The 142736-nt window shown below is 35.7% G+C and overlaps 12 protein-coding genes and 1 non-coding gene across 17 annotated transcripts; 6 read left to right on the forward strand and 7 right to left on the reverse strand.

Annotated features, from left to right (window-relative positions):
• Window positions 1-2658: 2658 nt before the first annotated feature.
• Window positions 2659-7067, forward strand: LOC127800030 (CASP-like protein 1E2). The gene is made up of 2 exons (XM_052334417.1): window positions 2659-2994; window positions 6479-7067. The coding sequence occupies exons 1-2, from the start codon at window positions 2708-2710 to the stop codon at window positions 6813-6815; spliced, it is 624 nt and encodes a 207-aa protein (XP_052190377.1). The 5' UTR covers window positions 2659-2707; the 3' UTR covers window positions 6816-7067.
• Window positions 7068-7800: 733 nt separating this feature from the next.
• Window positions 7801-16298, reverse strand: LOC127800029 (uncharacterized). The gene is made up of 11 exons (XM_052334416.1): window positions 15932-16298; window positions 15503-15649; window positions 15269-15423; window positions 15063-15156; window positions 14275-14345; window positions 14079-14185; window positions 13428-13549; window positions 13069-13157; window positions 10893-10952; window positions 10123-10227; window positions 7801-8355 (listed from the first exon to the last, which is right to left on the reverse strand). Exons 1-11 carry the CDS (start codon window positions 16080-16082, stop codon window positions 8233-8235), a joined length of 1224 nt encoding a protein of 407 aa, XP_052190376.1. The 5' UTR covers window positions 16083-16298; the 3' UTR covers window positions 7801-8232.
• An 898-nt stretch (window positions 16299-17196) lies between these two features.
• Window positions 17197-23266, reverse strand: LOC127798780 (E3 ubiquitin-protein ligase MIEL1-like). Its single transcript, XM_052332382.1, has 12 exons — window positions 22851-23266; window positions 22643-22730; window positions 22359-22415; window positions 22213-22245; window positions 22042-22119; window positions 21746-21789; window positions 21588-21628; window positions 19705-19787; window positions 19530-19621; window positions 19360-19429; window positions 18577-18618; window positions 17197-17686 (listed from the first exon to the last, which is right to left on the reverse strand). The coding sequence occupies exons 1-12, from the start codon at window positions 22898-22900 to the stop codon at window positions 17561-17563; spliced, it is 804 nt and encodes a 267-aa protein (XP_052188342.1). The 5' UTR covers window positions 22901-23266; the 3' UTR covers window positions 17197-17560.
• A 1559-nt stretch (window positions 23267-24825) lies between these two features.
• On the reverse strand, window positions 24826-33588 carry LOC127800265 (lipase-like). 2 transcript variants are annotated; one of them, XM_052334780.1, is made up of 11 exons: window positions 33331-33588; window positions 33059-33128; window positions 30931-31010; window positions 30223-30288; window positions 30052-30099; window positions 29888-29955; window positions 27999-28071; window positions 27746-27907; window positions 27293-27487; window positions 25570-25658; window positions 24826-25318 (listed from the first exon to the last, which is right to left on the reverse strand). In XM_052334780.1, the coding sequence occupies exons 2-11, from the start codon at window positions 33123-33125 to the stop codon at window positions 25105-25107; spliced, it is 1062 nt and encodes a 353-aa protein (XP_052190740.1). In that variant the 5' UTR covers window positions 33126-33128; window positions 33331-33588; the 3' UTR covers window positions 24826-25104. The 2 variants fall into 2 exon arrangements, with proteins under 2 accessions (XP_052190740.1, XP_052190741.1); XM_052334781.1 differs by lacking the exon at window positions 33331-33588 and having other exon boundaries at window positions 30944-31010; window positions 33059-33129.
• A 1819-nt stretch (window positions 33589-35407) lies between these two features.
• LOC127799069 (ISWI chromatin-remodeling complex ATPase CHR11) lies at window positions 35408-58214 on the forward strand. 3 transcript variants are annotated; one of them, XM_052332784.1, is made up of 28 exons: window positions 35408-35749; window positions 36562-36693; window positions 36789-36895; window positions 38104-38216; window positions 39694-39791; window positions 39978-40157; window positions 40263-40484; window positions 41211-41345; window positions 41429-41585; window positions 41688-41711; window positions 41792-41865; window positions 42057-42277; window positions 42366-42453; window positions 42542-42635; window positions 42748-42936; window positions 43038-43069; window positions 43192-43268; window positions 43354-43443; window positions 43529-43598; window positions 43691-43745; window positions 43831-43889; window positions 43968-44133; window positions 44509-44687; window positions 44786-45001; window positions 54132-54236; window positions 54339-55115; window positions 55207-57132; window positions 57227-58214. In XM_052332784.1, exons 1-26 carry the CDS (start codon window positions 35510-35512, stop codon window positions 54354-54356), a joined length of 3141 nt encoding a protein of 1046 aa, XP_052188744.1. In that variant the 5' UTR covers window positions 35408-35509; the 3' UTR covers window positions 54357-55115; window positions 55207-57132; window positions 57227-58214. The 3 variants fall into 3 exon arrangements, with proteins under 3 accessions (XP_052188744.1, XP_052188743.1, XP_052188741.1); XM_052332783.1 differs by having other exon boundaries at window positions 35410-35749; window positions 41429-41711; window positions 57227-57279; window positions 57351-58214; XM_052332781.1 differs by having other exon boundaries at window positions 35410-35749; window positions 41429-41711.
• LOC127799070 (serine/threonine-protein kinase PBL27-like) lies at window positions 55347-60588 on the reverse strand. The gene is made up of 5 exons (XM_052332785.1): window positions 60168-60588; window positions 59195-59406; window positions 58767-58956; window positions 56621-57012; window positions 55347-56421 (listed from the first exon to the last, which is right to left on the reverse strand). The coding sequence occupies exons 1-5, from the start codon at window positions 60259-60261 to the stop codon at window positions 55801-55803; spliced, it is 1509 nt and encodes a 502-aa protein (XP_052188745.1). The 5' UTR covers window positions 60262-60588; the 3' UTR covers window positions 55347-55800.
• Window positions 60589-66522: 5934 nt separating this feature from the next.
• LOC127798687 (40S ribosomal protein S21-2-like) lies at window positions 66523-68977 on the forward strand. Its single transcript, XM_052332233.1, has 4 exons — window positions 66523-66611; window positions 67107-67184; window positions 67270-67402; window positions 68716-68977. The coding sequence occupies exons 2-4, from the start codon at window positions 67135-67137 to the stop codon at window positions 68776-68778; spliced, it is 246 nt and encodes an 81-aa protein (XP_052188193.1). The 5' UTR covers window positions 66523-66611; window positions 67107-67134; the 3' UTR covers window positions 68779-68977.
• Window positions 68978-71212: 2235 nt separating this feature from the next.
• Window positions 71213-75486, forward strand: LOC127800783 (probable protein phosphatase 2C 40). 2 transcript variants are annotated; one of them, XM_052335595.1, is made up of 5 exons: window positions 71223-71379; window positions 71461-71526; window positions 72751-73941; window positions 74460-74724; window positions 75181-75486. In XM_052335595.1, the coding sequence occupies exons 3-5, from the start codon at window positions 72757-72759 to the stop codon at window positions 75306-75308; spliced, it is 1578 nt and encodes a 525-aa protein (XP_052191555.1). In that variant the 5' UTR covers window positions 71223-71379; window positions 71461-71526; window positions 72751-72756; the 3' UTR covers window positions 75309-75486. The 2 variants fall into 2 exon arrangements, with proteins under 2 accessions (XP_052191554.1, XP_052191555.1); XM_052335594.1 differs by lacking the exon at window positions 71461-71526 and having other exon boundaries at window positions 71213-71379.
• A 1320-nt stretch (window positions 75487-76806) lies between these two features.
• Window positions 76807-89958, reverse strand: LOC127800436 (uncharacterized). The gene is made up of 7 exons (XM_052335045.1): window positions 89634-89958; window positions 89455-89493; window positions 89315-89368; window positions 89095-89148; window positions 77469-77522; window positions 77290-77361; window positions 76807-77206 (listed from the first exon to the last, which is right to left on the reverse strand). Exons 1-7 carry the CDS (start codon window positions 89685-89687, stop codon window positions 77105-77107), a joined length of 429 nt encoding a protein of 142 aa, XP_052191005.1. The 5' UTR covers window positions 89688-89958; the 3' UTR covers window positions 76807-77104.
• Window positions 89959-92829: 2871 nt separating this feature from the next.
• LOC127800716 (vesicle-associated membrane protein 724) lies at window positions 92830-98474 on the forward strand. Its single transcript, XM_052335494.1, has 5 exons — window positions 92830-93131; window positions 95441-95582; window positions 95679-95799; window positions 97644-97706; window positions 97819-98474. The coding sequence occupies exons 1-5, from the start codon at window positions 92942-92944 to the stop codon at window positions 97966-97968; spliced, it is 666 nt and encodes a 221-aa protein (XP_052191454.1). The 5' UTR covers window positions 92830-92941; the 3' UTR covers window positions 97969-98474.
• Window positions 98475-106701: 8227 nt separating this feature from the next.
• LOC127800224 (flowering-promoting factor 1-like protein 3) lies at window positions 106702-107411 on the reverse strand. The gene has a single exon (XM_052334714.1). The coding sequence runs from the start codon at window positions 107332-107334 to the stop codon at window positions 107014-107016; it is 321 nt and encodes a 106-aa protein (XP_052190674.1). The 5' UTR covers window positions 107335-107411; the 3' UTR covers window positions 106702-107013.
• A 5007-nt stretch (window positions 107412-112418) lies between these two features.
• Window positions 112419-112489, forward strand: TRNAG-CCC (transfer RNA glycine (anticodon CCC)). Its single transcript has one exon. It is a non-coding gene; the product is annotated as a tRNA-Gly (tRNA).
• A 2080-nt stretch (window positions 112490-114569) lies between these two features.
• LOC127800000 (uncharacterized) lies at window positions 114570-115374 on the reverse strand. The gene has a single exon (XM_052334352.1). The coding sequence runs from the start codon at window positions 115313-115315 to the stop codon at window positions 114752-114754; it is 564 nt and encodes a 187-aa protein (XP_052190312.1). The 5' UTR covers window positions 115316-115374; the 3' UTR covers window positions 114570-114751.
• Window positions 115375-142736: the final 27362 nt, after the last annotated feature.

A 142736-nucleotide genomic window follows, 5' to 3' on the forward strand; every position in this document is an offset into this window, starting at 1 on the left:
TGATATCAAGATGAACATTATTCACAAAAACCTTAACTTTAGAGGATGGACAGTTCAAGCCCAATCTCGGCTCTCTCCTCAGGCCCAATCTCGGCCCTCTCCTTATGCTCAATCTTGGTCATCCCTCTGGACCCAGCCTTGGCCCAGCGCTAGCTTGCCACGACATCATTACGACTCTTACTAGATATCCACACGATAGACTCAGATCTTGTTCTCATTAATGACGAATCTCATCCACATTAATGAGGGTTCCCTTGCCACTATGCTACCACTTGAGAATTTCCACCAGCGCTGGATAGCCAGTCCCATCACCTGCAAACGCACGATGAATGCATGTAGGAAGATATCTCCTCTTTCTATATCAACCAACTCTTTTCAAAGTCAAGGTATATTCTGATCTCTGATCTACTGATACACTGTCTTTCCTTACTCCCTCACTCACTCGACCGTTGAAGTGTTTACAAGTGCTAGCCGTCCTCCGAACGAACCCGTCGTCGGAGCCCACGCCCCACCTCCAATCGTCCTCTTTTGGTCAAGAAGGAACAGAGAATTTAGAAAAGCTTCATGCTCATCTATAAATAAACAGTTCCTGATTCTAAAAAAGTGTGTCTCGGATAATAATTTTAAGATGACTTTTAAATCTTCATTATTCTTAGTATTTAGCTTAAGTATTAAAATATTTGCACATAAATTTCCTTACAGTCTCTGTTCGTTCGCTTTCTTGCAAACTCAAGTACTTTGATAATTATATTTTCACTTAATAAATTTATTAAATTTATTATTGTATTTGAGCGATAATAATATTCATTTATATGTATATATTATATAAATAAGATTTTTTTTTTCCCAAAAAGGATGGAAATAGGAATGCTGCAAAACTAAATACCAGCGGACATGTTTGTTTACCCACCTCCTCTCCTCAAGAGATAAAGACACCACTATTGATAAGAAACAATTGTCTTAAATATTAGGTAGCTAGTAAGTACATTTTGTTATGTACTGGCATTCTTAAATATTAGGTAGTTAGTAAGTACATTTTGTTATGTACTGGCATCTCATACAATATTTTACTCTAACAACAATACAAGAAGCTTATAGGATGGTTAGATTATGATAAATATTTGAGATTTATATCAATACATCATGAATTCGATTCTTTTAATTTATTTTCTCTATCGAAATTGAGGACACGGGCAAAGAATCGCACAAAAATAACAATCCGAACAATACAAGTAGTATTCACAGGTTTTGGGATAAAGGTAACCCTAGGTAGTAGCTACTCTTGGGTGGGCCATCCATATAGCTTCCTTGAATAATTTTTTTAAATTCAAAACAGGAATTTTGTACTCCATTTTGACAACTACCTAATTCATTAAATGTTGCAGTGACTTAGTCTGATTCATTAAATGTTTGGAAAGGGCTAGTAATCATAATCAATGAGCATTAAAACAGAGGAGAAGTAGGTTTTTGTTGCTATTAGAGTAAGATAAGAAGAAGAAGCAAGAAGAGAAAGATACTAAAATAAAATTTCTGCCCTAATTTATCAAATTTATACGTAATTATAAAAGAAAAGACAAGTGTAGAATAGATGACTTGAATTCACTAAAATATGAGTGAGAGAATATTTTTTTAAATTAAAATATAAAATAATTAATATAAATCTGAAAAGGATATCAAGATTTTTATTAAATATTTTAAAACATATTATCGTATTATTTTTTTTTGTGTGTATAAGATTCAAAATATATTTATTTAGAATAAAGAGATAAATATATCTAAAAAATATTAAATAAAAAGTTATATAATTTTTTTAATAATTATCAAATAAGTTAAATAAATATATTAAAAAAATAAAAAATAAAATACTTTTCATAAATTATATTTTTTTACTATATATGTCAAGTAACAATCGCTTACTGATTGCTACCGTGTCTCCTCAAACTCACATGGTTAAGCAGCGTACAACTGGCACCTGCATGTGATGGGGAAGCCCATCTCTGATTTGTCTGCTTCCCCATCCGATCACCAACTGCGCAGCCCAATAATCTTGGGATTATTGTTAGTCTTTTGTGTCTTTAATTTTAACATAAAAAGTAAATTATACAAGATAAATAATCGAACCCAACAACTTATTAATATAAATTTTAATTTACCATAACTCAATTACTTTACCTTTACCGAAAAATCGTAGCGCAATAATCTTATTGTTATGGATTGGAGAATTTAGTACATAAGATAGTTAGAAAAAGGGTTTTTTTTGTCTAATACTGACTTTAAGAATTAATGTTATAATGCTGATCATATTGGCTTCGTTAGTGGCTGTAATTTTTAATAAACAATACTTTAACAAGAAGGACTAGGAGGAGGCCTCAAGGCTGCATAAATTTCACGCAACTCTCGTCTTTTGAAATTATTAAGACTGGCAGTTTGGCTCTTACAAAAACAAAGAATATTCATGGACGGACGGACGGATGGTTTGACTCTTGGCCTGACTTAAATTTCAACTGTTCAAAACGGTTGAAGATTAAATTCTTGTTAGTGGGCAATGCATCGTACCATCTCAAGATCTCCCCAACCAACTCAATTAAAGTGTCGACGTGTTGGATACTCATCTCATCTCAACCTTTATATATATATATATATATATATATTCACAAAAACTTGCCAAAATAAAGCCCATTCCTTTCGGACACCTGTGTGTGTGTGAATGGAGAAACACGAGAGCAATATCAATGGAGGGAGACGGGTTTTGGAGGGGGGAGAAGAAAAGATGGCTGCAGCAGGAACAATGATAGTGGAGAAGAAAACAATAATCAGATCAGCAGCAGCAGCAGCGATGGCGCTTAGGGCTTTGGGGATGGCGCTGAGTCTGGCGGCGGCCATCGTGGTTGGCGTTGATAAGCAAACCGTCATGGTAGAGGTGTCCGTGGTTGACTCTTTGCCACCCTTGCATCTCCCTGTTACCGCCAAGTGGCATCACCTCTCTGCCTTCGTGTAAGTCTCCCCCAACTCCCTCTTAATTTCATCCTCTTAGAAACATGAAATAAGGGTACTGAACTGGCCCCTACTGCTACAGTGCCTCGTTGGTATATGTACTGTACTGTTCTCGGGTCGTGGCGTAGAAATCAAGAGCGTGTGCGATGCGATTTGATCGATCTGAACCATTTTCAGTACATCAAATCGTTAATGTGATTTTTTGAACAAACCAGATCGCGGTCTGATTTTGATGTAGCCAAATCGCACCGCATTTGTGGTTTGGTTAATTGGTGCAGTTTACCGCAGTTTAAAAATTTGGTACATGTGAGTTTTAAAATTATTAAAAATATTACTTAAAAATAATAAATAAAGATGATCAGTAATTACCATCATATTTCCAATGACATAACATCAAATAATGCATATCATCATGCAATAAATATGCAACATTCAATTATCTCCAAATACATATACATATATATAATTTTGAATAATGTACTATCCAAACTAATTATTTTTAAAATAATTATTTTTAATTATTTTTTATATTATTTTCTAGGCGGTAAAATTGAACCGCCTGTTGTCCAAACGGCAAATTGCGCGGTTTGGACAGCTTTCAAACTGTTTTCGACCGCTAAAAAAAAATCAACTAGTTTGATTTGATTCGATTTGGTCTAGTCAATTTTCGTGGTGCATTAATTTTTTTTTTAACAACTCTAGTAGGAACTAAGAGGTAGGGAGAGAAAAGCGCTGTGTAAAGATAAAAAGAGGAGTGAGGCTGAGGCATATAATTAAAGAGTTTAGATATAACTGGGAGGGATATGATCTAATCAAATAATGTGGGGGTATCCATGTCCTTAATTACTTTAAATTTATTTTAAAATAGTTGAATACTTTGTTTAGTGTTTAGTCTAGTAATGTTTTTTTTTTTTTTAAATAAAGAATAATTTGAAAATTAATAATTAAAAATGACAATGAACTAATTAAATATAGATGAGTTTGCTAAATAGTATAAATGATTATTGAATTTTGCAGTGAAGCATTGAATTTTGTATTGAAGTACAAAAGTATCACTAAATTTTAATTTATAGTCAAAAGATCATTGAATTTCAATTTACTATATAATTTTATAACTATCGTTATTTGTCGTTAAAAGAGCCTAACGAAATGTTGATATTTTTGTATTTTAGTATAAAATTTATTGATGTTTTTTATTTTTAATTCAAAGTTCAATAATCTTTTTATATTCTATGCAAAGTTCAATGATCATTTATATTATTTATTTATCTAACTTGATAAATAACACCAATAATTACTGAATTTTGTATAAAAATATGAAAATGTTACTCAACTTTGTATTAAATTACAAAAAAAAAAATCAACATCTCGTTAATCTTTTTCTTATAGATAATTAATTATATAGTGATGAAATTGTATAATAAATTAAAATTTGATGATTTTTTAATTATAAATTAAAATTTAATAACTTTTTTTATATTTTAATATAAAATTCAATAATCATTTAATCCAAAATACTTTATTGGTTTGATTTTGTTTGGAGTTGGAGGTGTATCAGCCTTCATTTATTACATTTTACTATTTTTTATTTGTATATATATATAGGAAACAAGATTAAAGCCTTCACCTCCCCAAACCTCCACCACCAGAAATTACAATAGAAAATTATTATTTTTTTATTTACTTAAGAGTATTCGAATTTTGTTCAATTAATTTTTAAAAATGAGTACCCTTTTCCTTTCATATACTCCCTTAATAAATATAAATACGGATAAAGTTTATAAACAAAATTGAATATTTGATATAGTCTATACAAAATTTATCTTTTAATTTTATTAATTAATAATTTTTTATTAAATATTAATTTTTAATAATAATTTTTATCTTTTAAATTATCGTATTAATTCAAATCCTGGCTAAAGTCTAAATATTTGACCACTGGTGGGGCTTAGAAAATCAAAACTTTAAATGAGGGAAGAGCGGTAGCTGAGTAGATCCAAGTTATTAATGTTTGAGGCTTCTATATAAAATAAAGGAAAATGCTATTGGTACATCCATTTTGTACACCTTGAGCTACAAAATAGGGTATTATGACAAAAAATTCCTCATGAGGCGCATAGAGGCGCGTGAGGCTCATGGAGAGGCGCAGGGTATTTTGGTCATAATACCCCTTGTGTAGCCCAAAATGTACAAAATTAGTGTACATGTAGCATGATCCTAAAATAAAATATTCCTGGAGGCTGTGCTGTGCTGTGCTGGCCCTAGTTCCAGCCTGCCATGCAGTTATTGTTCGTTCCTGGAGGCTTTGCTGGCTGGCTGGCTGGCTCTAGTTTCAGCCTGCCATGCAATTATCAACGTAGGGACCGGCGGATGTATCCCATACAATTTGTCCACGTACACCTCTGTCTCTGCCATGCCAAATTGCTAATTCCATTAATGAATCGACCAAACTCCATTTACTTCATCAACCTGCCCTGAATGAATTCAAAGCCACTGGGGTTGCCCTCCCTCACGAGCATAAAATATTTAAAATTTTACATGAAATATTAAAATTTGAATTAATATAATAATTAAAAAAATAAATTTATTATTCAAAGACAGGTAAATTTTATATAAATTGCATTGAATGTTTAATTTTTAAGTGTATATAAATTATATTAAAATTCAAATTTATCTAAAAGGAGGAGAAGGTCACCTAAATTAGTCAGGTAAAATTTTAATACTCTAAATAAATAAAAACACAGAGGGTTTTGGAAGATAACTGTTGTTAACAATTTAATTCATTCAAACATAAGGTTAAATTAGTCTCTCAACTTTTTAATTTTTGCCAATTTATAATTCTTTATTTTTGGACTTTTCAAAATAGTTTATTTTGTCTCTAAAAAATTAGTCTATTTTTAGAAAATTGAAAACGCATTCTCTTTATCATTTTGAAAAATTATTTCTCAAAACAAAAAATTAGAAAATGCGTTCTCATTAAAATTTTGAAAATAATTTTTTAATGATATTTTATTCAATAAATTTGATTATTCAGTAAATTATAAATATTTAATATTAATATATTATTAAAAATATATAGATTTTAAAGTTAATGAATTTTGTAATATTTTTTTATTATAATAATAAAATACAAATAAATAAATATGTTTTGAATTTTGAATTTGTTTTGAATGAAAATACTCAAAAATAACTTTTTATTGTTTTGAGTTTTTTTTATAAATTTTCTTTTATTTTCAAAAATATATTTTTAAAAACAGTAAAGAGTATGCGTTTTCATTATTTTAAAAAATTAAAAATGACTTGAAAACAATAAAGAGAACGCATCCATAGTTTTTAATTCATTTTGCCCATGAAATTCTAGCTTTTGTCTCAAATTTATTCATGAGTTAAATTATTTGAAAAGGAATTAAAAAATGAATTGAATTACAGATATTTGTTCGATAAATTTGTCCCTTGACATGTTTACGCGGGTTAACGATTTCAGGTACTTCGTGGTCGCAAATGGCATAGCATGCACATATGCAGCGCTCTCTTTGGCGCTCACATTGGCCACCAAGGGTGGAAGGAAGGGTTTGGCATCGACGATTATAATCCTAGACCTAGTGATGGTGGCGCTGCTCTTCTCCGGCAACGGAGCCGCCGCGGCAGTCGGCGTGATCGGCTTCGACGGGAACTCGCACGTTCGTTGGCAAAAGGTTTGCGACAAGTTCGGGAAGTTTTGCCACCAGTTCGCCGCGGCGCTGGCGCTGTCTCTGCTCGGGGCCATGGCGTTTATGTGGCTGGTTGTGCTGAATGCTCTGAAACTCCACAAGAATAATTAATTACGAGGAAGATCAGAATTCGCAGGGTTGGCCTCTGTGTGTTCCTTCTAGATTAAGTGAACTTATTAAGGTGGCATTGTTAGGTGTGTAGCAGTTAAGTAAATGTTTACATTATTGACTGTTATGGTCAATTTATGTTGCGCTTGTGTACCTTCTTCTTCGTACGGGCACATATATATCCCCTTTTTAACTGTTGAAGCCGCGTAGAGCGTATTATTAATATTGAAAGCCAACCCCAATTCATTTCTTTCACTTTCACCTGTAAATAGAATGCATAGCTACGAACACAAAGATTAAACGAAGAAGTACTCAATAGTAATCCAGAAACGAAGCCAATGATAATGGGATTAATCTACTCGGCTCGACAACCTTACCGAGAGGCTTACTAAGGGTGCGAAAAATGACAAAAATACCCTCACCTAAATTGCAAATTTACTTCCCCTACCCCTTCCTTGCTCGCCTTTTCTCTCCTTTTTCATGACTGTCTCTAACAACTGCTGACCACTGTTACATCCTCTTGCCACTTTCACTAACCGCTGCTGCATCCTCAACAATTGGGAGGATGCTGCGGCAGTAGACGAGACCAAGACGGCAACGAGCCGTCAAGTATGGCTGTTTTACTACTACTCTCGGTAAGCTGTCGGGCTGTCAAGTCTGGTCCATGATAACGTATGGAACTTTGGAACTAATAAATCAAGTTACACTTTCAACAACTACTACTACAACTACAATTCTTAAAATTCAAGCTGTTTTACTCGAAGAATTTTACGCTGGTTGTAAATAAGAGGTATAGTGTTGTGGGGTATTACTCAATTAGTCATATCTAAGTTGAGAATTTGACATATTTACTATTATATCCAAATACCATCCAAATGCCCGCTCTGTTCATGTAGAATTTAGCTAAATACCACTTCACAAAATCAAATGGCAAAATGAAAACGCATTGGCAGCCTAAATATACTTCAGACTTGACAGAGGTCCTCCAGTCTTAAAAAGGGAATTGACATCAATCAATATCTCCAACCATACAAACAAATGAAAGTTCTAACGCTGCAAAAATGGACCTTGTTTGCACTAGCACTGCAAAATTGGATTATTGTATGTTAAAAGATCCAGATAGAACCTGCCCCGCCCCCAGATATTTTTCATTTTTCAGTATGAATAGATGACCGACTCGTTGAAAGAAAAAGAAGTTGATTAATAGACATACGTCCAGAACAACAAATGACCACTTCATGTGTTGGGGGATTTTTGTCGGGTAGGCAAGAATCAATCTCCCCGTATAGAGAGGGCAGTCAATCCCAGGTGCGTTCAGTGGCGGCCGTAACTAGAACTCATTTCCTTTGCTGTTTTTCTGGTGCGAAGGTTGAATATGGACTTCAGGCTCTCAAAACTTAACTTGCTTGGACGAACAAATTTAACAGGGAACCCCATCTTTCATCGTTAGGTCTTCCATATTTACATTCGCCACCTCTAGGCCCATGTTTAGCATGGATCTAACCATGGCCAGAATATGATTTTGCAAAGCAGCAGCCAGTTCCTGAGCAAATACAACAGGAAATAATAGCATTTGCATAAGCACATTTCTTCTCTTTGGTGAAGTTAAATTCATATATATATTACATTAGAATACATATTGATGGCTCAAAATCTGAAATTGAACGTTGCACTACATCTCCAGGTCTGAGTTATGCATTGACTACTATAGGTACCCACCACTTACTTGGGTCCAAGATCACTCACTAACCTTAATCAGTTCACCCAGCTCTAGAACTTTACTCCATAAAGGGAGTCAATGATTCACTCAGCCAAGTGAGTAAACAATTCAAGTACTCCTAGCACTTAAAATCCTGGGAAGGGATACAAAAGTACTCCCGTTCTCCTGGGCTACTTAGGATCCTGTGGTTTGATGCAAGAGATTCAGTACATATAAGACCGATTTTGTTTTATGGCACAGGATGCTGAGTTGTAGAAGTACCATCATGTGCATGGTATAAGTGTAACTAAGAAGAAGATGCGAGCAAAAACGAGAAGACAAAATTAGTTACCGATGGAGTACAGGAACGAGCATTCGAGTTTTGGGATTGTTGGGATAAGTCTTCGAAGAAATGGCTCTAGAATTCGCATACGGACTCAGAATCGCTATTATAATATATTTCCGGAATCGTCTAGGCGAGCCAGACAAGAGTAGTCGCTTTGCCACTACTGAAGAGGGATTTTGGCCGTTTGACGTCGTTCAATAAGTTAAAACTGCACTTTTATGTTTTTTGTCATGTTTTGTCTTTTAATATTTGTGTCTTGGGCCCGGCCCAGTTGGGAGTCTTGTAGGGTTTCAGTATTTAAGCAGTTTTCCATTTCATTATGAGGGTTGTTGAATTTTGAATTAAATAAAGACTTTGGAGTTTTCTCCTTTTCCTTAATATCAATACAATTCGGCATTCGTTGAATTAACAACAAATTGTGTTTGAATCTACATTCTTACGTTTCTGCCTGAGTCAGTTACCTTAATAAGGTTCGAGCGACACCCCTATTAAAGATAAGACGCACAAGATGAATTTCAAATTATTTCAACAAGTAGCATGAAGATCAATAGACACAGCTGCTAAAAGAGGGAAGAGAATGGAAGAATTTTGTAGGAAAAAAGGAGGAGGTATAAAGATAACTTGGTGAAAATTTTATATGCATGACATGGATATAATGGCCTCATCTAAAATGCAGTCATTTATGGAGATGATTGCCAAGCTAAAATGCATGTAGTCAACTTCACATAGTGAGATAATTATGATTTTGACATTGTCATCGTCATTTGTTAGATGATTAGGTTGAAGGAAAAAATTTTCTTACTGGAAAACGAGGGGCCATGACAGATGTTTTCTGGATGGTGGAGCCATGAATCTGCAAAATAGTCACTTCATGGACTAACTAACAAAAAAGAAAGAAAACAACCCTTGGAAGACCATTATAAGGGAATTCCTGGTTAACAAAGTAACCTCTCCAAGATTAGACAAAGGTGGTCTAAGTAAGGAGTCTTCAGAAGAAAATAATGTGAGGTAGTTGACATAGGACCTAAAGCTTGAGTATTTACCAAGATCGCTGATAGACATAGGACTTCGTTTTTCTTTTTTCACAAGCCAGGTTGAATATAAATTTGCAGATTTTCACCCTTTATTATTACCACTAAGTCTCAAGCAATCAATAAATTCATTTGGGAGGATATAAGCAAGAATTTGCATATTGATCTAGAAAATAGTAGCACATCCATAATCCCTTTTTCAACAGAGTCTACACAGCAATATGAATCTAGTACCTTCCTGTCGTCTTCTTTTTGACGCTTTATGACCTCCAAGGGCCACTCACTGACCAGTTTTTGAAGCTCAACCGTGATGCCAGGCTTCTTTGCTTCAGATAGAGTCTGCATCATCATAAATATTATAACACTCCACAAAAGAGAAATGAACAATGGCAGGAAAAATAGACAACTTCAACTCTTCACTGCTATCAAATTTTCCTTTTTATTCCTATCTGGTAAATAACACATAGACATCAAGAACCTGTGTGAGCACAATATTACCCACTAAATGAATGCAAATAATAATCACATAGACTTCCTGGGTGGAGAGCCATTCCTGTCTATCCAGCAATTTCACTTGAAACAGCTAAAATTGTTTATAGACTCAGCATATTGAATAAAACTATATGGAACCACACAATACAGGAAGTTGAAACTTTGTAATCAAATTCCCGAAACTGCAGTAAGAAAGCCAGGACATGTTGCCCCTTCCAATAGGAAGATTCTGTAATCTCTTCTATAAACTTTGCAACAAGATAAGAGTAAGCTTTTTTTATTAATTTTGATTTTTTTTAATTTGAAGACAAGGTACACCCCATGGATGGCTAACTTTATCAGAGATAGAAAGAGAGACTATCAGCTCAGTGAAAAAGCTAAAAACTCCCAAAATTATTTTATATTTAACGGCTAGTAAACCCACTCAATTCTCTTTCCTAGAGTATAAGATGAAGGAAATGTGTTTGCTCCCGCAGTTCATCTAACAATTTAGGCCATGTACATGTATTTACCTCATTGAGGACTTGAATTATTGCAGCAGCATCCTCGGGCTTACCTTGAAGTAGAAAACCCTGCCATAATGATCAGGATTAAAATTTTACAGAATAAAATTCACAATTCCCTCTTTATATCTCCCTTACCACAAAAGAATGTCCATTCGCAAGCATTTCATGTAAAAAATTTGGACCAAAATGTATAATTGGTCTGGCACTCTAGCCAACCCAACCTAGTGGGATAAAGGCTTGATGATATGTTGTTGATCTGGAGCTCTAGCAGGTCATAAACATTCACAAGCACAAAGTGCGAGGCAGGAAGTTAAACATCCACAGACAGTTGGGGGGGTGAGGAGGGGGGGAGAGAGAGAGAGAGAGAACCTTAATGCTTACTACTTTAGTCAACCATTTGAAATGAACGACAACTGTAGACAGTTGAGACATTTATTTTAACTATCAATCCCTCTTTTGACTTTATAAAGAGGTAACATATATCATTTCCCTACTCATGCTGCCTAAGAAGTTAAGAAACTGTCTCCCACAAAGGAAAGAAAAATATGCCATATCTGTACATATTCAAACCCAAAATAAAAAAAAAAAACAAGTTTCGTACTTTACCATAATATTCTTAAGTTGTTTTTAAGTTCTGAAATGGTATCAACATGGCTTATAATATTATCTATGCATGTGTATGCATAAGTACAATTGACCATAACTTGCAAGAAACCTTGACTCAAGAGATGGACTCTTAAGCAGTTTCTTGTTCCTTCCTAATTCCCAGCTCTATCATCCTTGGTAGAGAAATTCAACTCTTCCGTTTTCTTGGAAAGATCAAAAGTTTCAGTCTTTGTTTTGCATTGTAATGAGATCAATAATGCTGCTACATTTGTCTAAACTTAATTTACTTGAATCCCGTATGTTCCACTTTGTGGAATGGGAAAAATAATGCCAACACAGTACATTACATGTTCTAAAATGTGACAAGATGGGTGGGTCAACTATTAAAACTGAAGGCACTATTTTTCTTACATTAATCACATAAAAACACTTTTACAAATAACGTGGATGGACAACAACGACAACAACATACTAAGCCTTTATCCCATTACATGAGGTCAGCTAACATGGATGGACAATCTTTTGATATGTCATTGTGCCAAAACTCCAATCTTCCAACATCTTATTTCATTATATTAGATTTTTCCTCCAAAAAAAAGTCTTTAAAAAAGGAAAAGAGAAAAAAAGAAGTCTTCTGGTTGCTCCAACACTAAATTTGCTATTTTAAAATGAAATTGGACCATGTTTTGATGTCCATAACAATTTGTAAATCAACAGGACATTATTTGATTTTTCCTCCCAAAAAAATCTTTAAAAGAAAGAAAAAAGAAAAAAAGAAGTCTTCTGGTTGCTCCAACACTAAATTCGCTATTTTAAAATGGAACCATACCATGTTTCAATGTGCATAACAATTTGTAAATCATCAGGACATTACCAATTTTTATTTTTTTTTCTGATAACAGTGTCACAGTCTTAATATGTACAAGTAGAATATACTGTGTAAAGGGAGCCTAGCATACACGTGTGGACAGTTAGGGAAGCAGTTAGCTAATTCTAGAAGGGGGTACATATGTAAATAATCTTGGTGGCGGGAATGTATTTGCGGGATCCTATATACAAAGGACCCGAGCACATGTAAGGAACTATAGAGAATATTAAATTGAATCATTCTACCATTCTCTCTCTCATTTTCTGTTTCCCTCTCTTTCTCTCAAATTCTCTCGACTCTCCCTCAATCTCTGCTTCTTTCTCCCTCTGTTTCTATCATTCTTTTATAATTCTTTGGAATTCTTCACCGAATTCTAGAGAGTTACCATCAGATCTCTTAGGATCTGACACACTGGTCTAAACATTCTACTGTCTGGTGTTAAGACATTAAACAGCTCTTTTGCATTTTAAAAGGCAATAACTTAAGCAACCACAGAAAATACTAAGCCAGCTGAGGTCAAAAGTTCATATTAAAAACACATGTGAACAGTTGTCGTTAAACACAAATGTGTCAGGTCAAACAAAATAATCAAACTTGAGATCTCATATTTTCTTATTAGATAACTTATCACTTCATATCATAATCAACTTTTGATAGCAAAGAGAACATGAAAGTTGAATGAATTGACAAAAGATACAAATAAACTACCTTGGCAGATGAAAACCCACTCACAAGAGTGTGCTGCTTCATGGATTCTGACCTCAACTTTTCAATTTTCCACAAAGAATCAACATCTCCTGCAAGCAAGAAAAATGAGAAATATAACGAGTGATACAGCATTCTTAAGCATGAGAAGCGGCAAGAATTAAATGGAAGAAATCACTGTGTTGAAACTCAATTAAATGCCTTATTCCTTACTTCCTAGTGAGATGAAGTAATTTATAGTTATTTACTACTAACAATTTCTACCAACCATCATACACTCATACAATCAGATGGCAGGAAGAAATAAAAGAAAAATTCACATCTCCCATTAAATAATTCCAGAATAAGGTACTTCTGAGAACCTCTTTTTGCAGCAAAGTCCATCCATACATCAAATGAAGTTTGCCGCAGTTTGACTCCAGCCTTGATGAACCTTTTTGAATACTTCGAAATCAACTCCCAATTATCTGTGTCGTAACAAATGCTGGCAATAGATAATTCCAAATGTAAAAAAATAAGGGTTGAACAGCATTAGAGTAATAAAAAAATTTACATTTATAGGACAACTTTACATTTAATAAGTGAAATATTTTTGCTTCATGGTTAACAGTGCAAAGTTGTGCAAGACAAATAACCTTTTACTTATTGCTCAAACACCCAGAGCAGCCCCTGCATTTGTTTTATCATCAGTCCACAAGTCCTACCATTTCATCACCGCAATACAAACTAAATGCCCCCTGCTTTTGTCAACTTATTACTTAAAACTAATTAAATTAGATGCCAGTATAAATCTGGCCACTTAGTCTCATATCGAGAAGCTGCTCAGTCAAATGCTTCCAGTAGAAACTTAAATTCTGATAAACTGATAGCAACAAAGCTTCTCCAATATATATACATAAAGGTCATCTTTACACCTTGCTTATAGCTGAACTGGATGATTCTACTCATTAAATAACACAGTAAGTAAATTGCAGAAAGAAAAAGTTAGGAAATACATAATATAATGATTGTACCTAAAAACAATGTCTGCTGTGCCAGGTTGCAATGGTAGGTCATTCCTTTTCAGAAGTTTCATGACCTCTATCATAAGTTTAACATCATTGCGCTGTTTAGCATACAACTGCATCCAAGTAAAACCTGATTCATATACACATAGCCACAAACTATAGCGTTCATATAATCTTGTAGAAGAATTAATATCATAAATACCAGTAAATGGTGAGCAGATCCAATACTAGGAGACAGTCCATAGACATTATGCTTCCACAGTGCCTTCTTGCCTGGACACACATAAAATCAAATCATTATGGTTAAGATGTAATCCCTCGCAAAACAGATAAAACAACCTCTTAAATAAATGTAAAAAGATTTAATGATGTCAAATACATCAATTTTTAGGAGGGGAATGGAGGACACACAAGTACATGACCAGTTGCAGTCTAAAGGTGATTCTATTAAGAAGTAACAAATTATGAGCTTTTATTTTAGTTTTTTTTGCTTTGATAGGCATAAGTCAACACCAACACCACAACATCAAGAATCTACGTGGGGTTGGCTACATAAGGTATATCTCTCCAATCATGTGTATCTATGAACATATCTTCCGTATGCCATTATTCTCTGTGTCATGTTTTAAGGGCTCCCCACCATGTTTTATTTACTCTTCCACTACCTCTTCTGCCACAAACTTCTATCATTCTATCCACTCACCTCATACATGCATCTCTCTAGTGCACATATCACACAAGAATATTCACAAGGATGGATGCTCCCTGAGGTCTGGAAATTTAAAGCATTTATATCCTTATTTATGTTTCATGATATAAGATGCACTGATCCTAAAACTGTGAGGGAAAACTCACATTATTACATTTTCATATAGACAATGGATAGATATTATAAGCAATAATCAACTAACAGTTCAAATTATCCCAATAAAAGCACAATATGAGAAGCACTTGAAGGCCAAGCCTCAGAAACACATTGGGAGAACTTACCAAAATCAATGGCTCCCACTCGAACACATGTTTTAGTAATTTCTCTGCAAAGATTGCAATTGAAATCTGCATGAATGCGAAGATTTGAAAGTCTCTGCAACCAAATCAAAGATTCTAATTATTATTAAGCTTGAACTTACAAAAGCCAATCTGTAGATAAAGAAAAGCAAGACCGTGTCAACAAATAAGCACAATGACTAACTCACAAACATTCGAAGACGCTGCAAAATGTCAAATAGATGCTTAACATCATCGTGGTTGGAGCAATTTTCAATGAGGGACCACAGCCAAGCATTTGGAGGCATGGTTCTTTTCTCTGCCAGAGATGTAAGCATTTTGTCATACAATTCCTTAACGGCCTCTGCATTCAAAACAACAGAAATCTCAATATCAACAATTAACCCCATAAACAAACAAATCAAGAGAAAAGTATCAATGACCTGTTGGATTGCCCTCTTTGAAGCTTGCTCTCGAAGAATACGATACCTTCGCCACCATTGTCGTGGTCATCACCAAGAACGGCCCACTTTGCAATATTATCTGCGAAACATTCAATGCTGATGGCACACACGAGACATTACCAATTCCTGTGTATTTCAAGACGAGATTGTCACTCAAATCATTTCTTTTAAGTAGATGCTAACCCCAGTTTGGTTGCTAGTTCTCTTTTGATTTTACTTTTATTGTGGATAAGTTGCTTTCTTGCTAGGAAATGCAAAGTGAAAAAAGAGAAGGAAAGGAAACAAAGACAACTTCACTTGGCTGAGCCTGATACGACTGTTTTTTTTGCCTCCATTAATCTAATTTCTTTTTATTCATTTTCCTGAAATCCTAACATTTTCTTCGAATCCAAGCGGTGAATTGAGTACCTGAGAACCAGAGTGTGCCGTGATTGCGAGATTGGAGACAAGAGTGGGGGGCGCCGACTAGAGGCGTTTGGAATCGGGGGTCAGGGCAGAGAATAGCCGCCGGCGGCCTCAAGACCCTAGCTAGCCGGCGAGCTTTCGAGACCACCTGCATGTCGCTGCACTTGTTCCGGCGAGCAAGGGGGGGGTTTTTAAGTCGGCGATTTTGGAAGAGAGACGGCAGTGAGACGACGATCAGGGATTAGGCGGAGAGAGAACCAAAGAGGTATTTTAGGGTGGAACGGAGGTCCGGGGTTTGTTCTATGCATCCGCTTCGAGATCCAATGAAACCCTAATCTTAAGATGCAATATGCCGAGACTTGTAACACAGAGGTAAGAACTAGCAGTATAGTGGCAAGTTATGTTGCACGGAAATATCTTATAGGTGTAGTTTTCTCGTTTCTAAAATGTTTCGAAAACGTTTTATATTCTCGTTTCAGACTCTATTTATATATATTTTTTTAGAAAAACGTCTATTTCCACATTTTCATTTCTTATCATGTTTTTGTTTCCGTGCAACATAGGTGGCAAGGAACAGTGGGATAAGCTATTTTTTTTTTTTTTCTACTGAGCATCACTTTGTTTAAAATAGATAAATTTATTATAAGTAGAATCTATAAATTTGACTTTTTAAATAGATATAGATAATTACATAATTTTGTACAAAAAGATATTCTAACCCACATGCTCAAAATTTTAGATTTTGATAATTTAATTCACTCTCTTTAAATTTTAAGTAAAATAATATTATTAAAAAACATTATACATAATTTAAGACTTTTGCTAAAAAGTGCATTTATATACTTTTAACACTAAAATATTAATTTAGTCAAGTGCCTCCTGTAAAATAAAATGTTTTTCTAATCACTATATTTGTCTTTTTATGTTTTTATCCAAAAAAATTACAATAAATCAACTTTTATTTAAAAATTTTGCTAACAAGTATCCTTAAATATATCATTAGACATCTAAATATTTATATTAGTTAATAATAAATATATCATATCTTAAAATATTTTATCAACCAATAACAACTTTTGTAGCATATGATTTTTTTTTTCTTAAAATCATTAATTTAGTTTAATGTTTAAATTAAAATAAAATGACGAGTATCATAATTGTTATGATTCACATGTCATATTTAAATTATAAAAGTTATTTATTTATAAAATAATATTAAATTAAAGTATAAAAAAGACCACAACATTTATAAAATGAGAGATGATGTGTGAGTAAAAGATATAATTTTTAACGTCAAAATAAGAAAGTTGATGATCGCCAATGACAATATTAGCTCATGCTGCAATTGACCATCACTCCAAGAAGTTGCAAGCAATCCAATACAATCTATAGATAATGAGTAATGACCCAAGAACTGGCCAGATGATATCAATGCTGGGTGTACAGTTAAACCATAGTCATTTAAATGGGTTTTATAGCAGTAACTGGGGGGGAAGAACACCTGAGGAATGTTTGTGGTGAAACTTTCAGGCAAATTCCACAGTTGGAATGAACGCAATGCGATGGTGTCTCGACATAAATGAAGGGGAAAAGGGAACTGGTGGCAGATGCATTTGGAAACACCCTATCTTTTCAGTGAGGAAGAACTGGAGGCACGATTGTCCTGGTATTGTATGATTTGCAGTGGCTGCATTTCTGGCCGATTACGTGGTAGAAGACTTCAGTAGTGTCGTTGCAATCGTTGCACAGAATCCAAACCTGCAATAGTCTGTGTTCTTCAGATTCTTTAAACAACGAAAACCATAAAAAAAAAAAAAATAAGAGAGACAAAATAGAGCCAAAACCAATGAAAACGATTTACAGAGACAAAACAGAGATATTCAGAATGATGAGAAACAAAAATGCAAGGCTGGTCTTAGGCCTTTCAATGAGCCAAAAATAAATAAATAAAAGAGGCAAGGCTGTATAAGAACCCCTGCAAAAAAAAATTCTTAAGATCCATACTTCCAAAGGCATATGGGGCATCAAAATGGTGATCTTGGGCGTGGCAAATCCTTTTTTCCCATTTTCCTCTGTCTTCTATCACTTATATTTAGACTTGTCATTGAGGTATGGTTGGCGCGAATAGAATCTACCCAATGGAGCAACCATGAACCAAAAACTAGCATGTTTGTTTGTAATTAACGATTAATGAAAGATAGTGATCTGCAGACAAACCTATCCTAAAGTTATGCATCAAGTTGGAGCACTTGCCCCCACTTAGATAGTCAAATGCATTATTTATTCCCAACCTTTTTCTTCTTTATTTGATCGAAATACATTTTAATAATACCCCATCCATTGGTTGCGAACACCATGAAAAAACTCTTTCAAACATTGGCCACTCGCAGGCCAAATAAATTAATCAGTGGATGACTGAAAAGCATAATATGAACTCAGGCCAATAAACACAAAAGCTATATGTATTAGACACGATCTGGATCCTTTGGTATGTTCAATAACTTTGTATGATTCTCTATTGAGTTTTGGTCCGAATGGCAAAAATTTCTGAATATACCAATACCTTAAAAATCATGCCAGATTTTGGTATGGATTAACAAATGGCACCAGTTTTTAACAGATACAGCAAGGATGAGAGATAGCAGTACCTTCTTGTAACGGTAATCCTCGGGCATGATGGTTGCTTCAATCTGACAAAATAAGAAAATTTTCAAATTGAGCAAAAATCATAGTCATGATATTATTACAAAAAAGATGATGATAGTTGCAACTAGGTTAATGCCATAGAATCTTTCATACAGAAATTCCAAGTGTGAATACCTAAACATGACTTTGAGCTGTTTAGAAAAATAAAGTGATGCACTAAGAAAGATTTCCAGAAACACATCAAGTAGCAAGTACATACAATGTTTTGACCCATCTAAGAAAAATAAGATCATTAGGATGTATCAGAAGTTCAGATCATGGATGACAGGCATCCATTGGTCATGCAACTTTTGCTAATACGAAATCTTACCAACTCAAACAAACATCCCTGGAAGTTAAATTTTGCAAAACAAAATGCTACAGGAATGAGAGTAACAAGAAGAAACAAAAATCAACACTACTAGAACAGCATCATTAACCCAATTATTAATCATGGAGTAAGGAGAGGGAGCTTATTCAAAATTTATGATTGTAGCTTAGCAAAATAGGAAGTATTGATACATATCCACACTGAGTCATGTTTCCCAGAAAAGTTAAGATATTTTAGGTAATATCTGAGGGACTCAAATTTGTATATGACAGAATTGTTGTTTTATCAAACATATAAATAAATCAAAGGTTAAACAGAATAAAGCTAATCTGTCTTCCACCTCCTAAAGCATACACATGTATTACTAATAATTTTAGGCTACAATATAATTTGTCAACCTGCTAAATAAACATACCTCCTCGTCTAATCTCTTCCAGGTCCTAGACATGTCAATAACAGACTTGGAGCATATTGGACAGCAATATCTGAGTGATATATTCAATGAAATTTAGAGAAAAGAACAACAATTTTGGTAGTAGAAAAACGAGGGACCACAAAGAGAATCATGGTAAGATAACTGCTTACCTGTCATGCTTTATCATCTCATGGTAACATTCACAGTGCATTGTGTGGCCACATTTCATAACGGTAGTGTCTTTGAGGGAGTCAAAGAGATACTGTTGAAAAACAATCATCCCAGAGTTATGGCAGCACAAACTTTAAGCTTTAAGAAATGATCTAGGACTAGTTGAAAACAAACCTCGTAACATATGGGACAGTGGTGCCTCATGGAATTTTCCACACAAGAGTGATTATCACGCAGACCCACAGAATAACATGATCCTGTACATTTAATAACATAAACATGAAAAACGATGATAACACACATGTTCAGTGGGGAAAAGGAAAGAGAGAGTAAAAGGTTATACATATTGCATGCAATGGATTAAAAAATAACTAACGAAGAAGTGGAAAAATTAATGAAATATTTCTAATAATACAAATAAAAAGGATCGCTAAAGCTGCCCTAGTCCGAAGGAAGAAGCTGCACAAGCATTAAAGGACTCCCTGTTGAAACAGCTGTAACCAAACTGATTGGTTAGTCAACACGGAAATTCAAAGAAGTTACTAAATTAAAATTGTTTTCATGGCCAGAAGAGGTAATCAGAGAGAGAGGATAACATCAACCTGACAATTTGTTAACGACGTAAACATTTGTAGTACATTTGGTAGCCAGTGAATATATAAATATTTTATGGAGCACTCATGCCCACCAATGTTTGCAAGAAAAGAAGATAATTCATCTGCTTCACAGAATATTGTGCCAAACATTTGACAAATAAGAAATATATTTAACAATTAACAGCACCAAACAGAAATGAGGGTTCTTAGAACAAGTCACAGGCTGTATTCCATTTAAGTTCCAAAGAAAATCTCAAACGAAATGAGGTTTGAGTTTTTAACTCTAATTTTATAACTAATAATGTCCTAACATTTTATGCCTCAAAAAGTCATAGCATTCATTTTCAGAAAATTTAGAAAACATCAAAAAGGATATTTTCTAAATCATGGTATAAAGTTGAAAAATTAGAAAATTGAGTTTTCTATTTTTTAATGGGAGATTCAATTATTCAATTGAAAATTGAAGTTGGAAAACAGAAAATGTTTCCTAAAACTGAAAAGAGCCTGAAAGTTTACTCTCTCTAAAGTTCTTAATCTAACTTCCTTTGTAGTAACAGAGAGCAAAGGTTGACTCCTGTTTTCTAAGATGGTTATGAGATTTTTATTTTTTCATCTGCCAATGATAAACCCTCTACATAATATGCTCATATTAACCAACAATGATAAAGAGGCTGCACACAAAATTGTAATTCAATATTTACCAAATCCACATTAGCAATATCTGCTTCCATTCTCCAATTCTCAGTGATAGAAAGATGCTTCTCTCTCTCACTCTCTCTCTCTCTCTCAAGATTTCCTCTCCATTTCTTATCCCAAAATACATAATGGAGTTCAAACTGTTTAATTTCTGGCAGTCCAAAGCCTTTGAGTTGATGAAAGTACAGTTCTCCGGGAAATTCAGAGAACAAAAAGGGCAAGGGCCATATCTATAGAGTCACCTTCAACATACCACCTTTACAAACGCAAGCACCCCCATTAATCAGCATTTTCCTGTCTTTTCTGTGATAACTAGAAGCTTTAGCGACCCATTCACCACAAATTTAAGCACTTAATTATCCCATATCTGAGGATTGTTAGCCACCCAAGAAGCAACATTAATTATTCAAACGATATTTACAGGAAAAGGAGCTCCACAGTTACAAATATTTATGTATTGGTCATGTGGGCAAGTGTGCATGCATGCAGTGTGACAAAATCTGAAAAGACCTGTGAACATCAAAAGATGTTCAAAACAAATGGGTCTAATAGAGAAAACGGGTTAATAAATTTAATTAAAGAAAACTAAAAGATTTTTTTCCTCAAAAATTAAAGGACAGTTACAAAGAAAAAAGAGAAAAAAGAAAAGAAAAAGAAAAGAACGCCCACTGAACTTCTATTTCTTATCATTTGTTCAACTGAAGAAGAAAATATTATTTTCTATTTGCAATTTAACAAAAAGACATTATGGGAGAGAGTGCGTACCACACTTCTTGCAGTGAAAAAAATTCTCCTGGCCACCAACTCTGAACAGATTATAACCACATTTTTTAGATTATAAGCATCACCATGGGGTCAGATTAATCAACCCATACAAAAACCTTACAGACCAAGAAAAAAAAAAGTTAACTTTGCTCACTAACCTGCAGATCCCACAATCATCACAATGGAATGGCTGTTTGTCAATCTGCAGTTAAGTGTACACAGTAATTAGCCTCTTTAAAAGGATAAAACAAATGACTCACTTATTGTGTCACCAGTTTACAAGAAACCCTTTCTGTTTTTGAGCCTGAAAACTTTCGGTACTTTAAAACGAAAAGATGAATCAAATTGCTCTTCTTTTGAGCTTAAAGAAAGACAAACTGGAGTAATTGCAATACTGAACAAACAAACATGAATTAAATTCAGCTACAAGCATAATATGAACTAGTTAACACACATCATCGTCGTGAAATTTGCACACTTCACAGAAATATTCTCCCATCTTCACTCCACAGTTCGTACAGACACGAGCCACCTGGTTACATGTGGAATGAAGATCAGTCAAAGTTGAGACTGAACCAATTGCACTATTGATCAAAACAAGCACAGATCTAAAACCAAGACATACCGGCTGCTCTGTGTCACAAACAGAGCAAATAACCTGAAACATCAATTCAAAATCCACACCTCTGTCATGATTTGCAGACAGTAAAACAAAAATAATTGAGCAAAAGAACGTAGAGAGTGAATAAAGAAATCCGTAATAAAACATACTTGCTTAACATTGCATCGGATGAGTTCGTGTTGATCACAGGGGCTGCTTAGCATGCTCTAATAGATCACATAAAGAAATAAAGAACAACAAATACCCACGTCAAGAAAGATTGATAGTTAAATAGGTTGGATCCAAACGTGCAATATCAATTCAAAAAATGATGTCTCGGAGAGCTAAGTGATCGCCTAGAACACACTAGTTTCTCAAACAAAACAAACAAGTCCATGGACCTAGTAGTTTGAGCAAAAGATGACAAATATAACAGAAAGTAAGATCAAAATACTGTGGTTTCATTGTGACAATGACGACAATCAAAGACTTCGTTGCAGCAGGGAGCTCGGATCCTGCACCTTCTCCTATAGTGCTTGCAACTGTGGAAAATCACATACAAACATATAACCTTTAACAGAGTAATCAAGAAACCGAGCTCGAGGCATCAATCAAACAGTAGAAAGCAACACAAAAACACAAAGATATTACAAAAGAGGTACCCAAAACCCATCTTCCCAAAATCAAGGCGGTCACTGGGAGACCCTTCCATCTTTGCTGGAGAGATTGTTTGTTATCCAAAAATGGAAAGAAAGCTCGGAAAGAGGGAAGGCCCAGAATGAAATGGGCTGATTTTGGAAGTGGGGAAGTCCCAGAAATGTAAAAGAGGAGCCATCAAATTGACACAGTCCTTTTATATACACAATCATCACTTGTCTCAATCTCACACTACACGAATATTAATATTATACATCTTTATATATATATATTTATGAATTATGAGAGAGAGAGAGAGAGAGAGAGAGAGAGGCGCCGTTTTGCTGACGAATTGGATTGGGTTGTTTGTAAATAGGGAAATCAAAGCAAGGCCAAAAGAGAAAGCAAGCGGCCGTGGGGGATTTTCACAAACAGTTGGGAGGACGCAATGCTTATGGGGGAGCAGCTACTTTCCGTTTTATCGTCTCATTTATTCAGGACCTCACATTATTGCGCGCACAGAATACAAGCATGGTGGATGAAAATATGCGAAATGGCTTAAAAAAAAGGAAAAAATTAACTGGTTGAGTTGATCGATTGAACAAAAGTGGACCCATCTTTAATATTGACCATAGGTCTACAATAGATAGCCTGTTAATGTGATCCAATTTCTTTAATATGAAATAAATTAATTTACTACCACCCCCTTTGACAACATAATCAATGGCATGTTCGTTACAGCTTAAAAGTTGTAATTTTTAGCTTCTAGCTTCAAAAAAGTTATGATGTAGTATTTGTTTTAACTTATAGAATTATAACTTATAACTTCTACTATCTTTTAAAAGGGGTAGAAGCTGATTTTTTCAAAGTTGAGGTACCTCAGCTTTTACGACTTCTGCTTAAATGATTATATTTTTGTGACAATTTTGTCCTTATTTTTAACAAAGAATTACCCTCTTGTCTACGCAATCATGGGTTTTTCTTCTCCACCGCCATCTTTATTTTCATATCTCTTCCTCTTTCTCGCCATCTTCCTCTTTCTCTATACTCTAATTAATTTTTTTATAACACTTGAAACTTATATATATACACTAATTAATTTTTAAATTATCATTCTATAACTATTAAGGGTATTATGGACAATTATACAAAAATAAGTTATTTTATAGCTTATGATATCAAATACCACAACTACTTGACTACAATTTCTAAGAATATGCAACAAACAGGTTTATAATTTATTCTAAGTTTTAAAAGCTATAATCTAAGAACCTATAAGCTATAATTTCTTTAATTAAGCTGCAACAAACGGGGCAATATATGACTTTATGACTTAAGATTATTAGATAAACTCTGTTAGTTTGTTGAATTCTAGAATTCATCAAATAACTTTAAATTATATTAACATCTTTGCATGATAATAATATATATATAAAAATATATTAAAAGTCTACAATAAAGGTAAAGATTAATTGATTGAACTATTTGATTCAACAAAAATTGATCAACTCTTGATATTGACAGTAGCATACCACAGTCTAGTTGTCGGTTTTCTTAGTTGACTAGTTGATTTGATTCAATTTTTTTAACATGAAATAAATTAATATATGATTTTTTAATTTAATAGCTTAATCAACGTCACAATAGATATATCAACTTGTAAATTTAAAATTATTAAATGAAGGTTATTGAATTTTATAATTAGTCAAATAACTTGATATGAGTATTTAATGAGTTTAAACCATGAGATTAAATATGCTATTAGAGATAATTTTTAATAAAAATACTAATTAGTAACTACTAATGTATATATAATTAGATATAACACAAAACCGAAGAGAAGAAAAGAGAAATCTAATCTAACCTATATGCTTTGCCATTCCTATCTAACTCAAGCTCTGATGGTAATATTTTCGCTAGACGTTGAAAAGGGATACGCTTGGTTAGGATGCATCCACTGAGAAAATAAAAGCAAAAGTGTTGTTCTGATCCTGCCTGATGAAGCCAGCCAATAGCCATCGATGGGCCATAAAAGACCCTTTTGAAGGCTCCCATCTGCCATAACTAGAAGCAATTAAGAATTTTGTATTCCAACAGATTGAAAAACTACAAGACAGTGCGGCAAATGGATCGGAGAGAAAGAGGAAGAGAGTTCACCAGCTAAATAGAGGGAAATATCCTGGATTTCCATCTTAAAAAATGTTAATGTACATATGTACACTATACAGTGACAGGTAATGAAGTGGAAACCATTCATCCAACCAAAGAACACTCTTAATTCTAAACAGACTCGCTTGGAATGCTTGGTTCTGCCCTCATTTTTACAATAGGAGTGGAAGGATTTCTAGACAAGATCAGGTTACCCTCAAGATCTTGTGTGCCATTGGCGGCAAGACGAGGATCCATCACAATTCTGCACGTACCTGGTGTCTCGCCTCCTAATCTAACGCCATAATACTCTAAATGGTCTGAAACGCTGTTGCCAATCACTGACCTGTATAATTTTTCCAAACACAAAGGACGTCAAGTATCAGCAAAGTGAAGTCACCTCAAAAACTGATAAGATCAATAGAACAATACGAATAGCAACCAAGAGTACCAAAAAAAAAGGAACACCAGAGTTGTTCATTTGCATCAGATGGAAAATTTTGACTTGAAATCTTGAACAAGTCAAGAAGGAAAAAAAAAAAAAAAGTTTTACCAAAAATAAATAGATTGTTGGAGATCACAAAAAGGGAACAGTACCTGCTACAAGTTGGGTCTTCGCCAGAACCATCACATACCTTCTCACATGTATAAAATAAAATACTAAATCCAGTACTGTGGAGCCATACCTGCAGTTAAGAAAAAAAGTTAATTCTTAGTCATATCGATGCATGGAGTTTGTTTTTTTTCCTTTCTTACATGCTGCTCTATGTGAGATGAATATACTGATTTTTAGTCAAATATATTCTACTCAATATGTAAAAGGTGTCATCCTCAATATACAAGGCTCCCCACTTTGTCGAGGGAGAGTTTTTTTATATATACACACACATACAAACACACAGACTTATCCTACTCCGCAAAGACTATTTTCACAACTTGAACCTGTGATCTTCTAATTGTAAAGGAGCAACCTTATCATTGTTACTAGGGTTTTCCCTCAATATGTAATTTCAGCAAACAGAAATAAGAAAGTGTCTTATTTTTTTCCCAATAAGATCAACCTTGGACACAAAATCTGAGAATGACAAAAAGAAATTATATAGGGATGGGGGTACCTTCTCTCAACAACGTAAAATATAACTACATATATATATATTTAAGCTAAAATAACACCATGCTCAATCTCCTGCTTCTCAATGCTTGTTTATTTATAGAAATAATAGGACCATAAAATACACAAACAAAGTAATAGACTAATCTTAGATAATAGCAAAGCTATTATTAAAATAACTTAATAAAAGGAAAGGCTACTTACTAAGTTGATTTCAACGAGGTGAAGACCTTAATTGTTCAACTTATAGGATTTCTAATGACCTTCTTACAATTGAATAGATATAGACAATTAGTTTTCCAATAGTACTTGCCATCCTGGATGCTATATGCTTTGCCCGGGCACACAAGTAAACAACGAAAAAATAAAAGAAAATCAAACTACGTGTGCTGCAACCATATTGACAATGGCGTACATAAACACATCCATTAGCAGACGTACACTCAAAACAAAATCCAACGTACTTTTTCAAATGTGTAATTTGATTTTGTTAGGATAACAAGATTCAATCATGTAATTTGAAATATTTTGAATGAGTCCATACTATCCCTAGTCTCTAGGATATGGTTTTATTCAACCATAAGATTAGGGAGTCAGCTATAATGGTTGTATTATAAAATGATAATCTGAAACCAATAGCAGAACATACAAAGTTTATACATTTTCAGATTTTCACCTTCATCTATATGTTTTTAGGTTTCAAAAAGCTTGACTAGAATTATTTTCAACTAATAGCCAGCCACTTGTTCAAAATTGGAATTCTTCAAAGTTCAAACTTACTCATAGAAAGTCAATAACCACTCAGGTTAATTCACATACAAGTTATCTCGAGTGAATGAGTTACAGACTGCAATGTATGTTAGAGGAAAGAAGCTGGTAATAAGGAAGTTACATATTGCCTCCGAAGAATGGTATGGTTGAAGGAATTTGGGGAATACACAGAACCTGTTCATAATATTTAGTTCATTGTGAATATATTAAAAATCATTAAATTGGATTTCCATCATTCAATCAGCCTAAGCTTAATAAAAAAATCACCATCCAATAAAGAAAAACTTAAGACACCATTAAGACAAATTTGATCTTTTATCAAAAAGCTATGGAAATGACATTTATCAATTCCAATAGTTTCCCATCAGACTGACATGCTTTTATAAGGTAAGGATCTAGAAGAAGCATGAATACGTTAATTTAAGAGCCAGAGGTTACCTCTCTTGGGACATGATGATATGTCTTTTTCGGAAAAAAAGGATAGTACGGGGGCAAATGAGGGACAATATCATGTTCATTCGTGACACGAATGGTATTTGGTACAAGTTGGGTATAGCGTAGAGCAAAAGCAGCATTGCCAATACGAGGCTGTCCAAATGTCATAACCTGAAGATTCTTGGCTTCATGATTGACCTGGGAACAAACCAAGAATCCTTCAACACAAGATTTGCCTGTTAAACTGCAGCAACTCAAGAAGTATAGAATCAACAATAGACTAAGAACCTCATTTAATATGTGCAGTGAACTGAACTTTTTGCTGTCTAATCACACTGACCCACATAATTTGTATACAATAAAAAAAATGAGGCAAACACATGATTAAATATGCAGAACTACAATACAAACAGAAGGTTAATGTAAAACAATCAAGAAAGGATACACTATGATTACCGTGAGATCCAAGCCGCAAAATGCAGCCATAGCCCCTCCCATTGAGTGTCCTGTAACCATGATATCAAGGTCCCCATACAATTCCATTGCTCTTCTAACAGAACTTAAAACACCAGGACGTATGGTTGTATTATGGTAAGCAGAATAAAATCCATGGTGCACCTGAAACAACACAGAGGCAATATAATGCTCTTAGTTACAGTTTTCTTACAAAAGTATTACTTACAAGTCCATGAAAAGGATTGCAACACACCATTGCATCAGGCATTCCAGGGTAATTTAAGTCAAGCTGCTTCCAGTACAGATCTTCAATCCAATTCTGTATGCTGTACATATCACACAGTACCAAACAAACCAGTGAGGGCAAGAAGATTTCCATAATAAAGTAGTATTGAGTTTGATATATTTTTGTTCAAATAATTCTTGAGACATCAGATAATGAAATCAACATCCATAAACATTTAATGACACTTTAGAGCATCAAAGCTCAATCCATCATGAAGATTGGCAGAACGCATACAGAATCACAAGCAATAGCAATCAGACTCGGGCAGAAAAAGATAATAGTCTAAAATTCTGTGCACGTTACTTACTAAAAATAATAGTAGTAACAAAACAACAAAATGCTATTATGCTAGTAAGCCCCATAGACTATTTGGAAAAGATTAATAGTGATGATCCCCATTACTTGAATAATATATCGGCTAATTGATTCCAATGGTAAGAATGATGCTCTTTTTCATATATTCCCCTCATAAAATGTACATGTCTTCATCCAGAACAAGTGGTTGCAACTGGCAATACCAGAAAAGAAATATATATACATCTATGGATAATACCAAGTACTAGGTGCCGTGATTGACAACTCTTTCACCTCGTGACTTCAATTATTGGAAAAATTACAATTTTCTAGGGTTAGGAATCCTAACCTGATTTGTTGCTATATTCAAGTTCCACTGTGACAAGAAAAGGAATCAGATAAGTTCACCTGTCAAGTTGCAGTTTGTCCCTTTTCCCTTTCCATGTACACCAAACATGGATACTTACCGGACTCAGAGGAATGAAATAAATGCACAAACTAGATAATGCATCAAGCAATATTTACATCTGCCTCAAAATGATTTCCTCTGCAAAAATATATCCATATCATGATATTCTCTTATAATCACTTAAAAATACTTTGCCTAAATACCATAATACTTGTAAAATGGTCATATCCATATCAGAAATGATACTTTTGGCAGATAACCCAGTCTCATTGAGTATAAAGCATGGACACAATATGCTATATATGAACACAATAGGAATAAACACACTGATGGGACTATTCTGAAAAACAGACACAAAAGTAAGATTATTGTCATTGCAAAGGAAGATATAGTAGCAACAAACAAATATTTCTATACATGTTTAATATTGTAGGTTACAACAGAAGTCAAATAAATATTTGATAATTACACTGCAACTTAAAGAATTTAATTTTTTCCTCTTCAAGGAATAATTGAGCTGCTGACACATATCTAGATCATCACAAACCTTAATCCCATTAGGTAGGGACGACTACACGAATTCTAGCCCTTCAATCATAATCTATCCATATTTATCCATAATCTAGCCCTTAATGAGGTCTTTCTCTACCTCATTTGCTACAAACTTCCATTCTATCCACTTGCCACACGGGTACTTCTATTGGTCTTCCTTTCACATGTCTATAAAATCAATAACTGACATTCCAACTTTATTAAGAAGTTTTGGAACTAAGATTTTATCTTCTATTTATTATTGAGATAAATATAGTTAAGAGTAATTATCTTTCAGTTAGGATTTCATCATCTTCTCTTTCAATCTTTCTCTATTTTCCAGTTATTCTGCATAAAGAATTTTTTTAGAAATGTGGTATAATATAAATGCCCAGTGGGATTAAGGGAAAAGGGACAAAAAGCCTCTCAAGGGCTCAAGGGCTACTTGAAACACCTGCACACACTAAGATTTGTTGTCTGTACTGTAGTATATCAATGTTGGCAATTCATTACATCAAACCCTGGAACTTGTAACCAGGCCCCATTAACAGTTCAAAGAATGATGGAGATTTTCACACATTACTCCAAAGACAAAAAATTAGAGCCAGGAGCACCCACAAACCTGTGTTCTTGAGTGCCTCTGAAAGCAATTACAATAGCGTTAAGATCCTTTGCCACCCCAACAAATCCCTGCAGTACACATTGATAATTATTATAATAAATATCAAATGATGAATTACAAGTAGGATGTAAATTCCACATGCAACTCTAGCTCTGAGATAGCACCTGAAGGCAGTGCTGGACATCAACAATCAGCTCTATTATTTCAAATCCCTGCTTAACAAAAAGCAATCATCACTAATAAACTAAAAAAGCAAAAACAAAGAATATCATCTTATTACCACACAAAGCTAATTGTCCAATCAGTGAAAGATTTTGTGTCAACAGTAATCCTACCTCAGTCAAATCATTACATCTTGAGCATGTCCATGTAAATAGTTCTGTCAAGTCTGACATGTAGACCTGCAAGTGTAAATATTGAAGAGATCATTAGTTCACATCATTGGAAACAAGTACATCTTAGCAAAATGAAATCATCTAATCAAATAACTGAGCATATTCAATTTAATCTTTATCAAGCATCCAACAGATAATTACTGCTTCAAAAACTCAAGAACTGGTTCAACCACTCACAGCACTGTTTTTCAAGTAGTAGTTCAAACAACAAATGGGATGTCTCCCATGTAGACCCAGTCAACTAGTTATCTAAGAAGAAAAAAGAATGAAACATGCAACATAATGAACGCTAGAGGTCTCTAAAGACCAGAATTTGAGCTCTGCACCAATAAGATGTTAACAAATGTTAAAAAATGAATTATTGATATTTGCTTCAAATTTAACTACAAACCAATATTGGAAACATAGGTTTTGTGTGATCGACAAAAGTATATGAGATTAACAGAAAATTTTGTAGGATAGCAATATGAGTTCAAAATGAATGCCTGGACATGAAAATGCTAAAATGGATGTGTGGAAAAATCAAAAGATAATTCATTCTTATGATATATGGGATCAACTGGATTACAAATGCATGAGGAGCATGACATGAAATCTCAAATCCATGTATCCATTATGTGAAAAAATTCATTATGTTGCAGAACATACTGCAGAAGCATACTCCACCAGTATTGTTGCAAGTGTGTGATTGTAAAAAGCCAAGTGACCCTGGTGCTTGTTCTTCAGTTCTGCAATACAAAGATGTAATCAGGAAATTCTTCGCACTTTTGCATGTCGAAACAAAACCTAATCATACTTACTACTTTGCATGCTCATATCATAAATTAATATAAGTTATAACTAGGAGAGAAACCAAGAGTACAACTCCATACAGCATGTATTTAACAGGGAGAGGGAGATAGAGAGAGATTTCTATGCTAAATTTGAACTTGCTGTATTTCATTGTGAAACATACTTGTGCAAATGTTACAGAAAATAACACATGGATATATCCTTATCTTAGAATAAAGAACTCCGACTTATGACAAGTGGGAAGAAGAAACTTTTAATTGCACACCATATGATTTACCAAATAAGTATATATCTAAAGACCACCACTCGAGATAAAGATCTTTTCACTGTAATCAGGTGAGATTAATAAATTTATGGAAGCCAGAGAGGAAGTATTGGATTCATCAGCATATAAAGACTGCACCCTGCTGTCATGCTCATGGTGGTGGGAGCCTAGAACATAGTCACATGCAAACTGTGCTTAAAGAAATCATAGTGGATGTTACACTATCTCTCAAAGCTCTTACCTGAAGAAGCATTGATTGTTAACAACATGATAAAGCATAAATTTTGATTTGTTTTGGGACTTAGGTTGCAAAAGTAACATCTGTGCAAACCCCATCTAGTTTAATGGCTTATCGACAATAATACAGAAGACATCGTTGGGATCAAGTGAACTTAGAAATAATCACCAATCAACTCGCATTGTCTTCTGAACATTTAATAACCCAAAAAATAGAATAGCTTCCACCACATAAAGAATGTGTAAGATTTTGTAACACAGATGACTCTCTCTTTCCATCACATAAGGAGCAAGGCAAACTAGATGTTGCACAGTTAAGCAACAAAATGTGCAAAATATGAGCATAATTGAGATGAGGATGTTACAATGTATGTTCAGTCATACAAAAAGGGATAGAATTGGAAATTACATCATCCTTAATAAGATTGAGTGGTGCCCATTGAAAATAAGATATCCAGGACACTTTAAGTAGTTTCAAAATGAAAGAAGAAGACCAATAAACAAACCTTGGAAGAGAGTAGATAGAATAAACATTTTGCAGCCAAAAAAATAAAAAAGTAGAGAAAAAACAAAAATACTTGACGGACATTTTTCAGACATGAAATGAGATATAATGGGCCTATAGAAGATATAGCTATGGAAGAGATGATAGGAAAATGAGGATCCATGCAGCCAAACCCACCTAGTGGGATTAACACTTGTGATGATGATGGGGCACGTAACTAATTTTATGGAAACTGTCAAAGCCCAATGCCATGTGATTGCTTGGGTTTGTGCATCAGCTAACCTTTGCTTGAAAGCATATTAAATCCTTACAACTCTATCGTTAGTTGGAATTTTAAGGATATTGTAGAAACGTTCAAGTTCCACGTGGTTCACCTGATATGAGTTAATTGGCAGTTGAAAGACATTGTTGAAACATAAAATTATGCAACAGCTTCACCAAACCAAGTGAGTACTAGCGTTTTAATGGTAGCCTAGAGTTACAGGTTGCATAAATAATGTAAGGTGTCATACTCACAGATTCCAAATTACCCCACATACTACTCACCTCAGTGGGAACACCAAGAAAATTCCCAATTATGCATGCATAGGCTGCAAAATGTTTTCACCTAACATTCTCCTGAATTCCAATATAATGCCACGAAACATTATCCCAAATTCCCAAGATAGCCACTCCCTTTCCTCAATCTAGCTTGTTTATTCATGTCCAACATTTACAATATGCATGTATCAACATCTGACCCATTTTGCCTTTATCTTTGCCTGGAAATCAGTAGAAAACATTTTTGTTCTTTGCCTTTGACAAACCAAGAGAATGGACAGCTAAATCTCACCATAACAATACGCCCTTCCAGCTAATTTAATTAAATGGAAGATACTCGCCAAGCCATATTTTAAAAATATGACAAAAACCACAAGTTCATGAACTGTATAGGACTCAACCATAAAGCAAACAAACTCATTAGTACTGCAGATTACCTCTAGCCCCAGATAAAGCAAACAAACTCATTAGTACTGCAACCATTAGCCACCTGATCTGCCCCATAACCTGCACAAGCAAAACCAATTAAAAGTTCAGAAAAATAACAAAGTAATCAATTATGTAATTCATGCAAAATAAAGCAAAGCAAACACCGTGATTCCCCAACAAGCTAACAGCAAGTGTATATACTTATATAGTTATATGTTCCTATACATCATATATAACGGATGCATACACATCGAAGATGATGTAGGGCAAGCCGACTAACCAATTACAGAGGTCGGTCGGGCCCCGAGCCGATCGGCCTGTAATACTATTCCGGCCACCGTGCGCGGACGGGGAATTGCACGGCGACTTTCAGAGGACAGCGACGTTTTGCCACAATTGCAATGAATTAATTGAACTTTGACGAAACAAAGGTTTCGGATAAGTTTCTTGTAGGAGCTTTGACTGGTTCTTGCTTACAAAACTGCCCTTGAGATTGTCGTAATTTACGCGGTGGTCGGCGACCAGGCAGGTGGCATTATGGTAAAATCGGGTTGAGACAGCAGCGCGTTGTAGACTCCTGTCCTGATGGGAATGGGGACGATGATGACGACGTGTAGCTCACTCTGAATTGGGTCGGGTCGGGTTGCCGTTGGTGGGAATGCACGTGAGTGGCACGTGGCATTGTGGCCGAAACCAAGCCTGACGAATTGAATAAAGTCAGTAATGATATAAAATAATGATAAGATAAATTAATATTGTTTTGTGTTTGATAATTGAGATATGACTATAAGGTGTAAATTATTTTATCTTTAATATATTTAGTATGTAAAAATAAATATCACGTATTATTTGATGTTATTTGTCAAAATATTAAATAACTTTTATATTCAGATTAAATACTTAATAAAATTTAATCAACTAGAAAAATAAAGTTAAGATACAAAAAGAATTAAAAGCATGATAAATTTGATGATAGTAAAGACGATGAGAAAAGGTCAATGGTGGTACTGACTAGAGTGAAATAGGAGATGTAGATGATGTGACGATATTAAATATGTGCAACAAAGATGATGATAATAAAGGATTATAGTAATATCGATTATAAATAATGTCGAATGATGGTAAAGATACAAATAATTAAATATATCATGTCAATGGTGGTGATTGAGTGAATGGCAGCAGTGTTGGTCTAAAAGGTGAAATCGCTCACCTTGAGTGCCTCTTATCCGGCCCAACAGAACGTGAGAGGAGGTTAATCATGGTGACCCAGCCGGACGTAGTGATTAGAGCCGGGCTCACCGTGCACAAGGAGCCCCTCTCACTTTGGAAAAAGGTATTTCACACTGTCGCTTGCGATACTCGATCCTTGATCTTGGTTCAAGATTCACCACGAAAGATACTTTGTGCCCTCTTCTTGACCAACTGAGCTGGCCATGTGAGCAAATGGCACCAATGTTACTTGAGTGATGGTGGTGACAACAATTTGAATGAGAAGTAGATGGTGGCAATGGACAATATTGAGAAGATGGATAAGAGGCCAGAGAGATTGGTGAGCTTTTTTGTACTTATTTGGCCAAGTAAATATACATTTTTTTCTCCTCTTTTACTTGGCTTATTTAATAACAGTGTAATACGTGGAATAAATTTATCCCAGCACCACAAGATAAGTTCATGAGATTATTTTATCTCTTTATAAATCCAATACAAAATGCAAGATTAATTAGTTAAAAATTATTATAATGTCAAATCTTGTACCAAAAATGTTATAAGATTTAATAGGACACATATTTGTTAATTTTAAAAAATATATTCAAAAGTTTATTAATTTTATATAAGAAAAAATCATAAAATTAATTGATACATTCATAAAAGGTTAATAAAAGTATTAATAAATGTAAGTCTAAAAATAGTATTTAAATAGTTTTAGGTATTAAAAAGTTAATTATGAAATATAGTTTTAGATATATAAAATTCTTCAAATAAATTTGTTCGTACTTGTAATTTCTTATCTACTTTTGAGATGCGTATTAATTATTTTTTAATATATTTCTATAAAAATTTAGATATCACATGTTTTTGTAAATATTTAAAAATAAAAAGAAAGACAGTTATATTCTTTAATTGGTGGTCCATCGAGCTACAAAGATTTACCCAAAGTCACGGGGTCACGGGAGCCATGGATCCGAGACCATGGTACGGAGTGACCGAACCACCGAGCCGAAGAGGTCGGGCCCCTGGGTCAGCGGGTCCCACTCCAGCCAGTTGGAATTCAGATTTCACACACAACTGGCGGGAAATCCTCTGGCCAAGTAACCGTACAAGGAACACTTTCCCCTCAAGCCGAGGTATAAATACCCCATTCGGTGCGGTGCATCAATATTTCCCCAAATCATCTCTCTCCGCAATTTCGCACACAAGGACTTCGGTTTCGCTGGACTGAAACCCTCGGCCTCGAATCAATGGCGAGAACGAAGGCCTCATCGGACGATGTTCTATCGAGCGGCTCCGATTCGTCCGAGGAAGAGCCGATCAATGATGAGATCAACGACGAGGAGGAGGAGGACGAGGAGGAGCTCGATGCCGTCGCTCGGACGGCAGACTCTACCGATGATGACGAAGGTGCCGACGCCGCTGAGGAGAAGTCGCCGTTGTCGGAACACGAGGCCGAGGAGGATGAAGAGGACGACGACAACGAAGAGGTGAGTGTTTTGGCTATCGTTTCCATGCGGTTAGGTTCGAGTCATTCGGTTCGTGGTATGTAAGTTATTTGACGTGTTAGGGTTTGGTAGGTTTGGCTATTTTGGTGTAATTTACATAATTGGGGTGTGCATTTGATGTATAGCGGGGCCAAGGCCTAGTTATTCCGATTTTTGACTATAGGATGAGCTATCGTTGCTAGTTTATTAAATCCAGAGCCGGCAATTGAAGATTTGAATGTATGTGTGACTCTTGCGTTCCGTAAGTTTTCATTAATTGTACGTGCATTGACGTTTGGTGAGATTTGTACTGGGAGCAGTTTTATGTACCCTTCACCTGTTCCCTAAGAAAATAGAGGGAGGGAGGCTATCTCTGAAATGATGTTGATACGAGTTGATGTACACTGAAAACTATGGCTTGTCAGATTTTATTGTTGTTTCGACATAGGTTACTGCGAGTATTGCCTTCCTCAAATCTGAAAGTGCTCAGAAATAGTAGATTTAGAAGCACACATGTTTGCCTTTTGCACCATTGGGCATTGGCACACAAGTTGACTGCACTTCCAACCCTAACAAGAAATAAGTTTTCACAGGTGTTGTTTATCCATTAGTTGCTTTGATGAATAGTCCAAGTTTAAAGTAATCTGGAGTATGTATGGGCAACAAAATTCTGTTAGCTACTATCAGATATCATGGTGACAGTTGTAGTTGGTATAATGTAGTAACTGGATCAACTTCAGATTACTAGCGTAGGTGTGCCATAATTTATTGGATTTTCATACTTATTGCAGTTTTACTTCTTTTATCACTCTCAGGATGAGAAGGGGTTATCTAATGCTGAAATTGGGAAGCGGGAAAAGGCCCGGCTACGAGAAATGGAGAAGCTAAAGAAGGAAAAGATTCAAAAAATTCTGGATGCACAAAATGCTGCCATTGATGCTGACATGGTCTGTTTACTTGGAGGATTTGTATTACCCTAAAATTAGCATATTGTTTTGCTTTCAGTTATTGGGGATGCAATGATTTACTGTTAAAATGGCAGGACAACAAGGGAAAGGGGCGCCTGAAGTATCTCCTGCAACAGACAGAGATATTTGCTCATTTTGCAAAGGGGGATCAGTCTGCATCCCTGAAGAAGTCAAAAGGAAGGTACTGTTGATTACTTCTTTGGTGGTTTTTGAAATTGTACACCTACTCTAGGTTTGGACGTGTAATCATTAAAGTGTTATGAAAACCCTCATCTCTAGTTTAGTAAAAAAAAGAAAAGCCTCATCTGTAATTTGCCTATGTCTTCTTCTAAAATTGTTTGTTTACAACTTCTTTCTTCTTCCACAAAGCCTAAAGAGGTACAAGACCTTCAAATTATCTCATGTAGATATATAGAGGAACATAAACTGAAAAATAATCACATAAACTTGGTTGAGGTTCTTCTATGCCCCCATTTTATGTAATCATTGTCTCCACAAAGTTGGAGACTGAAAATGGTATTGGTTGTCAAATAGAACTTTTATATTTCATTCTTTAGCAGTTGATGGAGAGGCTAAACATTAGAGAATAAAATAGGCCTACAACAAATACATTGAAGATAAACCAGGTTTCATGTTTAAATAGCAAGAGAAAATTGAATTGATAAAGTTGGGTATAGATTCACAATTTGCAATTCAAGAGTGGTGAAGCTAATTGTACGTTTTAGGAATATAGATAATTTCTATTTTTGTGACTATGATAATTTTGATTTTTGTGAGCTTGAATTTCTACCTTGGAAGCTAGGTAATATGGATTAATGTAGTTCAATCACAAGGAAAATGTTTGTTCGACTTATTATTGAGTAAAATATAAGTGATAAAGAGCCTTATAAAGATATGATCATAGATATAGATTATTGGAGAGCTAGAATTCATGTAGCCGATTCCACCTAGTGGGATTAAGGCTTGTTATGTTGTTGTTGTTGTTTTTTTTTTTTTTTTTAATTTATTGACTAAATTGTAGTCTTTCCATTTTTCAAACCTCTTGTAGTAGGGCAATGAGCCTTATGCACTCAAGATACTCTTTTGTAGATAAATTAGAGTTTATTTCATTTAAAAAATTTTTGGGGTACCAAGCATCTTTTTGGTGATAAGTATCGTGTTGTATTATATTATGGTGGTTGCTACTGAATTGAATAAGGGCCTCTAAGGGAAAACAACAGCCAAACTTTGAGGCCAATAATTTTTCTTGTGCGCGCATGTGTTTTTGTTTGTTGTGCGAATAGTTTTACCAAATGTTTATGTTTTATTTATCAAAATATAAATGAACCGTTGGTTAATATCTCATATGTGTGTTTTAATATTTGACAAAGCTTTAATTGTCTCATTAAGGGGACGGCATGCATCAAAGCTAACTGAAGAGGAAGAGGACGAGGAATACCTTAAAGAGGAAGAAGATGGTTTATCTGGGGCAGGAAATACACGGCTGGTGGCTCAACCCTCTTGTATAACTCTCTTGCCCTCCTCTCCCCTTCTCCCTTTCTTGCTTTCTGCATCTACTAAATACTTATGTATAGTTTGTGTGCATTTTCCTGCTAATCTGGTCTGCTTGATTAGTAGAAATTTAATGCAGTTAGGAGGACATTGATTGTGGAAAATTGAGCCCTGTATGAAAGAATATAACACCCCCCCCCCCCCCCCCCCAAAAAAAAAAAGCCTCAAGGGGGTGAGTCCTGTATGAAAGAATATAGGGAGCTAGGGGTTCACACTATCCATCAACTAGAATGAAAAGTTTGTCTAGAAATTGCAAAATGAAAATTGAGACACACAAAAAGGAGACTTTGCGTCCAACCAAGAGAAAAGTGACGAAAGGATGTAACCATCGTCATCATCAATTGCTTGCACCTTATCCTAACCAAGTTAGGATATGTGGCACAACATTCATAATGCCAATTGATTTTTATAAGCCACATTGACAATCAAAATCCATGCAAAAGAACTATGTGGCAAATACTCAATGACTAAATCTTCTTCCACTGCTAGTCAAGTTAACTGTTAATCCCATAAATGACTTTTAAAAAAAGTAATGTACCCCTCAAATACCTCAGCTTTCTGCCTTTCTCTTGGCTACTTCACAGAATAACAAGATATCATATGCAAAAAAGAATGCGAGAAACCTAAATGGGGATCCCCACACTACTTCCAACCTCAAGTACCTAATCCACCCAAAAACTTCCAACCTTCATTCCATAAGGCTCAAAGCCTCCATGACCAGGATAAAAAGTAAAAGGGAGATGGATCTCTGTATCTAAGAGTGCCAAAGCGTCAAAATTCCCTTTCAGGGGATCATTAATAACAGCAGAGATACAAAACTCTTCCACTTACACCACTTAGAAGTTAGAACCAAACATCTTGGTAGCATTTTCTTACTCCCGTCACATTGCTATTATAATTAATATGGATATACATATAGGTACATGAATTTGTTTATATCTATAAGGGGCTCAACATTCATTCATTTTGGGAAGACTACTTTTGTTGTCTGTTGCACAGAGCTTTATGCATTCTTTTTCTGCCATCTTATTGTTTGTTGAGTTTATAATATTTTATTAACACTGGATCTAGGACATCAATTCTGGTGTTTGTCTGGATGTTCTTCTGTGTGGTGACCCTAAACTGTAACAGCTAAAAGACACTGTTTGATTTCTTACTATCTGTTACATGTGGTGTTGCCAAATATTTGTTGTGATTTCCAAGTCATAGCTTGCTTGAAATTTTCCTTAAATTGAAATGATTTTGGTTTATGTGGAGGTTTTTTGTCTGAAAAGTATCACAGCTTCAATATAGTTTTCTACTTTTCTTTAGTTCAGAGTATAATTTGATAGTGATGAAATATTTTGGGTTGAGGTGCCATTTTCTTTGAGAAACAAGGGTCTCATTTAGTATCTAAGTTCCAATATCGTTAACTGCACCTTTCCCCAGGTATTCAAGGAAAGATGAGGGATTATCAACTTGCTGGATTAAACTGGCTGATACGACTTTATGAGAATGGTATAAATGGGATCCTTGCAGATGAAATGGTACGTGTTTGAGATTGTGGCTTTAGTAATTAACCTCTTTCTATGAACTGTGTCATTTCTCAGCTGTTAAATATCATTTATCTCTGATCCATGATCTCCAATCATTCCAGAAAATCATTTGTCATGGTATGATATTTTATGGTCAATTAAGGTATTGATGATGATTCTGGTCTCATGACTAAGTAGGGACTTGGCAAAACATTGCAAACAATCTCCTTGTTGGGCTATCTGCATGAATTCAGAGGAATAACTGGTCCCCATATGGTGGTTTCTCCGAAGTCTACCCTAGGCAATTGGATGAATGAAATCAAACGCTTTTGCCCAGTTCTGCGTGCTGTAAAGTTTCTTGGAAATCCTGATGAAAGGGTTTGTTTTCATGTTTTACTTACTCAATTGTTTCAAATATGTTAGTGTTTTTATTTTTTAAATTATTAAATCCTGAACTATTCTGTCTATATTATGTTCTTGCAGAGGCATATAAAGGAAAATTTACTGATTGCTGGGAAGTTTGATGTATGTGTTACGAGTTTTGAAATGGCTATTAAAGAGAAATCGGCCTTGCGCCAATTTAGTTGGCGCTATATAATCATTGATGAAGCTCATCGAATCAAGAATGAGAATTCACTTCTCTCAAAGACAATGAGACTTTACAAGACTAATTACCGCCTCCTTATCACGGGTACTCCACTTCAGGTATCAGTTACTTGCACTTTCCTTTTACATTCACAATAAGTGACGTGGGATTAACTTTATTAGATGCTGTATCTTTGCATAATTGCCTTTAGATATTAAAAATAGGTAATTCGATCCCTTTCCATTGCATGTGTCAAATTTGGGGGAACATATCAAGCTGCCCTGGGCAACCGGCTTCAAGGCTTGTTGAGATTGAGTTATGATGGGCTGAGTTTGAGCTGGATAGTGATGTTTTTAGGACTGGACAGGACTGGTCGGTTGGACTGGGTTAACCAGCAATTTGACACTAGACTGGGATAGTAGACCCTGAAATAGTTACTTATTTAGTGGATCGCTGCAATACTTCTACTTATGCTAATCTCTTGTTTATAGCCTATCTGGAAATATCAACAATATTGACAAAGTAATTGAAGTTGCATTCAAAGTATTCTAATTTTAAGTCCATTGTGAAATAACTTCTTTTATGGTCAATCAAAATGTTTGTGTGAAATATCAATTATTGGTGGAACCTTCCTGGATTTGGGTATAAGAAATTTAATTAGAAGGAATGGAATACAATGAAGAACGGTTCCACAATTGGGGGTATTGTTGGTTGATTTGGTGTGCATTCTGGGAGGGTCTTTAGTTTATTCTGAATTACTTATAGCCTTTAAGGTGAGTTAGCGTGCTTCTCTATCCAGTTTGTTATTTTGTCACTGTAAATTTGCTTTTGCTTCTGATATGCAGAACAATCTTCATGAACTCTGGTCTCTCCTGAATTTTCTTCTGCCAGAGGTATTCAGCTCAGCTGAAGTTTTTGATGAATGGTTTCAAATATCTGGTGAAAATGACCAGCAGGAGGTTGTTCAACAACTTCATAAGGTAAGCATGTGAGATCAAGTTCTCAAGTACTAATTTGTGATATTCTAGATGACAATATGCTTTGTTGCCTTATGTATTTTAAGGTGCTTCGGCCGTTCCTTCTACGAAGGTTAAAATCTGATGTTGAGAAGGGCTTGCCACCCAAGAAGGAGACAATACTCAAAGTTGGCATGTCCCAAATGCAGAAGCAGTACTATAGGGCTTTATTGCAGAAAGATCTTGAGGTTGTAAATGCTGGTGGTGAGCGCAAGCGTCTTTTAAACATTGCGATGCAACTACGAAAATGTTGTAATCACCCTTATCTTTTCCAAGGTGCTGAACCTGGCCCTCCTTATACTACAGGAGAACATCTTATTACAAATGCTGGTAAGATTCTTCATCCCTAACAATGTTCCTTTAGTTGATTTTTGTCAATGACTGCGTACTTTTGTTTCACTGAGGTGCAGGTAAAATGGTTCTTTTGGATAAGTTGCTCCCTAAACTTAAAGAACGTGATTCAAGGGTCCTAATTTTTTCACAGGTCTCCTTTTACCTCATTTGTTTAACATGACTTTGTCAATGCATCTTATGCTGGTTACTTTTGGATGGGATCATTATAATTGTTTATTCTTGCTATATCCTATGTTTCATTCTCATGATGTGTTAAAAAGGATAAGTTCTTTCTATTTTAATATTAATATAATTGAAATAGAAGTTACTGTTTTGATCCAGATGACAAGGCTGCTGGACATTCTGGAAGACTATCTAATGTTTCGTGGGTACCAGTACTGTCGAATTGATGGGAATACTGGCGGAGAAGACCGTGATGCATCAATCGAAGTGTTTAATAAACCAGGAAGTGAGAAATTTGTCTTCTTGCTATCAACTAGAGCTGGAGGACTTGGCATCAATCTTGCTACTGCAGATGTTGTCATTCTTTACGACAGTGATTGGTTAGAATTTTCTTTGATTAGATCTGTTTCTAATGGGAGACAACAGTACTATCTCCAAATCTGATGTCTATTATTTATTGCATATTAGGAACCCACAAGTTGATTTGCAAGCTCAGGATCGTGCTCACAGGATTGGGCAAAAAAAAGAAGTTCAAGTCTTCCGTTTTTGTACTGAGGTTTGTTTATGCCATTGCATTGTGGGATAAGCTAATAGAAGTTTCTATGTCTTAATATAATAGCTTTTCTTAAATTAATTACAAACAGTATACAATTGAGGAAAAGGTGATTGAGAGGGCTTATAAAAAGCTTGCTCTTGATGCTTTAGTGATCCAGCAAGGGCGATTAGCGGAGCAAAAGAGTAAGTGGTATCAGTGTATCTATCTGTGAAGGATACTTATCTTGAAGTTGTAAATCAGATCAAATAGAGTGCTTTAAAATATCTGTTTTTTTATTTCTTTTTTTCTCTCCAGCTGTTAATAAAGATGAACTGCTGCAAATGGTGAGATTTGGTGCTGAGATGGTTTTCAGTTCCAAGGATAGCACAATAACCGATGAGGATATAGATCGGATTATTGCTAAAGGAGAAGAGGCAACAGCAGAACTTGATGCTAAAATGAAGAAGTTTACAGAAGATGCAATCAAATTCAAAATGGATGATAGTATGTAGATTATTGACATGGCATTAGATCAGCAAATTTTAAGATATGCCTTTTTGCAGCTGGGGCCTAATTGCAATTTGTCTGATTTTTCTTTTTTGCAGATGCCGATCTGTATGATTTTGCTGATGAAAAGGTGGACTGTCCCATCCATGCTCTACAATTGCTCTTGATTGCTTTATTTATCATTTCCTTGATGTTGTTGCACATACATTTTTATTTACTATTTTTTATTTGTTTCTTTGATTTTGATGAAAGGATGAAAACAAAATGGACTTAAAAAAAATTGTCAGCGAGAACTGGATTGAGCCGCCAAAAAGAGAGAGGAAGCGCAAGTATAGTGACTGTTCATTTTCCTCTTCTTGGGCCTTTTTTGCTTCTTACTCTTTTGTTAATCCATTATAGTATTTATCTTATTAGTTACTCAGAATCTGAATACTTTAAGCAAACAATGCGTCAAAGTGGTCCAGCAAGACCAAAAGAGCCTCGGATCCCTCGCATGCCGACGTTGTAAGAATCTCTTGGAATTGGTAATTTTCTTAGAATGGAGTTTAGGTGTGAATCTGTTTGAAATGTTTCCTTCTTTTGCTTTCAGGCATGATTTTCAGTTTTTTAACACACAGAGGTTAAATGAGCTATATGAAAAGGAAGTGCGCTATCTAATGGTGGGTAATCTGCTTCTTTTTGCTTATTATGTTTGATCCTCACTTTGTTGTACTCAGTAGGGAGCCTATTAAATCTTGGAAATGAATTTCAGCAAATCCATCAAAAGAATCAATTAAAGGACACGATAGACATGGATGAACCAGAAGGTATGCCAAGCTCTTCTTGATTTGGCCTTCTTTCTGACCCTAGCTTCCCAACGAGCCTACATATAATTTATTGTTAATCATCTAGAGTTGGGAGACCCCTTGACTGCTGAAGAACAGGAAGAGAAAGAGCATCTATTAGAAGAGGTGAGTGGGTAATTTGAATCTTCTTTAAATATTGTGCCACCTATCCCTTCTCCAAAGTTGATTTGTAGTGGCTTGTAGGGATTCGCAACGTGGAGTAGAAGAGATTTTAACACTTTCATTAGGGCTTGTGAGAAGTATGGCCGAAATGATATAAAAAGTATAGCTTCTGAAATGGAAGGGAAATCAGAGGAGGAAGTTGAGAGATATGCACAAGTTTTTAAAGAAAGATACAAAGAACTCACTGGTGAGTAAAAACAGTTGATACCGTTCAACTGTAGCCTGTATGGTATTTGCATATTCCTGAAAATATAAATGAATTAGGTCTTGATTTATGATAGTGATGTGCTGTTTTAGTGCCCCTTTTTAGTATTCTTATACTGAAGAACTGTCCTGTGTAGAACATTTTTTCTTTTTGGTGTCAATTTGTATTATGAGCTATAGTTTCTCACGTAGAGAAGGCATCCTGTGCGGAACCTTTCTTTGTACCTAGTTATAAGTTAAAAAGATTCTTGAAGTTGTTTATGTAATCATCTGCCTAAATTTGTTGAATACACTTCTTCACTTAAAATTTTGAAACAATGGAATTCTGGCTTATTTATTGTGAATATGGCGTGTCCAGACTACGATAGGATCATAAAGAACATTGAAAAAGGGGAGGCTAGAATTTGTCGAAAGGATGATATAATGAAAGCAATTGGGAAGAAGTTGGCACGGTACAAGAACCCATGGCTTGAACTGAAGATCCAGTATGGTCAAAACAAGGGGAAACTGTACAATGAAGAATGTGATCGTTTCATGGTGAGTTTTCCCAAGTAACCTGGTTCTATTGGGGCATGCAGTTGGGCTAATAAATTTATCATATGTTTCTAATATTAGTTGCCCGCTTAACTCCACAGATTTGCATGGTGCACAAGCTTGGGTATGGGAACTGGGATGAGCTGAAGGCAGCATTTCGTACGTCTCCTTTGTTCCGGTTTGATTGGTTTGTGAAGTCCCGTACAGCTCAAGAACTTGCAAGGAGATGTGACACCCTTATTCGGTTGGTGGAGAGGGAAAACCAGGAATTGGATGAAAAGGAGAGACAGGCTCGAATGGAGAAGAAACTTGCAAAGGTTTAACTGATCCTCTTCTGCCTGTAATTGTAAAAGTTATGAGTTTTTAGTGTTTAGATAACTTAGTTGTCTTGTTCCTTGCATTTAGATTATTAGATTCAAAACTTACCTGTGGTTTTCCTACCTATAACATACTGTGTCAATTTAACTCTCTGCTATCCTTATACTACGTCGGTAAGTCTCATTTCCTTCTCTTAGACAAAAAGAAAAAGATTGGCATTACTCATTTAAACATGTGGAAGATAAAAATTGTGAGGTGTCTTCCTGCCTTGTCTCCCTTGCCCAGACCAAAAAAAAAAGATCTAGAATCTCATACCTTTATCAGTCTCTTAAATATCAAAGGACACAATGTGCCATAAAACTGCATCTCTAAGGCCTTATTAGGTAATCTTTATGTGCAATCAAAAAAGAAAGCTTGTAGTAATCTTTTTGTTACCATCTAGTGGCAACTGTTCTAAAATTTTTGAAAATTATGAAGTTGCAGTGTATTTCCACTTATTCTAGAACTTGTTTCATTTTTCTCCACCATCAGTACTACCCATCACCATTGCCGTTGCCACTCTGTAATGTCCATCCACTACCATGGCCAATGCTCGGCTGTACAACGCCTGCCATCACAACTTATTGTCACCTCCTCCCACCCACCAACCTCTGCTGGCAGCACTAGTGATCGACACTGCCAACACCACTGTTGCCTCCCTCCACTATTGGCACCAATGCACCTTTATTACGTGCAACCTCTGCTTCCTGGTTACTCACTCTTACTGCCATACTGCATATTCCTCAATTAAGCCCCTAGGTTTGTAAGAATCTCAAACGAAAAGGAGCCATGTGTCAATTTGACTCTCATTATCCTCATGCTACATGGGCAAGTCCATTTCATTCTTTTTAACAAAGAAAGAGATAACCATCCAAATTCTTGTTATTCTCTTAAACATAAAAGGAATATAAAAATCCTATGTCATTGTCCTTGCCTTCTCCTCTTCGTCTCCCATACAGAAAAGGAAGAATCTCCATCCTTTCTCACTCTCTCAAATATGAAAGGAAACAATCTATGGTACATAGTTATCAAAGGCTCGACACGCATTAAGTTGCAAGAGTGCTTGGAACCTAGGCACAAGACACAAGGCACATGTGTGAGCCTTTTGAGCAAGGTGCACATTTATTAAAAATCTGTATAAAAATACTTATACATCATTATTTTCAATTTATAGCTATAAAGAGGAAAATGCAAACTTACAAACTCATAGATAACATATAACCAATACTATATTACTAAAATAACAACTAATACTATTTCAACTACTGAAATAAGTTAATCACAACTAATATTATTTGAAAAAAGAACTAGAAGTCTAAAACATCAACATAAAGCATGGTTTCAACATGAGACAAATTCATAAAATGACAATCTAGTAAAATGATATGCAATTTGTAAAGATAACAAATCATAATAAATACTTAAATCATCCTAACATAATAAAACATCAACACGAACCATTGTTTCAAATATTTAAAAAGTTCAAATTACACTCATTTCTCGATCCTCATCAAAATAAGAAAAAGAGATCTATACGGTTGTGCTTTGATATTGAAAAAAAAAAAATATTCTCCAATGACAATCAAGCTAAAAACCTTTTGGAAATAAAAAATATAAATAAAAAAACAAATCAAGTTTGCGCTGACAAGTTTAATACTGAGATTTAATGGTAGAATTTTCTATTTGATCTATTCCAATATGTTGAATTGTTAACCACCATCTGATTTGAAAGCTTAGATTGTTGGATAGAGGTTAACTTTATTTTTTATATTATTAATTTACTCTCAACATAATCCTTTCTCCTTTCTCACTTTAGGGTTTAGGGCTTTATGTTGAATGGCTATTGACACTTGTGTGGTTTTGGTTAATGTAGATATCTAATGGGGTGTGTCATTGTTTTCTCAAATTTCTTCTACTTTTTTTTGGTTATTACTTCTTAGATTTTAACAAGTCCGTCAAATAAAAAAGAAAATAAAAGAAAATGACCTAGGTGCGAAAGGCGTGCACCTCGGGGGAAGGCGCATTCGTAGCCTAGGTGCACGCCTCATAGAGTGAGATGCCCTCAGCTTAGCCTTGAGCCTAGGCGCACCTCGGTGTGCCTAAGGTGCACCTTTGGAAAACTAAATCCCTAAGGCCTCACTAAGGTAATCTTTTTGTTAAATTGAAAAAGAAAGTACGGTAACATTTTTGTTACCATCTATTGTCACCTGTTATAACAATTCCCTGAAACTGTGAGTTAGGTCAATATTCACGCTATATAATGCATGATAAGTATGTGCGTAACTTAGGCCATTATCCTCACTATAATAATTTATATTCATTATAACAAGTTAAATAGTTAGAAGAAAGACCCAATCTAAATTTGGCTAGTATAATGAATTATGTAAATAAGAAAAAAAAATACTTATTGTCCAGCAATAGGATTCGAACCCAAATCATTTCAAACAAGAATCTAAATTTAGTGCTTAGACCACTTGGCCAAATTGCAACTTTTAAACATTACCAAATTAATACAGTTTTTTTTCCCAGTGGGGGTGGCTGACCTCACTTGGCCCTTGGTGGGTCTGCCCATGTCCACTATTAAGTATAGTTACAAATCCCAATACATACTGACCAATGCATACCATGGCAGAGCAATTCTGGTACAAATAGAAAATTTCGTTCCAGCCAAGGTACCAGTGGTGCTGGTCACAACCGGTTGGTACTAGGTGATACCAACCCAATATCAGATGGTATCAACCAATACAGAAATTTCACCTATATCTTAAAAAAATATCATTTTTGTTTATTTTTAGTTCTCAATCTCTCATAGCTTCACAACTTAAAGCATTTTTTCTTCACTTGTGTGCACTGAACCTTTTCTTTTCCATGTTTCTGGTGATAAGTAAAAGGCAACAAAAATAGAAACGTAAACTAAATGTACATGTAGTTGGCAAACAAGCTGTAGAAGGAAGAAGCAAAAATGAAAGCTTGAAAGTACCTCAATTTCTCAAAACCCATAACCACTATTCTCCACTCCGAAGATGCCTCTCCGACTTGCATTAATTATCTCATTATGGTATTCTTATGATATTTGGCAAAACTGCTATCTTTTGAGGATGCGAACACAATTAATGATACACATTCACCCTTCAAAGCAGATACGTTTTTTCTGTGGTTTTGCTTTATCAAAGGTTTATCAATTTTCCATTATACTTAGTATTATGTTCTTGCCAAACTTATATTGTTCGAAGTTACAAACTGCAACAACAATACCAAGCCTTTATCTCACTATGTGAGTTGGCCACATAAGTTTTAGCTTTCTAGTCATTTTTTATCATGGCCTTATTTTCTACAAGGCCCATATAACTAATATCATAGTTAAGTGTCTCCCACCAAGTTTTTGTTGGTATTTATCTACCTCTTTTAATAAATATTTGTTCCATTTTCATCCACTCTCCTCATGGAGCCTCTATTGGTCTTCTTTTCACATCACCAAACTATTTTAATCATGTCTCACGTATCATATTTTCATTAGAAGTCACTCGGACCTTATTATGAATGATCTCATTTCTAGTTTTATATTTTCTTGTTTTGGCGCAAAATCTAATCTTAACTATAACATGATTACGAATCTAAATGCTAATGACTCTGAATCCAAATCCTGTTGTAACTATAATCATCTAATAAAAATGGAAACAAGTAAGATAACAAGATAAAATCTAATCCAAATATAATTTCTGTTAGAGAGTCCTAAGTGAAAGGGGAGTGCCACCGAGATTAAAGAGATAAAGAAGGGAATTCCAAGCTGCTAAAGGAGTTTGTGCATAAGATAGAAAGATAAGTCTAAACTGGATAAATGCAGCAGAAAGTTTGAAGATTAAGCTCCTAGAAATCAGGAGAAATAATAGGAATAGATGTGATTATTATCTTTTATTATTTATTGCTTAAATTCTATTGTATTTTATCTTCTTGTTGTATCTTATCTCCTAAATATTAGGATTAGATAGCCTAGAAACTGTATAAGTAGAATTCTCTTCATGGAATCAATTAACAAGTTTGATTTCCACAAACTTAGTTGAAGTTCTCGGGTGTTATACCCTTAGAACCAAATCTATTCTATTTCTAAAATCAAAATAGGAAATTTTATTGAAATATCCCTATTTTTATCCCTATAAGTCTCCCGTGGTGGGAGAAAAACTTGTCGTTGAGTTTTGTAGTTGCTCGAACAACCTTCTGGTGCACCTGTGATACACCCTTGTCATTAGAGGCTAGACAATGTCATCAACGTTGACTTGCCTATAGTAGGATGGTTTAAACAATGTTGGTGTCTTTTTAGGAATCCCAGTGTAGTGTCAGATCCGGAAGGATCTGGCCATGCTTGAGAATTGATCTCTCCCAGTTGGTAGAGATCTCAATGAAAACAAGAAGAATCTCATGAAGTAGGGGGAAAGAGAATTAGAGAAATAGAGAGAGATAGAGAAGGATAGAAGAATTGAGAAGGGAATCAAGATTTCATTCAAATTCTGGATGATTCCAATAGTTGGGTCGGCCACAATTTATAGCCTTCCCTCACATGCTACATCTCCCGCCAAAATAACTGCCTAAGTAGCACACACCATTACTGCCCATATACAATGGTTTATAGCACCTATTACCACTAAATTCTGCTCCCCTAAAATAATGTCAAATTTATAGCTATGTGCATTGCAGAAAGGTAATTGTAGTGAAACTTCAGTTGGTTGGGAGGAACAGAATAGGTCAACCAAGAGGCCGTGGCTCAGCCAGGACCTCAGCTTAGTGGGGGCATTTTTCTTTTTTAAGTATAATATCACAACATATTTGAAATTATTTGATTTGTGAATTTTTTTTTAATCATCTTAGTCATCAGATTCTTGAAGCAGTGATTGTTGATTTAATGTTATTTTTCTTTTAAGATACTTGTCCATAAGTATATGTTAGGTTTTAGTTCTGACAAGGCGAATTCTCTTGCAATTTTGATTGAATTGCGTGGGAATTGGTAAGATAGAAGAATAGAAAGAATAAAAGGGTGAGGACGAGAGAGAGAGAGAGAGAGAAAGAGTGGGAGAATTAGAGAAGGTTGGAGGGAAAGAGCAATTCAATTGTATTGCCAAAAAGATACTTCTCCTAGTGGCGAAGGTTGGTTATATACTTCTAGCCTCGGCGCCACTATTTGGGTTACATTTGAATTAAAGTAGCCATGTGCTATAACTGCCCATATATTACTTATTACAGCTATACCCCTTGCTCTTCTACTATAGAATGCTCTTTATTTACATAATGGTCCCGTGACAACCCCCGCTAGAAGCATTACTTGTCCTCAAGTAATTTGTAGAAGTCCTGCTGCCCTCGGAAACTGTTTCAGGAGGTCGGGAAGGTATTCCCAAGTGTTGTTTTCAGGGTGGAGAGTGGACCAGCGTACCAGGACCTCGGTTATAGGGGCTTGGTGCTCCGGTTCTTGTTGAGCGGGTTGGGTTACGGATGGTAGGACGAAACTAACTGCATTTGTGTCGGGTAAGGGTTTGAGGAGTGATACGTGGAACACAGGATGGATGAGAGACCCCTCGAGCACTTTGAGCCTGTAAGCCACTTGGCCTACCTTGGCTAACACTTCGTAGGGTCCATAGAATTTGGGGCTCAACTTAGTGATTAATTGGGGGAACATAATCTTCAACTGGGCTTGCTGTAGTTTCAAGTATACTAGGTCTCTGACTGTAAAAACTCTTTCACTTCTCTTTTTGTCTGCATATTGTGTTTCATTCTGTTCTAGGCATTGGCAAGCTCTTCTCTCAGAGTTTGTAACATCTGTTGCCGCTGAGCTAAATAGTCGTCCATCGTGGCTACATGGTTGCATTTTCCACCCAGGGGTAAGAGCGGGGGTTGGTATCCATATAAAGCTTCAAACGGGGTCATCTTGAGTGAAGAGTGATAGGTAGTATTGTACCACCATTGAGCTAATGAAAGCCATTTGTGCCACTCGGTAGGATTTGTTAGGCACACACACCTTAAGTATGTCTCGAGACACTGGTTTGTCCTTTCGGTTTGACTGTCTGTTTCTGGATGATAAGAAGAAGACATGTGTAGCTGTGTTCTGAGAGACTTCATTAGTTCTTTCCACAAAATGTTGGTAAATACTTTATCTCTGTCTGACACTATCACCTGAGGCAGCCCGTGTAACTTGCCCACATGATCCAAAAAAACCTTGGCCACCTCTTGTGCTGTAAAGGGGTGAGATAAACCCAAGAAGTGGGCATATTTGGTCATGCGGTCCACCACTACTAACACACAATCCTTTCCTTCAGATTTTGGCATCCCTTCAATAAAATCCATACTGATATGAGTCCATGCTTGGTCAGGTACTGGTAAGGGTTGTAGTAAGCCTGGGGGGTGAATCTTTTCATGCTTACAACGATTACACGTGTCACAACCCTTCACATACTCCATTACTTTTCTCCTTAATCCTGGCCAAAAGAATAGTTGTCTGACCTTGCTGTAAGTGTTGTGTATTCTGGAATGACCTCCCACAGGAGAGTCATGTAGTGCTTCTAAGATCCTTTGCTTGAGCGTTTCATCTTCAATTATGATTCTGTCCTTATATCTCAGCACCCCATTCCGCAAGGAATAACCTGGTTTGCTGTCAGGATTTAGGACCATTTGTTCCATCAAGTCCTTAATTCTATCTCCTTGTGTGTAGCTGGTCGTTACTTCCCGGAACCAATCCGAAGTAATTGCAGTGATGGCCGCTGAAGCTCCTTCCTCCACACACCGAGATAGAGCATCAACTGTTTTATTCTCCTAACCTCGTCGATATTGAATCACATAGTCGAGTCCCATCAACTTGGACATTCCCTTTCTCTAGAGGTGAGTGTGAACCTTCTGTTGTAACAGAAACTTAAGGCATTCATGGTCGGTTTTTATGATGAACCGCCCTCCTTCCAGGCAGTGTCGCCACTTCTCTACAGCTATTAGCATTGCTAGGAGTTCTTTATCATACACACTGAGGCCTAAATGTTTAGGGGCTAAGGCTTGGCTAATGAAGGCCAATGGCCTGTCGCCTTGCATCAAGACTGCCCCCACTCCGCTGTCACTAGCATCAGTTTTTAATACAAAGGGCTGGTTAAAATCAGGTAGGCTCAAAGTTGGTACCTTACTCATAGCAACTTTCAAACGTTCAAATGCCTCATCCGCCTTCTCATTCCAATGGAATCCTTCTTTCTTCAGCAACTCAGTTAGTGGTCTACTGAGGGTACCATAGTCCTTGACAAATGGACGGTAGTAGCCAGTGAGACCCTAGAATCCACGAAGAGCTTTCATATCAAGGGGCCTAGGCCAAGCAGTCACTGTTACAGCCCTCGGGTAGAACTCACCCTCAAAAGCTAGCTGTTAAGGGGAATGTGCCCAAGAGGTTATAAGCCCCACACCAGGAGCCTGAACTTCTAATGTGAGACAAGTCCCATACCCTGCAGTGGACCATAACATACCACCACCACGCTTTGCAGCCTGGCGCCCACGACGACAGGCTGTGCACTAGCCAGTACTATTCCCAGACGAACATTACAATGCCAGCGTCACCTCCGTCACCGCTCGCTTACACTGGGAGCCATGGGGCCAGCTCTGATACCACTGATTTCTCCAACGATTCCATCCTACTCTGGATCTTGCCAATCATTGTCGAAACATGATGAAGCTGCGACTCCATCTGCTTCATTCTGGTTCCGTCAACCATTCCTTACTTGATCGCCCAAGATGGTGCTCTGATATCAAATTGTCATGTTGTAGTCCTGACAAGGCGAATTCTCTCGCAATTCTGATTGAATTGCGTGGGAATTGGTAAGATAGAACATAAAGAATAAGAGGATGAGAAAGAGAAAGAGAGGGAGAATTAGAGAAGGTTGGAGGGAAAGAGCGATTCAATTGTATTGCCAAAAAAATACTTCTAGTGGCGAAGGTTGGTTATATACTTCCAGCCTTGGCGCCACTATTTGGGTTACATTTGAATTAAAGCAGCCATGTGCTATAACTGCCCATCTAGTACTTATTACAGCTATACCCCTTGCCCTTCTACTATAGAATGCTTTTTATTTACATAATGGTCCCGTGACAGTATAACCTATTAAAACATAAATTTTAGTTTAAGAATTAAATATTTCTTAAAAACTATCACTCGGTAATATAAAAAGGGGTAATGGTAAGGGCAATGGTTAAGCAGTAATAAATGCCCCTTGTTTTAAGGCAAGATGCATTTATTGCATCTTGTTCCTAATTAATCCTATTGGTTGATTAAATAGTTCAAACATGATGCATTTATCATCATCTAATAAAATTGTTTGGAGTTTGAAAACAAGGTGTAATAAATACATCTTGTCTGAAAACAATGTGCACTAATTACAACTTAACCATTGCCCTATGGTTAGTATTACCCTATAAAATTTATAATTGATTTAACATTATTTATCCTAAAAATGAATTTAACTATAATATACAAAAATGAAAGGTTTTTTTCCTTGTAGACTTAAATTTTTCACACAAATGCTAAATATTTGTATCCTTCTTTAATCATTTTTCTTCTTTTCCGCCCCCCTTTCATCTAGTAACTCCAAGCAGTTAGTTGTGCACAAAGGGAAGAGGTTCATTAAAAGTTCAACGAGTGTGTATTGGTTTTGTTGATTGCTTTATTTTAACTCAACTATATGTGGCAAGAGGTTCATTAAAGGGAATAGTAGGGTATGTATTGGTTTTGTTGATTGCTTTGTTTTAACTCAAAAGGTTCGATGAGTTTCCTTCTATGATGAGATGGAGTAGGAGAGGTCACTTGTGAAGGTTGAGGAACTGGCAAAGGATAAAGAGGTTTTTATATTTTTTCTTTAGTTTTTTTCCCCCTGGAATTCTGTCGATTGTGTCATACTTCTGCTATCTAATCATATTTGAGTCACTATAGTATCACCATTGGCTGTTTGTATTTAAATTGCATTTATTGTTATTTATCATTTTCTCGAGTGCACAAATCCCTCTTGTAGGTCGTTACTAATTAAATAGATAATTTTTTCCCAATTTGAAATTTATACAATATTTCTTTCAATCTTTTTCCAGAGCATGACGCCGTCTAAACGTGCCTTGGGAAGACAAGCAGCTGAAAGCCCACGTTCAACACAAAAGAAGCGGAAGCAATTACTGATGGAGGATTACGTTGGCTCGGTATGTTATCTGTTCTCAGTTACAATGTGTAGATCTTCATTCCTAAACCATGGTTCTCTACTAGCTATGTATAATAAGAGGCTGATTATGGTCTTTTTGCAGGGGAGAAAGAGGAAATAGTATTTGAGGTAGAAAGCTAGCATCCTTTCTTGCTGAAAACAAACCTTTGGTTTTTGTTTTGTGCCAGAGCTCCATTAGATAACTCACCTGGTTTTTTTTTTTTTTAATTATCATATTTATCATGGCTTTGCAGAAGCCTATACCATTGCTACAAAACAGAGAAATACATAAAAGATTATAGGGTAGCATTGGAGGGTTGTATAAATGAGTATATGGAACGATGAAGAAATCATTATTCATTTTTCTTAAAGAATGGATACTGCTACTTCTACAAATGAAACATCAAGCTGGCTGCTACAATATTAATTTTGGTTTATGCTGCTGTTTTTTTTATTTTTTTGTGGGCTTCTGGCTTGTCTTGTGCCTATTGAAATCACCACTTGCTTCTTGGGTGTTTTCTTATGCTTCTGATGGATGATTTATTTGTTTGACGGTGGGATAACCTGGCCTAATATGTTTCTATTGCTTTTGAATACAAAGGCCCAGCAGAGTGTTGGAAGGTTTCATTTCGATTCGATCGTCATCTCTGTTTCTTCTAACCTCTGTAGTTTCCATGCGTGTGACAGAAACAGCTGTAACGTAAGCAATTTACGGTGTGGAAAAAAGTAGAACCGTATGGCAAACACTTTTAAGGCGCCAAATGATGGCTTATCCGTCTCTGGAAGAAATCATGTGCCATTTATGCCTAAAGGTGCAACAATGAAAAGCCTCCGAGCTTCAGTTTCTTATGCAGCTGCTTCATCTTTCTTATAATAATAGGTAAGGCAAATTGTAGTTTCCATGTTACTCATCTCATATTCTTTGGTGTCAAAAAAATCCATTCATTTTGTAAAAACTCCTTTCATTCTAGGTGTTGCGTTTCAGAGTTCTAAACCTATCAAAAGCTTCCCAATAGAACTGAATCCAGTTATACCTACATGCAACGCAAATAGAAGGGGGCTGGAGTGGAGAAACAGCGTTGTGATTAGCCACTTTGTACAAGCCAAAACACATGAAAGTGAGAAATACATACACAAATGAAATGAAAGCTGTTAAGTACAAAAGGCATCATCATGTGGAAGAATGAACAACCAAACCAAGCCAACTAAATTTTTGCCCAGGTAGACATATAATATGTACGTAGGGGGAGCATAATGAAAACAATCTTCCAAGCTTCTCTTCCGGTACCAAATCTCTCTTAAAAGAAAGCCCTCAATTACATAAAATAACATGTTGCAAGCACCACGTTACCTACATGAGATTCCTTCAACTACCTCTCCCTTCTAACCAAATAAGTGAAGCATTCATCTTCCCTCTTGATAAGCTGCAGAACCATTCAAACATGTATTGGAACAATAAAGAATGTCAGCTTTTCGTACTCTCTTCTTCTCTTGATGATGACATAGAGAACCTTGAAACATGTCTTCAGAATGCCAAAACCACGTGTCTTGGGCTTCTGCAGAAATTACTCATTTGTACCATCAAAGCTACCCACCGTGTTTGCCCTTTTCTTCTTCTCTCTCCAATTCTCACCCCACACTTTCGCCTCTGCAACTGCCCGCTCTCTATCTAGATCTCTGTTCCTTGGAGTCTCTCTTGTTCTCCCTGCACCAACAGGGCTGTCACTCTGAGAGTCCTGGTGCCTTACTTCATCAACATCCCCTCTCCTCCCAGAACCACCACTTGTTTCAATCCTACGTAAATCTGGACCACCATTCAATTCTCTTTTTCTGTAATCAGGAGAATTCCAATGGTTTGAAGGTGATCCATGGCGACCACCATGTCGAGACTCATCTGGACTGTCCAGCCCATCCGCTGTGTTCCTTCTCTCATCCCTGCTCCTAGGAGTTGATGGACCACCTCTGCCATTTTGAGTTGATGGTGCATTCGGATCATAAGTTTGAGAGGCTAAATAGGTTAATGCTGTAACAACATCCCCTATCAGAGGCCTTGTGGCTGCTTGTTCTTGCAAACACATGGCTGCGACAGCCAGTGCTTGGTAAAGCCCTCGCATTGGGTAATGACCTTGTAAAAGAGGATCAGCCATTTTTGGAAACTTCCTGCGGTCCTTGAAAAGTGGTCTTGCCTACAAACCCATGTACTACAAGAATGAAAAAGCAGACACGGGATGTGTGATACATATATACATATATATGCTTTTATGTGGCATGGCATAACGACATCAATAGTCATCTCATGATGCATCAATTTTTGCTACTTGTTTAAGAGATCAACTAAGGTAGAAAGTGAGACATTAGCATGAAAATATATAAAGAATCACTTACCCATGCAACGAGATTATGCTCTCCTGGACCTCGGGTGTTGTCAATAGCCTTGCGTCCTGTAATAATTTCTAGAAACAGAACTCCAAAACTATAGACATCAGATTTGAGTGTGAGTTGACCAGTCATAGCATATTCAGGAGCACAGTAACCATAGGTCCCCATAACACGGGTGGAGACGTGTGTCTTATCACCAACAGGACCTAGTTTTGCAAGACCAAAATCAGATAACTTAGGATGATAGCCCTTGTCAAGAAGGATGTTGGAAGATTTCAAGTCCCTGTAAATGACAGGGGGGTTTGCCTTGTCATGCAAATATTCCAGCCCTTTAGCTGCACCTGCTGCAATCTTCATTCTTGTATTCCAGTCCAGAGGCTCTTTGCCCTGTGGAAGGTCTATGAAGAGGTATCAAAGTAAGGTAATTTTACTGAAGGTGCATTCATCAGGAGAAAAATTGAGATACCTAAACAGATATTTTGGAGATTATGTCGTCAAAAGAAACTACATTACTACTGGTAAGTGTTTCTATTACACAGACTTATATTTGCTTTTTTTTTTAGAGCAAACATACTGAATCAAAATTCAAATATCTTGAATTTCCTGGAACAGCATAACTTGTTCATTAGAAGATTCCCATTAAGTTGAAGCTTGTCAGGAGAGAGGTAAAGTTCACTCAGATTCATTCCTCTTTTGGGATAGCACCGGAGTGTGGCTAAGTGGTTGCAAATAACAGGTGGATTCTGTTAGTGAGGTGCCTACAATTGGTTGTGGAATCAGAGGTCAGATATTCAAAGTATATGGGGCATGTTTCTCATATATGAATAGGCTGCATGTTTGTCCCTTGCTGAACTTTCAAACTCCAGAGATGTGGTTAATCTATATAAGGAGCATTAAGGGTGCCTTTCAAAAGAAGGAACTACTAGGAACACAAATTGAGCTTGGATGGAGAGTTTCTTTAACTAAGTTCAAGAGGATTAAATCATGTTATTCGAGGGGAAAGGCAATGCTTGGTAGAGACCAACTTAGAAGTGTATGTGGGAGGGGTACACAAGTCATTCAAGAAAGAGGAACCGGTTAGGCACAAAACTTAGTCAACAAAGTGAAGGGTATGTGAGTGAATACTCGCAAGATTACAAAGAGTAATGGGCATCCCAGTGCAGGAGCCTCTCTACTTTATGAGAATTGGTGGAAGGCCATTTTTGTATGCAGCCTTACTCGTGTTTTGCAAAGAGGCTATTTTCACAACTTGAACCAGTGAACTTCCAGTTACCAAGAATGTTGGAAGAAATTATCTCTAATACTAAAGCCAATATCAGTCTGCAACTTAATCTCATAGCTGGTGAAGCTCTGTCCAAACGAGAAGCAAGCAAGCAACATGAGATTGTCAAGCCGTCAGGTACACTCATGAGGTTGATATAATGGAACCTAATGGAGAAGTACGGGATGTAGATGACATGGAGGTCATTTAGCACAACCACATGGCCAGTTAGACCCTTAAAACTATAGTAAATTACCATGTACATAAATGAGAAGGAATTTATGTACATCTTGCTTGAATGAAAATAATATGCTAGAAGTAACCTAATTGTTGAATGAATTTATGAGCATCTTGCTAACTGAGTCAATGCAGTGCACAATTGGAAATGTTTTCTGAAACTGAACGGGAACTAAGGTTCTTCTTGGTCAAAACTCACTTAAAAAAATTTATGACCAAATCATTCACGCAAATAATGAGAAGCTAGCCACAAGATACATCGACCAATGTCTTATTAACTATGTTCACAAGGTGTCCTCACATTTGCATCCTAGTAGAATTGGGAAGCTATTCATGCATGGATAAAGTAAGCTCCCAGGTATGCCTATATTTTAGAATTATCATAAAGTAGTTGACTACTGAATAAATCCCTGACCAATCCATGTTTCCAGAGCCACATGATATTTCAACCCCACAACCACTTACACATAATGCCAACATATTACCTCATGCAAAAGTATGGAAGCATGTGATATGTACTAAAAACACCTTTTTTCCAAGCATGCTTTTTTAAGTTTCATGTTAAAGGAAACAAGCACAAATTACATGCATCAAAATAAAAAAGCATCTCATTCAATGATTCATAATTGTTATGTAAAGGGAAAGCAATCTAACCATGTAAATGATCTTCCAAAGATCCCAATGGCATATACTCATAAACAAGGAGCCGCTGGTCGCCATCAGCACAATAGCCAATCAAATTGACCAGGTTTGGGTGGTGCAAGAGGCTAAGCATGAGCACCTCCACTAAGAACTCTCTGTTTCCTTGAAGGCCATTGCGATCAAGCTGTTTTACTGCAACTACCTGCAAATATTATCATCTCAACCAAGCGGATATCATCTAACTCGATGTGCTTAACATTGCACAAACAAATGCTACATTTAAAGGCTCATAAGCTAAATCATTCTATAAAATGCAGTAGTCATTTTAATTCTCCAAATCTAAATCTAAAAAAAAATATTTCATATACAAAACCAATTAAGGGTCAAAATAGGATTGAATTTAGCAGTTGGATATCTGTATTTAAGCTATCAAAATTTACCTGTCCTGTGCTTTCTAACCGTCCCATGTAAACACGTCCAAACCCACCCTCACCCAGAAGGCAATCTGGCCTAAAATTCTTTGTGGCAACAGCAAGCTCACGAAATGTAAACGTCTGTGCAGCAATATGTGCAGTTGGTCCGTCTTTCTGAACCGCAGGTTCTTTCTTAGAATCCTTCTTGGAATCAGAACCACTCCGGGACTTTGATTTGTCTACCACAAATACAGAACTTAGAAACAGTACAAGCAAGGGGAGCAAACAAGGAATGCAGAAAAAACAGAGCTTGCTCTTGTACACTAATTGCAAGGATAAATCTTAAGCATTGTTGCAATAAGCACAACGGGTATAATTCAAACTCACAACGCATTAGACCTGCTCATTTGAATGCCCTAGCACAAAGGGTCACTTGGATCTTACTGTTTTTGACTGTCCCATCGATGAAACAACATTTTACCAGTTGCTACATACAACTTCAAAATGCTAACAATCAGCTGATGAAGAAAGCACTAGATAGCAAGTTATCATCCATGAAGGCAGTTATCAGATCCATTTTGGTGTACGCTCCAACCCATAAACAAATAGATGAATTCTGTATCCAAAGGCACAATGCCTGGACATCGAAAAGTTAGAAACAAAAGCAGATCGCCAGAAACAAATCTCCCCAATGCTACACTGCGCAAAAATCAAGTCCAGGGAATGATAAAGCGCCAACAAAATATGACAAATGCGCGCGCGCGCACACACACGTGCATAGAAAAACCTCAATTCAGTGAACACACAAACTACAAAATACAGCCACGGATGAATCAGATCAAACTAACGGGAAATTCTAACCACTACCCGCCATCATCACACTCGAAGCAAAATTCACCAGAACCGAACCACACCCACTGACCAAAACAATCAAAAACACAAAATTCGATGAAAACCCAATACAATAATATTTCAAGGATGGAAGAAAACGCATTCTCACCTGAAGCGGCTCTGGTCACCGAGTCCTTTCCGACTTCCTTCACGCCATTCCCATCCTTGTTTGATGATCTAAAGCATGGAAAACACCCACCCATCTCAAATCCACTAACCCAACAGGCCAAAGGTAAAACTTCTGATATATATGTACAAGTGTCAATTCAACCCTTTTCAGAAATCCCTTCTTCCCATCGTCGTCGCCATCTCACAAACCCATCACTCCTTTTGCTGCCCCACTTTGGCTCCCCAGAATTCCGGGAAGCAAAATTGAAGCCATCAGCCACTTGGGAGCGACCCAATTAGCTGAGGAACCAAGATCAGCACTCCCCCCCCTTCCCCGAGAGAGAGCAGATCACCAAATCGAAGAAAAACCGATGGTCGAAGAGACGGTAAAGAAACGAAGAAAAAAACACCATAAATGTAAGATATATTCTCGTCCATTATTTGTAATTCATTCATATCATTTATATGTAGATGTAAATATGTACAAAATTAGGGGTAGAACTGAAATAAGTGTTTTTGTGGTTAGGGCCAGAAATGACTGCTTGAATGACCATCAAATAGGGTGGGTGCTCGTGTAAATAGACTTGAGGAGAATCAGATCAAGTTGCGATCAGATTGGTTAGATACTTAGGTTTGAATTTTTTTTAATTTGATTTAACTTTGATTTTACTTTTCAAACTTAACAGATAGATGAATACGAGTTTAGACTGTCTAGTCTAAGAACTTGACTTAATTAAATTATTATAAAATTATTTTCTCTAAATTGTAGTTTATTTTTTAGAATTAGAATCAGTCAAGTTTGTTTATTTAGTCGAATGCTTATTGAATTTATTTATTTAAAAATTATATTAAATTATATTTAATCTAAAATCAAATTGAACCATTGACTCAATTTGTCTCGTGGAAATAAATTTTATATTGCTGGACAAGATACTGTTGTAATATTTGTAATTATGAGGAGCAAAACTGCTAATCATTATAGTTTTCCAATGTTCGTGAAAATACATAAAATTTTAAGGGTAAAACTGCAATAGGAGTTAATCTTCCGAGTGCCCGGGGGGGGGGATTAGTGAGAGGTTTACTAGGTGAGTTGGGCTGCGTAATCTTCTGGAATCTACGGAAATTACGGCTTTGGGAGAGCGGAATCATCACCGCGGTCGGATGGTAAAACAAATAATAATGTAATCGTAATATTATTATTATTATTATTATTATTATTATTATTATTGACTTGGACTACAGAATATCATCGTTTAATTAATTATATAATTATGAACACACGACAGTTAACAAAGATTATGCCTTTTAATTTATATATATATATATATATTTCTCATCCCCAACCTGCCTGCCATATGATGGCTAGAGTTTGGGCCGTTAAAGGTATGGCCCAAAATTGAATCTGGATCACTGGATGCATTAACAGTGAGGCCCAAATACAATTAATATATTTTTGGTGACGAATTAACTGACAAATATAAATTATATTTATTTGTAAGTAAATATATTTATATATTATGTTTATAAGTGATAGCTTCTCAACTATTTTTCACATTTTATAAAACAGTAAACTTATAATAAAAATCACCCATTTGATGAAATTAAAAATTTTAAAAGATATCATTTGAAATTAATCTATCCAAATATATCTTATAATTTTTTTTAATTTGAAATAATTAATTTAAGATTTAATTGTGCGGAAAAAATTTGAAATTTGAGTATTTTAAATTAAAATTTGAAATCATATAAATTTAAATTAATCTATCCTAATATATCTTATAAAAGTTTTAATTTGAAATACTTATATTTTAAATAATCTATACTACATAACTTATCCAAATATATCCTAAAAAAAATTTAATTTAAAAAATTTACATTTAAAGTTTAATGATTTGAAAAACTAAATTTGAAATTTGATTATTTCAAATTTAAATTTTAAATGATATAATTAAAACAAAAAAGAAAAGAAAGGTCTTTTCCTTAAAAAAACTCAAAGTATTTCCGATCAAATTGAAAAGAGAGACTTTGCTCATCCCGCAGAAATATGACATTTATTTTTGGTAAAAAGTCACGACTCCCCATTTGAAGGCCCTTTACCAAAAAAGAAAAAGAATTCCATATGGAATAGAATTTTTTTTTTTTTCCCCTTGAGTAGTGCATGCACTATTGAATGGCTATTCTCGGATCCTAAGTTTAGACGAAAAACTCATTAAAATTAATCTCTCTAGATATATCTTATAAAATTTTATTTGGAAGTAATCACACTTTAAATGATTTTATTTGAAATTTTCAACTTTAAAATTAAATTATTTAAATAAGTATAAAACTTTTACAAGATTGTGAATGGGATATAAATCTCCATGATATGTGTTCCTTCCTTTTCAGTTTTTCAAGTCTTTAATTTGAAACTTACATATAAAATGTCCAATTAAATACCTCAATTAATACATAAAGTTTGCAAGGTTTTGTAAGTCACCTATTTATGAGGATCTCCAACGATGCATCCCTAGTTATAGTGTAACTTTATCTTATATATTATAGATTGATTACCTTTTATCTCTAGTTTTAAGGATGAATATATGCAAACTCAACTACTAGAGCAGCCAATCATAGGAGGATTATTTCAACTTTTTTGGTAATCTAATTCTACTATGGTTAGAAACATCCCAAATCATTGTGAGCAGAGCAGAGGCATTCCTCCTCGGTCCACCTATAAGATTTAGAACTTTTAAGTTGTGGGAATCCTGTTTCACAGCAAGCCAATTTACGTCCCTTGTAGCCCATCAAATCAAGAAGGGTTAGGTTTTCCATCTTCTCCAGCACTGCCACTGGATCCCCTTCAAGATCCAGACAGTCCAAGCAGAGGAATTGGCAGATTGGGTAACAACTGGGGCATGCCATTTGGTAGCTTGGGTATGTTACCCACCAACCTCAATTGGGCGTGGCAGTGGCAGTGGCTATGAGAAAGTGGTTGCACAGGAGGAAAATAGTGGGAATTCACAAACCAAAGCAAGGATAACTCTTGAAGGCTTCTTAATCTACCAATGCCCATCTAGGTTGAACCCTTCATATCCTTCTCCCAGCAATACTTGTAAGTGATGAAGACTGTCCAACCCGCTTGGGTTGAATTCCTTCCTCCAGCAGGTTCAACAACCGTTTTAGAGTCTGAAGGTTTGCCAAACCTTCGATTTGAAACTCCAACCGGAATTGCCCAATCAAATGCCTCAATTGCTTCGCTTTGCATATTTCAGGGCGTAAAGGCACGGAGCTGTTGCTATATCCAACATAGGCCGTTTGCAAGGCTTGCATGTTACCTATATATAGACGGTGGGATCTCCAGCAAGTCGTGGCCACTTAAGTCTAGGAACCTTGAGATTACCAAAAGCGTTAGGCAATGTTTGGAGTTTAGTAATCTCACTCTTTTGCGTAGAGCTGCTAACTTTTCCATTTGATCAGGATCCAATATTGTTAAGAAAATCATAAGAGTGCGCAAGTGCGAGTTTAGTTGATCAGAGTTAGAAACAAACCTCTTGAATTCGGGGAGAGTAACTAATCTTCTGTGGTTCTAAGAGATTGTGGAATGATCAGGATCATCGATTTGACAGAAGGTCAGCTCTTTGGCCTTCTCAATTGCCAAGTCCCTGAGCAAATCATGCACTCGATATGCTGCTATTGTCCTCCAAACCCTCTTTTTCTACTCGAACCAAGTTTCTATGGACTAACTGGTTTAGATACTCTGTTGCCACCTCCTCCAATTCCTTTCCCGTACCTGTAGATTGTGTGAAGCCCTCTGCTACCCATAGCCTCCTTATGCGTGTCTCCATTTAGATTTCAAGCTCCTCGGGAAATAAACTAAAATATAGAAAGCATGACTTCAAATGATGTGGAAAATCATCTAAACTCAAAGACAAAATGGTTGGTACATGATTAGAGTCAACATGCTAACGGTAAGGCACGGCATTTGTTGACCATATCATCCGCCTGTTCCTTAAAGCCTGGGGGGCATTCAGCACCTGGAAATGCTTTCTTGCAAAATAGCTTCCGACTTCCCTCTTCATTTAAATGTTCAAGCACGCGCACACTTGAGCTCTGACCGCAGCCTTAGGCAACATCCTTGATGCGAGTGGTGATTATTGTAACTCTACTACCAATATTCTTGTTACTGGGCAGGGCATTCCTCAGGCAAAGTCACAGTTATCTTGTAGATGCTCGCGCAAGTGGGCTTCCAGTTCTTCTTCTTGCATCTTCTCTAGCATCTGAAACTCATCAGTTGTCCTAGGCTTTTGAATGATTTCATCATTTTCTTAAGAAGATCTTGGACATTGCATTCTTTGGACACAGCAACCCAAGAGCGATGGACGTCAAATTAACTTTTCTCCGAGAACCTCATCGTTATAAAATCTTCGTGCAAGAGTTGTCTTACCCGACCCAGACATGCCCACGATTGAAGCAACGCATAGGCGAGGCACCTCTTTGACAAGCTCAGACATCAACGAATCAACGTCACGATCAAAGCCCACAACAGCATCTTCATTATCGCCGTACGTCGTCGTAACTCGTAAGGTCTTGAATATCTTAGAAAATGGTCAAGTCTCTTCTCAAGTTTTAAAGTTCTGAAGTCGTGCTCCTAGAGATGATTACAGGACTCAAGACTATTGACAACACCAAGGGGTTGGTCGAGAAAGACTGATCTAGCTCGTTGCTTTGATCTAGCTCGTTGGGTAGTGGCGATGTGACTGCATGCATGCCCGTTGGTTCATCATTGCAAGCAAGACCACTCTTGGTCTAAGGCGATGACAAGAAGTTTCTAGCTAGCAGAAATGGCAAATCCACGCTTACAAGGTCGTTACTCAATACAATGGCTTCAACAAGCACTAGTAGTAGTTGCATCCGTACGTGTGCTTGGAAGCAGAAGCGGCTTCGTGACCTGACCTTCAATTATGAATGTTGTTTGTTGGTCAGTGAAGATGATTCAAAGAAGGCTAGTTGAAATGTAACATCACATATTATTTTCAAAGAAACAACAAAGAGTTAATTCCAAAAAAAGTTTAATTTAAAGTCCACGTAATATCTAATTTTTTTTTTATAAATTATGAATATTTAAGAAATTAAGTTTTAAATTAATTGAAATTAGACAAACCTGTGAGACCCAAATTCATAAAAAATCAACAAGTGAATTAAAAGTTATTTGATATTGAAATTGGTTGAAATGCGAGATGAATTAAGTTGGATATCCTATTTTTGAAGTCGAATATGGACCGTACTGGCCCAATTGGACCCGGCCTGACGAAGGCCCAAGGCCTCATCGACCTTTTGATCCAATCTCGGTCCGTACCTACCAACAGTGATCATCATCACCTTTGTACTTGCAACACTCTCATGCCTATTACAGGTTCCATCGGTATTCAATAAAGGTTTTGTTGGCACCATACCTCCATTATAAAGTCTCGCCAGCATCAGATATCTCCATCTCATTCCACTGCAACACCCCAGGACTTTCTTGCATGTTAGGGAACCTTTTTTTTTTTCTTTTATATAAGCCAGCCTATTCACAAACCAATATATGTTCTTTTTTAAGCCATTCACCCTCTATCAACTAAATTTCTTACTCATTTCACCATTGGAGTGTTTTGCTAGTGCCGTCACCTCTTATTCCGATCACCAAAACTAGTTTCAACGTTATCGAAATCACCCATATTCGTCAATCTTTTGGGACAAGAAAGAACATAATAAAATTTAAACAAACTCAAATTAAAACAAATTGAAATATAATTGTCAAAATAAGCATAATAAAAAATATAAGGATATAAGTTATAACCAAATTTCACGATTGACACTCAAATAAAAGATAGTCAAGCTCAAAATATTACAAAAAATCCTTGAAGATTTATAGTAGTTTGAACATTGAAGATTTAGATTTTGATTTGAGAAATTTCTTCTTACCTCAACTTTTTTTCATTATAACTTTTGAGATTTTGATTTGAGAAATTTCTTCCTACCTCAACTCTTTTCATTATAATTTATGATCAGGGGATTTTGCTATCTTCTAATATCTCTGACTAATCTAAAAAATCTTTTTTAAAGTTTTGCAAGCATTTGCTTAATGATGATATATATTTGTTTTTTTATAACTTTTTTATCTTAATAATGTTACATTTTTATTATTATTAAAAGTTAATATAAAATAATTTCAAATTTCTTTGCCCTAAGGCGGAAGGGATATGAAAAACCGAGGTGGGGAACAGGCCCCCACCCCATCGAAACATCGGGGGTCTAAGTGAAATTATGTGCAAAAATTATGTCTAGAAGTATAATTAACTAAACAATGGAATTAGGGTTTTGGGGTTGCTGAATCTGAGCGCTTTAAATTGCTCTACGCTCCTCCAAGCCTCACTGCATCTTCTCGGCCTCTCATCTGCCAAGTCTCTGTTCTTCGCCTTTTCTGGTACTCTCTCTCTCTCTCTCTCTTCCCTCCTTCTCCTATGCATACATCTGGTTTGTATAGATCTGTTCTTGACGTCAATGTTACATTCGTGTTGATTAAGTTTTCTGTAGAATCCATAGCCCATCTGCATAAATGAATCTACTTCTAGGGTTTAATGATACGGCCTTCGAAAGTTTCTTTCTTTCTTTTTTTGTTTTTCCTTTATTTATTTTCCCTGAGCAACTAACTGTAGTTCTCTACCCAATGGTTGGAACTTGAGTTTTTAAAGAGAAAAGAAAGGGAAAGGATAAGTGGTGGGAATAGAAAGGCGAACTTTTAAACGCTAGAGGTATATATTATTTTCGGTTGCTGTGAAGAAAAAGACCAGATATTTGTTAAGAGTTCGTCTTATATACTTGTGTAGTTGATTTGTTACTATTATTTTTATTTATTGTGTATTTAAGAAATTTGCTGTCAGAATATGGGAACTCATTGCCTTTGAATTTTGTTGGGTAGATCTGTTTTTCAAATCAAGTCTTTCAAGATGCAGAACGAAGAGGGCCAAAATATGGATCTTTACATCCCCAGAAAGTGGTATTATATCTTTCTTTTTTATTCTTTATTTGTAATAGAATTTGACTTCTTCGGCCTTTATCTAAATTATGCTATGTGATTGCAGTTCTGCAACAAATAGGCTAATTACTGCAAAGGACCATGCTTCTGTCCAGATCAACATTGGGCATTTGGATGAGAATGGTGTTTATACTGGAACCTCCTCCACATTTGCTCTTTGTGGCTTTGTTCGTGCCCAGGTAATGTTATGATACCCTTCTAGTGAACTTAATTGATAGTTGTATATGTTGCAATCTATTCTGAATTTCATCATTTTGCTTTCTGTGTTAATGATATTGATTAGCCTGTATTCCTGTTTAGTGTTGTGTGCATAGTTCAGCAACTATACAGTTTGACTAAAATTTTTATCAACGTTTGGTTAAAGGCTGTTATTTTTTGTTTGATTGGATTTTGGCCTTTTTTTTGGTGGGGGCGGGGGCGGGGGTAGGGATGCTTGTGTATGTGAAAAACGTGTGAAGAAGCCAGAGATTAAAATGGAGAAACAGAGAAACAAATGGCACTCAATAGTTTGTCTTCCACTTGGTGGTCCAATAGATCATTGATATGTAGATATTGATGAAATTATAATTTGCTGCTTGTAATTTCTATGTGGACAATTTTTATATTCTGTAGGACTTAAAGAGCAAAGTTGCCTTAATACATGCCTTTGAGAGAACCAAGTGTGCTTCTCTTTACAGTGCTGCTTGTGTTCCGTTGCGGGCATAGAGTAAAGCAGGTTCCATTTATTTTGACAACTGGGATAAGTCTGTTCCCTCTTTTTGATTAAGTGGAGCCTTACAATAATTTTGGATCTTCAATAAATATTTTCCTTTTCTTAAAACAGTTTTCTGAACTTTTTTTTGGGGCTAATTTGCATTGGAAACATGGTAGTTTTGGAAGGCCGATCCAAATGAGTTCTCAAGTATAAACTGTGGTGCAACTCAATTTCACCCGGCCTAGATTAACATGATGGTGGGACAGCCTCAAGGTTTTACATGTTTTTATTTTTTGGTCATGTCTTAATTCAGGGGACTGTCCTACATACACGTGTGGGTAAATGGCTACATGTCCTAGAATGTGTTGTGCTGTGGACGTGTCCTTAATGAGAGGGGGTTCAGCCTTTTAATAATTGTTTGTCCTTCCAACTCAATGATTTGTTGTTCATTATTAAGTTCTTGCAGAGGAAAAGTTTATTACCTCAATCTGAATTATTGGTCAGTACTAGAGGATATACCCGTTCATCTCATATATGCATAGTTATTGGTCAGTACTTTTATTCACTTGTCTATTTTTGTCATCTGAAACTGTTCTTATTGAAGGCAACATGTCTCATCTCATTGTATATACTCGATTTCAACTGATATAGCCATTCTTAAGTTAGATTGCTCCTTGTTTTTTAACAATGGTTATTAGAGTGGTCTTTTTGGATTTACAATCATTTGGGTACGAATATTTTTGTCTCCCTGATTTGATTCATCAAAGAGTGTTTTGAAAATGCTTTTATCGTCTTCAGGGAGATGCTGACAGTGCTCTAGACCGGTTGTGGCAGAAGAAGAAAGTTGATGCCCGACAGTAATAGAAGATTGCTTATTGGTTTCTGTCGACTAAAAATTTAGAGAGAGTTGCTGTTAGCATGCAAGGATATATTATTGAACCATATTTTATTTGGTAGCTAAGGACTACTCTAGTAGTTGGCTCATGTCTTTCCTTTCGTGATGCATATGGGATTTCAAGTTAACTATCAATCTTATGCACTTATATTTTGTGTTTTATCATCTTTATAGTGGACGGAGTCTGTGTCGGTGGTAACTTCAGGGTAATTTTTTTTCCTCTTGCTGTCTGTCTGAGGTTGAGTTGATTATGTTCACAGGTCTGCTTCAATATTTCTAAATAAAAATGTAATTAGGCATGAGGAGGCTGCCTTTCAATGGATGACTTTGAAGCTCTTTGGGCTTTCTTCCTACAAGATTGAAAATTTGCTTGTACAGATTTCTTCGAGTTTTTATTTTTTTTTTTAAATTACATATGGTTATGCAGTTTTCGAAATTATAAATCATTTCTTTTCTAATTCCATACAAGTCCTTTTTCCCTTGCCCCACGCACCCTAGTGTAGTGGGCCAGGCTTTTAAGTGGTCTGGGCCGATTCACATCTCTATCTAGAGGGAGAGAGAGAGAGATAAGTGCATCAGATAAGTGCGTCATTTAGTTTTCAAATTGAAAATTTAAAACTGGCCTTAGATTTTACCGCTAGTACCATAGATTTTGGCTGTTACCTTCGATATGGACTGAAATTAAAAATTGTACGAATTTTATATTATCCTGTTCCATTGACCCTACTCCTAGCCACTAGATATTAATAATTGGATCATGCTACTTGTGGCTTACACTTTCGACTATATATACATGTATAAATGATTAAAATAATTTTTAGCCTTGCATGGTCGTGAGATATTTATCATTTTAGTTATATTATGTAGTTTAAGGTATAGATAAAGGAGTATAAATAATATTTATTTTTAATAATTATGTTAACTTATTCAAAATATAAGAAAATATATAAAAAAATAAAAGTCTAGTAACGACTAAGCCTGCCTTTTTTTTTGTTAAAAAAAATTCTTATTGAAGAATGATTGGAGGCAAGAGAAGCATACGATGTATTGAATTGGACTATTTTGTAAGCCATCAATCACATTCAATCAGCATCTTCAAATGGATGGTGAGAAAATGGTCAAAGATTTGGCTGGCTGTCAAGGCTTGTCGATGATGCATGGTTTGGCTGTAGAGGCAAGCAAGCAATTTGGTCCGCAGAAATAGATGCAGGCTGCAGCTGCAGCTGCATGGACATGGCCACACGACGCGCATCTATCTATCTATCTATGTAATTTCAACTCTGAGTGTGTGGGTGGGGCTGCTTGCTGCAATATCAATATGCCATGCACAAACATGCTTTGCCCACATTTGTGAACCAAATTATCCTTCCAACCTTACCAACAACATTCAAACCTTTCTTTTTTACCATATTTATTAAAATCGATCAGATCTACAGTGTACTCGTCACCAAAGCCAACGTAATTCGTGAAGAAGGTTGGAGGACGTTTATATAAATAAACCAATTGAAACATACTTAATTCCATCCATCCCATCCACAAAATAGGGGCCAACATAGTGGAAGCAAGCAGTGAATAGCCCACAGTTTTAAAGTAAAAATTATATAAACCTGGCTAGAATAATTTTTACAAAGCCATAACTAAACGGCCGTGCGTTGCGTAGTAGGATGCGTCCATTGGCAAAGATTCCTTCCTGCAATTTGCCAACTAGGGGCCACGACACGAGCGACCACCCAATGTTACAAAGAGTCGCCCACTGTTCCATAAACAGCTATTTTTCAAGCTTCGTTTTTGTTTTCCTGTATATCAATGGCTATCTCCCACACGATTGACTTATCATAAATTAAAATACAGATTTGCTTGGTTAATGTCATTTTCGTGTTACGGTATTTTTTTGTTATTTTTTAATTAAATATGCATTAATTAATACGAGTGATGTTTAATAGTTCACATGCAATGCAACCTTAGGGAGATATGAATAAGATATCACTGTAATCTTTTACTGCTAAAAATCACTCTGAAATCTTAAAACCTTATAGAAGTACAATTTTAGAGAAATTTGAATTATGACAATAAAAGATATATAAAAATAACTCCTAAAAGTATGTGACAATAATTTTAGATTCTCAATAATTATTGATAATTTTTAAATAATGTAACTTTTGTAAATTCTTATACTTGAATGTAGTATGAAAATCTCAACTAATCTAACTTGACTCGTTAAAATAGGATCTTGGAGATCTAATTTTAGATAAATTTGAACCCATGATCAAGCTATCTCTAAACTTAGGATTTTTCAAGAAATAAAATATAATGAAAATTAAATAACTTTATATATATATAGATATATATGAGAAATGCAACGAGGGCATTAACGTAAATTGGACAGCAAATCTCTCAAGGAAGGAAGACTCCAAACGAAACCCGGACGAAGCTCGAAAACAGCAAATTTCCCTCTACTTTTACCTCTGTCTGTGGAGATAGAAAACACCCAGACGGGAAAAGAAGTCCGGAATTTTCATAGCAATCACTCGGTTTATATTCCCAATCAGATCTTCAAGTAGACGAAGGTACTCTTTCTCTAATGCTGTCCTCACCGCTGTAGCATTACAAACATAATTCATCTTTACATCCAATTCTGTGGAATTCAGATTCTGGACATTTTAAACTCTTCGTCTGTCATCTGGGTTGGGTTTTGTTTCTGGAGATCCCAAGAGGTATTTTGTTGATTTCTGATTCGTTCTTTGGTTATGCTTTTACTGGGGATTGTTTTTCTGCGTGCGTTTTGTGCAAACTCCGTTTAAAGATTAGTGTTTTTTGCTTCTTTGTTTGGGAATGTGAATTTTGCATCCGTGTGAGTGATTTCTTGTTTATGGGGAAGATGAAATTTTGGGTTTGCAAGTTTGAATTCAGTAGTTTTAGGTCTGGAAAGTGGTGTTTCGAGTTGGATTATTTAGGAAAATTGTGAACTCCTATTTTGATTGTTTTTGGGTCCTAGAATTATTTGTTTGCTCCGTAGATTTGATCGGTTTTGTGCTCGATTCGCGAGTCTTTTGAATCTTGTTCTTGGAGGGGGAGTTGAGAGTTGATTGCTATGCTATGGCTTTAGTAAAGAGTCACCCCTTCCGCTCTGTCTCTTCTGAACTTCTATACCATCCTTTGTATGTTTTAGAAGTTTTGGGCACTCGTATTATTATTATTAGTAGTAGTTTGTAACGCAGGGGTTTCAGTCCAGGTTTTGCCTGGTTAGTCTCCTATGAATCCATTCACATCGATATGCTCATATGAACCGGATAAGACTCCACCCAAAGGGTGGCTGTCGTGATCCCAAGAAATAGCCTTCACTTGATTGTTCCATGGTTTTGAACCTTGGATCACCTCAAAGCTTTTTTACTCCGACACCAGTTTGGGCACTTGTTATATAAACAAAAGGCTTTGAAGAAAGCCTGACCCTCTGTTTGGAACTAGAGTGTTCTAACCAATGCATTCACTTTTTACATACACAAGCATAATAGCATTTATTTTCTTACCTTTTCTTTTTGTTCTACGAGTCCTTATTCCAACATACCTCAGGAGTTGAAGCTGCATACAATTGACCTTCTCCAGAGCCCACATTGTGGAACCCTCATGCTCTGGTTCTCTTTTTTTTTTTTTTTTGTAATTATTTTGGCAGCTGTAATAGCAACTCAATAACCGCTTCTCAGTACTTGATTGAAAGGCTGAAAGTTTCTCTAGTCCATGTGAAGAAAACAGTTTAAGCAATTGATGCTGAAACTGTATCTGAAATTTCTATTTTGACAAGGTTCCTAAATGAAAACCCCAACTGGTAGAGGTGTATAGGAAGAATACACTTTTTTTTTTTTTTTTTTCAGTAAGTTAAAATTATTGCGGCTTTTCTCTATTAGTTAGTAGACTGATTGAAAGACATTTTACCATTTCAGGTGGAGATGATTCTTGCAGAAACAAAAAGTGATCCTGAAGGAGAAATTAAGGTAAGTTTTGGTTATCAGTGTAATGGCGAGCTTGATAACTCCCAAGAGATTCCCAATGGTCATGAAACTTCATTAGGGACTAACCTCCGAAGAGCAGGCAGCTCCTTCTCTTGCCTGTCTGGGGCTGCCTTAAGTGCCAATGCCACATTGGCCAACACAAAAATCTGCAATGGGTTAATTGGGGCAGAAATACTTCCAACTTGGGATTCCCCCACTTCGTTTCGTAAAATTGCTTCTTCACCATCTTTTTCAAAGTTGGATTTGTTGTCAAGTTCTCTCCAAAGTAATATGTCAAACTTAAGTTGTAGCCCCTCCACTCCAAGAGAACTATCTGAAGATGAGTCCTTTTTGTTAAAATCTATGAGCGCTCCTTCTAGAAGTGAATGTTTACTCAATGCTACCGAAGTACAAGTAGCAGGTGGTGCTGCAGGTGAAGATAGAGTTCAAGCTGTTTGCTCTGAAGAAAATGGATGGCTTTTTTGTGCCATCTATGATGGCTTCAATGGAAGAGATGCTGCTGATTTTCTAGCTGGAACACTGTATGAGACTATTTGGTTCTACCTTAACTCACTAGAGTGGGAATCAAAGCATGATATGGTTGGAGATTCTGATTGTTTGGTTTCAAATGGGCCCCTCCAGTACATTTTGGAAGATAATGATATCAATCATGATAGTAAACTTGCAAGAACTGGAGATGAGGATTTATCTAGTGGCCCTTTCTCCAAGGGGCCTTCAGATGCTACAATGGAACAATCATCCAATGTTCTTGATAGCCTCCAACGTGCTCTCAATCAGGCTGAAAATGATTTCTTGTACATGGTTGAACAGGAAATGGAGGACCGGCCTGATTTAGTATCAGTAGGATCTTGTGTCTTGGTTGCACTTCTACATGGGAAGACCTTGTATACCCTCAATTTAGGAGATAGTCGAGCTGTTTTAGCATCTTATGGTGAAGGAGGTGATCTGAATAACAAGAAGCCTCAAGCTATCCAACTCACTGATAGTCATACTGTGGACAATGAAGTTGAGAGGAATCAACTTTTGTATGACCATCCAGATGACCCCTCAACAATTGTAGCAGGGAAAGTGAAGGGAAAATTGAAGGTCACTAGAGCATTTGGAGTTGGATATCTAAAAAAGGTAATGTTGACTCTCTCTCTCTCTCTCTCTCTCTCACACACACACACACACACACACACACACATTGGCATTTAAATCGGACCCATCTTACCATTCTAAAAGGGTTTATACCAATCTCCCAATTCAAAATTAACTAATGTTTGTTATCCAAACATGTGATTTTTGGTTGGAGTTTGACACTTGATCTGATTGTATGTGGACAAGGACAACATAGGGAGAGGAACTGAAGGTAATGTGTTCTATGGCAAGAAGTTTATCTGGAAGAGAACCAAGCAAACTTTTTTATTTTGATGAAAGAATCTTACACGCTATTGTTTGCTATATAATGATAAGCTACATGCAAAAAACTATGACAATCTATGGTGTACTAGCAGGCATACAAAGTTTTTGGTTTGTCACAGTTAGACCTCTGAACTAAAGATTGGGAGTCCTGCTTTTACTGTAGCTCTTTGCTTAAGATATATTTTCTCCACAAGGAATGAATAATTCAAATTTGTTTTTATTCTTTTGTTTTCCAGAAAAATTTAAATGATGCTTTGATGGGCATTCTTCGAGTTCGTAACCTTCTAAGTCCTCCGTATATCTCTGTGGAACCATCAATTAATGTCCACAAAATCTCAACTTCCGATCACTTTGTTGTGCTGGGGAGTGATGGTTTGTTCGACTTCTTCAGCAATGATGAGGTGGTGAATCTTGTAAGTTCCTACATCTTGAACAACACCTCTGGTGATCCAGCTAAGTTTCTATTGGAGCAGCTTGTAGCTAGAGCAGCTGATTCTGCAGGTACACCATCGATATCCTCAAATTATGTGTAACTTAGAATTTCTTGACAGCTTGGGTTCATAGCTATGAAAATTTTATGTGGCTACTGCTATCATTGCTATTGCTTTATCAAGCCAATAGCCAAATTGCAATTATCCTAGCTACTTTCATCCATGTTTTAGTGAATATCAACAGCTAAGGGACACCAAGGAAGCTTGGTGTGTATCGTGAAACTTTTATTATCACAAAGATTGATGCTTCATCTGAACTTCACCTTCTTTTTATTCCTAGAAGAATAGATCTAACCAAACAAACTCATAAGAAGATTTATAATCTTCGCATCCACAAACTAACTTCATGGTTTAAAAGGTCTTCCTGACTCTTAAAGTTTATTTCATCAGTTTTAATTGGAAATAACCACATGTTGGCATATTATTTGCTTCCTATGTTTTCAAGGTACTTTCTTTGACTTTGCAGGTTTCAGCACAGAAGAATTGATGAGCGTACCGCCTGGTAGCAGGAGGAGATACCACGACGATGTAACTGTAATCGTGATCATCCTCGGGACAAACAAACGCACTTCGAAGGCATCAACTTGGCTCTAAATTATTTCTCCTTTTCTTTCTCTGTCTTAGTCTTTTTTCTTGTTTCCAAGTTACGAATACTTGCAACCTTTTAATAAAAGATTTTGGGGGTTGTATATATGTCCTAGATGATACCCAAACTCTTAATTCTGTAGTTTAAAAACACCTATCTTGATCTATACACAAGCTTTTGCTCCAATTTTGAAGTGCAATGGTAAACTGCTTGAGCAGTTTCTATTACAACTGCATATCATACATTATGTTTCCTGTTTCAGGGCAAATAAGTTGAATGGATTGCAGGTATCTTGTAAATGGTCAAGTGTTTGGATGGAGTTCTGTGAATTCCATTCTCCGTGGCCAAGGCAGTGCTTGGTTGTTCTTTTTGTGATTGAAAAGCGGCATATTTGAATTATGAAAATAAATAAAAACTCTGTACAATTATGACTTTTTATGATTCTCACAAAACGAAAAATTTCATGCACTAAAAATGTTTTTTTTTTCCCATTCTCGAATGCTTCACTTTGAACATCTCATCTTTGGCCTTTTCAAACCTCCAAAAGTAAGACAACCTTGTTGGAGTATTTACACTATCTATATTTGATTTTTTTTTTTTTTTCTGAGTTCTGAGGTCCACAAATGATGCGACTACAACTGGAGGAATGGTAGGTGGCATGTGCCAACGACATATCATCTTTTGGTTTTTTTTTTTTTTTAACTAAAATATCTTGAAAATGGTCAATGAAAAGCTGACTCTCAATCTTATGGCATGGAAAAGAAGAGGTGGTAAGTGGGGTAACATTACCTTTATATTAGTGGGGATGGGTGCCTTCTGAATCTTTATTGATGGATGGCCTTCATTGAATTTGAGATTTGTTTTGCATATTTGCGGGAGACATTGTTCAATTATCTTGCCTATAGCTTTTTGAGAATCTTTCTCCTCCAATTATACATGATTTCAGGGTGGGTGGGTCATGGGTGTGTGTGCATATACCATGTTTGTCTTCTTTTTTTTTAGATAATACCTTAATAAGAATTATGGTAATAAATAATGTATATTATATCATTATCATCTCCAACCTTTATCGGTAATGATATCTAATGAATAAAGATATATGAATAAAATTTTTATATGAAGAATTTATACAAAATTATATTATTCATCCGCATGCAAAGATGAGATTTGAAGAGAAAAGGTAGGGGGAGAGGGTTTGTTCTTTCTCTACAGAAAGCAAAAGTGCAGCAGACAGGACCAGCGCCAATCATACTATGAAAAACGATAAAGGTCGCCTCTGCATCCTCATGTTCATGTACAAATGGCTTTTCCATTTTCATTGTTTCCTATTTTTATATAAAAATGACATTAAGATAAAATGGCATTTTTTTTTTTTTTTTTATCTTCAATCACTTTTATAAATACTCCCTCTGTGTAATTGTTTCGAAACACACAAGTAAATTGCATGATTCTTTTAAGAGTTGTGTAACACGACAGCACCTGTATGATATCCACCACATCACAAAATTATCGTAGATTTTATCAGTGTTTCATCTTCATAAAAGCATAAAGCAGTAGAATCGTTGCACAAAGTCTGAACAATGCATCTAAAGATCTGCAACAGTCAACACAGTGCATACAATAATATGAAGGGGAAAAAAAAGACAAAAATTGGCCGATGCCATTGCACAGCAATTATCCAGATGAGAGATCTGTCAGCTAGACAATACTGATCTACTTTTCCTTAACTTACCCAAACACAACGCAGAATATCGACAGAACACAATATCATGACATCGCAGAATCATGCTCTTCTTCCATAGATCTATTGTTCAGTGCCTTCACTGTTATCCTCCTTGGTCGAATCTTCAGCTTTCTCATCCTTGTCACCTTCAGCCTCTTTGACTTCTCCACATACATCTTGCAACTGCAATGGTTACAAAATAATCAGTTCACAGATTCGCTTTTGAAGCATGGATTGCTGCTACCAAATGACTTAATGGATCTTACCCCCAAGTTTTTCAAGCTAGCAGTAACATCCTCTTGCTGCTGTTGGAGAGTAGTCCTTAACAATTGAAATTCCTAGTTTCATGCAAATGAAGCAAATTTGGACAAATACAGCTTTGTAAAAATAGAGCATAGAATTATGTTCAAGAAAAATTTGGAAAGGTTGTGAGAATGTTGCTCACTGATCGAAGCTGGTCCACTTCAACATTGAGTGATTTCTTTAGGTCTGAAAGTTCCTGCGTTGTAAGAAAATAAAGTAGTTTAAGTAAGATAGCAATGGCAAGTTCAAACTACAACAAAAGAAACCAAATTGTTTGAAAAAATCAAGTTTTCCAAGTCTGTGAGGATAGGATACCCTAATGTCTTTAGAATATAAGAAATTCTTTGGGCTGAAGATCACCGCACACAAAATGTATGCAATAAAAATATATTGAGCGATCTACTTATTAGATACAGCACAGACATGGCAGCTCAACCAAGACATAAAGAAATATAATTGACATTAAAGAGTGTCTTCAACGTACAAGACTCCTCGAAGTGTGAGGTTTGAAAGGGGGCTATTTTTGTATTGCCCTGCACTTGTTCCACAAATAGGTACACTACCCAAAGGCAAAAAGGAGATGTAAGGTTAAAATAAACCAATATGAATGCACGGCAAGCAAAACCTACAAATTCAAGGTAAATAAATTATATAAAATTAATAGCACAAGTAGAGCAAGCCCCACATAGTGGGATAAAGACTTCATATGTTGTTGTTTATGTCCAGAAGTATGCTACGCTATTGCAACTACGGGCACAGTGTTGGGAAAATCGGGCAATTTTCTCCAAAATCAAAAGCACCAAAATAATACCCGATAAAAACTATTGAATATAAACATAAACAGAACACCAGAAAATTAACGAGGTTCGACCAATATGGCCTACGTCCTCGGACACCACCAAATCTTCTCTAATATCAAAGAGAGAAAATACAAAGTGTGTAAGAGAAATACACACTCAAATGAGAGGGTACAAATGCAATAAATGCAAACTTGTTAGGATACATTTAACAAAGGGGAAGGGGGCATTAAATAAGGTGAAGGAGGATCTCCCTCCCACTGCCCAACCGATGTGGGATATGGGAGGAAGCCATAACAAGTCTACAAATCTCCACCTTGGCGAATCTCCCAAATTCCAAAAAACCTCAACAATCTCTTCAAAGAATCAATAATCAGTAGGTGTCTTCAAATGCGCTATGAAGCGCCAACTTCAAATACTAAGGATATAAATCAAGTCCAAACAATGTTGAAACTTGACTGCTGTCACAACCTTAGTCATCATATCAGCAGGATTTTCAGCAGTTGGGATCTTCTGAATCTGTATCTCTCCTTCTTCTAGAATTTCCCGTACAAAATGATATCTTACGTCGATGTGCTTCGTCCTTGCATGATAAACTTGGTTCTTTGCTAAATGAATAGCACTCTGACTGTCACAATGTACCTTGATGTACTTTTGACCAATTCCCAATTCATCAAGCAACCCATAAAGCCAAATAGCCTCCGTAACTGCCATGTACTCTGCTTCTGTGGTAGACAGAGCAACTGTAGACTGTAAGGTAGACTTCCAACTGACCGGTGCCTTTGCTAATGTGAACACATAACCAGTCGTAGATCGACGTTTATCCATATCACCAGCATAGTCGGAATCACAATAACCAACTATGCAATTATCCATTTTCTCATCCTGCTCAAATACTAAGCCAACATCTACGGTGTTCAGAATATACCGTAGAATCCATTTCACAGCTTGCCAATGTTCCTTTCCAGGATCATGCATATACCTACTCACAACTCCAACTGCCTGTGAAATATCGGGCCTTGTACACACCATAGCATACATCAAGCTACCAACAACTTTTGCATACGGAACCTTTGACATATACTCTTGTTCCGCAACACTCTTCGGAGATAAAGATGCACTTAGTTTGAAATGAGGAGCTAACGGGGTACTCACAGGTTTTGACTTTTCATTCGTGCCGAAACGTTGTAGTACTTTCTTCAGATATGTTCTCTGAGTCAAACAAAGCCTTCCTCTTTTCCTGTCTCTGATTATCTCCATGCCAAGAATCTTCTTGGCTTCACCTAAATCTTTCATTTCGAACTCCTTATTCAACTGAGTCTTCAGTTTTTCAATTTCTCCACTATTCATTGAAGCTATCAGCATATCATCAACATATAAGAGAAGATAAATAAAAGATCCATCTTGTAGCTTACGCAAATACACACAGTGATCATATTTGCTTTTTGTGTACCTCTGCCCCAACATAAACTTGTCAAATCGCTTGTACCACTGTCTCGGAGATTGCTTCAATCCGTACAACGATTTGTTTAGTTTGCAAACCCAATTTTCTTTATCAGCAACTCTGAATTCTTCTGGCTGAGTCATATAGATTTCCTCTTCCAAGTCACCGTGTAGAAACGCAGTTTTCACATCCATCTGAACTAGTTCCAAATTCAATTGCGCTACCAAGGCCAACAAAATTCTAATGGAAGAATGTTTCACAACTGGAGAAAACACTTCATTATAATCAATACCTTCCGTCTGAGCGTAGCCTTTAGCCACCAACCTTGCCTTGTAGCGAACATCATTCTTGTCAGGAAATCCATCTTTCTTTGCATATACCCATTTGCATCCAATTGCCTTCTTTCCCTTCGGTAAGCTGGCTAGCCTCCATGTCTCATTCTTCTTAAGGGACTGCATTTCTTCATTCATAGCTTTCCTCCACTTTTCATTTTCTGAATTTTGGACAGCTTCATTGTAAGTGGCAGGAACTTCGTCATTTACAATTGGAGATGCATAGGCCACCAAATCGACAAATCGAGCAGGCTTTCGAATCTCTCGTCGTGGCCTTCTTGTTGCTATTGATTCTTGTTGCTGTGGAGGTTCTTGGGTTGGAACCTCTTCTTCATCTGACGACTCCTCTGCCACAGGAGTGTCTCCACCTGATTTGATACTTACTGCTGGGTCAATTCTTCTTTCAAACTCCACCTGTTTTGGAGTATTCTCCACCTGTTGTGGAGCATCATCAAACTGTTGCACAACTTCATTTGTTACTTTTTCCAACATGGCAAATTCATCAAAAGTAACATCCCTACTAAAGATTATCTTCTTCGATTCCGGACACCAGAGTCGATAGCCCTTTATTCCAGAAGTGATCCCCATGAACAAAGCTTTCTTTGCTCTTGGATCCAACTTGGATTCCTTAACATGATAGTATACAGTGGAACCAAAAACATGTAAGGAATTATAATCATTAGCAGGTTTTCCAGACCATACCTCGAAAGGTGTTTTTCCACAAATAGCAGTTGATGGCAATCGATTAATGAGATGACTCGCATAAGTCACAGCCTCAGCCCAAAATTGTCTGCCCAACCCAGCATTGGACAACATACACCGAACTTTCTCCAGCAACGTTCGGTTCATGCGTTCTGCCACCCCATTCTGCTGTGGTGTATCTCTAACTGTAAAGTGTCGAACAATACCTTCATCTTGACAGACCTTATCAAATGGATCATTTCTATACTCACCACCATTATCTGTTCTGAGTCGTTTGATCCTTCTGCCAGTCTGAGTTTCCACCATATTTTTCCATTTAAGGAAACATCCCAACACTTCATCCTTTTTCTTCAAAGAATACACCCATACTCTTCGGGAATAATCATCAACAAAGGTTACATAGTAGTGTTTACCTCCCATAGATGCTGTCTTGGATGGTCCCCACACATCTGAGTGAACATAATCCAGAATACCCTTAGTATCATGGATTGCAGTGCCAAACTTCACTCTCGTCTGCTTCCCTTTGATACAGTGCTCACAGAAGTCTAATTTGCAGGTCTTGACGCCTTCCAATAATCCTTGCTTGGCTAAAATTCGCAAAGATTTTTCACCTGCATGTCCCAAACGCATATGCCACAGTTTGGTTACTTCTGTATCCCTGTCATCATCTGAAGCTATTGCTGCTGTTGTCCCAATGGCTGCATTACCCTGATAGTAATACAAGTTATTCTTCTTTCGTATACCTTTCAATATTACAAGTGCGCCAGAGAACACTTTCATAACTCCATTTTCTGCAGTTACCTTCAATCCCTTGGACTCCAATGTTCCCACAGAAATGAGATTCTTTGTCAAACTCGGCACATATCTTACATCTGTCAGTATTCTGGTTGATTCATCATGATTCCTCAAATGGATTGTGCCAACTCCGTTTGTTTCACAAGGTGTGTTGTTTGCTGTGTAAACAACTCCTCCATCAAGTTCTTGAAAGTCAAAGAACCAATTCCGATTAGGACACATATGGTGGCTGCAACCCGAATCCAAAAGCCAAGCTCCAGAATAGCTTGTTGAAGACGTAAGAACTAATGAAAGGTCTGAATCCTCATCATTAACTTCAGCAATATTTGAGACGGCTTTCCCTTTGTCAGATTTGCCCTTAGCTTTTAACTTTGGGCAGTCCTTCTTCCAGTGGCCTTTCTCCCGACAAAAGGCACATTCATCTTTGTTCGGTCTGGGTTTCGAACTAGACCTCCCTCTCCTTCCTTTCTTCTGGCTTTGCAAACGGCCTCTTACAATCAATGCTTCTGCTGCGTCATGCGTTGTTTCCTTTTTATCTTTCTTTCTCAACTCATAACTATACAAAGCAGCACAAACTTCACTAAGAGATACCTGAACCTTCCCGTGAAGTAGAGTCGTCTCAAGAAATTCAAACTCCTCGGGAAGGGATCCCAACAGCATCAAAGCCAAATCCTCATCTTTGAACGTTTCATCTAAATTCATCAAATCAGCTACCAACTGATTAAAGGTAGTGATATGATCATTTATTGTGGTACCAGGAACATAAGTAAAGCGGAACAATCTCTTTTTCATGTAGAGCTTATTCTGACCGCTTTTCTTCAAAAATTTCTCCTCCAATGCCTTCCATAGTATACCGGCAGAATTTTCCTTCGAGAATGCATACTTCTGCTCTCTGGACAGGCATGATCGAATTGTACCACACGCCAATCGATTGATGGTCTTCCAATCTTTTTCTTCAACATCTTCTGGTTTCTTTTCTTCAATGGCGATGTCTAGATCTTGCTGGAAAAGAGCGTCTAGAACCTCGCATTGCCACATGCCGAAATGACCCGAGCCATCAAACACCTCCACTGCAATTCTTGTATTCGCCAGATTCCTCGCCCAAGTGGACGAAGAAGAAACTCCCGATGTGGATTGTTCTGAATTCTTTTCGCCTGCCATCTCTGCCATCTTCTATATTCAATAGTTATCAAAGCGGAAACAATCCAAGAAAATCTTTTCTGATGTGGAAGATCAGACACAACTGCAACCACAGAGCATACTAAGAAAAACTTGGCCAAAAAAAGGAATCTTTTCTGATGTGGAAGATCAGACTCAACTGCAACCACAGAGCATACTAAGAACCTTGGTCTCTGATACCAATTGTTGGGAAAATCGGGCAATTTTCCCCAAAATCAAAAGCACCAAAATAATACCCGATAAAAACTATTGAATATAAACATAAACAGAACACCAGAAAATTAACGAGGTTCGACCAATATGGCCTACGTCCTCGGACACCACCAAATCTTCTCTAATATCAAAGAGAGAAAATACAAAGTGTGTAAGAGAAATACACACTCAAATGAGGGAGATCCTCCTTCACCTTATTTAATGCCCCATTCCCCTTTGTTAAATGTATCTTAACAAGTTTGCATTTATTGCATTTGTACCCCCTCATTTGAGTGTGTATTTCTCTTACACACTTTGTATTTTCTCTCTTTGATATTAGAGAAGATTTGGTGGTGTCCGAGGACGTAGGCCATATTGGTCGAACCTCGTTAATTTTCTGGTGTTCTGTTTATGTTTATATTCAATAGTTTTTATCGGGTATTATTTTGGTGCTTTTGATTTTGGGGAAAATTGCCCGATTTTCCCAACAATTGGTATCAGAGACCAAGGTTCTTAGTATGCTCTGTGGTTGCAGTTGAGTCTGATCTTCCACATCAGAAAAGATTCCTTTTTTTGGCCAAGTTTTTCTTAGTATGCTCTGTGGTTGCAGTTGTGTCTGATCTTCCACATCAGAAAAGATTTTCTTGGATTGTTTCCGCTTTGATAACTATTGAATATAGAAGATGGCAGAGATGGCAGGCGAAAAGAATTCAGAACAATCCACATCGGGAGTTTCTTCTTCGTCCACTTGGGCGAGGAATCTGGCGAATACAAGAATTGCAGTGGAGGTGTTTGATGGCTCGGGTCATTTCGGCATGTGGCAATGCGAGGTTCTAGACGCTCTTTTCCAGCAAGATCTAGACATCGCCATTGAAGAAAAGAAACCAGAAGATGTTGAAGAAAAAGATTGGAAGACCATCAATCGATTGGTGTGTGGTACAATTCGATCATGCCTGTCCAGAGAGCAGAAGTATGCATTCTCGAAGGAAAATTCTGCCGGTATACTATGGAAGGCATTGGAGGAGAAATTTTTGAAGAAAAGCGGTCAGAATAAGCTCTACATGAAAAAGAGATTGTTCCGCTTTACTTATGTTCCTGGTACCACAATAAATGATCATATCACTACCTTTAATCAGTTGGTAGCTGATTTGATGAATTTAGATGAAACGTTCAAAGATGAGGATTTGGCTTTGATGCTGTTGGGATCCCTTCCCGAGGAGTTTGAATTTCTTGAGACGACTCTACTTCACGGGAAGGTTCAGGTATCTCTTAGTGAAGTTTGTGCTGCTTTGTATAGTTATAAGTTGAGAAAGAAAGATAAAAAGGAAACAACGCATGACGCAGCAGAAGCATTGATTGTAAGAGGCCGTTTGCAAAGCCAGAAGAAAGGAAGGAGAGGGAGGTCTAGTTCGAAACCCAGACCGAACAAAGATGAATGTGCCTTTTGTCGGGAGAAAGGCCACTGGAAGAAGGACTGCCCAAAGTTAAAAGCTAAGGGCAAATCTGACAAAGGGAAAGCCGTCTCAAATATTGCTGAAGTTAATGATGAGGATTCAGACCTTTCATTAGTTCTTACGTCTTCAACAAGCTATTCTGGAGCTTGGCTTTTGGATTCGGGTTGCAGCCACCATATGTGTCCTAATCAGAATTGGTTCTTTGACTTTCAAGAACTTGATGGAGGAGTTGTTTACACAGCAAACAACACACCTTGTGAAACAAACGGAGTTGGCACAATCCATTTGAGGAATCATGATGAATCAACCAGAATACTGACAGATGTAAGATATGTGCCGAGTTTGACAAAGAATCTCATTTCTGTGGGAACATTGGAGTCCAAGGGATTGAAGGTAACTGCAGAAAATGGAGTTATGAAAGTGTTCTCTGGCGCACTTGTAATATTGAAAGGTATACGAAAGAAGAATAACTTGTATTACTATCAGGGTAATGCAGCCATTGGGACAACAGCAGCAATAGCTTCAGATGATGACAGGGATACAGAAGTAACCAAACTGTGGCATATGCGTTTGGGACATGCAGGTGAAAAATCTTTGCGAATTTTAGCCAAGCAAGGATTATTGGAAGGCGTCAAGACCTGCAAATTAGACTTCTGTGAGCACTGTATCAAAGGGAAGCAGACGAGAGTGAAGTTTGGCACTGCAATCCATGATACTAAGGGTATTCTGGATTATGTTCACTCAGATGTGTGGGGACCATCCAAGACAGCATCTATGGGAGGTAAACACTACTATGTAACCTTTGTTGATGATTATTCCCGAAGAGTATGGGTGTATTCTTTGAAGAAAAAGGATGAAGTGTTGGGATGTTTCCTTAAATGGAAAAATATGGTGGAAACTCAGACTGGCAGAAGGATCAAACGACTCAGAACAGATAATGGTGGTGAGTATAGAAATGATCCATTTGATAAGGTCTGTCAAGATGAAGGTATTGTTCGACACTTTACAGTTAGAGATACACCACAGCAGAATGGGGTGGCAGAACGCATGAACCGAACGTTGCTGGAGAAAGTTCGGTGTATGTTGTCCAATGCTGGGTTGGGCAGACAATTTTGGGCTGAGGCTGTGACTTATGCGAGTCATCTCATTAATCGATTGCCATCAACTGCTATTTGTGGAAAAACACCTTTCGAGGTATGGTCTGGAAAACCTGCTAATGATTATAATTCCTTACATGTTTTTGGTTCCACTGTATACTATCATGTTAAGGAATCCAAGTTGGATCCAAGAGCAAAGAAAGCTTTGTTCATGGGGATCACTTCTGGAATAAAGGGCTATCGACTCTGGTGTCCGGAATCGAAGAAGATAATCTTTAGTAGGGATGTTACTTTTGATGAATTTGCCATGTTGGAAAAAGTAACAAATGAAGTTGTGCAACAGTTTGATGATGCTCCACAACAGGTGGAGAATACTCCAAAACAGGTGGAGTTTGAAAGAAGAATTGACCCAGCAGTAAGTATCAAATCAGGTGGAGACACTCCTGTGGCAGAGGAGTCGTCAGATGAAGAAGAGGTTCCAACCCAAGAACCTCCACAGCAACAAGAATCAATAGCAACAAGAAGGCCACGACGAGAGATTCGAAAGCCTGCTCGATTTGTCGATTTGGTGGCCTATGCATCTCCAATTGTAAATGACGAAGTTCCTGCCACTTACAATGAAGCTGTCCAAAATTCAGAAAATGAAAAGTGGAGGAAAGCTATGAATGAAGAAATGCAGTCCCTTAAGAAGAATGAGACATGGAGGCTAGCCAGCTTACCGAAGGGAAAGAAGGCAATTGGATGCAAATGGGTATATGCAAAGAAAGATGGATTTCCTGACAAGAATGATGTTCGCTACAAGGCAAGGTTGGTGGCTAAAGGCTACGCTCAGACGGAAGGTATTGATTATAATGAAGTGTTTTCTCCAGTTGTGAAACATTCTTCCATTAGAATTTTGTTGGCCTTGGTAGCGCAATTGAATTTGGAACTAGTTCAGATGGATGTGAAAACTGCGTTTCTACACGGTGACTTGGAAGAGGAAATCTATATGACTCAGCCAGAAGAATTCAGAGTTGCTGATAAAGAAAATTGGGTTTGCAAACTAAACAAATCGTTGTACGGATTGAAGCAATCTCCGAGACAGTGGTACAAGCGATTTGACAAGTTTATGTTGGGGCAGAGGTACACAAAAAGCAAATATGATCACTGTGTGTATTTGCGTAAGCTACAAGATGGATCTTTTATTTATCTTCTCTTATATGTTGATGATATGCTGATAGCTTCAATGAATAGTGGAGAAATTGAAAAACTGAAGACTCAGTTGAATAAGGAGTTCGAAATGAAAGATTTAGGTGAAGCCAAGAAGATTCTTGGCATGGAGATAATCAGAGACAGGAAAAGAGGAAGGCTTTGTTTGACTCAGAGAACATATCTGAAGAAAGTACTACAACGTTTCGGCACGAATGAAAAGTCAAAACCTGTGAGTACCCCGTTAGCTCCTCATTTCAAACTAAGTGCATCTTTATCTCCGAAGAGTGTTGCGGAACAAGAGTATATGTCAAAGGTTCCGTATGCAAAAGTTGTTGGTAGCTTGATGTATGCTATGGTGTGTACAAGGCCCGATATTTCACAGGCAGTTGGAGTTGTGAGTAGGTATATGCATGATCCTGGAAAGGAACATTGGCAAGCTGTGAAATGGATTCTACGGTATATTCTGAACACCGTAGATGTTGGCTTAGTATTTGAGCAGGATGAGAAAATGGATAATTGCATAGTTGGTTATTGTGATTCCGACTATGCTGGTGATATGGATAAACGTCGATCTACGACTGGTTATGTGTTCACATTAGCAAAGGCACCGGTCAGTTGGAAGTCTACCTTACAGTCTACAGTTGCTCTGTCTACCACAGAAGCAGAGTACATGGCAGTTACGGAGGCTATTTGGCTTTATGGGTTGCTTGATGAATTGGGAATTGGTCAAAAGTACATCAAGGTACATTGTGACAGTCAGAGTGCTATTCATTTAGCAAAGAACCAAGTTTATCATGCAAGGACGAAGCACATCGACGTAAGATATCATTTTGTACGGGAAATTCTAGAAGAAGGAGAGATACAGATTCAGAAGATCCCAACTGCTGAAAATCCTGCTGATATGATGACTAAGGTTGTGACAGCAGTCAAGTTTCAACATTGTTTGGACTTGATTTATATCCTTAGTATTTGAAGTTGGCGCTTCATAGCGCATTTGAAGACACCTACTGATTATTGATTCTTTGAAGAGATTGTTGAGGTTTTTTGGAATTTGGGAGATTCGCCAAGGTGGAGATTTGTAGACTTGTTATGGCTTCCTCCCATATCCCACATCGGTTGGGCAGTGGGAGGGAGATCCTCCTTCACCTTATTTAATGCCCCCTTCCCCTTTGTTAAATGTATCCTAACAAGTTTGCATTTATTGCATTTGTACCCCCTCATTTGAGTGTGTATTTCTCTTACACACTTTGTATTTTCTCTCTTTGATATTAGAGAAGATTTGGTGGTGTCCGAGGATGTAGGCCATATTGGTCGAACCTCGTTAATTTTCTGGTGTTCTGTTTATGTTTATATTCAACAATTGAATATAGAAGATGTGGGATATGGGAGGAAGCCATAAAAAGTCTACACACAGTACCTAAAGACATAAGGGAGATACCATACCAAGAGGTACCAAGTCCAAAGGCATCAACAGGTGAAATTGTACTCAAAGGTACTAATACCTAGGGCATAAACAAAGTAATCATACCCCCAAATGTACTAAGCTTGAAAGGTTACCTAAAATCATAACTGAGATACTTTACCTGAAAATACTAAGCCTAAACACTGCCCAGGGTGTATGGAAAAATTATACCCAAAAAATACTAGGCTCAAGGGCATTATGTAGGGATTTTTAAGGTTCCACTGACACCAAAAACGTTTGTGTAGAGATGTAACTGACCAATTCTACAAAGTTGCTCAAAGCAATCATTGTGCAAGCCAAAAGGAAACTCGGAATAAGCAACAATTGGCAAGCCTCCTGGTTCACTCTGAGTATAACATGCCCATTGGCATCCATCTAATGCCTCCACAGTGATAGTTTCCTTCTCAATTAGTGAGGTACTACCATATGGCATGCTAAAGAAAATACCCACATCAAAGAATATAATTGATGATGTTCCCCTTGTCATTCAATTTGTTAAGGATAAAAAAGCTCCTCATAATGTATAAAAAAATATTTGCTAACTCGGGAGATGATTGCAAATTAGATTATTACTTTAGATATAGAAATCCACAGTGAACTAGACAAATTAAAGCTAGGCACCTTCTTCCACATTCCTATTGATAAAGCCCAAATATGTTGAGACACAGAATTAAAGTCATTAATGAAAAAAAAAAAATGGTAGATATGTCATGATAGTTGAATGCAAAGTAAATATGTTAGATATGCCATGGCTCAACATGGGGGCATACAGACAAAGTGGTGACCTTTGGTGGCCATCTCCAAAAACATTCTTTGATAAAATTTAATTTACTCTCAATTATTATAAACTTAATAGGATCCTACAGAACATGCAACACACACAATATAGAATATCCAAAATCAATTAAATCCTGGAGAATGGAATATAGAAAACACATAACGAAAATTAAGCACAAGTAGGGCCAAGCCAAAAGAGAGTTACACCAAGCAAGTGTTATAATTTGGCTCCCGTAAAGCCCAACTGCACAGATATCGTGTAAAATAAAGCAGAAGAACATTATGTGATGTAACAAATTGCGAAAGAAAAAGGAGCATTTCCTCAAATTAAAGAGCTAAAACTTACATCTCTGTAAACCTTGACTTGAGTGTCTAACTTCGACCTCCAACTCTGTAGATCCTAAAAGCCAACCAAACATCTATTTATAGCCTCAGGCAAAAATGGAAAGATCAAAAACAGACAAAAACATTTGGAAGAAAATGCCCGTGATGTGTGCTAATTGTTTTAAAATATACGGCTTATACACAAATATGCTGAGCTAGAAAATGTAACCACCGAAAATCACCTGTTTCAAAGCTTGAATCCGATTAAGAAGTTCTTGCCTCGATTCGCTCAATTCCTGAAAAATAAATAAGAACGGCAGCATTCGAGAAACCTCTCAAACATTCCTTGCGTTAAGATAAAGAAAAAAGCATTTAAACATACAGCGATCTTTGCATTAACAGGCGTCACGTTCTCCTTCTTCTGACAAGCGAACAAGAAGACAGCAAAAACAAATCACTATCAGCAGCGAATACAAACAAAATCGATCGAAATCCGAACATAGATCTCAACAGTGAATACAAATGCGAAACCACACGCATACACAGAGAGAGTGGACTTACGGATGAGAGAGGAACGGCGGGAGGCACGGTTGGAGCAGAATCGGAGCTAGCCATTTAGAGAAGAGCGATAGGGAGAGCCGAGATCAAAGTCTAGCTAGGGTTGTTTTGGGCGCAGATAATGAAGCAGGTGAACAGCTTCAACGGCTCTCCGTCACAGGATGACTATATGGATGTGACACGAGGAGGATGAAGAAAATTTAAAATCTCGGGGGTGTTTGGGCGGGCGGAAAGGATGGGAGAATTTTTGAACTTCTTCGAGTTCGATTCTCTACTGGCATCTACTCTGTTGTATGGCAGTATGCTATGCGGTATTGTCGGTGCTTTCTTTAATCTTTATAGCGTCTGCGACTTCTCGCCGGATACCCCTTTTAAGGCGGTTTTCTTACGGGCGGGCAATCGGGCAGGGAATACCCGGATTTTTAGGGTTGGGCCTGTCACGGCCCATGCGAGCAGAGATGGCCCGGTCGGTCTATCATACTGTTATTTTTTTTTTTTTTTTTTGTAAAGTAAGGTATTTTAAATGTCTAAGAAATGTTTAAAGAATAAGAGATTGTTTGGCTTACACTTTTAAAACTAGTTTATAAGTTATTTAGTTTTTAAATTGTATAAAATTTAAAAATTTGATAACATTTAATAAATAAATATATTTTAAATTATCATTTATATAATTATATATTTGACTTGAAAAAATTGATAACTTATTATAACTTGACAAAAAGATTAAAATAAAAATATTATTGAATAATATAAATAAAATATATTAAAATATTATTTTTTTAATAAAAAAATTATAATTTAATATCGAATTTATAAAATTTTATCATTAAATATTAATAAATTATACATAATTATTAAAAAATATATTAATACAAAATATGTATATGTGTTAAATATTGGGGCTATTAAATATATATATATATATATATATACACATAGTGATGGGGAAGGACGCAGACAATAGAAGAGATAGTAGATGACGACGATAGACATATAAGAGGCAGCAATAGAGGCTGAAGACAGCGACCAATGGGAATAGGGGCTATGGTCGACAATTGTCATGAAAAATATGGAGGCAGTGATGGCAATGGAGAAATTGGGAATGAGTTTGGGGATAAAGACGGCAAATATGATAAGGGACCCTAATATGTGAAATATTTGAAGGTAAATTTGTCATCTATCCGGTCAACACAATAAGCTGTTAGGAGTTTATTTAAAAAAATTGGGGGTGCCATTTGAATAAATTGCTAAAATAACTTAAAAACTAAATAGCATTTAAGGTATTAAATTTTAATAAACGTGTAACAAAATAAATTAAATAACTTATAACTTAAAAGAGTAGCTTATAAGTGGTCAAATTGGTATGCCAAACACCTTTTAAATCACATGAGACAATCGCCTCTCTGAAAAATTTTAAGGCCGCGTTTGATAGCCTATTTTTTTTGGGAAAAGACATATTTTCCACCAAATTTTTCATTTGTGCAGTGTTTGATAGCAAAATTTTTCCAAGAAATTCATTTTCCCATTTCTTGTCACGTGATAGCTTTTTCCTTCAAATCAAGGAAAACAAATTCCATAGGGGAGGAGCTTTGATTTTCCAGGCAAATGGAGCAACTCACTGTGTTCCCGTCTTCATCCCCTTCAACTTCACCATTAAAGCTGCAGCGAGAGAGGGATAGAGAGAAAACGAGAGGGAGGGTGAGCGAGTGAGAGAGAGGACAAGCCAGCGAGTTGGCCAGTGGCGACGGGTGGATGAGCGAGGAGGCAGCGAGAGAGAGAGAGCGTATATATATATATATATGTATGTGTGTGTATATATGTATTTGTGTGCGAACGAGAGGAAGGACAGGTGAGAGAGGGCAGGCGGGCAAGCGAGCGCAGGCGGGCAAGCGAGCGAGCGAGAGAGAGAGGTAGCGAGCAAGTCAGCGGCGGCGAGTGGGTGAGCGAGAGGCTGCAGCGGGTCTCTATGTGTATATTTATAAATATGTATATATATGTCTCTGTTTGTGAATATGTGTGTTGTATGTGTGATCGTGTATATATATATGTGTGTGTATATATATTATTTTGTATATATAAGTTTGGAAAACAGAAAATTTTTAATTTAGTGGTTTGATTTATCTGTGAAAATGATTTAGTTAATTTAAAATAGGTTATTATTTTAATTTTTCAGTACAATTTCACTGTTGAATTTCATGGAAAATTGGTCATTTTCCATAGAAAATAATACCTATCAAACACGAAATAATAGGAAAATGATCAAATTCTATGAAAAATATTACTAATCAAACACCAAAAGATGGAAAATAATATCATTTTCTAAATAGAAAATTATAACAATCAAACAGCTTAAACTTGTAATTTCTAGAAATTCATTTTTCCTAGAATTCAATTTCTTAGAATTCATTTTCTTTCCACTCAAATTTTACCCTTGATTTATAATTATAATGTATAAAATTTTGAATAATATACTTGAAAGACACTTTAGTAAATAATATATTTTGTATTCTACAATTAATGGTTAAGTATGAAATATATGATATATTTATTATCATTCAATAAAATATTTTATTTAAAATGAAAGTATGAAGGTTAGGAAGCTCACTATCCTAAAATAAAAATATAAAAAATGGTATTAAAATAAATGTAGGCTTAAATAAATACATGTATACAGTATACACAGTTAAAGAACCAATCAGAATTGCTTGCGGTGGAACTTTCTAGAGGGAGTCCCCGCGATAATGGCTGCGTAATTATGACATCTGCCCATTACTTTTTTTAACTTTAATTATTATTAATTAATTAATGTATTGTCATTGAGATTGAGATTGATAATTTATTATTATTAATTAGTAATAATACAGCCGCTTATTATTAAAGCGAATCAAATCAATGTCTCTCTCTCCCCTCTGCTTATATACCTTTCTTTTCTTCTTTCTTTGATTTGAAATCGATCCTCCGTCAAAGTGAGGGGTTACAATAAGAATTGAGAAAATAAAGAAATTGTCAATCCAATCCGCTTCCAGAAACTCCACATTACCAACTCTTTATTTCCAGCGTAAAAGCAAAACGCCGCCGTTTCAATGCCTCTAAAACATTATTATTATTATTATTCCTCTTTGAAAAATTGCTAACTTCGCCGCAAAGTTAATGAGCTAACCAAACAGGGCCTTTAACGTAGAAGACGACGAGCAGAGAAAGCGGAAGAACTCCTCCCTCCCTCCCTCCCTCCCTCCCTCCCTCTCTCCGTGATTTTTGTGTTCGGTTTTCTCGCTCTAAAACTCGGGGATCGACTCCCTGAGTGGGAGGAGATGGGTCAGGAATCGTTCATATACAGCTTCGTGGCGCGGGGGACAATGGTCTTGGCCGAGTACACCGAGTTCACCGGGAACTTCCCGGCGATCGCGAATCAGTGCCTCCAGAGGCTTCCCTCGGCAAACAACAAGTTCACCTACAACTGCGATCACCACACCTTCAATTTCCTCGTCGAGGATGGTTACGGTAATTTCCCCTTTTTCCCGCCCGATATCTTCCTTTTCCCCGCATTTTCTCGGGAAAACGAATATATAGGTTAAAGTTGAACTTGGCCGGATCTGAACTTTTGTTTGGTTGAAGTTCGAGTCTCCGCGTAGTTCGGGAGCTAAAGTGCAGCCCTCGGGAGAGTAGATACGACGTGTGACGTGATTTGTGTTGCTCTGCTTTAATTATAATTGATTCTGTTGTTTTGTGTTTGGTTGCTAAGAAAAAAACTGCTGAAAAGAAAGTAAAATAGAGGGACGTCAGGTACTGGATCCTATGTTTGTTGTTGTTTGGGTTCTGGTTTAAGTTGGATACCTTAGCCTCCGTCAAGTTAATTAGCTATATTCTCTTACCAGTGTCTGTTGGTAGATATTCTGTAATCTATATTGCTGCTTATTTTTAGATTTTTATACAGAATTTATAGTTTTATGTAGGAATAAGTTATGATTTTAAATGTACTCAGGAATTCTGATTAAGATTATCCAGAACAGCATGTCAAAGTCTAAACGAATTGCATCCTTCTGTTGCTTGAAGTTTAACTGAATGCTACATGGATTTTTTTCTTAGTGGCACACTAAGAAAATGTGGATGCATTGTTAATCACGCCTCTAGGGTTATTTATTTTGAGAGAGAGAGAGAGGCGCTGTTGACTATTTCTGGTATTGCAGTTCACGCTTTTTATAAAATAACTGGTTTTAATTTCCAAAATCATTTAAGGTAGGCTTAATCTTCTCTCTCTCTCTCTCTCTCTCTTAATGTTAAGCTAAGGCGCAGTAGACTTTTCATCCATTTGTTAATTAATTTGAGGGTCGGGAGATATTTGGGGCAAAGGCATTTGGTTTATTTGAGTAGGAGGCTTATTATGTTATGTAATTGTTGTTTTCATAACATGGAAACCTTAATTGTTGGCATATTATGTTGAAGCATACAAATTTGTATCTGAAAATCTGATACAAAATTGTTTGGGAGCTAATATTGTTACCGTTGCTAAGTTTGGATACTGATGTTGAAGTAAGTATAAAGCGAGCCCCAGTAGCAGAAGTAAGGTCGCTCCATTGTGAGCTCACAAGTTTTTGTTGTGGAAATAGTCCATTTATGAAGAAAGAGTAAGTTGCGTACAAAAACAGTTCTTCCTTGACCCTTACAAAGCAAGAGCTTTGTGCATCAGGGATTGCTCTTTTTACTGATATAGTTGCCGTTGCCATTTAGAATATATCCAGATACTTGTGTAACTTAAATATGGAACAAAATATACATAATTTTAATGAAGCTAGGGTAGACAGGCAAAATTCACGCTAACATTCCATTTAGCTCATAGCTTTAAACCATCATTTAATGTACAAAAGTCACAATTAGGATTCAATACACATGCACACACTTAATTCCTTGCAGTAGAGATCATTACACCATGTGTAAGTACTACAGCCATTAACTCATCCATAAAAGTGGACAACGTCATAGATCAAAGAGGATCATCCTCCGAAACATATTTGCAATTCGAATAAACATCATTTAACATTCAATATTCACAAAAAGAAAGAAAGAAAGAAAGAAACTGAAGAGTAAAGAGAGTTAACATTTAGACTAATTTCCAACTTTCAAGTAGGTTCAACTGTACTAAGTCATCATTATTGGGAAAGTAGTATGGGTTGTGCAATATGTATTTTGATATATTGGCCAAGTAACAGTGTCTTACATTCTTGTCATGGTACTCATTTCAAGTGCCAGTGCTAATTAGAGTTGATTAATTAAAAGAGAAACCAAGGAAGATGGTCTGGCATTGAGCAACTAACACAAATAACTGTGCCTGTGAGGAAGAGTGATATACTTTGGAGGAAATGCTTGGATATGGGGACATACTGACATTAAGGTGGATTACACTTTAAGAGGCATGCTATATGTAGTTTAGCCAAACTTGTGGTCTTGCTTTCTTAGACCTGGTTCTTAATTCCTGTGGTCATGAAACTAGTCACACCTTATTAAGGCTCATGAGGATAAACTTCCTTATGTCTGTGTTTAAAGTTCACTATTTTGATTCTTGAATAGTTGAAAATTTGCAAGGTTTCGTCTCTCTCTTGTGCAATTTAATTAGTAAACAAGTGTTATTCCTGAACAAAAAGCCTATAATGGACATGACCTTGTAGAATAAAAGTACATAAACTTCTTATGATTATTGCTCCCGCACCCGTATTGTGAATGCATAGTGATCTAAGTGGCTTTGGCAGTAGTATTGTGAAGTTTTTTGCTTCAAACCTCCCACTAACTCAAATGGTGCTGGTTGAAAATTGCAGCTTATTGTGTAGTTGCTAAAGAGTCTGTAGGGAAGCAGATTTCAATTGCATTTCTGGAACGTGTAAAGGCAGACTTCAAGAAAAGATATGGTGGCGGTAAAGCAGATACAGCTGCTGCTAAAAGTCTCAATAAGGAGTTTGGGTATGTTTAATCATGTTAGTAAAGTTGATATGTTTCCATGCTATGAGTGATAATGTCATAAAGAAGTGGATTAATGTAATATCTTCTAATCTACAGCCCAATTATGAAAGAACACATGCAATACATAATTGACCACGCAGAAGAGATTGAAAAGCTAATTAAAGTGAAGGCACAAGTGTCAGAAGTTAAAAGTATTATGTTGGAAAATATTGACAAGGTATGATAAACTTCTTGAAGCACAACCAACCTGAGGGTTGTTGATACTTGTATATTTTGTTGCTTCTGTATATGTACTGTCTTAGTTCATATATTTGCATTGTTGAAGATGGAATATGAAATTCTGATAGCATCATAGCATCAATCTTTGATGGCACCACCTTCTACATTTACATCTTTACTTGTTTCTTAACATAAAAGGTCACCTCTGTACTGAAATATCTGCTGTAGGTATATTTCTTGAATATTGTTAAGTAAAAAAAGGAGCAATATATGACTTATAATAGGGAAGCACTAGGAACAAGCAATACCTTCTTGATAGTTGAGAAGATGCTCTCTCTCAGCAGTCAGCACACACGCAAATAAAAAATAAGTAAATAAACCCATGATAGCTGGCAGTTCCGTGTCAGTATTGATCTGTGCCTACAGAATGCTTATCCAGCAGAATGTTATAAGGTAGTGACTCTATGTTTTTCCCAGTTCTTAGACTCAGAGCTTTCAATTTCAGATTCTGCAACTCAAGGTAACCAGGAATTGTCCTGATGCATTTGCTCTCCATTCTGTTGGGCCTATTTTCTGTTAACTTATGTGCTTGCATCTCTTCTCTTATTAATGTTTTTTTTAATTCACAATTTATTGGCAACATTCCTGTTCTCAACCTCGTAGATTTTTGAAAAGCTGCTTGACACTGGAACATGGAATTTATTAGATACTCTTATTTTACTGTCTTCTCTTATTTTTTTTCACTGATCTGTTTTGATTTTTCTGTGGCTTCTAATTATTGCAAATTATTTTTAGTCTGAAGCACACATTTTTATAGCGGGTATAGTTTGTCATGCCATATTGGAACATATTATTTCCTAGATCTAGTAAGAAAGAGTCAATGTGAAGGCAAAATTCCTCATTCTGGATGGTCTTAGAACTCAGAAGACACTATGAAAATAATTTGTGGATTGATTATAAAAACAAAAAGAAGAAAAACAACCACAATTCATGTATTCATCTTTTCAAAAGAATATAATTCGTTTACATACATACAAAAAATACATAACAAACATATTAGACTTTAATCCCACTAAGGTAGTATTTGTTAACTAAGATATAGACCGAAAAAAGTAGAATATGAAAAGTATTCCGGACAAAAGTGTTTTCTATTGTATTTGTTATATTTATCTGGAAAGAAGTCACGCGACTTCTTATCTTTTAGATTTTTCAGATAAATTTATCTCCCCCCCCCCCCCCCCCCCCCCCTCTCTGGATAAGTTATGTTGGATCTTACAAATAAGTTTTCTTGATGCAAACTTATCTTACTCATTTTAACAAATGCTACCTAAATGGGGTGGTTATCTTGATTTTATCTTGCCAATATTTGGTCTAGAGTTAATGATAAGAAGATTTGATGATGTTTACACCACCTTTTAACACTAGAGGTGTTAAGAGAATTGCTCAATTCATAGGTGGAGTTGCCTGCATAAAAGAAAAAAAAGACAAAATATGATTTTTTGATAAATAACAAAAGAAAAGAATTTACTGAAAAACTAGGCAAAGGTAATCCAAACTTTATACCCCCCCCCAACAAAAACACAAAAAGAAGAAGAAAGAAACGGAAATAGAGAAAAGTACAACCACTTAAAGGTACAATGCAACACGTGCTTCCATCTGTAGTATTATTGTCTCTTTGTTTTAGTTGTGTTTCATATCGTCTGTGGACACTGATCTGCCCTTCTGATTGGAGCATGTTGCTGCAAATCTGCAAATACCATTTGGCCATTGTTTCATCACCACTAGCAATAGATAAACTAAATAAATTTAATCTTGCTTATTTACCTCATATGCGCTTTTCAGGCTATTGAGAGAGGGGAAAATCTAACTCATCTCTCAGACAAGGCACAAGATCTTCGTGATTCGGTAGGATGATCCATCTGTAACTTTTAGCAGTTATCTCTCTGCTACATTTGGAACTTGGATTTGATAAGAAAAAGAAAGTGAACTGCTATTTTATGGGAACATATTTTTTCAGGCCCAGGAATTCAAGAGAAAGGGCACACAGATCCGGCGGAAGATGTGGTATCAAAATATGAAGATAAAATTGGTTGTTCTTGGGATCCTATTACTGCTGGTCCTTATCATCTGGTTATCTGTTTGCCATGGCTTTGACTGCACCAACTAGCATCAACTTCAGTCTTCAGCAAATTTGGATTGATGTTGTCTGAATCTAAGCGCGAGTACAACGTTGAAGTGCATAGCTGTTTTGAGTCTCGCGATCAACCCAAACTCTGCGATTTTAAGTTTTGAACTGGGCAGTGTCGCACATGAGTTCCTGGAGATGTATACACCAAACTTTAGCTTTTTCTCTTCTTTTCCCCCCCCTTTTCTTCTGCATATTTGGGTTCTTTTCTTTCTTTTTTTTTTTTGGGGGGGGGGGGGGGGGGGGGGGCGGGCCGCTTACTCCTATCTTCTTTTATGGAACTTAATAGATGGAGAAATTGAATAAAATTTTGGTGCAATGTTTACTTTCATGTCTTCTCTGCAGTCAGGGAGGATGTTATGAATAGAGAGTAGTAGCATATTAATTATTAAACAGGGAGGGAGCTCAAAACATTTCACGCTTGGAACTGGATCTGTAAATTAAAGAAAAAGTTTTTACTAATGAGAATTTTTTGTGTTTGGTATTAATGAGTTGTATTAATGTTCAGTCACTGATCTTCATTATAATTTTAATGCAAACAGGCCTTTACATGAGTAGAGTACATGATGTGGGATGATGATCTTGTTAATTCTTTCATTTTAGCTAAGTAATATGATTGGGAGAGTACAAAAGAATTATATAATTAAAATAAAAAAATAAATAGAAATCGTGTAAGCATAATGGGCACATCAAATAATTGTTACTGATTGGAAATAAAAGAGAGTTGATGACACTCTTAGGCTATGTGAATTTCTGTCATCTTCATAAAAAAATAATTTATTTCATAAGAGGTTTTATACCTAAAAAAGATTACTAAAATGAAGCAATAGCAATATTAAGTTACTCTTTAGTGAGTGTTTTACTCTTTAATATAAGGTCATTACTAAATTAAGTTATTCAACTTAATTCTTTAGAAAAATGTTCACTCAATTCGGGTTTAATAAATTTTTAGTAAATTTTAATAATAATAGTAATTTAATTATACTCACGTGATTTCATTTTTTCAAATGCAAGGGGTGATTGTTAATTGGCGAAAAGCATATTTTTGTTTCAAAACTTTTATATTTTTTCTTTGTGAAATCTTAAGATTTCATTTTCTTTTTTCTTTGCTGTTTTTAAATTATTTTTAGTTTTTAGTTTTCTAAAATAATAAAAATATGTTTATTTTTATATTTTTTAAAATAAAAAAAATTCAAAATGACAAAAAATTATTTTAGCTGTAACACTCAAATTTTCAAAACATGGAACACAACAAAGATTGCTCTCTTATTCTCTCTCCAAGATCCAAGTTTGACTTCTTTCTTCTTTTTCTTATACCCTTTTTCTTTTCTTCTCTTCTTTCTTCTCTTTCTTTAAGGCTTGGTCGTCGACCGCGCTCGCCATCACTATCATTGCCACGAGCCATCATCAACAACCTCCTATCTTTTGATCGCCCACACCTTCTATCATTGATGTTGTTCGCTCCCCTTGCATTGCGACTAGTAACCCAGATTTGCTACCTCTGACTACCGAAGGACCATCATTGTCTGCCTCCAACCACCACAGCTGTTCGAATCGTGACCTCGCCTTGCCTTTGCCTATCGCTTCTTCTTCCCCTTTGTCGTTCGCTTGCGTTGTTCGTCTTTGATCGTCTCTTCGACCATAAATTGCAAAAGCTAATTTATTTTTTGTTTGTATTTTATTTTTGTAACGAGGAAAAAAATATTACAAGATTCACCAATTTCAATATATATATTATTTAATAATATATTAGTATTAATTAAGTTGTTTCAATTTATTGAATAATTAAAATTATTGAATAAAATATCATAAAATAATTTTTTTCAAAATTTTAAAATAAACATGTTTTTCAATTTTCAATTTTAAGAAATAGTTTTTTAGAATGATAAAAAGAATGCATTTTTAGCAATATTAAAACAGAAGCTCCAAACACAAAACTAAAAACCAAAAATTGAAACATGAAGAGAACAATGCCTTAAACTTTTCGTAATTTCAAACGTGCTCTTAAACTGTGAAAATCACTTATTTAAACACCTAGCCAGTGAATGATATGCACAAGGGTTGACATGACAGTTTTTCGATGTCTCCTCATTTCCTCCCTCTCCTCATCCATTTCATCTTTTTCTTTCTTTCTAGTGTCTTCTCTCAACTCACTTTTCTACGTCTCCTTAGCTCTATTTTTTTCTCTGGCGATGTATCCTCAACTCCTTTTCTCTTTGAGTCTCATCTCTTTCTATAGCGCCTTTTCAGCTCTTCTTTCTTTCTTGTTGTGTCACCTTAGATTTGACGACGTTTCTAATCTCTCTCTTTCTATCCAGTTGTGTCTCCTCAACTCTCTCTCTCTTTCAAGTGCCTTCTCAACTCTCATTTCTTTCTAGTTGCATCTCATTCAATGTCTCATTTCTTTTCGACATCTCCTGTGTCTTTTTTTTTTTTCTTTTCTATATCTCCTCAGCTCTCTCTTTCTTTTTAGCTGTGTTACCTCAAATCCAACAGCCTCTCTAGTTGCCTTCTCTTTATCTGACTACATCTCTCGAGCTCCCTCTCTCTCTTCGGTGTCTTCTTAGCTCCTTCTCTCTCTTTCTCATTGCTTGATTATGAAGACAAAGAAAAAAATGTTTCTTTAAAATTAACAATGTGTAGAGTCCAAGCAACTTTGCCTTTGGCCTTATCCTTATTCCTTTTCATTTTCAAATCCTCTTATTCTACTCTTAGGTGTTCTAGATGCCCGAGTAAGAACTTTTGTAGCTTCACTGAATAGAGAGAAGAACCTGATGAGACGTCACAGGAGAGAGAGAGGGGGGAGTTGAGAAGATGTAGCCGTAGAAAAAGAGGAAGCTGATGAGACTTCAAAGAAAGAAAGGATACACAGTTAGAGGAGATACAACTAGAGAGAGAAAGCTAAGGAGATGCAATTGAATAGAGACAGGGAGGCTAGAAATGCCGTTGAATCTGAGGTGACACAAAGAGAGAAATTGAGTTGAAAAGATACAATTGGAAGATATGCCAACGAGAGAGCTAAAGAGAGAGAAAGGAAGGGAAATAAGGAGACGCTAAAAAACTAATATATCAACGCACATATGCATAATTGAGATACCAAAAAATTGTTCATCAATACACACGCTTATTATTGATTGATAAAGTATTTAAATGATTAATTTTACATAGTTTAATGACATATGTAAAATCATCAAAAATATTAAAATTCTAAACAAATAAAAAAATTCAAAAATAAAGATATGCTTTTCATCTTGCTAATTCCCTTTTTAAGTTTGACTTTGGGAAAGCATTGAATTAGTTTATCACAAGTGACGGGGTGCCTAACACATTGCACATTACACATTACGCACACCGACCGCAGTTTTCGTTTATGTTTCCTCGTAATTAACATGAAACTTTAATTTAAACAAACTACAAAAAGGCGCCTCGAGTCCCACGACAACTAATTAGGGCGGGCGCCGCAAAATGTTGAACTACGACACAACCGCCCAAACCCATTCAAATCATTACAACACCACCCCCCCTCTCTCTCCTTTTTTTTTAAAACCCCACCATATTTAGTGTCACATCACATCTCATGTATTCTATATTTATATTATTAATTAAATATATATTATTATTATTATTATTATTATTATTATGTTATTAGTATAACAACCTCACTTACATTAAATACCACTAAATATAGATTTATTCTGCTAGTGTCGAGTTTGTAACCTAACATTAACATGCAAAGGGGAGGGAGTGGGTCCTCCTCTCATTTGAATTAATCTACTTTGTTTGACAGAATTATTGAAGAGATTACAAAAGAGTGTTAAAAAGATCAAAATACTCTCACCTAAATTATAAATTTGTAAAATTTGTCATTGACTTGTCTGCTACTCTCTCCCCTTCCCATAGCTACCGATACAACCATCAACCGTTAATGTCTTTGCCTTTGCCTTGTCATCGTTGTCTCACCAACTGTCGCTGAGGTGATGCAACGGAGGTCAGTAAGGCGAAGGTAACGACGATCAATGGTTGCATCAACGGTCGTGAGAAGGGAAGAGATGAGAGTACAACGAGCAAGATAGTGGCAGATTTTAAAAAATTATAATTTGGGTGAAGGTATTTTAGTCTTTTTGATATCTTTTTTCAATAACTCGCTTGGTTGATCTGTCAAGCAAAGCAGCACTATTCCCCTCATTTTACTCATTACAAGCAATGACATTCTCTGTCACTAAATAATAATAATTTTATATTTCGAATTTATCAGAGATTAGTGTTAAGTTCCTATATATAATTTATAGGTAATGTTAATTATTATATTTAAGATAATAATTAAGGAAATGTATCTTATTTTTTAGATAATATTCATCACAAATACATTACTTTTAATTATATAATATATATATATTGGTTGATGAAATATTATAAAATTACGATATATTTATTATTTTTAAATAGAATGACTTTAGAATTAAAAATAAAATATAGTAAATTTAACTCTACTTGGGTTATATATAGTAAATTAACTCTACCTGGGTTATAGTTAAAGATTTTAATTAAGAAGAATTGCCCTACTGTTCTAACATCCATGATCAATGTTAATATTTAATTAACCCTAATGAAGGGGTAGGTGGTTGGTTTGGCTGGCAAGCATCCCTTTTGGAAGGATGTTTGTCAAAAGGAGAGGCTAAAAAGAATTTGTCCCCTCAAAATGTTCTCCTCCTAAATGAGGTAGAAAAAAAAAGGGAACTAATTAAGGCATATGCATATGCATGCATGTAACCAACCTTATAATAATTAATTATTACTCTTTAGTTTATTGCTAATTGCCTGCCTAATTTCATTCATGCACCCGCTACCAATCAATCATTCATTCTCAATAATCTCCACTTTAACTACATATATAGTACTTTGTTGGCATATTTAATCTTTACTAGCCCAATAATTAAACCATCCAAATAAACACGAAATTTAGAACACGGTCACAATTCTAATTAGACCGATTTGGTATGACCCTTAGGATACGTTTGATTGAAACCATATAGTTTGTATGAAAAGAAAATATTTTCTATGCAATTAAATTATTTAAAATTAAAATTTAAGAAAAATGTTAATTGAATGTGTTTAATTAGCTTAATTTTTTACCTAAAAATTGTTATATTTTTTCAGCTTTTGATGTTTGATTGTCATTATTTTTCATGAAAATAAAGACAATATATGATTAATAATCAAATACAAAAATCAATAATCAACTACATAAAATAATCAAATATTAGCATATTTAAAAATAAATCAAATATATATACACAAAATATTTAAAAAATAAATTAAATATACATACACCCAGCAAGTTCAGCAACAGCCACCGTGGCCGTTCAGCCACTGTCCCTGGCATCACCACTGCTACAGTCATTGCCTAAATCATCGCTGCAAGTCGTCGAATCTGGTCAATACTTTTCTTCTCCGTTGATGGACGATCGTCTTTACAAGTCGCTAGATCTGGCCGATCCTTCTCTTCTTCGTTGATGGGCAGTGATGGAAGGGGAAGGCTAGTTATGTAGGCTATGTGGTGGGTGGGTTTTTCTATTTCCATGGAAAATTGTATCTATCCCCCATGAGAAAACTAATTTCAATAAAAGTGGGAAAATAACATCACATGAGCACAAGTGAGAAAATATTTTTCATGAAAAATTGACCTAATCAAACACATCAAATTAAAAGTTGAAATTTGGATGAAATCATGAAAAAGATGGCCAATCAAATAGATCCTTAATGTATCATCCATGGAAAAAGAAAGTGTGACACTCACTATTCAATATCACATCACATGTAATGAAACATAGTCACAATTTTACTAAGATATTGTTTGTTAAATAAGAAATAGATAGGAAAAAATAAGATATGAAAATATTCCAAACTTTTGTTATTTTCAATGAGTTTGTTAAACACATTTGACAACTCTTGAAAAAGAACTAATATATGTGACTTTTTATCTTAATTTTTTCAAATATACTTATCTCCCCCCTATTTCTCAAAATAATCATATCTTGATTCTTACCGATAAGAAAAAATGGCGCTTGTGTTTTTCAGTGCATTTTAAAAAATTTAACAAATAATTTGATAAAAATGTTGGCATGTTTCTTAATCTTAATTATTTTAACAATTTCATATCTTGTTTCAAAAAATATTTTAATTTTATCTTGATATAACCTTATTTTACTTATTTTAGCAAACGCTTCCTAAAAAGAAAACAATAAATAAAAAAAAAATTCAAACGGATTTGTAACTTTATCCAATCATTTCAATTGTATAAATTGTATCCCAATTGGTTCAATTTTATCCACCAGCTAAAATTGATTTGCAAGACTTCTATCATTGCTCAAGCCACATGTTATTAAAAAAATAAAAATATGAGTGAGACTCACATGTATACATAAATTATCTTTCATATTATTTTTTATTTTTTTTATATGTACATGTAAATTCCATTCATATTTTTATTTTTAATGATACGTGCCTTGCAAAGGTTACATCATATTATATGATGGAACATAAATATATATATCACCGGCCAACAATCTTATCTCAGTAAGTGACGGGGTGATGTGTTGTACCATGTGATCATCACATATATAATTAAACTAATGTATTGTTAATTGTCAATTAACAAATATGTAAGATTAAGAATCTACCCTCAATCGATCCAATTTTAAATATGATATGGGACCTACAAATAACCCTTTTCGGGTTAACGGGGTTCCAACACCATTCCTTTAAACCCCACTATTAGGGAAGAATATATATCAAGGAATGCCAATTAATTCTTCCTTGATGATCATCATCAATTATATATATTTATATTAATGATCATTCATGGATGCTAATAATAATAATAATTATATTTATACTGAATAAAGACAGTTTCAAATGCATATATATAGAATATTAAGACTTATTTTGAATATCTGATTACTCGAAAAGTTACAAATATTTTCTGGGCCAGTCTGCTGATTCTCTTACCTCATGCGGCAATATATATATATGCATGGCCATGGATTAATAATATCTCTGAAAAATCTAAAAGTGCGAGGCCACGAAGATGAAGGGCCTTTCGATCTCAGAACTACTGCATTGCATGGCATATATGGCATAATTAAGAGTACCAGACGACCAAAGCCAGCTCTAGCTCTTGTGGCCCTGGCTAGCTAGCTTTATATATATATATATATATATATATATATATTAAAGACCAAACTCATGAGAAGACAAATTCGGATCTCTCCTTCCCCATCCCTTCATTTGGATAGGATGCCATCTTTTCCACCCTGCAGCTTCCATGCATGAATTTTCCCTTTTTTCTGGATATATATGAACCCCAATATATATTAATTAAGCTATACATATATATATATATATATATATAGAGAGAGAGAGAGAGAGAGAGAGAGAGAGAGAGAGGGATGATACATAGAAGCCCATGCAGGGGAGGAGTGGGCTTTGACAGGGATCGATGAGTTTAGGAAACAAATGGAGAGCTTCTTAAATTGGGCGGGGGGGGGGGGGGGGGGGGGGTGGGGCGGGCTAGCTAGAATTAGGACACGTGTTGATAAGACTTTTCTTATCCAGAGGGGCAGATTCTGCCAGTTCATGCCTGAATGAACAGATCGATCGATAACCTCCCTCAACCTTTGAATTGCACATGTTCTTTGGAGCTTTATAATTTTCATTGTTCAACACCTTAAGTATTAATTAATTTACCCAGTTTCACACACACACGCACGCACGTATCATGTTTGTATTTTGTAATTATGATTAATCTCTTTCCATAAGTTCAATGACGATATATATATGAGAGAGGAAGGGAAACCACTTGCACTTTGGCTTTGGGAAACATGTCTATTTTGGTAACTCAAAACACTTTCTGATATATATATATATATGGCATTCCATTCACTTACAAGCACTGCTACATGAAGACATATACTGATCATATACACGATCTTGCATTTGTCTTTGTTATATGCAATCTGGATGAGAACGAAGTGTAGCTTTGTCCATTTCCACCCATTTCCCATGAGCTACAAATGGGTGCGTTTAACTTCGAGATGTTATCTTTTCAGTACTCTTCCATGGAAACTGGATATATGTATGTATGCATATGGTGAGGGCCACAGGGAGATATCCATGCACGTGATGTCTCTACGTTGTTAGTAAGCAAAGCTTGTGGTTGGCTAATCCTCACGTGACTCCCCCATTTCTCCTTCCCCACCACTTTCTGGCTAAAGCTAGCTACTTTCAAAAACAATATTAATTTTTACAGAAACTTTATACAAAAAATGTTATTGAAATACGATAGATAGTGATTTTTTTTTTAATTGTGTTTCACTTTGTGGGTGCTTTTATATATGAACAACTGCATCATTATATATATATATATATATCTATGAATTTCTTGTAAAATTTCTATTTGGGATATATGCATAGTGATATTAAAAAGACTGAAATTAAACATCCATGCAAGTGATTTATGATTACAACAATTATGTCCATCAAAGTGAATTTTAATTACAGAGATATTAGTTTCCATCCTCCAAGCTATAGAATAATTTAGCTGACATGTCATCACCCCCTTCCTTCCTGCGTGCCAAGCTGTCAGGCCCTGTCCATGTCAGCAAAAAATACAAACTGTCTCTTTTTTTGGGGGGGGGGATAAAAAAAGTACAAACCTTTAGCACACGAAGAAATCAAGCCCAATTCTCATTACAAGATAGTAATATATGTTATAATTTACAAAGCATTTGACGACATCCAAACAGCCCTTCAACTGATCACCCCCAGAAACCCTAGCCTAGCTAGCCACACCTTAATTCACTGAAATGGACAACAACTGAAACAATGAACACCAGGCTGAATCAAACACACACTGAGAAGATTAGAATTCTGAGGAAGAAGAGAAGAAGAAGAAGAAATTAAAAGAGACATATTCCGGGGGAAATTAAACTAACAAACACAACACAAATTACTTGTAATTAATCTTCATTACACGTCCCTAACTTCAAAGATATTGCGGTTCTTGACGACGATGTCGTACATGTGCATGGACTTGAACCTGCTGAAGTCCTTGGGGAGGGAGATGAGGTGAACTGTGGATCTCTTGTGGAACTGGAGAAGCTCCGGATCGTCGTGGTAACGCTCCCAGCCCAGTGCGGTGAGCTTCCTGTCGAGAACTGCGTAAGAGGTGATCACTTCCTCGGTAGGGAGGTGGACTAGCACCTTCCGGCGCGTTCCCTGGTTCGACTCGGCCCCCGGGTTCTCAACTAGCCGGACCACCCCGTTCTTGAACACCCAAACGCCGGACATTTTTGCCGGAGCTATGGAGAGATGGAGAGAAGGCTGAATTAGAAGAAGAAGTACTAGTGTCAAGGTGGTATAGAAGGTTGGAGATGGGTGCAGGGGGAGGGGTGAGATGGGTATATATAAAGGAGTGGTGGGGGTGGGGGATAAAAAGAATAAGTTTGAAAACTCGTATCATTTTTCAATGATATTTTTATAATTAAAAAGTTATGGTGTTGTTGGAGGGAATGTATCTATTATATTTTATTCTTAAATTTAGTATAATTTCTTGATAAATAATTAAATAAGACTCAAATAATAGAATAAAATTAAACGTCATCTCATCATATTTCTCTTATTTAACAATAATACTTTATTGTTTTGATATATAATAAAATATTTTAAAATGATCCCATGTAAAAGAATGACATGATAATGAACAATAGTTAAAAAAAATAAATAAATTACTTCAAAAGGAATGAACGAATTCAAGATGAATATTGTGGATTTGATAAGAAGTGGGAGGAGGCATTGTTGAATGGAGGTGTAGCCAAAGTGGGGCCAAGGGATGGGGAAGTAAGAGATTAGATACATTTTGGGTTCAGAGTGTTTGAGACAGCAAATTAAAGCCAATATTATTATTATATTATGGAGATGGGATTGAAGGGAATCCCATTTCTTGTTCCAAGTCCTTTTAACCCCACACTGGGAATCTTTGTTCCAAGAAAACATATTTTTTTCTATTTATTAAAAAATTTTATATTGGAAATTGAGGCTTTTCTAGATAAAGGGCAAAATTATGACCTTTGGTTGGCTGGGTAGCTGTCAAATTGAACTCTGCGAATCACCACTGTTGAAATTCGTATCCATGGCATCAGCTCGGCCGAATGCCATTGGATCGACGTTTATGGTCATGATATTCTCCCAATTTAACTTATACATGTAATTATTCTTCGCAAAAAGAAAAAAACAAATGATAAATAATATTATTGCATATAGGTTTATTTTATTTTTATTTTCACTGTTTCCTCCTCTCAAAATTTATATGTACATTAGCTTTGAAACAGCAAGCCAATTATGTATGCATATATAAGAAGAAATTCAAGAAAATAAGGGGAGAAAAAGTGTAAGAAAATGTAAGTTTGTAAAGGAGGAAACTTGGAAGATGCTTATAATGCTTAGATGGATGGATAGGGATTCTAAAATTCGGCTTCTTGCTACTGCGGTCTGTATTGCTTGTGCTTGTGGAATGCAATATTGCAAATGCAAACCCTCCTTTTTCTTGCCTAGCTAGCTCTCTTTGACTATTCATGTATAGGTGCGTGTCTATATATATATATATATATAAATATATAAGATTGCTTGAAGCTAGCATGCATTCACATTAGGAGGCATTGAGGTTGAAAAATAGCTATCATTGGAGTAACAGATAGAAATATTGAATTTAAGATCTCAACTTCGGACAGTTGTTAAGTCTCATTAATTTATTTGACTCATTTATCATTTTTATTTTATTTTATACGTGAAAAGTACACTTCCAACAAGGGGAGGGGCAGCTATATCCGGCATATCCTTGTGGCTGGCGCTCTGCTACTTTGCGGGGCAACTACTCCTTATCCACCTCCATTTCAATTCTAGTACATAATATGTATGTATCATGTATGGGAACTTATTCCTCCAGTTAATATGTATTCTTTTTGGGCAATTTCTTCAATATTCTTTATCATTTGTTTTGAAGTACTGGTTATGGGGCTCTTGATCATCAATAATTATCGGTCCCAACAAATCAGTAGACGACATGTGCCAAACTCCTATCAATTATGATCGAAGCAAGATGTGACTTCTATTTTCTAGGATCAAATGACTTGCTGCAGTGTGTATGCATATAATTAAGTACATTAGTATATCTTCCTCTCTTTTAATTATTTGTCATTCAAAAGGTGACGATATGCAAGGCACGAGGAACAAAGCAAACCCTCAAAGTGTGAAAAAGTATTTAGAGGATTTGTAGGCACCAAACACAGGCCAACCACAGCAAAGGCTAAGTGTAACTATTGTTGGGCTTTTAATTAGGGCATACACCATGTCTTTTTAGGCAGCAATGCACTGTGGTCTCACTCTTGCTGCAATTTTTTTGCCTCTTCCTCCTCGTGGTCCATACATTGTCCTCTGATGGGGACCGAGCTACCCACATAGCTAGGCTCCCCACCCGCGAATATTAATCCAAGACACACTCCTCTTTCTCTCTTGACAAACATTTGGCTCTGACCCCGACCTCGATATCTTCTCCGAACATTCCTCTAGCTTCATATTATTGATCTCTTAATTAACCAGAGACTTTCTTATAAAACAGAAATATTTAAGGCCACAAATCAGAGAATTCAACGATAGTCGAATACAACCAATATACATATATAGATTCTTCATCATTTGTGCGTGCGCAATATACAGATTCATCTCATGACAATTCAAAAACATTCTAGAAACTAATTGACCATCATATATATTGTACAAAATTATTCTTCCTTGAATTTGTTTCTAACCTCTCTGTCCTCCCCAAAACACAATCCTAATCATCCACGAAAAGAATATAAGAACCTGTTCTTGAAACTGACGTAGGCGATGAGGTGGAGACAAAAAAAGCCATACCCCACAAACCACGGCTTCCCCGCCACGTCAGTGTCGTACCATTCGCTTGAAACTGGACATTCTCCTCACCATTCTTTGTTGGTGAAAAGTTGCATGGAGAGAGCTAGCTGCTTTATCCAACATGCGTTTGCTTTAACCTCTAGCTAGTTCAAGGTTAGAATTTATGGATGCCATACGCTCCTCACAGATGGAGAGCTCTGAACCATGCACCCATCAAACATATGCATGCATGTATATATATGGTATACTATGCGTGCCCATGTAGCCATATATAGCCAAAATCTATAGGTCCCAACATTTTTAAACAAACAAAAGATGTTTGCTTAGTCTTTAATTTGCATTGAACTGTTTTGCAATAGTCCAACTTTTTCCCTAAAAAAAGCTAAAGAGAATTTATTATTGTTATTGTTATTATCCTCCTTGTATGTAAGAACAATATTCAAAGTTGGTTGATATTTTGTGGGGGGAGAAGCTTCCATGGATTTTCACAAGTTATATAATATATATATATATATATTATAAAACATTGTTTAGCATTTAATTTGTGTAAATTAGTTTTGAAATGGGGATTAATGTGTTAATTAATTAAATATTTTAAGATGTTAGAAAAGCAACCTCGAACCATCGATAGTTTGTAACCCACAAGTTCTTGTTATTTCAATAATGGAGGTTTATGAAGTTACTAAAGAGATTTTAGTGAAGGTTTTACATAAAAGTTCTATGAATGGATTATTAGATGATTGATCTGAATTCTTATATATATAAGCAAACATACAGATATATATTTATCTAGGAATTAATATATTCTGCCTAAGAGCCTTATTGAGAGGCTAATCGAAGGGGCATAAAATGACAAAATATCCTCACTCAAATTGCAAATTTACTTCCCCTGCCCCCGTCTCCTTTCTCCTTTCTTTCCCCTTCCATGACCGCCTCCAACAAGCGCCAATCGCCACTACATCGCCTCGTCGACTGCCATTGCATTGCCTGGCTGCCTCGACGCCTTCACTTCGCTGCCTTGCAACGACGGTCGACAAGGCTAGGCGAGGCGAAGGCGTCAAGGTGGCCAGGCGATGCAGCGGTAATCGACGCTTGCTGAAGGCGACTATGGAATGGGAGAGAAATGAGAAAGAAGGCGAGGACAAGGGAAGCAAATTTGCAGGAAAGCATTTTGGTAATTTTGGCACTCTTTGGTAAATCTCTCGATGAGACTGTTAAGCTGTGTAGAAAGATCCTTTATCCAGACGTCCTACATGCCTACTCTTTTGAACAATTGAGGTCTTCACTAGAATGATGGGTATACTCTAGGGTTTGTACACTTTTTTCACTAAGAAAAGACAAAAAACAATATTAAAAGCAAGGTTAATTAGAATCAACTTAATAAGGAATCGGTGCAAACTGCTAAAGAAAAAGTTTTAAGAGTACTCCTAATCTTGCATTAGAAGGCTTGGCTATAGCTGCATTCCTCTTTAGGTAGCTAATGGAAGTCTTGATCCCACTAAGATTGTGAATTGAGGAACAGTTGTAGACCACTATTTGGAAAGGCCAATTGTGTTTTTATCTTCATTGAAATATCAAAAAGGAATTTCTCTCTCCAACAATCTCCATCTTAATCACAATACGTGGGAATCTTCATTACTAAATTATATTAATCTACCTTCCCTCTAACATAGATGAATTTATTCTTCATAGAATTAGTTAATAACAGTATGTAAACCTCATTGGGTATGCTAAAAGTGGATTAATTATTAGTTATAGCGAAGGTATTGTTTAGAAAACAATTGGAATTTTTGGTATTCCAAAGAGAAAAAGTGAGTGTTTATTTGGTATAAGATAAGGGAATAACATTAAAGCCAAAGGGGAGGGAGGGTTTTGGTGTCCTAACAATAGGTTTATGCTCTACTTTAGTGAAAGAATTACACCAATTATGTATTGATTACCAGAATAAAGCCCTAACAAACTCAATGGAAATGAAGTATCAATTCCCTTCAGAGAAAACAAATTAGGAGAACTTTAGAAATCGTATTGTTCCATTCATAGGCCATTAATGATAATGACATGAGGGATCGATTATACAATGTAACCAACCTAATAAAGATGTTAGAATTGGAAAATTCATAAAGCTCACCTCCTCCTCCTCCTCCTCCATGCATGGAGGAATTAGTCTTCATTTAACTTAATATCATATTACAATCATAGAGTTGTCTCATTACCAGCTTTTTACCAAGGATGATTCTTACAGAACACTCTTTAGAATCATATAATTGTTGCAATTTTGAGTTTGATTCCTTCTATCGATGGCGATTGGAAAATTCGGGTTGGGTTTTGGTTTTGATGTGCGTACTTTGTGAACAACAGCTGTTGATTATCTTTTCTGAAAAGGATGGCCGGCCTCCTCAGGCAAGGTAGTTAAAATATAATACATAAATTAACAATTATGGTTTTAGGCCTGCATATGTAGAGCGCATCTGGTGTAGTGGTATCATAGTACCCTCCCACGGTACTGACCGGGGTTCGATTCCCCGGATGCGCATGAAATATCATTTTTGAAACATCGGGCTGCATTTCGGGGCACTTGTATTATAATATTTTTTGGCACTTTATTCTTAAAATCACATTTCTAATCTCCTTTAATTTTATAATGACAAATAGCCAACCAATCACGTGAACTATTTGTACCCATTCGATGCCCCTCTTTATGTAATCATCATTATCATCTAGCAACAACTGTTTGAATGACAAATTTTACCCGATTTGTAACAAATACCAATGTGGGTAAGTGGCTCACAGTTACATGCATTCATTCATATCATATAAACTTTATTTTATATTCATTTTGCATATATATAGAAGAATACAGGGCCAGCCAGCCCAAGACACTACAGGCACAGGAAACGGAAAGAAGGTAAACCCAATGCCAATTAATCCACTACCATTCATTCCCTATTAGAACCATTAGTTTGTCCCAAAAAACCACACCATATATACCTACCTACCTGTTACTGAACTCCAGTTTTGGTGATTGGAGATAATAAGAGCAGAGAGGCACACCAATAATACAGATTTGTTTCCCTACCTTCTCTCTCACTTCTCTCATTTGAGCCAACCTAACGTCTAAAGAGTAAAGACTATCGAAACAACTCAGTCCTAGCAAACCCACAGATGGTGACAACTGACAAATTGAAAGACTATACATTTGCTCATCGGAGGGGGAAGAAAAGCTTTATATTCTGTGCAGTGATCGACAGTTTGGCACGGAGAATCATTGATTTAGATGCCAGATAATGCAGTCAGCAATGAAGATAAATATAGCATAAAGCAAATCGTCCATTGTCGCCATATTCTATTAGTCAACGTAGCAAAGAGCTTTATTGTCCTTGAAACAGAAATTAATCAAATGCTGGAGTTGAAGCCCTAGACACACTAGTAACCTAAAGTCGTGTACGAGTTAAGCCCAAGGCACAATGGCACACTAGGGGAGATCAAATCCAAGATATTGATGAGTTCACAGTTCATCCCAAGGTTTAATTACACCCACCCACTCTGCTTGGATAACATACGCTCGCTGCTAATCCTAACACAGTTTACCATAGCCACTAGAATGAAATCTAGAAGAAAATTTGACTTCCTCTCCGCCGGGGGGGGGGGGGGGGGGGGGGGGGGGGGGGAGGGGGAGGGAAACAGAAAAGAAAAGAAAATAAAAGTTTCATGGCTTGACCTAAACAAATGAACAACTTGAAACACTATGATTCATGGGGGGGGGGGGGGGAAACAGAAAAGAAAAGAAAATAAAAGTTTCATGGCTTGACCTAAACAAATGAACAACTTGAAACACTATGATTCATGATAATTGTACTTTACTAAGAGACCAGTCAAATAACAAACTTGAATAGTTGAATTAACTGCAAACATGAAACCATAGCACAATATCATCGTCATTCATTACCGAACGGCGGCATCTGCGCGCAAGAATCAAAATTATCCTCAAAACCCAATTACCATTCCAAGAAGAAACACTACAACACTATAATTCATATCAAGCAATACTGCGAGAAAGAAGAATATCTAAAATCAAATGCTATTATAGATAAGTCTTTAGACTAAGCGTTCAGCAAAATTATAAAGAGTTCAGTGTTTATACGAGGGACAACAAAATCATAATTTGAAAAGAAAAAATACAAACCACTAGCATCTGGAAAAGCATATTTCTGTTCTTAAACTTTTACATTTTTTCTTGTGAAAAAATGGAAAAACAAAGAGTTAGTCAAATCTGGTTCTTGTATGAAGGGTTGAAATACAGACACTTGAATCAGATTGTTCTCTTTCCTAAATTGTATCCGGCAAAAATTATTACATAAATTTTTCAAAAATCAGGTGTAGGCAGGAGAAACAACACGAAGTATAGCAATGATATGTACATAAAAAGTCAACTAATCACATCTCAAACAACTTCGAGATGGCCACCGTTATCATGTTCTAAGAGCAATTAACATACAGACATGCAAAATTATAGTGCAAGATTAGAGCCGTCTAAAATTAAATAATACCCACTTCCAAGAACCAAACTTTATCCCCAAATCAACATAGCCCACTAACCACAAGTCCAGTCAATATATCAAGGGCCTTAATGCAAATCATTGTAATCATATTCTTAAAGCAGTTAATACCAAAAATCCCATATGTTACATGATCATTGTCATTCAAAATTGAGCGGCACCCACATACAAGAACCGAAATTTCTCCCCCAAATCAACAAATCCCACTTACCAAAACCATCCAATCAAACCCCTTTTCCTCAAAGCTCATCCTCCATCCTCAAGTACTCCCCAATATCCGCCTGGCGCAGCACCACAATCCCGTTCGGATCCATCTTCCTGCAATCCTGCGTCGACTTCGCCGCCACCCCAAATCCTAACGGAACATCCGCCATGGAGAACACCACCACCCCATCTCCGGGCGAAATATTCTCCGTAATCCGACCCAAGCCGCCCTTCAGCACATGATTCCCGTACAGAAACGACATCTCGGAGGTGGGCTTGAGCCAGACCTTGTGCTTGGCGTTGGCGGCGAGCAAGCCGAGCCCCTGGATGGTGAGGTGGAAGCGGCCACCTTTCGTGAACTTGCCGACCTGCGTGCCGAGGGCGACGAGGTTGTCCCGCTTGATGTTGGTGGCGCGCCTCACGAGCGACTCGCTGACATAGTAGACGCGGTTCCTCTGGAGGCGGAAGCAGTAGCGGCCGGGGCTGGGATCGGGGCCCTCGTGCGATGGGTTCTCGACGATGTTCTTGAGGTTGTTGCCGGTGAACTTGAAGATCTTCTCGAAGACCTGCGTTGTCTCGTTCTCGTCCAGCGGCCTCATCTCGTCGGCGCTCTGCAATACGCGAACAAGTGGAAAGGATTAATGAAGAAGCTAGGGTTCAGTTCAGGGTTTATTATTATTATTATTATTATTATTATTCCCATCATCTCTTCTCTTTTTTTTTTCTACTCCTCTTGTATTGCTTAGGCTAAATGATAAAATAATAAAGTAAGAATTTATCATTTTTCATTATTTAAAAAATATGTAATTACTTAAATGTCCTTTGATTCATGTCTATGGTCCATCCATATACCATTTATGTAAGGTAAATTGATTATATATATATATATATATCTTAAATTTTAATTTGTTGGCCGATCCTTTAATTTTTAAAAATTAGCTACAATACCTCTTTAACGGGTTTAATTATAAAAGTTCTATCATCATCTCTAGATAAAGTATTATCTCCATCTATTTTTATCTTCTAATCTAATCTTAATTTGATTGTTCAGTTTTTATGACACACGTAGTCACGTTTTTCATTTCTTTTTTTCCCCTAATTTGCTTTTTAGAAGTGTTTGTATCATTTAAAAATATGAATAATGATATTTATCTATATTAGAAATGAATTTTTAGTTTAGTTGACACAATTTTATTATAAAATAAAAATGTGTAGACTTTTAATGAAATTGTGTCAATTAAATTGAAGATTCATTTCGAATTTAGTGTAAATAAATATCATTATTTTTTAAATATATCAATCTTTTATTAATTTGGCGATAAAAGCTAACTTCATTCATTTCCAAATTTATAATTTGATCATGATTTTTGGCCTTCTTTGCTACTTCTCTTCCACTGATTTGGGATTCACAATATCATCAATATATGGCTATTTATAAGATTTAAGATCACTGTGACAATAATTTTCTTTTGAAAAATTAGTATCCACTTCGTCTCTCTCTCGAATTCTTGACTTGATCTCTTTAGCTAAAAAAATTAACATATGAAGCTCAATGTGGACAAAAGTTGATGATATAATCTGTCCACATCTCATGGATCAATTCATCTAATATAAATTTGCCATAGTATAAATTGATGACATAAATGTAATGACCTCTAATGATTTTTATTTTATTTTTTATCACATAACTTTCACAATGCTCTTTTCTACTTTTGGGAAGAATATTAATTATTTTTTAAAAATTTTATTCCATAATGATCTAGATGGACCCTAGGTAGGTCTAAGGATATAAATAGAGTACCAATTAAATATTAACTTCATTTATATACTTGTTTAATTAAATATATTCAAATTATCCTTATGTCATAAATATCTTTCAATTGTGAATTTTCATACTTAATTAATTTTATATTAGGTTAATTAGAAACCTATTTATATTCTTAGGTAGCTTTCTATTTTGTTAAAAATAGTTTAGATCAATTTTTGAAATAATTTAGAATTTATAGGTATATTTTGTGTTATGCACGTGTGCAAATATAAAAATACATTTTAAATCATATTAGCATAGATTTTTATATTTTAAGTAAAATAGAAAATGATATTTTGAGATTCTCCTTGACAATATTTCAGAACCTCAAAATTAGTGTTGGTAAAATGCCCTAAACCCTTGAGAACTTGTCCTGAGAACTTGTCCTAGTTGAGATAGGATCAAAGGTTATTTGATCGAAGTCGAGTCTGGTTCGAAGAATGCCTAGTTAAGTTTTAATCAAGATCGAGATCAAAGTAGGGTGTTATTTAGCATTTATGTCTTACCCTGTTCAGCTATTATATATAATATTTATCTACTCTATATATTTTTCTAGATATATATGAATATATATATATATATATATTTCTCATAAGGGGAATTAATTTGGGGTGCCTTGACTCCCCTTGTGTTCTACTGGGGAATGAGTCAAGAAATTAGGTGAGGTATTAGGGTTCGAGTTTAAGGTTGGAGATGAGGTAGGATATATTTTGATTTTAGACAATGTGTATTTATTATATTTTATTTTTAACAACTAAATAATTTTATTAGTTGATTAAATGATTTAAAAAAACTATACATTTATTATCAATCAGTAAAATTATTTGAATGTTAAAAATTAGATACTATAAATACACATTATCTAAAAATAATGTACATTTATTGTTAGTTAACTATTAGTCTTAGAATAATAGTTAATAAGGAAAAAAAAAAAGAATTGCTCGAAAATCTTGTGCTATAAATATGATTGATATATGAAGAGAAATATTCTCTTGCCTATGTCAAGTTTGTTTGATGTGGGCATGCAAGAGGGATTTTGTTCTCGTCGGGCAAACGTTATGTTGCTCGACGTGAAAAACATAATAATGTCGGACAACATAACAATTTGTATGCAATGCCCTCTCTAGTCTCCTTCTTTTTATCTGTGTAATATCCTAATATTTTGAGAATAATAATAATTAATTTTGTATTTAAAATATTTTTGACATCAATTAGATATCATAATTGAGAAAATTAATGGGCTTAGAGTTAGTGGACTAAGTTGAAAAAAATAAATGGGCTTAGAGTTAATGGGTTAGGCTAACTAAATGGAGTTAAAGTTAGTAGGCTAAGAAAGTAGGCTTAAAATTAATGAATTAAATAATAATCTATTTAAAAGAAGATTTAGTGAAAAAAATAATTAAGGTGACAAAATAATTAAAGATAGTGGATGAAATGATTGAGAAATGTGAGAGACAAAGTAGGGTGTTGAGAAATAATTAAAAATTATGAGTGAGATTTAGTGGGAAATAATTAAGAAAAATGATAAAATAATTAAAGATGATGGGTGAAATAATTGAGAAATGTGGGAGACAAATTAAGATGTGGACAAATAATCAAAGATAATGAGTGAAATAATTGAGAAATGTTGGAGACAAAGTAGGGTGTGGACAAATAATTAAAAATTATGAGTGAGATTTAGTGAAAAATAATTAAGAAAGATGACAAAATAATTAAAGATGATGAGTGAAATAATTAAGAAATATGGGAGACAAAATAAGGTGTTGACAAATAATCAAAAATGATAGGTGAAATAATTGAGAAATGTGGGAGACAAAGTAAGGTGTGGATAAATAATAAAGATAGTGGGTCACTACAATTATGCTAAGCTTAACTCAACCTTCTATAAATAGAGAAAACTTAAAAGGTTTGAGAACTTAAATTAGAAAGAGAAATATTGTAAGAAAAAAAAGAGATTTGAGAGTGAGAGAGAGGTTTTGAAAAGAGGAAGAAAAAAAATAAAGAGAGAAAAATATCAAGAAATTTTTAAAAAAATTCTATAGGCTGGGTTTAGTAGTTTGTGTGAAAATTTGTTGCAAAAGGCATTGTTGGATACGCAAATCGAGGTTTCATTTCAATATTGAAAAATACCGAATCGCTCCGCGGAAAGATAAGTTATCTTTAAAAAAAATTCTTTAAAAATTTCAGAAATATAAGAATGATATTTTAGAATTTTTTATGATGAAATTGGAAGAGAAATGCATGATTAATATTTATTATGGATTTTTTTAAGGCAATAGATGCTTGAAAATCAAAGAGAAAATGAGAAATAAATAGAACATGAATTCTGAAAATTATGAGAAAATTTATGAGGCTTAGGAATATTGCTTTAGGAATTATTGAGAAGAGAAATTGAAAAAATTTTATGAGAAAATATTTATTTCATAATCTTGAGGAAATAATAGGAGGAAATGAGAGAAATTAGGAAAATTAGAGAAAATTAGAAATCTGATTTTCTTAAATAATTATGATGCTCAGGGTACGCCAATGTTCATAATTGAGTATGATTGGAAGTCCGACGTGAATTTTGAGGCAAAATTATGTTAGGGGTAAAATTATATTTGTGCAAGGTAAGTGATACTATTCAACTGGATTTAGTTTATGAAAATAATTTGTAAGTGGTACTTCTCAATCGGATTTAGTTTTATGAAAATGTTTTGTTTGTAAGTTGTTCGACCCCAAAATCTGATTTTAAGTAAATGATTTTATCATGTTGTCATGCCTTGATATGAGTATATCATGTAGTTTGCATTTACATGTTTGATGATGAAATATGCATATGAGTATGATGAGATTCACGGTTATACGTTGCATGGGTTTGGGATTAGGTACTAGCTTCGTTACTTTGCCAAGGGTGCACCCATACACCTCAGTCTGACAGGGAGACTGAAAAAATGACGGGTAATCTTAAGGTGCAGTCAACTCAAACATGATAGTTATGATGTTATGTGCATTGTATACATACATGAGCATTAAATGTTTTGTATCCTTACTTAGATAATTCATCATCTAATCTGGCCTTTGCCCCTAGAATATTCAAACGTTCCAGATAAAGATAGTAGTAGAAACGAGGATGATGAGGCATGTAATGGCACTTAGCAAAGTGCATGATGAGTTGTATGATCAGTTGAACGTATGTTATGTTGCTCATTTAGGGTTAATGTTAGTTGAGAACTTATGATTAAGTCATGTTGAGAAATTTATATTCTCGTGATGTAAGAGCTGATTTTTTATTAATGTTATGATATTAGGTTCGATTCTAGTTTCCGCATTTAATGTTTATTATAATTCTCATTAGAGATAAATGAATGAAAATTTTGGGATATATAAGAGCAATGATATGGTTTAGTCTTAATTTTAGTAGTATAAAAAAAAAAATTTATCCCAGAATTGTCCTGAGTTATAACGCGCTCGAGAAATGGGGCATTACAATTGGTATCAGAGCGAACTATAAGAAAACTTAGGAAATATCATCAGAAATCTATGAACCTGAGGTTTAGAAAAATTTAGAGTTAGAAATCTCTATTTAGAGATTCAGGGATGGATAATCGAAATCTCAAAAGTTACTGGATTTAAGTGTGATATAGTGGAAGTGCATGTCTCGGAAAGTTCTGGTTAAGGAAAGACTTGGTATTTAAGTGTGTCCGTTTGTAACCCACCTCTCTTTCCTGGAAACTTACCTGGTGTACTATTCATGAACAGACACGACTCCAGTATACAACTACTATTTTCAGTAAATAGTGGAAGCCTGATGGAAGCTGAGGCAAACGGAATAATCTAGCTATTAAAGTTAGTGTCCGATGATGAGATTCAGGTGTAAGGTTGATTCGGTAACCGTGATTATGAGAGATTTAGAGACTGTCGATTTGAGGTCATTAGTTGAAATCATTGCGATAATTAGTAGTTATTTAATCATGGATGATCAGTATGATGTGACATAACTGAATTGTTGAGTTAGCATCGAATGATAAATATTTTCGAGAATCATTTAGAGTATCGGAAATAATATGTGTTGATCAAGAACCCTAGGATTTGGGTCAAGGCAAAAAGATATGATATCAAACTTAGATATTTCTATTCTAAGGATATGAAGATAGTATTAGCTAAGATGATGGGCCCAATTCCCAATGGACAAGGGAGCGAGGTGTGCCACTAACATGTTGAACAAGCTTGGAAAGAAATCAACCCAAAATAAGGTGAACTATTTGGTGAAGACACGATCTAAGGAAAGAAGTAATGTCTTGAATGTCGGTTGTGTCCTATTTAAAGGAATTGCATCGGGGTTTGTGGTTATCTTGTGAAAAGGTGATGAGTTGAGCGTTGTGAGGTTCGAAGGGTAGATTAAACTCAATGTCTAGTATGGCAATACTAGTGGGATCGTGAGATAGGTCATATCAACCATAAGGGAGGATAATGAGAAGCCTAGTCGGCAGAATTTGTGACTACGGTTTAATGTGCCAAGTGAGATTGGGATTCAGAAATATGTGAGGAAAGACATGTGAATGAATGTAACCACTTAGGGACCTAAATTATTATGAGATTAAGATACTCTAGGGTAAAAAGTCCTTGGAGATTTTTGAGATTTGGTTGTTTCAAAATTATAAAAGATCGTTGGAACCAGATATCATGGTCTGATTAAAGGTTTTCGGAGATAAATTGGTTTGAGATTTCTGAGGAATTCCTTTAAATGATTGATTTTAAGAACCATTAAGCATCTAAGAATTTGTGAGAAAAATTTAGAGTTTTCAGGAAGAAATCCGGTAAGAATTGGAGTCCATAAGTGACGTAAGTATTTATCCGTTTTAGATAGTGAGACATTTATGGATTGTTGTGTTGATGATTGAGTGATTCTTTCGACATGCTTGAGAGAAAGCAAGTAATGAAAAATGTGCCAGAATGTATTCCCAGAAGATGTACAGGGATTAATTCTTGATAAATAAGTTTGGAATTTCCATTAATAACTTGAGGTTATCTGATGACCAGTTATGTGTGGCTTGACTGAGGACGTAAATTATCAGGTTTTGAAAGAGGTGATAATTAAGAGCCGATATTTAATGAATTATTAAACAGTTGCAAGAGCCTGAAATATTTATGATTGTTGTGCAATCAAGGATAAAGATATATGAATGAGACATTATAGTATCAAAAAATATAACATTCATTACATAAGTTCAATACAGTTACAAAAGATCGAGCCATACAATTATCCAAAAAAAAAATAAAAAATGAGAGAGCTAGATCCCAAAATGTCGCCAATACTCAATGATGCTGATGACTGCCAAAAACATCGGGTCCAAGCTCATTGATGTCGTCAGGAAGAGGCCACTGACTACCGCTAGTTTCGCCGAGGTGAAATGGAGTAATCTCCGGAAAACTAGAGAGTGAGGCATGTTCGAGCATATTGGGATACTCAGGCCACTGACTGCCGCTAGTTTTGCCGGGGTGAAATAGAGTAGTCTCTGGAAAACTATGGAGTGAGACATGTTCGGGCATAATGGGATATTCAGTCCACTGACTACCGCTAGTTTCATCGGGGTAAAATAGAGAAGTAGGCTTTGGGAAACAAGGAAGTGAGACATTCTCTAGGATAATGGGATAACCAGAGCTCCCGAATGGATTTGGATCATCCATGGGTAATGATCCATGCGAGATGGGTCCAAAAATGTTGGCAAAACTCGGATCAGGTTCTGGAATAGGGTTTGGATGAGGTTGTGGGTGAGACCAATTTGGAACCGATTGAAGATATGTAGAATAGTTTGTAAATAGTAAATTTTGCAATAAAGCTACATGGGCTTGCAAGTCAACAACCTGTTGTTGGAGATTGACAACCCGTTGTTGAAGGGCAAAAATATTGGACACATAACTGAAAATATGATCTTAAAGTCGAGCTAGAGCTTCCATAGTGAGTGTAATGGTTGCACCATGCCGGTCACTTACCGGAAGTTGGGCTAGGGGTTTGGAGGCATTACTGGTACCAAAGACCTGATGGATGGCAGAAAACTGAATAGATGCTCCCTCATAGCAGAAGTAAGGAGCAAAGACACACAATGGGGAGCATGTCCTCCTTAAGACTTTACATGCACCACATGGAAACTCGGTTCCTGACATGATTTGTAGATGGATCTTGGTACTCGCTAGATCTAACCAGATATGGGGACAAATCTAATTGGTCGGATCTAGATGAATGAGATAGATTTAAGTGAATCGGGTCAAATTAGATCTAATTTAAGATTTAGATTGTAAAATTAAGGCTAGGAGAGAAAAATGACAGACCTAAAGAAGAACAACATGCAAGATCCGAGGCTAGGCAACGATCGATGGCAGCACAAAGAAGCATGCGTAGGAAGTAGCGAGGTCGGAGTTGGCCAACGGGGGCAATCAATGATGGCAGCGGGTGGCTGTTATGGTCCGATCAGCAATCGCACGGCTACTGGAGGTGACCAAAAGTTGTAGCGGCGGCGGGGCGCTGTGCGCGTAAGAGGTTGAGGTCGCAGAGGCGACGATCGGCGATAGAGATAAAGGGGCTGAAGAAGTTGACCGAAGGCGGACGCAGCGGTTACGGCGGAGGCCAGACTGTGCACAGTCGGTTGGCGTTCGTAGAGAAGAAGATCAGATAAAGAAGAGAAGAAGAAGAAAAGAAAAAATCTGGGCACGTGAAAGTTGAGTTCGGGGTCTTCGGATATTTATAATCCCAACCGTATATTTCGAAGCATGGAACAACGTAGATAGGTAATTGGGTAGGTTCTTCCCTAGTTATTCAACCAATCTAGTGCTAAATATCGAGGATGAAATTTTGAGATTTATAATATATGACAAATTTTGAGGACGAAATTTTTGTAAGGAGAGGAGAATGTAATATCCTAGTATTTTGAGAATAATAATAATTAATTTTGTATTTAAAATATTTTTGACATCAATTAGAGATCATAATTGAGAAAATTAATGGGTTTAGAGTTAATGGACTAACTTGAAAAAAATAAAGGCTAAGTAAATGAGTTTAGAGTTAATGAGCTAGGCTAACTAAATGGGCTTAAAGTTAGTAGGCTAAGAGAGTAGATTTAAAATTAATGAATTAAATAATAATCTATTTTAAAGAAGATTTAGTGAAAAAAAATAATTAAGGTGACAAAATAATTAAAGATAGTGGATGAAATGATTGAGAAATGTGGGAGACAAAGTAGGGTGTGGAGAAATAATTAAAGATTATGGGTGAGATTTAGTGGGAAATAATTAAGAAAGATGACAAAATAATTAAAGATGATGGGTAAAATAATTGAGAAATGTGGGAGACAAATTAAGGTGTGGACAAATAATCAAAGATAATGAGTGAAATAATTGAGAAATATTGGAGACAAAGTAGGGTGTGGACAAATAATTAAAGATTATGAGTGAGATTTAGTGAAAAATAATTAAGAAATATGACAAAATAATTAAAGATGATGAGTGAAATAATTGAAAAATATGGGAGACAAAATAAGGTGTTGACAAATAATCAAAGATGATGGGTGAAATAATTGAGAAATGTGGGAGAGAAAGTAAGGTGTGGATAAATAATTAAAGATTTTTAGTTAGATTTAGTGAAAAATAATTATGAAATGTGACAAAATAATTAAAGATAGTAGGTCATTACAATTATGCTAAGCTTAACTCAACCTTCTATAAATAGAGAAAACTTGAAAGGTTTGAGAATTTAGATTAAAAAGAGAAATGTTGTAAGAAAAAAAAAGATTTTAAAGTGAGAGAGAGGTTTGGAAAAGAGAAAGAAAAAAAAAATAAAGAGAGAAAAATACCAAGAAAGGTGAGTAAAAATTTGTGTGAAAAATACCAAGAAAAATAGTAGTTTATGTGAAAATTTGTGGCAAAATGCGTTGTTGGATACGCAAATCGAGATTTCATTGCAAAATTGAAGAATACCGAATCGCTCCGTGGAAATGTGAGTTATCTTCAAAAATTTCAGAAATATAAGAATGATATTTTAGAATTTTTTATGATGAAATTGGAAGAGAAATGCATGATTAGTATTTATTATGGATTTTTTTGAGGCAATAGATGCTTGAAAATCAAAGAGAAAATGAGAAATAAATAGAACATGGATTCTGAAAATTATGAGGCTTAGGAATATTGCTTTAGGAATTATTGAGAAGAGAAATTGAGAAAATTTTATGAGGAAGTATTATTTTATAATCTTGAGGAAATAATAGGAGGAAATGAGAGAAATTAGGAAAATTAGAAATCTGATTTTCTTAAATAATTATGATATTCAGGGTACGCCAAGGTTCATAATTGAGTATGATTGGAAGTCCGACGCGAATTTTGAGGCAAAATTATGTTAGGGGCAAAATTGTATTTTTGCAAAGTAAGTGATACTATTCAACTAGATTTAGTTTATGAAAATGATTTGTAAGTGGTACTATAACATCCCGAAATTGGGGAATTAAATAAATGATTATTAAATTGGTTGGGAACAATTGATAATTGTTAAATATTTTTGGGTTTAAGAGAAATATTAATTATTAATTATTATGTTTGTGGAGATTATTGAATATTTGTGGGTTTAAAGGAAATACTGATTTAATTTTTATTTCGGTAATTATTGAGTGTTTATTGTTTAAGGAAAATAATTATTTATTGGGTTAATTTAAAGTAAAATGTTTATTTATGTAATTTTGAGGAAATAGGAAATTTAGGTTTAATTAATTTAATTCGGGGTATTTATGATATAGGAAAATAAATTCAATTGGTGAATTTTTTGAAGTGTCAGGGTATAAGTGAAATAAGAAAGAAATGGAAGTTCGGGTGCATATGATAATTTTTGAAAGTTTAGGGGTGCTGGTGCAAAAGTTAGAAAGTGACTGGAAGTCACTTTAAATATAACTGAAGGCATATTAAGGTTGAAGGGGTGTACGGGTGCGAGCGGTCGTGCACGAGGGCGACCAGCGGCTGGACGCGGGTTCCATTTCGCCCGCGCGCAAGAGAGGAAAATGCTGATTTTTAATCAGCAAGGACGCCCAAAATAGCGTCGTTTCGTCTGAGGCGGTGGTGCCTCCAGTGGCTGCCTCCGCTGCTGCCACGTGACTCTCCCCTAGCTACTCATTTTTTAGCTTTTTAAAGCCCAAATCGGGCGTCTCCAAATAGCAAGAACAGCAAGGAAAAATAGAGAAAGAATGAGGTGCGCACGGTGGAGAAAATGGAAGAATTTGAGCATAAAATCAAGATTAAACTTGGTTTTATCGTAGTTTAATTAACCAGGTAAGTAAAGAATTATGTATTAAACATTCTATACGGTTAGAATTTCATTTTGGATTCAATTTTATTAATTTTAGGAGTTTAATCTATTTTACAGCGTGTATTAATTTGGTGGTGATTAAGCGTGGAAACGCTGTAAATAGCTAAATTCAAGCAAGCTCTCCTCTACCCTTGCGATCTCTTTCCATTTTGTGAATTTTACACATTCCCTTAATTCGTTTTGGTTTCGTGTATTAATTATACGAATCGATAATTTTATTAGCGTGATTTAATTTAAAATTAAATATGAGACTCGTTGTGATTTTATTTGCGGTGTGCCTACATGGAATTTTAGACGACTAAATTATTGATATTACACGATTAGATTTAATTAATGTGAGCCGCGGGTTTTATTATTCGCTATTAAACATTTTACTGTATAGCGGGAATGCAAGAAAGGCAGGAAACGGCCGTGTAAAGGCAAGCTCCTAACCCTCTCCTCGTGTTCTTTAATTCCCGCAAGAGACTCCGTGGTTTCTTGTATTTTATCCTATTCCTTACTCTAATTCGACGCCTAGCATTATTTATTGAGATATTATTCAATTGTGTTAATTTAAATTAAATCCAGGACTTCTAGAACTTTATTTCTTGTGAGCCTACGGGGGTTTGTACTGCCCCCATTCCTTTCGGAATGATGCCGAACCCAGCTTGGGGACTAAGTTCCTAGACGTGCAAGTTTATTTACGGTTTTTGTCGGATTTATTTATGGTTCTGTTAGAGCTATCGAGTAGTGGGGCAGGGGTCAGTTGTTGGTGACGTTGGGGTAAACTATTGTACGGCCCTGATGTGGATCGTCGGGTGGACACTCCTAGTCACTGGCCATTGACCAGTGCCGGGCACTACTGACTATAGCTCTGCTAGTATGTGATTTACTGCACGTTTAGATTCATTATGTTGTTGTTCATGATTTGATATGCACATGGGTACGAGTTGCATGTTGGGATATTCATTTATTGAGTATGCTTGGACACAGACATGCTAGCTTGGTCATGTTGCATCCAGCACGGGCATATGCATCGCGTGTGGTTTACTATGTGGGCGGAGCATGGCCTGATGCCTGGATGTATGGGCGCCAGTGTATCACGTTGATGCTCACTACGCCATTGCATTTTTATGTGCATTGCATGGTTACTGACAGTTATTAGTTCTCGGACGGGAGGACCGTTCCGAGGGAGCTTGTGGCTCGGGTGTTAGGAGTATCGACATAGACACACGAGTGACTGGACACCGACCCGGGATGGCGCGCACAGGTTTGCTGGAGGTATTTGTTACCGTCTAGGGCAGCGGTAGGTTGGTATGGGACTTGGGTGCCAGGTGTCTTATGTGGGCCCCAAGGACCGGTATGTGTTTTTATTATGCTATGCTATTGTGTTGTAGTGTCTCATGGCTTGTGTGTGCTTGGGGGTTGGTGTTCTAGGGAGAGTTTATTGGATCTATACAGCCTTCAACCTTTCTTTCTTTATGCTTGTTGAGTCTTTCGACTCACTTTGCTTTCTATCATTCCAGGTAGTGGCAGCGTGGGCCATGGCAAGGGAGTCATCTTTTAGCGGCCGAGTCGATATGGTGTACAGGCAGTCTCGTCAATCCCTTTCAACTCTGATGTCTGAGTATGATTTACTCTATTATTTTGTATTGTGCCAGGTCTTTCCTCGAGTCTCGTATATGTCGGCACAGGAGTTTGTGTTTATTTATTTATCATGTGACCGCTGTGCTAGCGGGGTACCCGTAGCGCATGCATGTGTTTAGCTTCACTTCCGTTGTTCTTATTTTCGTGTATGCATGCCAAGGTGGTTCTTGTCTCGTGTTTCATTCTTTCTTCTTCCGTAAGTGTTCCCGTTCGGGTAGTCCGGGTTGTTGGGATATTCGGGCGGGGGTGCTTATAGGTACTATTCAACTAGATTTAGTTTATGAAAATGATTTGTAAGTGATACTTCCCAACTAGATTTAGTTTTATGAAAATGTTTGATTTGTAAGTTGTTCGACCCCAAAAACTAATTATAAGTAAATGATTTTATCATATTGTCATGCCTTGATGTGAGTATGTCATGTAATTTGCATTTACATGTTTGATGATGAAATATGCATATGAGCATGGTGAGATTCACGGTCATACGTTGCATGGGTTTGGGATTAGGTACTGGTTTCGTTACTTTGCCAAGGGTGCACCCATACACCTCGGTTTGGCAGGGAGACTAAAAAAATGGCAAGTAATCTTAAGGTGCAGTCGACCCAAACATGAGAGTTATGATGTTATGTGCATTGCATACATACATGAGCATTAAATGTTTTTTTTCCCTTACTTAGATGATTCGTCATCTAACTTAGGCTTTGCCCCTGGAATGTTCAAACGTTCCAAATGAAGATAGTAGCAGAAACGAGGATGAATGAGGCATGTAATGGCACTTAGCAAAGTGCATGATGAGTTGTATGATCAGTTGAACGTATGTTATGTTGCTCATGTATTTAAGTTCTGCTACTTCGAATTCTGAACGTTTTGAGAAATGATGATGTAGAACCCTATTCAGGGTTAATGTTAGTTGAGAACTTATGTTATGTATTAAGTCATGTTGAAAAATTTATGTTCCCGTGATGTAAGAACTGATTTATGATTAATGTTATGATGTTAGGTTTGATTCTAGTTTCCGCCTTTAATGTTTATGATAATTCTTTTTGGAGATAAATGAATGAAAATTTTGGGATATGTATAAGAGCAATGATATGGTTTATGATTTAGTTTTAGTAGCATAGAAAAAAAAAATTATCCCAAAATTATCCTCAGTTATAACGCACTCGAGAAACGGAGCTTTACAATCTAACTGCATCTCAATTCTGTTTTTCTTTCCAGTGTCTTCTCAACTCCCTCGCTCTCTTTCTTGTTGCTTGATTCTAAGGACAAAAAAGAAAAATGATTCTTTACAATCAACCATGTGCATACATTGTTAAAGAGAGTTGAGAAGATGTTGCCGGAAAGAGAGAGATGGAGTTGAGGAGACGTATCCGAAGAAATAGAGGAAGTTGATGAGACGCCAAAGAAAAAGATGATACACAGTCAGATGAGATGCATCTAGAGAGAGAGAAAGCTAAGGAGACGCTGCCGGATAGAGAAAGTGAGATCGGAGACGCCGCTAAATCTGATACGACGCAGCCATAGAGAGAAATAGAACTGAAAAGACGCAGCTAGAAGAGATGCCAAAAAGAAAGCTGAAGAAATGTGGAGAGAGAGAGAGGAAGAGAGATGAAGAGACGCTAAAAAACTGTTATATCAACACACATGCACATCATTGTGACATCGAAAAACTATATGTCAACGCACATGGCCAAGTGTTTAAATGGATAATTTTACATAGTTTTATGACATAATTAAAATTATAAAAAAATTAAGATTCTAAAAAAATATAAAAATTCAAAAATAAAAGGGAAATTCTATTCACAACCCATACTATTACTCTCCATAGCCACTCCTGCCAAAATTCACCAACATCTTTCAAAAATCCTATTTTACCCTTCACAAGCACCCACAATTATCTTCCTCCCCTTTTACTCCCCACAACCACAGCCACTCATTTGCTTCATCTCTCTTATTGCACCCATCTCTTTCTCACACCCATCATTCTCTCTCTCTCTGTCCCCCGAATATACCCACACATGCACACACACAGGTATATATATACACACACACACATACACACAAAAATGCATGGTCGTGGCCATCAACGAAGAGAACCTCGACCTTGCACAGTCGGAGAACCTTGGATTCCTCGACTGCTCATGGTCGGAAGAACCTTGGGTTCTAGACTCCTATGGGTTGGGAACATGTTTTTTTATTATTTTAATTAAAAAAATTTTATTGTAAAAAAATAAAAATAAAAAATAATATAAATAAATAAATTCTTTTTAAATATCTGTATCTTTAAGTAATTTAATAAGATAAATTAATTAATTTTAAATTTTTTAAAGTATAAAAAATTCAACACCTAATCATGAATGATTTTAAAAAACGATCATGATTTAATTCTAAAAAATAGAAATTTATTTCTTTGATGATGATCAAATACAGTTTTCATTATAAAATTTTATTCAAATAATAATATAACAATAAGAAATTTAATCAAAATTTAATATTTTTATTTTTATACGCCTCGAGTTCCACGAAAACTAATTAAGGCGGGCGCCACAAAATGTTGAACTCCGACACAACCGCCCAAACCCATTCAAATCATTACAACACCACCTCATCTTTTTTTAAAACCCCACCATATTTAGTGTCACTTCACATCACATATATTTTATATTTATATTAATTAAATATTTATTAAATTGATCGTTCATGTGCGATTCTATCACTCATGTTCTCGATTTCAATAAAAGAGATAAATCATAGGTATGATACTTTGTCTTACTACACAAAACGAGAATCGAACTTAATACCCACCCATACAAACCTAATATATTGTTTATCCGACTTAAAAACAAGTAAATATTTATTATATTATTATAACAATCTCACATCAAATATCATTAAATACAGATTTATTCTTCCATCTATGTCGAGTTTACAACCCGACAATAGCATGCGAGGGGTTTTTATATTTCAAATTTATCAAGGCAAGTTAGTGTTAATATCCTATATATAATTTAAAGGTAATGTTAATTATTATATTTAAGATAATAGTTAACACTACAAGAAGAGGGGCCATTGCTGACGAACTTTTCCCGACTATTTAAACAATTTCCAGGAATACACCAAAATTCCCGATAGTTTTAGCAATTGCCGAGTATGGATACACATCCCCAGGGGTTTGTAAAAACTGCCGGTGATGTTTTTCCATACCTGGCGATTTTAGAAACTGCCGGGGATATGATTTGATATAACCCCGCGAAATCCCCCTCTCTCTCTCTCTTGCGCCCCCGCCCAAATCTTCCTCTCCATCTCCTTCTCTTCCAAAATCTCCCCTGCAAACCCTAGAACCCTTTCTTGCTCAGGCCTGCTCGTTGTGTCTTTCTCGCTTGCTCTAGCTCTCGCAGTTGAGTCGTTGCCTCCCTCGCCCTCTTAGTCTCTGTTTCTCTCGCCCTCGCTCTCGCCCTCTTAGTCTCTATCTCTCTCGCCCTTGCTCGCTCTCGCCTTCACCCTCAAAAAAGGTTAGCCTTGAAGCTTCTGCTTTGATTTGTCTGTTGTAGATTTTTTTTTCCTTTTTTTCATAATTTTGGAAGTAGATCGATTTCTTGCTAGGACATTTTTTTTATCAGAATTGTGTTTTTGTTACTAGAGGATTATTATACAATGCTAATGGGTTTGGTGAGCAACTTTGTTCTAGCTAATAATTGTCAAAAATTGATGCTTCTCGTGTTCCTTTTATTTGTTTTTTTTTTCTATTGCAATATACAAATGTTTATTTTATTTTTTATTTGTCTTTAATTGTTCTTGTTATGTGTTTTATATAATCCAATCTTATAATATGCGGCCTCTTGGATTTCCATTTGCAATGTCGTTGACTAGCTAGATTGCTTTTTCTCATTAATATTTTACTTAAACAAAGGAATCAAGAAGAGTTCGCGGGATAAACAAGAGATGAAAGGGTGTTCAATTGAAAGAGCAGTCAATTTATAGGAAGAGAATCTTATAAAAGCCAAAAATTCAATGCAATAGCTAAATGATCAGTTCCAAGCTATAAGATTGGAACGACAATTTGAAGAATCACAAGAGCTGTTAGCTAGGAAGAGGAGAGTGGAACTTATTAGAAGGATATTGGTGTAAACTCAAAACTCTTTTTAACTTCAACCTACTTGGCTTAGTCGTCATTGCTGACAATTAGTCTGTTCTATATATTTTGTTTGAGTTGTGTTGATATTAATGGATTTGTTTTGTGAAACTATTTGTGGTGTTCATTAGTTGATCTTGATCAAGTTTATTGCCCTTTTTGTTGGTGTGTGTTACTGAAGTTTTATTTGTCTTTATGATGGGTTATTCTTAATTATCCATTATAAATGTTTCGCAGTATCATATGTTTGTGATTGCTCTGTTTCTACTTGATCATTTCCATTACTAAGATATGATATCTTTTCATTGTTTGTTTTGAGGATGCTTTTGGTGTATCGTGTACATATATATTAAGCTGATTATTGTTTAAGAATGACTCTGGAACAATAGCAATTTTATTATGCTTTTTTGAATTTTCAACTTGAATTCTGTCTGTAGAGAAATTACAAGATATATATAATATTTTATATATATTTATTTTATATATAGAGAGAAAGAGAGATCTCTATATTATTTTTGTGTTCAAACTTAAAAATCTCTCTGTTTTTATATTTTATTTTTGTGTCATTTATTCGACTATTATTTTTCTTTACTTAAAAATTTAAGTAAACGTAAATATTTTAATAAAAATTAAATATATCAAACATTTTAGAAGGGAGTTTGTTAAATGTATCGATCCAATGCAAGCTTCAAAGGGAGTTTGTTCATGGTATGAACAATATATATATATATATATATATTATTAAAAAAGGAATCCACTAACTAGGATTACAGGGTTTATGTGATAAGGATGGATAAAATTGTCAAAGCCAAAACAATTTGATTGACTCGCATTTGGTCTTAGTATTAAATCTTATGAAACAACATGCGACTTTAGTTTGTTATCTCGCATATGGTTATTGCAGGAAAACACTGATGTACCCATAACATGGAGATCAATTTGCTTGTAACATGCTTTCAAGAAGTGGAGAGAGTACAAAGCCACCTTGAAGAGGCATTATGATTGCCATGAGATAGATGCGGGTCGTCTGTTAAAAATACCGCCTGGGGTGGACCCAAAACAGTGAAAGGTTCTTGTGGAGTATTGGGGATGTGAGCAAGCACATGTATGTATGATTTATGTATGGTAGATATATCAGATGGATTCTCTATACCTAGTTCTAATATCATATTACAAGTAGGAACGTAGTGCGACAAATCGTGTCAATCGAGAGAAGCAAAAGATAGGTCACACCAGCGGTAGGTGATCACATCCTCAGGTTAGACACTAGTTAAGAATAAAATATATATTAATTATATATATTTATTGATAATTTAATTAGTAATACTTAAACTTTAAACATTTAATATATTTCATATCTTATATATGTTTTTAGATGACTATTGAAAGTGGAGATGAGCCAGATAAAATCAAGCTTTTTAAAAAGACACACACAAAAAAAAAAGCAGAGAGATAGTAGACTCTACATCTTCATATATAATCGTATGTATTTCTAAAATTTGAAAGTTGTAGATATATTTTTTTCTTTTACTTGTCAACTTATGTAACTAACTTGTGAAATGTTTCTTGAGGAACAAATGGATGAAAAGTTGTCACAAATACCTACTGATGAACAAACCCCAGATTCGCTAGAGGATATCTTTACTCAAATACTAGGCAAAGATGGGCATGATAGGGTAAGGATGGGAGGACTTAGAACATGCCCAACTAAGATTAGACAAAAATAACAGTATCAGGTGCCCCAAGAGAAATATGACCAAATGCGTGCTCAAATTACTGCCAAGTTAGAAGAAAAATTTTAAGTTCAAATCCAAAGTCAAGTTCAAATACAAGTTCGTGCAATACTTGAGGCAATGGGACATACACCACTGGCTCCAGACAATACACCACAATCGAGACAGGTATGTTGTTCCATTAGTGTATTTCGTGATTTAAAATTACATGTTTACTATATATATTAACTAAACTATTTTAAAATATAGTCATTCTCACATGCTAGTGCTTCTGCCACACATGCAAGCACACCATCACTTGAAGCTGAATGTGCTAGATTATCGACACCAGAATGTGGTCATCATTTAGAGGTAATTCGCTACCAAATAGTTAATATACTTCAAAATGTTATTTGAATCTAGCAATTTATGTTATTTGAATGCAGATTAAAAATTCAAAATCATCTAGCAATCTATGTTATTTGTCTATGTTGGGACATGTCTTGACGAGTATGCTTTTTTTTCCCAAACCCTATAATCATGATCTAAGGCCAAATTATTAACGAAATGAAAGCCAATCATCATGATCTAAGGCCATTTCCATTCAAGATTCCTTCCCCTTTTCATTTCAATTTCAATTTGTTGATCCTGTGGCGTTGGTGTCCTGACACGTGGCTCACCGCCGTCCATTCTCCTCCCACTCCCCGTTCAACACAACCGATCGATAAGCCACTGAAAATCTGTGAATTTGCTACCCTTCTGGCCGGTAGTTGAAAATTTTCAAAAATAGATTTTTTTTTTCTTTGCCTGTTGCATAAACACATACAAACCCTATCGCCTAAATTGATTCTTTTATCCTTTTCTTAGTCTTCCTTGTGCTTGATTTAGTTTTAATTTATAATATTGCACTATTTCTCTAATAAATCAATTTGAAACAACCCACCAAAGCAACGCCGTTTTGAAAGATAGGGAAGGAAAAGGAGCGACGTTAATTACTGGTTGTTGGTTGTGTTCTATTGCTGTGTTTCTTGTTTTCATTAGTTGGCATCAGCTAAGTAATTAATTAGGAGAAAGAGCTAGAAGAAGAAGATAAGTTGGCAAATATGTTTTAATTAGATTTTTTAATTAGGTATTCATTATGGCAAGTTAGATAAGATAAGTTGACAAATATGTTTTAATTAGGTATTATTACGGGAAGTTAGATAACTTTTGGGACCTTATTGTTTGACTCATTAGCCATCAGCTTCTTACATAAATTCCCAAACCCTATCATAATGATCTGAAAGCTTCCAGCTTAATATGTACACTTATATATATACAAGATGGCACACCCACGTTAACATAATTTTAAATATTAATTTATTAAGTGGTAATTTTTTTATAAGATTAATAGAGTAATTTAATTACTTATCTAACCCCTAGATTTTACTTGATCTTAAAATTAATTTTTTTTTTTTATAAAAAAAAGTATTGTCCATCCACAATAGATTCTAAAGATCAAAACTAAGCCATCAGACTTGCTTTGACTTTGTAACTCAAATACCTAAAAAAAAATCGATAAGATAACAATTAAATCATCCAATGTGTTCAGGATTCTATATATTTTTAAGTCAATATCTCTCATGTAAAGCAGATTGGCTAATCATAGAAAACATTTCATTTGCACTGCTAAAGTTGAGCCCATGCCTTCATCGTCTGTTTTTATTTTATTTATTTTTATTTTATTTTATTATGAGATTCAAACTATGTATTATTCCAATAACTAAACATGTGCCTTAGACGTGGAACCACTTTTCCTACAAGGAAAAAAATTAATTTTTATTATTTTGTATGATATGATAGATTGATGAATTTGTTCACTTGATAAATGGATGAATACCTTACCACATTGTTGCCGAGGCAATCATTATATCCATTGATCCAATCAACTCTGTAGGGGGAGTAGAGCTAGGTAATGAGTTTATTGAAATTAGTATTCAGAAAGTGTTGAACCCTTTATATCCATTGCCTCGACAATTTTTTAGGATACGTGTCTTGAGGAATGCTAATAATAGTAAAACTATGATACCGTGGAGGGTCTCTGATGTAAGTGTTTTTGTCTTATATGCATTTAATATGATATGTAATTTTATAGTTAACGTACATACAAATTTGTACTTAAATAGATTTATTGTATACCGTTATTATGTAATTTTTGACATGTTTTATGCAATTTCATAGTTAACGTATATACTTAAATAGATCTATTGTTTTCCAATGCAGATCGACAAAATATAGTATGCAATTTTGGTTGGAGAATGGCATGGTGGCGTAATCAAGGGTTATTTGAGGCCACTAGGACATGATTTAGTTTAGAGTTGCTTTGTATGTGCTTTTGTATGATATTTTGTAATGAGACGAGACAAGATTGATCTTTCTAAATGATGTTGTACTTAAATAAATCTTTTAAAGTTGTTGATGATTTTTTGTTGTGTGGCAATATATACAGGTTATTTGTTGTCATTGGTTTTGATTGTATGTGTAGCTTTTTAAATCTTTTTTTTTTTTAAAATTGCCGGCAATTTTTAGCTTTTGCCGGCGATTAACTTTTACCGGTGGTTTTAAAACAGCCGGTAAAATAAATCTTCCTTTGCCGGCGGTTTTAAAACCGTTGGGAATGATTAATTTTGTCGGCGGTTTTGATAAACTGCTGGTAATTAATTTTTTCCGGCAGTTTTCAACCGCTGGAAACCTTTCCCGACGGCGGTATTTTCGGCGGTTATAATTACCACCGATAAAATTTTTACCGGTGGTTTTTCAACTTTTTCTGACGATTGTTTAACCGCCAAAAAAAGTTAAAACTCTTGTAGTGTAAGAAAATATATCTTATTTTTTAGATAATATTCATCACAAATAGATTACTTTTAATTATAATATATATATATTGGTAATTGAATTATACTCATCACAAATATATTTGATTTTTTACATAGTACTTTGTTGGCATATGTAATCTTTACCCCAGTAATTAAACCATCCAAATAAACACGAAATTTAGAACATAGTCACAATTCTAATTACACTAACTTAGTGTGATTCTTAGGGTGTGTTTGATTGCAAGCATAGAGATTGTATAGAAAGAAAATATTTTCTAGGTAATTAAATTGTCTAGAATTAAATTTCAGAAAAAATGTTAATTGAAGGTATTTGATTGACTTAATTTTTTACATATAAATTGTTATCTTTTTTAGTTTGTGATGTTTGATTGTCATTATTTTTCATAAAAATAATCACATACACACATGTAGATAATCAATAATCAAATATACAAAATAATCAAATATATGTATATTCAAAAATAAATTAAATATACATACACAAAATATTCAAAAAATAAATCAAATATACATACACTTAGCAAGTTCAGCCACAGCCATTGTTGTCGTTCAACCACAACCACTACCATTGTCGTTCAGCCACTACCATCGCCTCCATTGCTATGATGGCCGTCACCAGTCGCTGGATCGGGTTAATCTCTTTCTTTTCCATTGATGGGCGGTGTAATACCCCATGTTTAGATAAGGTTGCCACGTAATAAGTTTAGAATACCGAAAAATTGAATTGATAGCAGTTATAAGTACCGAATCAACTGCAGGGAGTGTCTCGGGGTAGAATTATCTAAGAAAAATGATACAGTTTCGATGAGCGTTCCGAGATAGAATTTATGGTATCGAAAGAAATCTGATCGGGAATATTTTTCGGTACAGCTAAAATGCAGCTGCCATTTAGGCTGCAAAATCGAATCGTTGCAGGAGACTCCCGAAAAATCAACGGAACCCTAGGGGGCTCCAATTTTGCGTAATGAGCAACCCTTCAGTGGTTTCAGAATGAAACGACAATCCGGTAAAGACACTGGGGCGAAATCGTCATTTTCAACTAAGAATTGGATTATTAATTTTGTGTTTTCGGTATTGTAATGCAAATAAATTCGATTTTTAAGGGCATAGTTGCAATTAGATAATTATTTAAGTGAAATGGAAATAAATTTTTAGAATTTAAATATATAATTTTTATTATAATATAGAATTATATATATATGTATATAAACGTGCTGTGCGTGCATAAGTGAGGCTGCCTTGCAAATGTAATGGCTTTGCGAAGCTTCTGTGAAGCTTTAATGGCCGAGATTTTGGCCGCAAAATGGGGAGATTGTGGCAACGAGATTTGAGGGTATAGCAGCAAGATTTATGGAGATTTTCATATTAAATGATGTGCGTGGTGGGTAAGCAATTCAACAGTGATACTTTTGTGGAGCCACTGCCTATAAATTAGCAGTGATCGTGGCCGAGGGAGAGGCAGTGCGGGATCGTGGGATGGAGAGAGAGAGAGAGAGAGATAGAAAGCAAATGAGGGCTAGAGAGCATCAAGCGACTGCCATAGCCGCAAGTCCAAGCTTCCAGCAAGCTCAGCCATGGCAGCCGAGCGAACAACATCAGCAGCGTGGAGACGCTGAAGCTCGAGGGAACAAGAAGCGCGCGGTAATGGCCAATGGAAGCTCGGTAGCAGGCGAGTAGCGGCTGTTCATGGAGGACAAGGTGCGGCGAGCAGCAAGCTGGAAGCTCGCAGGAGCTGCGAGCAGCAAGATCGCAGCGGCTGGTTCGCGGTAATGGTGGAGCTGGTTGCGCGCGGAGGAGTTGGTGGCAGCCATGGTGGTGGCTGGCGATGCCGGTGGCAGCGGGAGAAGGCCTAAGCATTGGCGGCGGATGGGCATGGCCGTGCCCAGCCCAAGTTTGGGCGTTGCAGAGAAGAATAGAGGAAGGTGGAGAATAAGGTGAATAGGAAGAAAAAAAAAAAAAGAAAGGAAAATAGGAAAATGGTGGGGAAAATCTTAGAAAATCCCGAAAAAATAGGAAATTATGTTTCAGTTATATTCCGGAGATTTTGGTAAGAAAAATGGCTCGGCCACGCGTTTCAAGGATGTGGATGCATACCGAGAAAGCCGGAGATGCTAAGTTAAGGTGAGTAAAATTTCCTAGAAAATTTCATAAATTTAAGAATATTATTTTATGAATTTTCATAGAAGAATATTTGAGAAAATATTTTAAAAATATCTAGTTTGGATTTATTGAGGAAAATTAGGAAGAAATAGAAAAAAATTAAAGAAAATACCAGAAATTATGGAAAAATAGGTTTTAATGTTTATTTAAATAATTATGGTAATTAGGATACTTTGAGGCTGAGGTTGAAGAGGCTCGTGCAAATTTTGAGGTTGGCATGCAAATCGAGGCAAGGCATGGATATCAAGGTAGCTCGATAAGCTTGAGAAGGTAAGTGATACTCCCCAATTAAAATTAGTTTTATGGAAAATGCTTGGTTAGTAAGTGGTTTATGTTCCTCGAAAATATTTTCATTATATTGACATGCCCTGATATGAATCAATCACATAGACTGCATACATGACATGATTATGAAATGTATAAATACACGTTGATATCATTGATCACTCGCATTTGAGGCCGTAGGGAGTACAAACTGGCACTGCTGTTCTATCAAGGGTACACCCATACACCTCAGCTTCGGAAGAGGGGGCCGCAAAAATGGTAAGTAGCATGAGGGGTGCATTTGACACCTATAATGAAAGACATTGCATTCATGCACGAAATATGTTTTCTATACCCTTACTTAGATGATTCATCATCTAACTTGGGTTTTGCCCCTGGAATATTCAAACGTTCCAGGTGGAGATTGTAGCAGATACGAGGATAAATGAGACATAAAATGGCACTTAGCAGAGTGCATGAGAAATGAAATGTATGTAACATAGCCCATGTTTTTAAATTCTGCTACTTTAGATTCTGAATATTTTGAGGAATGTTGAAGGTGTAAGAATTTATTTATGATTAATATTAAGATATTAGGTTTCGATATTTGTTTCCGCATTTGATGTGCATAATGATTCTCTTTCGAGAAAAATGATTGGAAATTCTGGGATGGATTCAAGGAATGATATGATTTAGTTTTAGTATTTGAAAGAAAAAATTTATTGTCTTAGAATTGTCTCAATTTATAACGCGCCCGAAAAAGCGAGGCGTTACAGGCGGTCGCTGTTACAAGTCATTGTCATTGCAAGGCTCTAGATCTAGCTGATCCTTTTCTTCTCTGTTGATAGGCAGTGGTGGGCCATGGTGAAAAAGGAATTTCAGCTATGTGGTGAGTGAGTTTTTCCATTTCTATGAAAAATTCCATCTATCTCCCATGAGAAAACCAATTTCAGCAAAAGTGGGAAATAACATCATGTGACCACAAGTGAAAAAATATTTTTTTTGAAAAATTTGACCAATCAAATACCTCAAAAATTGAAATTTAAATGAAAAATAATCATTTTCTATAAAAAATATGACTAATCAAACAAACCCTCATTATCATTTCAAACTTTCAATATCATCCATGGGAAAAGAAAGTAAGACACTGACTATTCAATATCACATCACATGTAATGAAACATAGTAGCAATTTTACTAAAATAGTGTTTGTTAAATAAGATTTATATAAAAAAATATAAGATATGGAAAATATTTCAAGCTTTTATTATTTTCAATTAGTTTTTTAAATATATCTAACAACTATTGAAAAGAAAGTCAAGTAACTTTTTATCTCAATTTTTTCAAATATACTTATCTCCACTCCCTCCCCTCCTCAAGATAATCATATTTTTTTTCTTACCGATAAGAAAAAGTGACATTTGTATTTTTCAATACATTCTAAAAAATTTAACAAATAATTTGATAAAAATCTTAGAATATTTTTCAATCTTATTTTGACCATTTCATATTTTGTTCTAGAAAATATTCTAACTTTATTTTGGTACATCTTTATCTTATTCATTTTAGCAAACGCTACCTAAAAAGAAAAGGATAAATGACAAAAAAAATTCAAACAATTTCGCGAATTTGTAACTTTATCCAATCGTTTCAAATATTGTATAAATTGTATCTCAATTGACTCAATTTTATCCAACACCTAAAGTCGATTTATGAGACTTGTGTCATTGCAGACGTGGCAAGCCACATGTCATTAAAAAAATAAAAATATGAGTGAGACTCACATGAATACACAAATTATTTTTCATATTACTTTTTATTCTTTCTTATGTGTATTTGTGGGTTCCATTCATATTTTTTATTTTAATGATACATGATGTGTCAAATCAAAAATGACACATGCCTCGCAAATAGATTAGATAAAATTACACTTAATTTAGCTAATTGAGAAATAATTTTTAAAATTGAAACGGTTGAATAAAGTTATAAATTCATAAAAAAAAATTGAATTTTTTTTTTTTGGGTTGCTATTTACCCAAAAGAAAATCATAATAAACGTTACACCGTATTATATGATGGAACATAAATATATCACCGGCCAACAATCTTATCTCACCAAGTAATTAAGGGGGGTGACATGTTGTACCATATGATCATCACATAAAATAATGTATTTTTAATTGTTAATTAACAAATATGTAAAAGAATCTACCCTCGATCCAATTTTAAATCTGATATCGGACCTACAAATAGCCCTTTTCGGGTAAACGGGGTTCCAACACCATTCCTTTAAACCCCACTATTAGGGAAGAATATATATCAAGGAATACCAATTCTTCCTTGATGATCATCAATTATATTTATACTGAATAAAGACAGTTTCAAATGCATATATATAGAATATTAAGACTTATTTTAAATATCTAATTACTCGAAAAGTTACAAATATTTTCTGGGCCAGTCTGCTGATTCTCTTACCTCATGCTGCAATATATATCTGTATATATATATATATATATGCATGGCCATGGATTAATAATATCTCTGAAAAATCTAAAAGTGCGAGGCCACGAAGATGAAGGGCCTCTCGATCTCAGAACTACTGCATTGCATGGCATATATGGCATAAGAGTACCAGACGACCAAAGCCAGCTCTAGCTCTTGTGGCCCTAGCTAGCTAGGTAGCTTTATATATATATATATATTAAAGACCAAACTCATGAGAAGACAAATTCGGATCTCTCCTTCCCCATCCCTTCATTTGGATAGGATGCCATCTTTTCCACCCTACAGCTTCCATGCATGAATTTTCCCTTTTTTTCTGGATATATATGAACCCCAATATATATTAATTAAGCTATACATATACATATATATATATATAGAGAGAGAGAGAGAGAGAGAGAGAGGGATGATACATAGAAGCCCATGCAGGGGAGGAATTTAAGAGGCATTGAGATTGAAAAATAGCTATCATTGGAGTTACAGATAGAAATAGTAAATTTAAGATCTCAACTTCGGACGTCTCATTAATTTATTTGACACATTTATTAATTTTTTTTTTATTTTCTACGTGAAAAGTACACTTCCAACAAGGGGAGGGCTGCTATCCGGCATATCCTATAAATATATATATATATATATTTATTATAAAACATTGTTTAGCATTTAATTAATTTGTGCAAATTAGTTTTGAAGTGGGGATTAATGTGTTAATTAAATACCAAATAGCCAGCCAATCACATGAACTATTTGTACCCATCCAATCCATTCGATGCCCCTCTTTATGTATCATCATTATCATCATCTTCTAGCAACAATTATTTGAATGACAAATTTTACCCGATTTGTAACAAATACCAATGTGGGTAAGGTGCTCACAGTCACATCTATTCATTCATATGATCATATAGACTTTATTTTATTCATTTTGCATATATAGAAGAATACAGGGCCGGCCAGCCAAAGACACTACAGGCACAGGAAACGGAAAGAAGGTAAACCCAATGCCAATTAATCCACTACCATTCATTCCTATTAGAACCATTAGTTTGTCCCAAAAAACCACACCATATATACCTACCTACCTGTTACTGAACTCCAGTTTTGGTGATTGGAGATAATAAGAGCAGAGAGGCACACCAATACAGATTTATCTCCCTACCCTCAATTACTGGTGAGCCTATAATTGAGTCTGTTTATGATTCTTTAATCAAGTTATCTTACGAGTTAACAACCCAAATTTTATTGAGTTTTAACTTGACCCAGTTACAAATCGAGTTTCAAATCTAAACTCCACTTTTGGTGATTGGAGATAATAAGAGCAGAGAGGCTCACCAATTCAGTCCTAGCAAACCCTCAAATGGTGACAACTGACGAATTGAAAGACTATACATTTGCCCATCAGAGGGGGAAGAAAAGCTTTATATTCTATGCAGCGATCGACAGTTTGGCACGGAGAATCATTGATTTAGATGCCAAATAATGCAGTCAGCAATGAAGATAAATATAGCATAAAGCAAATCGTCCATTGTCGCCACATTCTATTGTCCTTGGGACAGAAATTAATCAAATGCTGGAGTTGAAACCCTAACCACACTAGTAACCTAAAGCCACCA

Source organism: Diospyros lotus, chromosome 4 (assembly GCF_014633365.1).
Source record: "Diospyros lotus cultivar Yz01 chromosome 4, ASM1463336v1, whole genome shotgun sequence".
In the NCBI taxonomy this organism is placed as follows: Eukaryota; Viridiplantae; Streptophyta; class Magnoliopsida; order Ericales; family Ebenaceae; genus Diospyros; species Diospyros lotus.

What these genes read in the sequence shown, in the direction of transcription:
- LOC127800030 (XM_052334417.1), top strand. Translation starts at nt 2,708, where the DNA reads ATGGAGAAACACGAGAGCAATATCAATGGAGGGAGACGGGTTTTGGAG. An exon ending in CATCACCTCTCTGCCTTCGT is followed by an intron (nt 2,995 to 6,478) that starts GTAAGTCTCCCC and finishes TAACGATTTCAG; the next exon opens with GTACTTCGTGGTCGCAAATG.
- LOC127800029 (XM_052334416.1), bottom strand. Translation starts at nt 16,082, where the DNA reads ATGCAGGTGGTCTCGAAAGCTCGCCGGCTAGCTAGGGTCTTGAGGCCG. An exon ending in GTGGGTTTTCATCTGCCAAG is followed by an intron (nt 10,953 to 13,068) that starts GTAGTTTATTTG and finishes TCATTATGGCAG; the next exon opens with GGTTTTCTACTTCAAGGTAA. An exon ending in AAAAAGAAGACGACAGGAAG is followed by an intron (nt 8,356 to 10,122) that starts GTACTAGATTCA and finishes GTATTTGCTCAG; the next exon opens with GAACTGGCTGCTGCTTTGCA.
- LOC127798780 (XM_052332382.1), bottom strand. Translation starts at nt 22,900, where the DNA reads ATGGAAGGGTCTCCCAGTGACCGCCTTGATTTTGGGAAGATGGGTTTT. An exon ending in TCCGATGCAATGTTAAGCAA is followed by an intron (nt 22,246 to 22,358) that starts GTATGTTTTATT and finishes TTGATGTTTCAG; the next exon opens with GTTATTTGCTCTGTTTGTGA. An exon ending in GAGATGATAAAGCATGACAG is followed by an intron (nt 19,430 to 19,529) that starts GTAAGCAGTTAT and finishes TATATCACTCAG; the next exon opens with ATATTGCTGTCCAATATGCT.
- LOC127800265 (XM_052334780.1), bottom strand. Translation starts at nt 33,125, where the DNA reads ATGGGGCAGATCAGGTGGCTAATGGTTGCAGTACTAATGAGTTTGTTT. An exon ending in GATGTAATGATTTGACTGAG is followed by an intron (nt 30,100 to 30,222) that starts GTAGGATTACTG and finishes TTTGTTAAGCAG; the next exon opens with GGATTTGAAATAATAGAGCT. An exon ending in ATCATCATGTCCCAAGAGAG is followed by an intron (nt 25,659 to 27,292) that starts GTAACCTCTGGC and finishes TCTTAACTGCAG; the next exon opens with GTATGGCTCCACAGTACTGG.
- LOC127799069 (XM_052332781.1), top strand. Translation starts at nt 35,510, where the DNA reads ATGGCGAGAACGAAGGCCTCATCGGACGATGTTCTATCGAGCGGCTCC. An exon ending in CTGCCATTGATGCTGACATG is followed by an intron (nt 36,694 to 36,788) that starts GTCTGTTTACTT and finishes TTAAAATGGCAG; the next exon opens with GACAACAAGGGAAAGGGGCG. An exon ending in AAGAATGTGATCGTTTCATG is followed by an intron (nt 44,688 to 44,785) that starts GTGAGTTTTCCC and finishes TTAACTCCACAG; the next exon opens with ATTTGCATGGTGCACAAGCT.
- LOC127799070 (XM_052332785.1), bottom strand. Translation starts at nt 60,261, where the DNA reads ATGGGTGGGTGTTTTCCATGCTTTAGATCATCAAACAAGGATGGGAAT. An exon ending in GGTTAGAAAGCACAGGACAG is followed by an intron (nt 58,957 to 59,194) that starts GTAAATTTTGAT and finishes TAATATTTGCAG; the next exon opens with GTAGTTGCAGTAAAACAGCT. An exon ending in AGCATAATCTCGTTGCATGG is followed by an intron (nt 56,422 to 56,620) that starts GTAAGTGATTCT and finishes ATGGGTTTGTAG; the next exon opens with GCAAGACCACTTTTCAAGGA.
- LOC127798687 (XM_052332233.1), top strand. Translation starts at nt 67,135, where the DNA reads ATGCAGAACGAAGAGGGCCAAAATATGGATCTTTACATCCCCAGAAAG. An exon ending in CTTTACATCCCCAGAAAGTG is followed by an intron (nt 67,185 to 67,269) that starts GTATTATATCTT and finishes ATGTGATTGCAG; the next exon opens with TTCTGCAACAAATAGGCTAA. An exon ending in GTGGCTTTGTTCGTGCCCAG is followed by an intron (nt 67,403 to 68,715) that starts GTAATGTTATGA and finishes TATCGTCTTCAG; the next exon opens with GGAGATGCTGACAGTGCTCT.
- LOC127800783 (XM_052335594.1), top strand. Translation starts at nt 72,757, where the DNA reads ATGATTCTTGCAGAAACAAAAAGTGATCCTGAAGGAGAAATTAAGGTA. An exon ending in GAGTTGGATATCTAAAAAAG is followed by an intron (nt 73,942 to 74,459) that starts GTAATGTTGACT and finishes TTTGTTTTCCAG; the next exon opens with AAAAATTTAAATGATGCTTT. An exon ending in TAGAGCAGCTGATTCTGCAG is followed by an intron (nt 74,725 to 75,180) that starts GTACACCATCGA and finishes TTGACTTTGCAG; the next exon opens with GTTTCAGCACAGAAGAATTG.
- LOC127800436 (XM_052335045.1), bottom strand. Translation starts at nt 89,687, where the DNA reads ATGGCTAGCTCCGATTCTGCTCCAACCGTGCCTCCCGCCGTTCCTCTC. An exon ending in CTGTTAATGCAAAGATCGCT is followed by an intron (nt 89,369 to 89,454) that starts GTATGTTTAAAT and finishes TTTATTTTTCAG; the next exon opens with GAATTGAGCGAATCGAGGCA. An exon ending in AAGTGGACCAGCTTCGATCA is followed by an intron (nt 77,362 to 77,468) that starts GTGAGCAACATT and finishes GCATGAAACTAG; the next exon opens with GAATTTCAATTGTTAAGGAC.
- LOC127800716 (XM_052335494.1), top strand. Translation starts at nt 92,942, where the DNA reads ATGGGTCAGGAATCGTTCATATACAGCTTCGTGGCGCGGGGGACAATG. An exon ending in TGTTGGAAAATATTGACAAG is followed by an intron (nt 95,800 to 97,643) that starts GTATGATAAACT and finishes TGCGCTTTTCAG; the next exon opens with GCTATTGAGAGAGGGGAAAA. An exon ending in CACAAGATCTTCGTGATTCG is followed by an intron (nt 97,707 to 97,818) that starts GTAGGATGATCC and finishes ATATTTTTTCAG; the next exon opens with GCCCAGGAATTCAAGAGAAA.
- LOC127800224 (XM_052334714.1), bottom strand. Translation starts at nt 107,334, where the DNA reads ATGTCCGGCGTTTGGGTGTTCAAGAACGGGGTGGTCCGGCTAGTTGAG.
- LOC127800000 (XM_052334352.1), bottom strand. Translation starts at nt 115,315, where the DNA reads ATGAGGCCGCTGGACGAGAACGAGACAACGCAGGTCTTCGAGAAGATC.